Source organism: Pseudochaenichthys georgianus, chromosome 6 (assembly GCF_902827115.2).
Source record: "Pseudochaenichthys georgianus chromosome 6, fPseGeo1.2, whole genome shotgun sequence".
In the NCBI taxonomy this organism is placed as follows: domain Eukaryota; kingdom Metazoa; phylum Chordata; class Actinopteri; order Perciformes; family Channichthyidae; genus Pseudochaenichthys; species Pseudochaenichthys georgianus.
In genome coordinates this window covers 28,908,699-29,052,877 of record NC_047508.1, presented here as the reverse complement: position 1 = coordinate 29,052,877, position 144,179 = coordinate 28,908,699, and the positions used below count along the sequence as shown (strand labels likewise).

Genomic DNA, 144,179 nt, shown 5'->3' with positions numbered 1-144,179 from the left:
TAATTAAAATATATTTATTTAACAGTAAAAGCTGTAGAAAGAGCCATTTCCAGGGTAAGTGTGCTAATGTTTCACAGGGAAGCACATTCCATTTTATTATATTATAAACCATCGTATATTCATTTATGTAATTATTTTCCATTTTTAAATATGGAAATGTAGGATATTTAATCCGACCTGTGCAACACTTTGTTGCTTTTTTTATGTGCACCCGTGCATGCGTTAAAGGATTTTATTTGTAAAAGCATACAGGCCTGGGACTGTGCCTTTGTTTGTTTACACACAGCCTCTCTGACCATATGAGGCTGCCTCTCACTGACATGCAGTAGATGACAGGGCCGGTCTGATGGGGATGGTCATTTCCAGGTAGATCTGGGCATACCGTGAGGGATGGGTTCTGTGTGCCTGTCACAAGATATTACCAGACACCACATACTGCTGCACACACCACAAGCCCATGAAGATGATCACATTCGATACACAGATGACATTCCTTCCCTGCTGTGACAACACAGGCTCATTTTTCTGCGCTGACGTTACTGTGTGGGTGTTATTCAAGTCAAATCTATCATTTTAATGGGGAAGTAGTCAGACCTGAGGATTATTTGAGGGATAAATATATCATCGTCTCTTCGTTCGGTATCGACCGAATGCCATTGTGCTCTGACTAACTCTTTCAAGGCGGATGCCTTGAGATACAGTATAACATACAGACAGTATGTTATGGGCCCTGTACCATAATACATCAAGTGAACAAGTGTAGGACCCTTTGCATAGGCTCTGATAACAGGCTCTTTAACAAAACCGCAGAGGGATAATGAACAGGGTAATTACGTTATCCTTAGTGAGTACAAAGAAACAATAAACCCATCAATTAAAAATCCTCAGGACTGCTCTTGTTTAGCGCAATGAGTCCAACAAAGTGAATTGTCCACCATGATTTTAGCTTTTTGTAAATGTCTATAGCACAGTAGATCTGATGATACTCCAATTTGCTAGTGCACAGGGGCACAATGGAGTATTCCAGCATATTGCTTATACCATGGCCTCGGAAAGCACCACTAATTGCATCTGGGATTTGGTTATCCAATCCCACAGTGCATTGCAGCCGGGCGAGGAGCAGGGGGGTGAATTAGGGGCTGGCAGGGTGAAGCTTCTGCTTGCTGAAGCCTTGACAGTGCTTTGTACTGAATGATTGTTCTCCAGACAGCTGACGGAGGTAGCGGCACACGCAGAGTTGTTTGAAAGCCCAAAAGGATATGCGGCTGCATCATCAAAGTCCAGCAAGTCTTCCATGTGTCAGGGAGAGATTAAACTCTTCCAGAGAGGGCAACGCCTCTGATCACTCTATTCAATCGATGGGATTTGAATAAAGGAATAAAAGATCAGGCATTGTGTATCTGGGTGCTGTGCAACCGCTGGATAGGATTAAGGCATGTTGGAGTTGTAACAGTGACACACGCCATCAATCACAAGTTCCCTACACCAGTTAGCTAAAGTTGATATTAGCCCTAAATAGGACACATCTGTTTGTTGCTGCACACTCTCTGACTTTAATTAATTCTCAAGTCATTTTATTTTTAGGCATGGGTTTTATTTGTTGCTGCTCCGGTACATGTGCACAAAAATGTAAATTGCATCCTTCCTTTGCTCACAGTGAGAGGCTCACATATGCTGTGCTACACTGCAAATTAAGCACACACACCAGTTCACATGCACAGCAGAGCACACACGCGCACACAAACACAAACAATATGAAAGTCACTGTGCAAACAAACTTCGGTCTGGTGGTCGGCTTCGGCCTCATTTTCCTGGCTGAGTTCTCTATCATCGCCGTGCGTCTCTTCCACAGGCTGTGTCAGATAATAGCTTATTTTCTCCACTTTTCAACAGAGAATGAGTCTATTCCCAGGAAACTGAGTTCAAGGGCAGGTCTGTGTAACCCAGAGAGACAGACTCTTGCCAAGACCTTGGTTTCAGATCCTTGGAAATGGCCTAGCACGTTTTATGCTTGATTTGGACTTGTACGCTACACTGACCAGGAGCCCCAACTCTCCCACATCAGGCTGAGGTGTGTTGATCCAGTCCAGGTACTTGGACTGTCCTTGCCATCTCAACCTTTAAGGCGAACCTACCACTAATTGTTCTGACTGTCATCCTCTTGCATCAGAAAAAGTAGTAGTTTCTCGAGTTGCTGTGTGAAATACGAAATCAACTTGCTCTGGCTTGCGCTGTTTCTTTCCCACTATTGTCTCTCTTATATCTATCCTCTCCTCTTTTCACCCATGATGTCACACAGTAGGACATAATTACCAGAATCCTTTGCCTGGCTATGCTTTCCTATTATTAGCCGAGCGTTTAAGCCCTCTCCCTGGTCAGATGGTCAATGCTTGAGGGCAATATGTCACACTACATGGGCACAAAAGGTAGCCAAACAATGCCTATTGAGGACCAGGTGCCGTTGCAGTAATATCATTTGGCTACCATTCATTATTGTGGTGCACAGTGCTTGTTGATACAGTACATTAATTGCTAGTGGTTTCAAGCAACCATCTTAATTAATGCACCCATGAACAAGGTGTGTGCACTCAACTGTCCACAGAAGCCATTATGACTGTTCTCTGGATTAGCTTGTTGGCATCCTTGAATGACTCGTATAAAGACACAATGACAGAGAAGAGAATATACTGTATGACTGCATCCCACATAAAAGAACATGCAGTACCATCGTTGTAGCATCATTATGGCTCTTCGTCATTATGCTGCATGAGAGAAATGGCCTTTTTTACAAAGATATTCTTGGCCAGCCTCTTTAATGATGTTTTGGAGCTTTGTGTTCACTGAGAAGAATGAATTTGATTGGTCTCTTTTTCATTTTTAAATAGGTCCCCTTTTTTCAACATAATTATGATCAAAATGTTGTGCACTTTATGGAGCAACCATGGTACAAATATTTAGAGGGTCATTTTGATAAATTTTTGCCCCCTATTTGAAATTTGGAGGCATTCCGCATTTGTGAAACCCTTTATTGTTTTTATGTGGCAAATACTTTGAATTTAGATTAGATTTAGATTTGATTATTTCTGACACTGGCTTCTACAATTGTTGTTATCCAATTTAAAGTGGACCTATCATGCTAAATTTGAATAATATATTGTAGGGCCATACCTATATAAAAGATGTCTGCGAAGTTTTTTTTTCAAAATACCAAACAGATCATGCATTTTAGCCATGCCTCATTTCGCTCTATTTGCTCTTTTTTAGCCCTGTTTTCGCAAGGGCTGAATCTGTGAGAAGTCTTCTTCGCTGCTTTTGTGGAAGACTACAGCGCCACCTACAGGCCTGGCATATGTACTACAGCGTCTCCAGCGCTTTCGAATGGCAATGGCAATGGCAATGGCAATGGCCGTGGCTGTCTCCTCCTGATAGGTGGAGAGTTGCCCATATTGGCGGAGCTCCTCGTTCCTGACGTCAGAGAATTTTCAAATCTGTATCAGTCTGTATCAGATCCGTCGCAGCCCCGTTTTTAGACATTTAGGTATGGAGGAAAAGAGAGAGGGTTGTGTATTCTGACACTTGGTGAGTTCCCTGACACACCGGGGACACATATTCATGTATAAAAGACGTACAAAAGTGCATTTTGCATGATAGGTCCACTTTAAATGAGAATCCATTGATACTACAGAAACATGGAAAATGTGTAATGGTTTATTGCAACGAATCATTTTATTGTGTTGATAGTTCTTTTGATTTTTGGTTGATCATAAAACACAAAAACACCAAACAGAAAAACAGAAGTTCAAACCTAATTGTGTATGCTTGTTCTTTTTTTACTCTTAAACACTATTAACCAGCTCAAATGTGTCGTGTGTCATTATTTGGTTGATCTTCATATCAATTAATCTGCATACTGTAGCTTTTCAGCACAAATATATATTCTTGCAAATACAGGTGATTAAAGAATATATGCTTGAAACAAAAATTGCTAAATATTACCTACTATACAAAAAATAAAAATATATTAAAAACATAACCTATAGCTGGCAGCCATTAGTATTAGGGATTTTCGAGAAACTGTTGTTTGTTTAGTGATTGTTTGGTGGTGACTCTTATCCTAACCCTCCACAGGCATGAGGTGGAGGTGAAGGTGGGATGGAGGGGCCTCTCTTGGTGTGGGTCAGGCCTCCTGCAGCAGCAGCTTGCATCATGGGTAAGAGCAGCAGACCCCGGTCTCTTTACTTACAGCCCGCTGGAGCAGGAGGTCGACACACACCTGAACCCTCCCCAGCACACGTGGGCCGCGGGGCCCGACAACACACAGGACAGGCGACCTGCTTTGACCTATCCTCTGCTCCGGGCCCCTGGGACCCCCGACAATAAGCTCAGGGACCACTCAGACCTCTAGCAGACTCTGCCCCCTCAGCACCTCAGCCGGAGAGCGCTGCACTTTTTGAAAAACACACACCCACTCTGTACACATAAACAAAGAGGCACACTCAAACATTATACAGGCATCACATACTGCCTCATGCAAACACAATCTGTCACACACAGCAGTATATGCATCTCTCCCTCTGTCCCTCTCTCTGTCTCTCTCTGTCCCCTCTGTCTGCTTCATGTGGAGCCAGGTGGCAGCTCAGCATTAAACTGGTGAATATCTCCATCTTGTGGACAATGTGTGCTCCATGATCAGAGATGTTGAGGGGCGAATGTTCATTGTCTGTTTGAGTACCGGTCAGACGGGTTAAAGCACTGATTTCTTATTCTGATACTGTTACCTCATTATATAGGCTAACCGGTGTATCACAGCATCTAAACAACAAGTATCTTCTTGAAATTAGCATATGAGCCAATTGTCTCTGTTGTAAACAAGGTATGTTCATGTGTGAAATAATTTGTCCACATCCACAGCCTTCCAGGGTCAAAGAGGCGGCAGGGTGACTTTATCTTGAATGTCACTTTGTTTTTGGTTGGTTAGACAGTACCCTCTCTTGGATTGGCTTCTCGGATGAAGGCACAGGTGAGGCCCACAGAGGAGCAGCCCCCTCTCTCCACAGCATTTCCTCTGCTAAAACAGCCCTACATTTTAATATGCAACATCTGTGCCGGGAGAGCCTTCCAAAATGGCTGCTCCTTGGAGGATGACGGTAGAGTCTGCTCAAACTTGGGGTTGGGGCATTTGGTACTGCAAGGTTCTGCACAGATGTTAGCATTCACAATGTCACTCTGTCCTTTGCTTCAGTACCCAGGGAGGTCTATTTTAAGGGAGGATGGTGTGTTTTCTTCCTCAGCTTCCTGAGATCACTTTATCTGTAACTGTCATTGTAAGAATTCTACAAAGACTTGTTCAATTGAACTGGGACTGCTGTCGCTGATCAGTAAGGTATGAAGGAGCTTTCTGCCTGTTAATTTATCATTCAGTCTGCTCCTTCTATGTGGTACAGTGCTACAAAGATAGACTTGTTTCGAATAAGTCGCAGACCACTACAGAGTTACAGTACAGCAAAAGACTCTTTGTGACAGCAATCACATTAAAAGCCTTCAAATAGATACAGATATCAGTAAAGGATGCCAGACAAAGACACTGTTGTTTCCCTGGTCCTTTCGGTTGCTTTCGTTGGGAACATTATCTCAGTAGCACAGAGCCGTGTTTTTGCTGCGGTGCTTTCACAAAGAATTGAGAATATTTTCTGAACAGAGATGCCATGACCTAAAGGCTGCTTGTCAGTCGGATTATTCAACTGATTCTCAAACAAGACTCTAGACAAGGCTGCAAAGAATCAGGGAGCGAAAGACGGGACCAAAAAGGAGGAAAGGCAAAAGCAAGGAGAGGGACATGTAGGGAGCCTAATGCATCGCTTACACAAAGAAGATGTTCATATTTAATGCTCATCATTAAGGCAGGGTTTGAGCATGGAAGACGCTTCTGCTATTTTCCCACACCCCTTGAGCCAAGTCCTTGTGACAGCCCTCCACTGCATCCCGGCAAATTATCCGCATGAGCTGCGGCGAACAAAAACAGCCCAGTGCGGGGGAAGTGAGGCCCAGCCTCAGCTCCACTCCTGTGATGGGGAGACACGTCACTTTGCATCAGCTCCAGCCCTCCAAACCACATCATCGGCAAGTGAGGAGAACAAGACCGCTCCATGGGGAGAGGACAGTTGAAGGGAACAAGGCAGATAAGAATAAAGGAGATAAGAAGTAGGAATACTGGAGAGAAGAGAGTGTGTTGATGCTTTAGGAGACATGGTGGTGTTCCCTAGTCAATGCTAATCTGTGGAAGTGAAACATTATCTAGTAGAGCCATGATGATTTCTGTAAAATGTTTTGGTGAAATGATATAACATAGCCTTGGGCTTTAAACTGCATGACAAATAAATCATTTAGATTTTCTGAGTGAATACTGTATTCCCCTGAGTATTCCTATTACTCGAGGTGTGAAAAATGATAATTAGACACAACAACAAGTACTCGCAGTACATCAAACGCTCGTAAAAAAATAAAAATAAAAATTGTAAATTTAAGATCGTAATACAAATAGCAATATGAATCCTAATTCATTTGAGCCACTAACTTGTGAAAGGCAGGATGTGCCATGCTAGTTTCAGCCAGTGGTTGGTGCTAAGCAGTGCAGTGTTAAACAGAGTCAGGGCACTCTGCTGGACATTAACAAACTTGCAGGCTGTGTATTGGACTAACTGGTAGAAGACACTGTTGGGTTATTATTGCTAACTTCATCTTGAATGTTAAACAAAGTACAGTTTCCTATGTCCTCTTTCTCAAGGATATATCTCAACGGCCAAGGAGACTTGAGAAAAATTGAGTTACACTAAAATAAACCTGTCTTCCAAGATGCATGTGCTACAAGCCTAAATTGGCCTATATAAAGGCATAACCATAGACAGCCTTTGAATAATATTGACTTGCAAACTATGCTGAGGTCAAGGACAGGAAGCAAGACCACGATAGTTGGCACAAGAGTGATGGAAAGTAAACCAGATACATTCAGGGCTGGTGCAAAGTAAAAAGTCAAGTATGCTATTTTTAAAAATAATGAATGATTGGGTTTCTTGCTTGAAGTAAATAGGCTTACAGGAAAAACTAAAAACCCGAATAATGAATATGTGGTTGTATTCTCTAATAAAATGCAATCAACATTGCAATGCCTACTTCCCATTTAAGAGTTAATTAAATTTCATTTGTACATTGAAGTATTTTTGACTGTACATTCCGCACCATTAATCTATTATTTTTATTGTGTGGTGCTGCTATTTTTGCAAGCTCTAATGATCACAAGAATTACGCGCTTTAGAAGAGGATACAAATATTACAGCGAGCTGCAAACCTTAGTATGGTACCAACAGAGGAATCTGCTATTTCATCTGGTTGTCATTTGGGATACTACATTTGATTTAGTATCTTTAATAATGTAAGAATTAAGACATTTAATAATATTAGACTTGGTATTGACACAGGAAACCAGCAAGTCAAACAACCAGTAAATCAAGTGAATATTTCAAATCAAGATTGAAATAAAAAAATAATATGACAAGATTACTGTAACACCCTTATGCAGTAATTTATGAAAAGCATTCCATTTTCTACACACCAATTTTCTCATAAACAGCAGTTCAAAAAACATGTTTACTGTCCAGTAATCCCTTTGTTTTGTATTGCTTGAAAGCCTAATGACACTCCAGCACTGGTCGAGCATTTATTGAACACACAGAGAGAGTATGTGCAGGCTGTCTGTCTGAATCATTGCTCTCTTGCTGCAAACCGCTCTGTACAGCCGAGCACACTATCCATATTCATGTGATTTTTGCCAGAAGGCATTGGTGCCTACTAAAAATAGCATGGTGAGAGAAAGGGTCTCACATTGTGTATCCCAACATGCATGAACCAAGTCCCTGTGATTGGGTGTAAACAAGTGTGTCTTTGCCGAGACCATCCCTCACGAGGTTGAGTAAACATTTGTAAATAATTGCTGTGGGCCAGAAAAAAATAGATATTATAGGTGGGTGCATAGTGTAAATCAAGAGAGCCATGTATTGCTCAATGTTCTCTTTATTTCTTTGCACACCTAAGTAAAGACATCTCTAGTCTGGGTATTTGTGAAAGGGATGCTGATGCATGACCATAACCATCTGCGTGTGAGTGTACGTGTTTGTGCCCTATGTGTGAGTCCAAGATTGGATATCCTAGGGTCGGTTGCATGTAGATATAGCAGGTCTATCTGGAGGTAACATTTGTCAAATTCAAGCCTTTTCAAATATGTTTGGTGGGCAGTTACAGTACATTAAATATCTCATCACATGACCCTTTTGTACTTTAGTATCCCATAGCCACATTGGTTTTAGTTCAGACTGATATGGGGTTGTATCACCAGCAGATGGCGGCACATGTCTAGCTGTTGAGGTGCAAACTAACTGCTAACAACATCACACTGGTTTACAAAGTGGATACAACAAATTAGAAACTTTCCATTGCTTAAAAATCTACATTAGAAAGATCCACAGGCCATTTGCTCTACTACTATGTTCTCACATTAAATTGCAAATAGTAAGTAAACCAGAACGTCTGAAATGTCTTATTCAAAAAATAAAATCACACTATCTCTCTTTCAGTCGGTGGAGAAATAACGTCTTATCAGCGAACATGATATTCTTTTAACTTTGTTCTTAATCAATCAAATGTACTCAAACATAGTGTGAAGGAAACATTCTGAGCCAAATTGATGGTAATTTGCTATTCCTAGCTAAATACTTTACATACGGATTTTCCTGGTGTAAAAGGAAGTGTGTTTAATTGTATGCAGGCATGTACTAATGTGGCAAAGTTGCAGGTAATTTCCTTTTTGTAGAAATAATAGGTGCCTGAGGCTATACTCTGACTTCTCTAAAACCGGACATGGAAACTATGACACATGTGAAGCTGGGAAATGAGGATGTGGCTGTGTGGGTGTGTATAAGCTAAAAAAGAACCAATCAGAGGAGCGGATATATTCAGTTTTTGACTCTTTCAAATAAAGTACCGTATTCACTTACCGTACAGGACACCAATGTGGTTAAATTAACATCATCACACAAGGCCAGCTGCAGGAGGTTTAAACATGCTGGCCCTTAATAGGAGAACAAATCAATTAAAATATATTGACTGAGGACATAGTTATTTTTAAATGAATCTAACTGTTTGAAAAACTCCTTTTGTCTCTGCGAAATGTAGACTATCACAAGTAAACCTTTCACCACACCTTGAAGCGCAGGCAGGCACAGTAGAGACAAAGTTCTGCATGTGTATAACACACAGGCACAGATACACACACACCCTCTCTCTGAACTGTAGCACTGACATGTGTACCAACACATGCAGCCTCACATGCTGAGAAACATGTGCCCTGCTGAGATCTGAGCTGTGTGGCCTTTGAAACACTCGCTCTCAACTCGCTGCATGAGGCAAAGGATACCCAGCTGTGGAAAACATGCAGTATTGTAGCTCTCGGAGACAAACTGGGCAATAATTCACCAATTAAGGTTTTAAAGAGAGGTAAAGTGGTTACTCACTAAACTTCAAGCAGATTAGAAAGACCGCATGGCTAATCAAAACACTTTTCTCCATTGTAGATTGTGGCCAGAACAGCAAATGAAGCGAATAATTACACATCACAGATACTGTGGAGTGCGAGGCTATAGTTTGGAGGCTCAATCAGATGTCTTTCGATTTACTGCACTTTAACTGTCAAATCAACCGTGCCAAATACTGGATATGAATACATGAAATAACAAAGAGGAGCACCAAGATACCATCGATAAGAAAGTCAGTTATTGAGCACAATAAAAAAAAAAACGAATATAAAGGTTACAGTCAGCTGTCAGTCAGCCAACCTATGCCGTCAACTGACGTGGATTGTTTCTAATTAAGGGAACAGCAATAGGATCTGACCTCATCACTTCCTCTTTGCATACACCAGGGTCAGAACAACAGACACATCAAATACAGAGATGACGACAGCTGCCATTATAGACTCTACTATGTGTGCACCATGAGGAGGATAACAAACACCTTCTATGAATATACTAGACAAAAGAAGCCATATAGCAAGTCCCCACCAATACAGTGACTCCAATAAACTGAAATAAATCAAAACCAGTATCCGCCTATAGTGCAGTAGCAGTCTAAGACATATGAAGTAGTGCTTACAAAATGAATTGATTTATTTTTATGGTTGAATTGTTGATCATTTGTTCATTGATTGATTCTAAGTGATAAAATCAGAGAGAAGAAAATGGGTACCACTTTACAATAAGACTACCCTTATAAAGGATTCATAAAGGGTTTATAATTAGGTTATGAATTAGTTTGTAAACACTTTATTAACCATTAAGAACCATTTATAAACCAGTTCTAACATCGTTTTCATACATCAACACAGGCTCACTATTTGGCAAGATGACTAAGCCTTATATTGGCTACTTAGCGAGAATCAACTCAGTGAACAACAGATACCAAGGATGCTGGCTGATGAAGAAGACAAGTAAGCTAAGTAGCCAATATAAGGCTTAGCAGTACAGATAAATGTGGGCTCACTATTTGGCAAGTAACCGGTCAAAGTTGCCCTGTTTATCTCATGTCTCATAAAAGCTTATTAATGATTTATAAAGTGTTCACAACCTAATTAATAAATGAATTACAAACTATTCGTAAAGTGGTACTAGAAAATGTTTACATTGTGCTGGTGATATCATCTTAATTGTGAGAATGTGCTGTTTTGCTGAGTGTTATATCACTGTAGGCCGACTTTAGGCTATAGCCTATTGAATGTATTGTGTATTTTAACTTTTAGTCCTAAAAAACAAGCAATAATAAGATAAGACTTTATTTATCCCGAAGGAAATTGTTGTGCCAGAGTAACAAAATACAATAAACACAATAAACACAGCAGCAAAACTGTACACTAAAAGTGCAGCAAAAAGAGCAATTAAACATTTACAGACAACATAAAACATAGATGGTCACACAATCAATGCAATTATTAGCAGTATTTAGTAGTTAGTAGTGCAAAAAATAAAACGTAGCAGTTACGTAATTGCACGTTATCAAGCATTACTATGGAAGCCCATTTCCGCCACTTGAAAAAAATAAAATCCCCATGAAAAGTAATAATTATGAGATAAAAAAGTCGAAATAATGAGATAAAAAGTCATAATTATGAGATAAGAAAGTCGAAATTATGAGATAAAAAGTCATAATTATGAGATAAGAAGTGCGCATGCGCTGCAGTGGCGCTGTCTTTAAAGGTCCCTTCATCACCTTGCTGCTCTCCACCATGCAAACGGCATCTAGTCCTAAATAAGGTAACTATTACAGGTGACTTTTGTAAATGTTAGATGTTACATATAGCCTATATTGCAGCTAAACTACAACAATGCAGTTTATAGCTTTGACATTACCTGTTATGAATATAATATATATATAATATATATGCCTATAGTTGTGTGGTAACGTTCACGGGTTAGAGTTAGAGCAACTCACAGCAGCAGTATGCCTACACTATTGTCATTAGTGGCGTGAACGTTACCACAAAACTATAGGCATATATATTATAGTTCATAACAGGTAATGTCAAAGCTATGAACTGCATTGTTGTAGTTCATAGCTGCATAGGCTATATGTAACATCTAACATTTACAAAAGTCACCTGTAATAGTTACCTTATTTAGGACTAGATGCCGTTTGCATGGTGGAGAGCAGCAAGGTGATGAAGGGACCTTTAAAGACAGCGCCACTGCAGCGCATGCGCACTTCTTATCTCATAATTATGACTTTTTATCTCATTATTTCGACTTTCTTATCTCATTATTATGACTTTCTATCTCATTATTTCGACTTTCTTATCTCATAATTATGACTTTTTATCTCATTATTATGACTTTTTATCTCATTATTTCGACTTTCTTATCTCATAATTATGACTTTTTATCTCATTATTTCGACTTTTTTATCTCATAATTATGACTTTTTATCTCATTATTATGACTTTTTATCTCATTATTTCGACTTTCTTATCTCATAATTATGACTTTTTATCTCATTATTTCGACTTTTTTATCTCATTATTATGACTTTTTATCTCATTATTTCGACTTTTTTATCTCATAATTATGACTTTTCATGGGGATTTAATTTTTTTCAAGTGGCGGAAATGGGCTTCCATAATATATAGCTTATATAGTTCAATATAGCAGCGAGTGTATGGTAATTATATTGATATGTATATTGCAAATAATAGCTTAAGATAGGAATTGTTATGGACATTTCCACATGTTCTGAAATGTCTAAATGATTAGAGTGAACAGCAAAGTGACCTAAAAATCTTAAGTTTTGTACTTACAAAATATATCATTCATTGCACTACAAATGTAATGAATTATATAAACTCACAATTCCCATTAAGTCAATATTACAGAATAAATTAAAGAGGCTGAGTGCAAGACAACAATGATTCTACAGTTAGGATGCATCGATTCCACAATGTAAGCAGAATGCTACTAGGCAGCAACACATTTGCAGAAAAGCCAGTACAAATACAGAAACACCTTCAAGAACAACAATCTAAAACCGTCAAAGAGGATTATTTTGTACTGCTTTTTAACTCAACATTTAAGCATCATAAATCATGAACCAAACACTGATCACAGGAAAACCAAAATTGACAACAAGCCAATGTTTCACACGAGTCGACACAATGAAGACAGCAGCTTTAGCATAATGGGCGGTTAGCAACAACAATCATAGGAAACACCAGAACAACACAGCACAAAATAAATTCAAGTTAACACGTAACTGCTCAACCTACCTTGTTCAAATGACGCAATGTTATCCAGCAGAAGAGTCTTTGGGAAGAGTCGTCATGGTCCAAAAAGGCAAGTTACTTCTCCTTGGTCTTGAAATGAGTATTATAGGGTGAAGTTACACCTGATGCATCAAAAATATTCCTCCATTGCTTCATGTTGTGTTAAGTTATTGACAGGGAAGCTTGGTAGTGATATGATACAACTTGTGACATCACTGTAGAGCCTGCATTAAAGCTAGGCCGCAGCAAGCAAAGCAAATTAGAGCGCAAGGATCCAAAGATTGAACCGGGTGCCATTCTGCAAAGGGTGCGTTTGATTAATGATGCAGCGACTGGACTATTTCGTGTGTAGTACACATTTAAACATAACTGTTTCTTGGTGTTTTTTCTTAACCCAGCTCAAATAGCCATGATTACAATTGAATTGCCATCGTTAAAAAAACAAGGAAAACACGTAATAAAGATAATAAATGTGCAGTTTCGAGTTACTGTGTTTCTTTTGTTTTTAAAGAACATGATATGCAATTCTCCCTGTATGCATGGCTGTAACCTATCACTAATATTATTTTAGGCTGCCCACTATTTAAACTTTGCAAAACACATGGATCATAAAAAGGGCCTTGTTTATTAGACAAACTGGTAGTGTGTTATCCCAGACTTAGCTCACAGAAATATAGGGGATTTCTCCGTTTTGAAAGTGCTTTATGATCCAAGATCATTTTTGATAGAGTAGTTCTACGAAATGAAAACATTTACTCCATGCATATTCTTTACACAGTATTACACTATCACCTGTGTGAAAGAGACCTGAGATAATGTAATATTTAAAGAACATGTTAAAGCCTTTTCAGTATGGTTAATAACACTAAGTAGCACTGCACTATTTCGCATCGAAACATTTGTAACTACAACACTATTTTTTCATAATACACCATGGAGGATTCAACGTGTCATAATTTTATTAGACCCTTGGGGCACGACATAATTCTGACACATATGACAAGAATACATATCTAAAGATACCTAATTGAAACAGAACTTGGATTGTGGTGAACATCTTCACCCACAAGCACTCATCTGTCATTTTCATAACCAGCCCCAAGACACCTCCAACTGTGTAGTTTTAGCATCAACAACTGAAGCAACACCTTACAACAGTTAAGACATTCATTAAGGCAGTATCGGTGTTTAAAAAGCAGCCAATTCTTCCTTCATCAGATTGATTGCAGTTTATTCTCTGACATCAGCTGCCATGAAAAATGAGGCTTATGCTAACTTGAAAGTGCAGTTTTGGGGCTTCAACCATGAATGTTTCAGCCGTCTTACACATGACAAACTCTTTCCTCAGTGCCAAGGGTTGTGAAACATTTGTTCAAAATGACACTGCAATTTACCCTGGTCTGTATCAGTTGGTTGCCCAGTAAACCAAAATGGCAAACAAACACCCATCACCAGCTTCCATGTTTACCCTCAGTTAAATAACGTGACTGGAGGCTGTGGACCACTTGTTATCTCTTGTTCCTGATGCTGTGTTATATTTACAGCCCTTTTATGAATCATATGACGATACAGTATCCCAATGTACCGTGATGGGCATTGATTTTTCCTAGTCAGTGTCCTTTTACATTACACTGAAGATATAAACATATCACAAAGCCTATCATGCTGGTTATGCATGTTTTCCCCCCTTTCCATTACTAAAGTTCACCAAAATATTATTAAATCACCATACGAGTGACGGAGGTACGGGTTGAGTCATAATGTTGGTGAAAATTGAGCTAAAAATAAACCTTATTGCAATTCAAACTGATGAATGAGGAAGAGGGCTTTCATTTATATGGAGTATTTTTAAAGCACGACAGAGCATTGAAATCATAATTAAGCTTTAATGGATCTTTTGGTACTTCAACATGCGAGCAGAGGAGTCTGTGTTTCATCTAAATGAGACTTCTAACCGTCTTGCTGGTTCATTATAATACAAATGGCAATTCATTGAATTAGGTATTTGTGGAACTACGTGACATTGGATTTCTCCCCTAAAATAGATGATTAAGTTGAGAAATGATATAGGATGAGATCATAAATCGAATAAACAATTTGCTCTAGAGTCTACACAACTTTTAGAAAATCTCAAAGTCAAGGACAAACAAAGTCAAGGGAATGGGGACTGTGAGGCCCCTCTGTGGTCTGTACAGTATGTTAGTTCTGTAAGTGGATCATAGTAAGTAGGACAGTTAAAATGACACAGACAGACCCAGATGTGTCTCATCGCTTCTTCCTCTCAGAGAAACTGATCAAGCACCAGACTGTGGGTGGACTGGGCAGAAAAAACACACTAGCTAATGACCATAATCATACCATGCAAATAGATTTGAACTAATGGGAGATTTCATCAATTTGAAATGATCTCCCACCATTTAAAAGAAAAAATACGCTTTAAACGGTTTTCAGTCCTGACACTGATTGTTTGGATTTTGATAAATACTTTTGTACATGTATCAAATGATTTACTTCTTTTTAAATGTGTTCTAGACCAGTGGTTCTCAACTGGTCAGGCCTCGGGACCCACTTTTTCCTTTGTCAATAAATCGCGACCCGGAATGTTGAACCACTCAAATCTATGCTTTTCAGCATACAATATTAATTAAAGTGAAGTACATTGCATATCTCCCTTCACAGAACTAAAGTATGCTTTAAAAAAAGGTTTAATGAGATGATGGAACCAAAGCTGAACTGTACATAAAAAGGCACATATGCTGAAAACCCAACCCCAGAAGGGGGGTCTGGGGGGATTCTCCCCCAGGAGATTTTTTGAAATACTAACATAAACTACACATTCTGGTACACTCTGAGAAGAAAATAAATAAATCTATTACTACCCGGCATATTCATAATATTGTATGCCATTGTTTGTTTTTCACTTTGTTCTGACAGCTGAACTTGCTGCTCCACACAGAGAGAAGAGTAAAGAGGAGATAGTGAATTACTTTAAATTGTGGGTAGGGTAGATAGCCCCCATTGTTCTGTGACCTGTCAATCATCAAACCGGGGGTCATATTTCATTATGTGTTCATTTTTATCTGAAGTTGTCGTACAACTTCCATGGGTACAACTGTTGTCTCCGTGGGGACTTCCGGCAACAATCTTGATTCTGATTGGCCAGAAGACTCTAAAAAAATGTTCTCATTCATAACACTCCGTTCGATGTCTCACTATGGGATGCGCCTCAACGCGTATGCAAACAGAAGCATCAATCTCATTACGCCAATCCTGATTGGCTGGTAATCTTGACGTCTACGTCAGGGAATCCACCCACCCTTTAAGTAGCTTGCGCTACGTCGCAGCGTCATTCAAACACCTCTTCTCGCTTCAGAACACATCTCGAATATCAGTAGCCGGGCTAGCTTAACGGTCCACAGACTGAACCCAAGCTAACATTCGGTCGACGGGCGCTTGTCGGTTACTTTTTTGCTTTGCAGAAGAATTGAACAAATATTAACACACCAGTTGTAATCTGCCACGCCGTTTTTTCTTTCGAAATAACGGTAAGGTTTGATTTTTTTCTTCAAAAAGTAACATACCTGTTGCTAGTCTATCCCTCCGCACCGACACCACGGCGAGCGGGGACGGACTCTTCTCTCCCTCACACCAGAGGAGACGGAGATAAGAAAGATGTTAACACACCAGTTAATATTTTTTTAAAGAAAAATCTACCCCGTCGTTTTTTCCTTTCGGAATAACGATAAGGTTGGATTTTTTTCGGTAACATACCTGTTTCTAGCTTGTCCCTCCGCGCCGACACCCCGGCAAATGAGGATGGACCCTTCTCTCCCTCACACCAGAGGAGCCAGAGGCTCGGCTCTGCGGCTGCGGGTTTAGGATCTCGGGCACAGACTCACACCAGGTCTGCTCGTCCTGCCTTGGGCTGGAACACGCCCAGGAAGCTATCGATACCCCCGGTTCGTTGATTTGCCGGCCGGCAATCGGGACATGGTGGCGACCGCTGCGGAGATTGAGCCCTGCGCTGTGTCAGGCTGGGGCTCAACAACGGCGGTAGCCGCGGAATCGGAGCCTCGCGCCGTGTCAGGCTGGGGCACGGTGGCGGCAAGAGCCGCGAGAGCGGAGCCCCGCGCTCTGTCAAGCTGGGGCTTCCAACTGGACCTCACCGTGGTTCCACCCACGGAGGATGTCCTACAACTGGATTATATAGAGGAGGATGAAGAGGATGCCTCTGAGCTCCTCTTATCCGACTCGGATGAGCACGAAGATGACATCTTCATTTCATCTGCCCAGGCTGCCAAGCCGGAGGCGATGTCCGCTCCCCTGTGCGAAAGCACACCAGTTTAACCCTGCCTCAGGATGGACTTGCAGACCGTGTGCCAACGCGCTACGTCCAGGCTGGACATCCCCTGGCCTGAAGTGGCCAAGGAGACCTCCAGATCTCGCTATGAGGGGAAGAACTGGCCCCAAGCAGCGAGGATGAGGAAGCAGCTTCTCCCAGTCTTTCCAGAGATGCTGGACGAGGTGTCGGTCTCATGGAGAGACCGCCCTTTCAGCAATAAGGCCCCAATCCATGGTTCCTCCTCTTTGGACTGTGTCGACATGGAGAAGCTCGGCCTGCTCCGCATGCCACCCATGGAACCGCTGGTGGCAGCCCACCTCCAACCGCGGCTGGCTTCGGCACCGAGCAGGAACCCCACGGCAAAGGCAGACCGCTTCCAGTCAGCAATGACCGAACGAGCCTATAAAGCCGCAGCTTTGTCCGCCAGGGCGCTCAACGTCTCCTCGCTGCTGACCGCCTACCAGGCGGAGCTCTGCGAAGACATGACGAGCAAACCTGAGCCTGCCGTGTGGGACGAAATCGCAGCGATCACGGATATTTGCCTCCATGTGCAGCGCTGTGCAGTCCAAGCCACGGGCAAAGCACTGGGGATAATGGTGGTACAGGAGAGAGCCAGGTGGCTTACCCTGGCAAACCTTCCAGACCGGGAAAAAGAGGACGTCTTGGACATGCCTAATGTTCCCGAGCGCATATTTGGCTCCGCTCTAGCTTCGAAGAAGACACAAGGCGAGGACGAGCTGGCCAAGAAAGTCTCCGGTTCCGGCAGCAGCCGCTCAGGCACAGCCGGCCCAGACTTTCAGCCACCAGACGAGGAAGAAGAAGAGGGCGGCCTGACAGTTTTCTCTCCTCTCCTCGATAAAGGAGCTGGAAGTTCCCTGTTCTCCAGCTCCAGAACACGTTCCAGTGTTAGATGCTCATGTGTTTCCGGGGTGCAACCATGCCCCCATCGTCCCGCCGCCTCGAGTGATGTCAGAACGTCATCCTCAAGTTCGCGCCATGAGGGAAATGGACTTAACATCAACGACAGCAAGCTCCGCTGCTCGTTTAAGTCACACAAACACATGTCATCACTATTGTCTTTTAATAAATCATTTTCCACTGTCGTTTCCAGGCTTAAAGCCAAGGGCGCAGTCAATAAAAATGAACAGTAAACAGTCTGACGTCTACCCCCCTTCTAAGAGTGGCTGCTACCTCTCTCAGAAGGCGGACGATGGACGGGGCTGTGAAGGCATCACTGCCACGCACATCCGCAGTGTCGACCGGGTTGTCAACCTGGGGTACCACAGTGTTCAGACACTAGAGGGCCCCATAACACAACAAATAAAGACACAGAGGGCAGACGGCAGAGATGTGACATCTCCACTCGCTTTGAGAAGCGAAAAGTGGAGGATGCTCACAGATTCTGCTTGGGTTTTCAAGACAATAACACAGGGTTAGAGACTCCAATTCGCTGTCACCCCCCCTCACTTTTCGGGCATTCTGCATTCGCAAGCCCGGGGATAGTCGGCCCATATTCTAGAGCAAGACAAGCTACTAGAGAAGAAGGCTATATCTATAATACCCTCCGAACAGAGTCAGAGCGGCTTTTATTCCAAGTATTTCCTCGTTCCCAAACGGGGAGGGAACGGGATTCGGCCTATACTAGATTTGAGGGCTCTGAACAATATCTCAAAAGATACAAATTCAGAATGCTCACTCACGGAGCGTCCACACTACAGCTTCAAAAATAGCTTGGAGCTGGGCGTGTCTGGAGTTTGGGGATTTTATTCAAGCAACACGACCAACAACCAATCACATGAATCTCCCGCCCCCGACATACAAATGATATTTGCAGATTTTATGCGAGCAATATATATATAAACTCCCGAAACAGGCGAAAACCTACCAGTTTCCCCCACTGTCTCTGCCACCTCCCTCCATGCCTGGTTCCTCCGGTTTGTATCCCGGTAGGTGAAGAGGGTCTGGTCATACAAAACCGGGTGATTCGCTACGGCGATAGTTAGTTTCTCCTCCGACTTTTTTTGAAATATAGAAATGAACGGCGGGATATCTCTCCCAGCTTGGACGCGGTTTGATTGGCTACGGCTTCAGCTGTCAGATTTTGGGAAACGGGCTTGGTTTGGCTGGCGCTGGCTACTCCGGCGTCTCCGGCGTCTCTGTCGCCGGAGACGCCTGAGACGGACCGCTCTGCTACCCACAATTCAGTTCGGCGAAAAAGCGCGGCTACGTGACGTCACCCCATTGAAAGTGAATGGGCAGATTGGAGCTTTCGACGCTGTCGACGCTGTAGTGTAGACGGGCCGTCACACATATCTGTTGCGTCTCGTGCGCCAAAACGATTGGTTCACATCAGTCGACCTGAAAGACGCGTATTTCCACATCCCAGTATATTATCCACACAGGAAATATCTGAGGTTCGCCTTTCAGGGTTTCTGTTACGAGTACAGAGTACTTCCCTTCGGTCTGTCTCTCAGGCCCCCCCTCCCAGGGCAACACCACAATGTAGTAGACCGGTTTTCCAAGTCGGCTCACTTCGTTGCTCTTCCAAAACTCCCGTCAGCCCTGGAGACCTCCCAACTCCTCACAGAACATGTTTTCCGGTTACATGGTATCCCTTCCGACATTGTCTCAGACCGCGGTCCCCAGTTCACCTCTCGAGTTTGGAAGGAGTTTTGTCAATCCCTGGGAGCCTCAGTCAGCCTGACTTCTGGATATCACCCCCAATCAAACGGCCAAACAGAAGGAACAAATCAGGACCTGGAGTCAGCTCTCCGCTGCATCACCGACCGAAACCCCTCTACTTGGAGCTCTCATCTCTCCTGAGTTGAGTACTCCCACAACGCACTCACCTGCTCCGCTACTGGTCTCTCCCCCTTTGAGGCTTCATTAGGGTACCAGCCGCCCCTGTTCCCCGAAGAGGAGCGAGACTTAGCAGTTCCCTCAGTCCAGCAGCATGTGCGTCGCTGTCAGAAGATCTGGAGAGATACACGATCTGCCCTTCTCCAGACTTCTGCACGGAACCAGCGATCAGCCAACCGTCACAGAAAGGCAGCTCCTCCATACGTCACAGGCCAGTCAGTCTGGTTGTCCTCCCGCAACATTCCTCTCATCTCTGAGTCCAAGAAGCTTTCCCCACGCTTCATTGGTCCTTTTCCCATCCTAAGGATCATTAACCCTTCCGCAGTCCGGTTGAAGCTTCCTAGAGCTCTGAGAATTCACCCCACTTTCCACGCGTCTCAGATTAAGCCGGTTCACACCAGTGAATTGAGCCCTCCGGCCTTACCCCCTCCTCCCGCCCGTATTATCGACAATCACCCTGCTTATACGGTGCACCGTCTTTTGGACGTCAGACGTCGGGGCAGGGGTTTCCAGTATCTGGTGGACTGGGAGGGTTATGGCCTCGAGGAGCGATGCTGGGTTCCTCGTTCCCGTGTCCTGGACCCAATCATGGTGAGGGCCTTTCACAGGGCTCATCCAAACAAGCCTGGTGGTCGCCAGATGGCTCCCATTGAGGGGGGGGTACTGTGAGGAATTGCGGTATCTCCTTCTCCTTTTTTCTGTTTGTTTGTCTATCTGTTTGTCTGTCTTCCTGGCTGGGCGTGGTTGACCTACTTTCCGTTTTCCGCCAACTCACCTCCGCTCCTGTTTCTCATCATCACTGATTACCACCACTCACCTGCTGCTGCTTAAAACTCCGGTTCGATCATCAGACTTCGCCAGTTCTTCGTATACTCACAGTGGTAAACTCCAGTTCCGGCTGACTAGATTTTCTAGTCCTTTTGTATACTCTTCCTGTTGGATTCATATGCTAATCCTGTTCTGTTTTTTGCCTGTTCCAGAAACTCCAGATTTCATTCCGTCCTGCCTGCCACGTCCAGTCCAACCTCCGTCTCAGCCCTGCTCCACGTTCTCCCCACTCTGTTCAGAGTTTGCTTTGTCCCCTGCCTGGGTTTTTGTTGACTTATTAAATCCAGTCTTTTTGACACTTCACCTAAGTCTCCGTCCCAGTGTTCTTGCATAGCGGGTTCAAGTTTTTGTGTCTCTTTACGAGGAGCTTAACACAACTGTAGACCTCTGTCGCCTGTCAGCGCAACTTACATGATGCCGTTTAAAAAAATTAAGGGCAGTGCCGGCCGTCAGCAAACCGAGCCGGCCGTTCTGTGATTCTCCAGAACACACAGATGGCCAGTCCGCCCCTACCCTGGCTGTATTCCACCGGGTCCCCGCGGCGCAGACGGACCCGGTGGAATACAGGGTCTACCGCGTTTAGGAACCGCTAAGCAGAACTGAAATTGTGTATTTTGTATGGGTACCCGGTACCCGGCATTTTCTTATCGGTTCTCATCTGGAACCGATTTTCGGTTCCCAACCCTACTCAAAACGGGTGGGTCACGACCCACCAGTTGAGAACCACTGCTTTAGATGTCATACACATGATGTTGTTAAGTTGAAATATTCTGATGTTGATATTGATATTGACATTGATATTGACATTGATAGAAAAAGAAAGGAACTTCTATTGTAAGTTGGTAAAGAAAGGGGTAGAGCTTTTTGATATATTTTTTCCTTCAATAGTCGAGCATACTGTATAGGCCCATCATATTGACTGGAGACAAGAAAGATAAATCCTTTCAAAAGCCATATGTAAGTGAAATCCTCTTTTACAATATTGAACAGCATTAATCAAATTACCTGATTAAAAGAGGTTAAAATGTTCCATGATATCAGCAGTGATGCTGAGTGATTGTTGTTTCAGCGTCATGATACCAGTGTTTATGGCCCCACTCTTCAAATTGGTAACACCTCCTTCAATGTTCATCCAGCACCAGGTTAGTCATGAGTAAGCTTTACACTTTATTTTAGATGCGTCATTAGGCTGTGTGAGGACACAACACGTACAGTATGAAACTAGACCCTACTGACCCACACACACATACACACACTGCCGATGCCTGGTGGTGCTCCAATCTCAGTGGGACTGCAGTATTTATTTTTATTTATCCATCTATTATTTTTATTTCAAAAGGATAAAGTTAAGTTCAAGTTTAGGTTGTGGCCGAGACACATGAGCTACTTTATGGTTTCATTAATAGAATGACTTGACTCAATATATTCCACATTATTTCCAGTGTGACAGTGACCATTCTGCCTCTGTCTAGTTAGTGACAATGTCTTTTCAAAAATAGCCAAATTCAACCTGATGGAATCACCTTACATCTTGTTATCTGTATAGACATTTCCCAGTATATGATAAGGTCGAGAACACCTCATGTTGTACTGTATCTGCACGTAGCGGACTCATCACTTAGCCTGTGCACCTGTCCTGTGTGACAGCACCCACTCAATCACCTCAGGCTCTGCATGGAGCCGAGTCCAAGCGTGACCGGTTCAGTACACAACAACCACACATACTGTAGGCAGGACTTCCTCACATCTGATCACACTTGTATAAACATAACCAAGGCATTTAAACTTGCTCAACCCTGCTCTCATACGTACAGTAGGTGCTGAGACTCCATATGAAGCTGGTGTGTTGCTTCAGGCAATCACTCACAAGCAGGGCTGTTTAATTGTTAGTTATCTTGACAGTACATCAGTAAAAAGGGGAGGCTAATAATAACTCATCATGTGGCATGTGCAACACAGCAGTTGTGTGTGTTCATTTCTCAGTTGCCCCCAGTGATGAGTCTGATCACCCTTGTGAACATGCTGTTCGGATGGTTAAATGCATTTGGACAATCAGGACAGGGCTTGCACAATGTTGTCTGCATAGCCATTAAACAGTTAGGCAAACAGTCTGCCAGGACACAGATCATGTGACGGGGGGTGGACTCAGGAAAAGCTGGATTCATTTAATTAAGAGCTAACTTTTGTCCATCTTAACAAAAGTGAGCAAAATAAATCTAAAGTTGATTAAATAAACAACATATAATGTGAAATAATGACTAAAGTTTCTTTGATAATTATCTTCAAAGATAACATAGCAAAGAGAAGTATATTTAAACTAAAAAAATAAAACTAACTGCATGATTAGGTAGGCCTACTGTGCACCGAAAGATGACACTGTCTTCCTGTCTGTGTTTTTTTTACCTCTTGTGATAGCACCTCTACTCCCATGGCAACCAGGCTCAGCTCCAGGGGAAACCATGGAGATCCGTCCTTTCATGTGTGAGATGCTTTTATTTCGACACATAAGTTGATAGACGCTGTCCCTGTCTGTTTGATTCAGATGCATCTCAGCTTCAGTCGTGCTGCTGCTTGCATCCAAAGCCAGCTGTCAATGGATCCTTCCTGTGCATCTGAAATGAAGCGGGGGAAAAAGTCTGGATTTTGTGTTCTAAATATTCCAGGCTGCCTTCAGAAAAGTATTCAAATACATATAATTAAAGTACACTGTCTAAAGGCTGTTTTCGCTGGACATTTGATTGATTGCAATGGGAGTTGGATACCAAATTACAAAAGAGGTCCACTAGCATTGTCCCTATTTCTAAAGCAGCTGTTACCCTGAGAACATAAGTAGGTGGGGTACCCACTGGTGACAACATTGGTCAAACAAGTTTACAGTGACATTTGACGTTGTCTGCTGTGTGTTTTGGCACAATACAAGCACCTGGTAAAACAGAAAATGTGATAAGGAAACTGGTTTGAACAGACTGATTTATACTGGGTAAAAGATATGGTAGGGGAAGGGAAACGTTTGCTTTTCCAAGTAAAAAAAACAACATTCGGTCTCCAATCCAAAAAACATTGAATAGCTTTTGCAGCAGTTATAAAGCTGAATGGTAGCAGGACATTCACAAATATGACTGTATATTTAAGTATATTAGTGTAAGTATACCTGATGTTTTCTAAGTGTAGTTGTTGTCTATTCCAGCTCATTACTTTAAAATTGTAAATGTGCATTAGCTGGGCAAAGGCATCTTGATGAATGAAGGTAACCAGGCAACTGTTTTCAGACACTTGAGATTAAGCCAGTGCACTTCCCCTGTTGCGCCTTTGCATTCATGATGCACAGCTCTTAGGGAGACAGATGTTTCCTACAGATAATATGAAATCACTTCTAGTAATCAGAGGTAAGTACCAAAAACACTGCAAATTATGGACACACACCCACAATCTTGTATTCCCATTACTCAATCTTACATAGTCTTTTATGTTCAAATGGCAAATATAAACATTTATTTGAAAAATATTACAGCGCATTTTAAACAAACATACAATATACTGTACTCATAGGTATGTGTATGTTATATTTCAAACTGTTAGATATGGAAAGAAAGGTTTATTTTTTAATCATGTATCATCATCATGTATCATCATAAGAAGGTGAAATGGTTAAAGAAAACGGGATACATTATTTGGACTTACATATGTTTTTCAGGAAGTAGCTTTTTTCAAGGGGTAATATCAATTGCTTACAAGCCGTTATTTGATGCTTTTGTTCAGGAGCAATTCATAGACTTTTGTATGAGCGGCACCAGCTTGGATCAAGGCCCTAATGCTGCTGTAACAAATGTGCTATATAAAACCAACGCTTCCGCTCCTTTGAATATAGATAGATCAGTGGAAATCCCTCTGAATCCTATCAGTGGTTGACCAGCACGGGGAATCACGGGTAATTCTCATTTATTACAGGGTATTTCACAGCTGAGTCAACACTCAATCCAAAAGTGCCTAACAGTATCAGCCTCTTCACAGGATCTGGAAATGCATCCTTTTAGGAGAGGTATTGTTGAAAAATGTAGGTTGTCTGTGTTTCTTTGTTAGAAATAAGATGCTCCTATGTATTATAATGACACAAAAGCCTGCGTGTTAGGCCTGGTATTTTAGAAACACAAAACCCTCATTTCCATCAAAACAATTGAGAAGGAAATGGAAGGTTTGTGTGGATACGCTGAATCTGTAGTTCCAACTGAAAGTGGATCATGTGCTGTATTTGTCCAAAGGCTTTTTCTCAGTCGCACAATCCAGACTGGAAAATCTTGTAAAATATTTGCATTATAAAGCATACTTCATTACAGACATTGGACTTTAAAGCTAATCTCCCAGCAGGTAATTCTTTGGTGAAAAAAAAGCTAATGATATGTATCTCCTCACATTACTGTATGTTGTTTTGACATCTGTATAACCAGCAGTTGTCAGTCCCCTATCATTGCTTTTTCTAAGCCCTGAGAAACCTATTCATCTTTAACTAGGAGCTACAGTATTGGCAGCCGGAGCTTTTAAGCCTGATCTTTATTTCTGAAAGCAGCAGGATATATGCGCCTGCAGTCTACATTAAGAGCTCCTGCTCTGTTCAGTTGAGTAAACATGTATGTATTGCATGAAAATGTGCAGCTTTTTGTCTTCAGCATGAATTTAATTTAATTTACTTTGTTCTGTAGTTGTCTGAAAAAGACCTGTCTTTATACACAGCCGTTTTATTTTATTATTCCTTTTAGCAGCCTACATTCATTTGTAACTATGATATTTTCATTTGGAGCTGACCGTAGTAAATTCATTTTGTTTCATAACAATAGTAAAAGTGTCCAAAACATAGCCTTGCCTTGAATGCGTCATATGATACAAAAAAAACACATGCATTCTACGTCTCGAGTATGGGTTGTTCATGAACATATTCCGTATTATGTATTCATACTGGGTGAAAAACAGATCTTCTTCTGAACACTGTTTACAATTATGCATACTCGACGGTGAAAATTCCCCTCTCAGGTTTCTGGTTTGTAGTGATATTTTAATCATTGGAAAGGTCAGGAAGAAAACAACAGGCTTATGGGACAAATATGAGACTGCAGTTGTCTCCGGCCAGCTCATGCTGCAGCAACATTAACAAACCAAAAGCCTGTATATCATTATATTTACATCCTTGTGTTTGTTTATCAGCAAATCCTAAGTGGGGATTCACTTTGGTGGTGCATTTCTTTATTCATGCTTATCCTAGCATTGAATCATAAAAACACATACTGTATGGAGAAAATTAAGTTATTGTTTCTGCAGTGATACAATTTATGGTTTACAATTTTTTTATAAATGTATTAAAGACAAACAATGTCATAGTTTTCCATAATTTAATAATATATAAAATCTTGTTTTACAATACGAAATAGAAAATAAATAATTCAAAACATAAATAAACAGTAAAGGAAGTACTTATTTATGATGTCACAATGCTAGAAAGAGGCAAATCACAGTTGCCAAGGAGATAGTCTCTTTTCAGGGTGGACATTTTGTTCACCACTTTAAAGCGAAGGGACCGCTGACTGATGTCTTCCTCTGAGATACTATCAAAGAAGAAATCCTCATTGAAGATTGGATTACGGCTCTTTCTGATGACTGTGCTGCGCTGCTTCTGGACTTTTCCGGGCACCAGAGAGAGGCTGACGCTGCAGTTGATAATCTTGGGGTCTACAGAGAGTGGATAGAGCCCCTCAGCACTGATCAGTCGAACCCGTAGTCTTTGGTTATCTGGGCAGTACTCTGCTGAGAGTCTCAGGCTGCCATCTCTCCCTATGGGTGCCATTCTTTCCTTCATTACCCTCTCTTTGTGCAGAGTCATGTCCATAGGGAAGATGTTGGGTGGCGCCAGGCTGTAGCTGCTCGGCAGGCCTTCAGCTAACGCATCTGATGCCCTCCTCATGACATTGGGGCTATTGTCTGTGGAGCTGCCTTCATCTGTGGACAGGGAATTGTTCCTGGACACCATTGCCTTCCTCATGTTCCTTGACAACAGCAGATCATGGCTCAGTGCTTTGAAGAGGGAAGACTTGGCAGGGCATCGGGTCAGCAGTGGTGAGCTGTAGGGAGAGGATTCAGTGGAGGAAGTTGTATCGCTGTCCAGAGCAGCCTGCCAGTTCAGAGAGTATCCTCTCGGGGAAAGCCTGGAAGTCAGGGAGTTGAGGCTGAATGAAGAATGAGAGGAGGAGGGCGAAGTTGAGGGGGAGAGTTTGGAGCACAAGCTGGACCGACTTCGGGGCAGCAGCAGGGGAGAGGAGCAAGGATCAGAGTGGAAGAGTGACTCCTTCCTCCTGGTGTGGGGGCTCTCCAGTAGGGTGCAGAAGCCATAGCAGGTCTGAGCTCTGGCCATGTGTGGAAGAGACAAGGCAGCCTGGCTCTGGGGGTCTGCATTGGTGGTCTCCTCATCACTGCAGCCTTCATAGGGGCTCTCATCCACACTCTCCACCTGGATGATGTGCGGGTTCATGAGCTCATAACTTGTCACCTCTATTTCAGGGCTAGCCCTCTCACATGGAGACGCCTTGGTGACTCGAGCAGGTCGGCTGTGCTCCGTATTTTTCATCTCCTGGAGGGAGGGGATGGTTGGGGGGATGCAGAACTCTGGGATGTTGTCTGGGGTGATGACGTAAGGACACAGGTGAATTATTTTGGGTTTGTCGCCTTTTTCTCGAAACATTATGTCACCAATTTTAAAGCTTAGTTCTGCTGATGGGAGAGGCAGGTTAGATCTCTCCACTGACACACGGATCTTATCCACCAACCACATGGGTCCTCTGGTAGCAAGTAGGAAACTCTGTAAAATCAAAAATATATCATTTTAAATTGTGGTATTATGTTCGGAAATGTAACACTCAAAGTGAGATCATATCTACAACCATGAACTTTTCCGAAAGCTTTCGTTACCTTTTATATTCTGAAGATATAAATAATCCACAAGGCTGTCCCACACAGGATGGACGGATAGCTCCTGCTTAAATCTCAGCCTGTTGTGAGAAATCCCAGAGGCTCTCTTGACAGCAGATGGAGCTTCTCTCTTGGCAGGATCGGCACATCTGTGGCTGTTTGAGAGACAAACACAGTTTAAATGAAGCAGGAAACCAGTGGATGTAACACACGCCCCCCCCTCCCAAACACAGGATTGCACAGGATCCTCCCTCTCTCGTTGTCCACCGGTTCCCATGGAAATATCCAAACTACAACAAAGTGCATTGCCCCTGTAACCACTGCTCTGTGTCGTGAGATAAGCTTTTACTTCTAGGTGAACAGCTGTTTTAAAGCAAATGGCAGACTTTTGATAAGATGGGGTGTATGAGTTTGTTCTGTGATCACAAACAAGGTTATCTGATAAGATACAAATTCAAAACATTTTAAGAACGTTTGAAGTTCCATTACCAAAAATGAAAGTGATAAAACAGGCCTGGCTTTAGAGCAACAGCTCAATCCGGCCTCTTTATAGCTTTCTACTGAAGCCCTTGTGTTATACAAATACATGTAACAGGTGTTATTGGCTTGGTATGAGTATAATATACCAATTCCATTTCTTCATTGAGGCCCTATACAGTATATCACTAATTTATTAATGTAATAATTGATTAAAGAAATATTAAGATGTTTAACACATACATCATTGCATCATAATTTCGCTTGGAAAATTCCAGATATATTTTTGCATCACTAAATTCACATGTCCCAGTTGCACATTGCAACATTGCACCCTTAGGTCTTCAACCTTCATGAAACATTGTCATATCAGTGCTACCCTCTTGTGGTGGCACATAAGCTATAGGATGAATGATTACCAAAATGCAGGACAGAAAACTGTAATTGTGGTGGATCTGCACTTTAGCTATAGTTAGTAGTTACTGTATTTAATCTGAAAAAATACATTAAACTTTTTTTTGACACAGACCTACACAGTACAACTGCAACAAGCGTCAGTTGTGCTGGTTTTGGTCTGTTTTCAATAAGATGCTAACGCAACAAGGACAGTCCCTTTACTATTGTCCTTTGGCTTATCTCCGCTCTCTTGGGATTCTAGAGGAAAAGGAGGGATCGTGTCAAAAGATTCCACTCTGCCTTGGCCAAGGTTCAAGTGGAGTAACTTGTTTACAATGCGTTACCAGGCAGGCACTCAAAGACAGAATGATGTCAGTGTTAACAATATACCAGGAAAGTCCTAATTGGAGGAGCTTCTAAGAATTGTTTTTTTGAAAACGTTCCAGACTCATCATCAATTGAGGCTTGCGTCTTAAAAATCTTGTGCCTCTTACACCAAGGTTAAAATAATGAATTTGAGTTCAATCATAATGTCCATACACAAATATTAACTATTTTAATGAAAATGTAATCTAAGACTAAAATTGATCACACACAGCTCCATAGACATACAGATGTACTGTGGGTCTTTGTGTGAGTCAACTTTTTGTTGGTGAATACAGTTTTACGCTTTTCAATATAACATGTCTAGTAATAAGCAGGAGGAAAGGTTTGAAGAAATAGTGTACTGTATAATACTGCATTTTACTAGTTTTCTTGACAACCACTGGTTTATTTTCCAAGCGTCTGAGCCTATGCTTGTATGGAGGCTTGAACATCGCCATTAGATGGCAGTATCTGCTCAGATTAAAAAACAACAGCTCAGAGATGATACACTGAGAGAAAGATGTTAGTGTGATTGAATACTCTCTAATTATTACAGAGATGTAAATCCAGCCAAAAACTCATCAAATGAAATAGAATACAATGTTTATGAAGTCATGATGCAATGTGCAAAATAAAACACCTTAAAATTCATTATTTCAAATATCTTAATAGGATAGGACTACATGTGTCCCCCCCCCCCCCCCCCCCCCCCCTCATGGCATAAAAAAAAAGACAGATCTCAGTCTTTTACATCTTTCGTGCGTTAATATTCAATCGCGTTTCTCGGGTTCATTTTATCTCGCACGATTGCTCATCTGTATCTCTGAGCCTAGCGTTGAGCCTTTAAACCTATCTTCATCTGGCTAGGTCTATGATTATCACAAACCAGTGGTGTCTGTGACGTTGCTTCCTTTTTACGGCGCATAGATATGCGGTCGTTTCTCTTTTTTCCCCATCTCTCTCCACTGATAAAACGAGGAGGGGCTTGATGCTGTGGAGGAGGCAGGCAGGCTGAGCTGACCCGCTTGCGGTGTGTGTGTGTATCGTTTAGCCTACATCCAAGCCAGGTCGCATGCATTAACGAGTGACAGACATCAGGTAGGATTTCAGATTATTTTCTTTTTTTACCCCCTGTGTGTTTTCAAACCCTGGCGCTGTTGTTCAAGGTGCTGTTCCTCCCAAACGGGCTCACTACAGGGAGGACCGCTCGATGTTGGCTCAGCAGAAGCGCTAGAAACATCTCATATTCATAGCCTGCAGACGACCTTTTCACATGATAATGGGATGTGTGTCACTTCTCCGTGTCCTTGCTTTTATTTTGATTTAACACCAGTCGATCTACTTCATCCGGTGCGTTATTACGAGCTTGTCAAATCTATTTCTTCGCCGAATGTTTGACTGACTGCTTTTGACATTGACAGATAAGAGGTAATATGATGAATATTGAATTGGCTACTTGTTTGGCGTTGTTGCTGCATGTTAAATATCTAGGCTTGCCGAAAATCGGAATGGGCAACTAATGCTGCCCAGCTCCAGCATCCTTGCTGCTCTGCAAAGAAATGTGTACAGTAACTTGGACTTGACCTGAATGTTATCTGGATCGGCTTAACATCAAAGCTGTGTGGGACTGTCGTAGCATGGAGGGATGTAACCAATGATGATTTACAGTAGGCTGACAGAATCGTGGGCAGAGTAGGCAGGGGATACTCTATAATGGTCTGTTTGGTCAAGTTTGTTGAGCTTGCCAGCCCACTAATCCTTCGGCCCAGTGATAGAAATCTGCATTTTTTTGGATCTCTGTAAGAGAATTCATTTTTTATCTCCCGGCACCTGCATGCTTGCTGAGGTCGGAGTGAATGCTCACCTGGCTCTACTTTCTCCATGACACCTGCAGGGGGGATGTGCATCCCCTGAAGGACATGACTCCCTACTGTAGGCCGCCCTGCTGCCTCATACAGATGTGTGTGCGCTGTCAAATGTTACTGCGTGATTGTGAAATACAGGGGCCATGCAGTACACCCCTACATATTTCCATGGTTGGTTTTACAGTTTGTGGAACACATGTATGAGACCTGGGCTAAATTGATATGCCAAACCACATTAGCAACACGTCAGCCTCTTTCGACATTCTCATTTACAAGAAAAGCTTTTGGCTGCTATCACAAACTGTTGAAAAAAATCACCCCACCCCTCTACAGTATTAGCAGCTGAGCTTTCTCTATGAGAGGCATCTTCGACATTAAGGGTCAATCCAAGGATACTCATGGCGTGAGGGGGTTTCAAACAAAGATTGAAGAGTGACATGAGTGATTTAACTAGAAGAGTTGAGCTGTATCAGCAGGCAGCTGTGATTCTGGATAGCTTTATACAGTAAGGCACCATATAGAGACCTGAGGCTTGATTCCAAGTGGGAGTAGCCGTACTAAAAATGGAATCCCTGGTGGTGCTGTAAGGCACAGTTAGTGTAAGATAAAAGCATCCGACAACCACATTATAGGGAAAGGTAAGGGCTCCGCAGCATGCAGCATTGTTGCATGTTGCTTAATTGGTCTTTCTAATTCCCACATAGCATCTGTGTTTGTGTTTGTAATCAATTACATGCTAGGGCCGCTTTCTGGTTTTACATGTTCTGAATAGTAAACAATCAGCATAAAGTGTCTCAAAACCAACGGTTCGGTTTACAGTTGATGGTGTCAAGCATTACCGTTTTAGCTTTTTTCTGCTTCAAAGTGTGCTTCATGTGTGATGGTAAAATTATCTCAGCTTTTAATTAATAGCATTACCAAAGCCATGGAATGTTTCTGTTATCAGATATATGGATACTTAACCTTAATAATGCTTACATTCAGTGATATATGTCTGTAGTGCCATTTATAAATGTGACAAGGATGATGTAAACAAAATTGGGATTTTTTATTTCTTTAATTGTGTAAAGTATCTTAATAAGAAGTGTTCAAAAGCTGATTGGTAAAATGTGCCAATAGAAAATAATCTCCAGATTACACAGTGCTGGAAAGGCTTTATGAAGCCTAAGTACCTTTCCCCTATAATGGCATTGAGCTGTATTGTCTGTAGGATTAATGTTTAGACTAGCCATAACATATTTGCTCCTTTCTTGATATTTTGTAATCAGATACCTAATTTTGCAGGTACACTAAAGCAACATCTCAATAGAGGTACACTGCACCTGTTGGTTCACCGTACAGTAAGAGCATTCGGCTTGCCAATGAGTCCAGAAGCGTAGACCTTCCCAATCTGAGCATCTACAATGAGCACTGCACACTTTCCTACAGCACAGTACACAGATATAATTAGATCACAACACCACCAATGTCACAAGCTCACATGAAGCATGCATCTGCCAGCGGCAGCAGATAAAAGCCTAGTGTTCCACCAAACACAACACTGGATACTATTCACAAGACCCAAGGTTATAAAAGCAATGTTTGTGAGCTTGTGCCAAAATAAATCATAACAATATTAAACTTATAACATAATAAAGAGCCCAAACTCGTAAGTAATGTGAACATTCTACATTTCCTCCTGCCTAATCTTTTGAAGTATTAGATAGCGGTAATTAAAACCAAGCACTATTTAAACGGTGCCTTTTTCCCACTCATTGCCAGCTATTGAAGAGGCCATTACCACAGTGATTCCGTATTATGGGAAGCTATTAAGGCTATCTCTGCTACAACAACTCTAGTCCACTCTTTCAACTCTGCGCCTAATTTACTGTGAATCACAGGTCACAAACATGGCCTTTAAATGCACCGCGTGCTCCCGTAAAGTGCATTTAGTCAGTGTTCTTTGAAATTGTGCAACCCGGGGAGAAGCATACAATCGTTGAACTGTTCCATAAATAACTGTAACAAGGTTCATGTATTTCCAAGTAAGTATTTTGATCCACAACGTGTTGAGAACAAGCACAATAGTTAAAGACAAAGGCTCAACTGTATTTGCTGTTCATTAGAAAGTGATTTTCCTCTCAGCTGTTTCAGTTGCTCCGTCATCAAGAATATATTCCTGGTCGGAATTCCCCAGGAAATGTTCTTCTGGGGGTGGGAAGTAAGGGTTTTGAGAGTCATTGGAGAGAAAGATTGTTGAACCATATTTAATGCATGAATGTGTTGGAGGTGGAAACTCAAACACACCCCATGCTGGCGCTGTGACCCAGCCTTTGTGTTTCTTCTTTACCAGTGAAATAGATCTCTCTTGTGTATTTCCTCGCTGCTGTCTCTCTGTGATCGCAGCCTCTTTAGGGCCTGGCTCGTTTCCAGATATGTTTCTATAGAAAAAGAGGTGGATGTATGAGCTGGCAGCCATCCTTACTCCTCCACCACATCAATCTGAATTCATAATTTCCGGTATTTTTTTCCCTAACAGATGACTGAGGCAGGCAGTCAATATGTGAGAGCTATAATGCAGATGGGAAATGTTTTCACTAGCAAACAGTTCCCAATGTGCTTTCAGATTTAAAGTCAGGTTGATCTCACATTAGTTTAAATTGGGGACACACATGATTTCTAATTGTTGGCCAATCTATCGATGCGCATCAGTATAACCACATCCACAGGTCAATCTATTGTTGGTCCAGTAATGTGCAGCAGTTTAATATAACTATTTTTAACTTCAAATTTGGTGATTATATCTACAATTATATGATTTTACTTTAATCGAGAAAGAATGCAGTTAATTGTTGTTTCCTCTTTCTTTTTTTGATCAGATCAGCAGACCATGTTCACAGGACATGACATCATTTATTATAATTGATGTAGAAAGACCAATATTAGGTGACGTGGTAATGTATTGAATTGAATGGTGAATAGTGGTGTCTGAAACAGCACTTACCAAAGTATTTACCTAATCAATCAATCAATCAATCAATCAATCAATCAATCAATCAATCAATCAATCAATCAATCAATCAATGTTTATTTATATAGGCCAATATCACAAATGTTACATTTGTCTCAGTGGTCTTCACAGTTTGTACAGAATAACAGTATGACAATACGACACCCTCTGTCCTTAGACCCTCACATCGTACAAGGAAAAACTTCCAGAGAGAAACCTCAGGGAGAGCAACAGAGGAGGGATCCCTCTCCCAGGACGGATAGACGTGCAATAGATGCCGTGTGTAAATTGAAAAGATAATACATTTGCAACATAGGTAGTCCAAATGTTTGGAAGTGCATGTGTGTATAATAGGAAGATGAATCCACGAGGATATCCATCCAGGACCTATGATCCAGGACCACAGCCACGACTCAAGATCCAGGGCTCGCGATGCAGGACACAGGACCGCAGGATCATCCATGACTCCGGATCCCGGCGTAGAGAGACACCAAGAGAAAGAAATGTGGGGAAGCTGGGTTAATCGGAACATGAGAGTACACAGGTATAGACAGAGAGAAGGAAGAAGTAAGATGTGGTCTGATCCGACGCGGCTGTAGTGATGCGTAAGCGGACTCAAGAAGTAGGTCCGTCGAAGCCGGTGTGGTCAGGTGTGCTTTGGGTCAGAGGCAGTGGCACAGCCGTTGGCACTTCTCATCAACAAGTCAAATTAGCTGCCAGTTTAAAGTAGCAGATGACAGGTCTGACCTCCCCATCATGCACTCAGTATAGCCCCACGACTGGTTTAGTGGCATAAAAGAAAAGAGGTGTGATCTGAAGGTTCTCTTAGCACCAGCGGTCAGCTTAAGTAAATATCTGCCTACTTACGGTTGCCTGGCTGCTGATACATTGGAGTACATTTAGGTTTTTCAACTTTGGCAAATCTATCTCATACTTTCACCAAATCTCTTTTGTGTGTTTTGAGGTCGGGCTATTCTGTTGAATTATAATTGAGCATTGAGCAAGTAATCTGACAAAAGCTTCAGTAGTTAGGCTGACATTTTAAATAACTCACCCTTGTGCAAATTGCATAAATAACCCTAAATAGCATTCAGTTGTACTCTTGGTAATTGTGTAATTCACACTTAATTCTGTTATGGCTCTGTTTTGGTGTTACAGAGTAACACAGGAATGATTGGGAACATGACCCACTCTGCCTGAGGCAAACTGATTATCAGTGCTAAAGCTCATGTGATACCTGTGCTAAAGATCATGTGATACCTGTGCTAAAGATCATGTGATACACAGCCTCCTCTGAAAAGGGTAGAGTGGCTGACATGTTTCTCTGTATAGCAAGTTTGAGGGAATACAATGAGATTCCATTGTCATTGCCTTGCATTTAAGTATAAAAGGAGTAGATGTACTCTATTGTGTTGAAGTCAATAATTGTCCTCCTGTTCTTACAGTACAAAATGGCAGGTTGGGTTTTAATGGACACAGAATCCATAGAGCACAGTTCACCACCTTGTAGTCTTTGTTCAGTTATAATGGCTGCTTTTGTCGACTTGCTGTAACCAGCCAAGCGTCTTGTAAGGGCTGCTCAGAGCATCTAACTGTCTCTTTGTTGAGAGATTTGAAGGTACATGCCAGTTTTTTTTCGTGCATTCACAGTTTCTTTTGGCTCTGAAGAAATGTTAATCACGAATCTAAAGAATATCTGCTGAGATTCTGTTTTTATGTGTTCTCTGATTTTGGTAGTGTTTGTTGTAGCCAGTACCAGGAAGGAATCACATTAGAGGTTTACTTTCAGAGGCTGTGATGGTTTTCCCCCATTTATCAGCATGCTGGTAGTGTTTTTTTCTGGCAGGGGGTCTCCTAGGACCGCCACAGGAGCTAGAGGTCGATGACAGTGGGGCAGAGATCCAATTTATTGAGACACTTGCCATCGATCGACATCAATGATACATCACAGCCAAATACAGCAGAGTTCAGACAATAATCATTTGATGAGGAAGTGAGTTTTAACACCGATGACACAATACTTTCAATTATTAATAAAGATCATAGAGCAGATTGAAGTGATCCCAGTTTGTAATTTGCACACAATAGGAAATCTCCAAAGCTTGAGAGGCTTACACCATGTTTGGACAGAGAAAAGCTAGCTGCGTTCGGTCAGAGGTGAAATTAAAACAAAACAGATGGATAAAGTAAACACAGAGATATTGCTGGCGAATGGCATGGTACATCTTGTTTTAAAGAGAATTGACGAGGCAGCAGCTTCACATCAAGGTTAATTGAGGACCGTCGGGTCCTCTGTGTTCACAGCAGCTGTCAGGCTGTTTTTGTGACTGCCTGAGGGGAAAGACTCTGAAGAGCACCACTGAAATTACTGCTATCCTCTGCTCTGATCCTCTGCAGGCTGCAAGGGCCGCTGACCGAGCAAGAAATCCCCCCCTCCACACTGTATTTTATCCATCCTCTCTCTCTCTCTCTCTCTCTCTCTCTCTCTCTCTCTCTCTCTCTCTCTCTCTCTCTCTCTCTCTCTCTCTCTCTCTCTCTCTCTCTCTCTCTCTGCTCAGGGTGATGTAGTGTCAGCACCTTGAGTCTCAAAGAAGAACTGTGGACTGCCCTGACACACTCTTGTTGAAATGATTTCACATTGCCAGGCGGAAGTGCATTTAGCAGCTGGATGCTGGACTGTAGTGTAAGTGATGGTGTTACTTTAGCCTGTATGTTCAGCTCATCAGCAGTGCAGTGACCTTGTGGTAGGGCAGAGGGACTCTCTGGTTACCATCACGGCCCGTCCACACAGCGGCGTGCGTTGACGCTTGGAGGTGGGCGTATCTGAAGCTTGGGGATTTTTTGCGAGCAACGCGACCAACAACCAATCACATGAATCTCCCAACCCCAACATACAAAGCAATAGCAATGTTAAAACGAAGTAAACTGGATATAAAATCCCCAAACAGGCGAAAACCTACCAGTTTCACCCACTGTCTCTGCCACCTGCCTCCATGCCTCGCTCCTCCGGTTTGTATCCCGGTAGATGAACAGAGACTGATCATACAGCACCGGGTGATTCACTACCGCTATAATGAATTTTAACTCAATTTTTTGGAATATGAGGTAATGACCTGCGTCTCTCCCAGCATACACGCGGTTTGATTGGCTAGCGCTTGTACTGGCATATTTGCATTCAAAGTGAATGGGCAGAAGCGTTGGAAGCTTCAACGCACGGCGCTGTGTGGACGGGCCGTCAGTGGAAGGCAATAGCTAGGATTACATTCGTTGTTCCGTTTTTGGTGATAGAATGATAGTGTTCTCATGTGACCATGCGATGATTGGTATTATCTACTCTAGCATTTCTAAGTTGTTTCTAACACGTTGAAATCAGGATTATTTTATAATTTAATGTACTTATTTTATTGATGCTGCTGCGGCTCTAGATAGCATTTATCATATGAAAACGCTGGCCTCTTTTGAAACAGAAAAAAGGGGTTTCTAAAAGAAAAATGAAAATGAGCACGAGTGTGAAAAGATTTAAGGCTTTAAGGCTGCAGCTTTACTAAAATGCACATGCAACACGTTAAAAGGTGTGCATAGCTATACAGTAGCTCATCGGTACAGCATTCAACATCTGTTAATTAAAAGAAAGAATGTGTTGACTCAACCTTAGTTGTTCTGCTGATCCTCTGGGTCAAGTGCAGCACAAATTCTAAATGGTCGCTTTGGGAATAGGGTCACCTGGCCTGATGGCACAAAATCATTAGCAAAGGAGGAAATTGTAATTCAAGTCAGGCTTTCATTATACAAAATCTTGATTCATACAGTAACCTTGTTTATCGGTGCGTTGTTGTTCTTAGAGCTGAACGAGAGCTGAATATAAATGTTGACTTTCCTCAAAACATGTATTGTCTGGGAAACCAGAAATGATGAGCTCACTTGAGTTTGTGTTCAATTTCCTGTAGCTGTGTCAGCAGCACTGAAGTGAGGGAGATATCAACATCCTCCTAAAACAGATTCTAATATAAATCCTCGACTCTCAGCATGTCCTTTTAACATGTCGTTATATCCATACCATATCTGTTGTACGTGTAGTACGCAAACAAGTGCTTTTTATTTTCCCTTCCCTTCAGGTTTTCTCTTTTACTCCTTCGCCGTGGCTTTTCTGTTGTGCCACTGATTAAACCTGCTTGTGAACATGTGCATTACAATAATACAGGTATTCAAAAGGATACTCATGTTATTTATAGAAGCATTGCTTCATTTTATCCGCAGCTCTGAATCATGTTGTCAAAGTCAGTGAGCCATCAAAGCAAGTGGTCATTGTTCCGATGATGCACTGCCTTTTCCATACAGCACAACATGAATGGAGAGGGTTTATGTAAGATAAGACATCTTGAAAATGCTCTAAATAGGGCAACCATTATATGACTACTCTATGCATGTGCTTGCATGTTTTCACGGATACTCCCTAGCACTCAAGCTGTAAAAGTTGCTGGACTTGGACTGCTTATAACTATTAGCAGTCTTCATTGGATAAAACAGTGGCTACTTAAACTAAATAAGGGGCTTAGTAGCTTTGATTTGAGGCCCCTAAAGTACTTGGTTGTACAGACAGTCAACAGTTTGGCAGCAAACAAGAACAGCCCTATGTGCTACTTAAAGTATATAGTTGATGTTAATAAGGAATATTTTGTACCTATTGGAAAACTGATATGTTATGCGTTCTACTCTACAAGATGAATGGGAAATGTGAACTTATACAAGCACAAGTTACAATTTGCACCAAGTATAATGTAGGCTCTCAAGACACCTTGAATCTCTTTTTCAAATTGGATCGCTTTCTAAAGGTAAGATGTTAAACATTTTCATCAGCTAAAGTGCTGCTGGCATCTCTGTATTTTTTCAACATCCCCATGAAATGCTTAAGCTTTGTCTTCTCTATTAATGCAGTTGGCATAGGTAAAGTCGTTGCTGTTTAAATTGCTATTAGATCTACATAACTGAGGACACTGCAGTCACATAATCCCTCATTTCATGGTATTTGACTTGCAGGCCAAGCACACATGGATCCTTCTTTGCAAACACAAACTTGTGTCATCATCTGTTCATTTATGTTGCAAAATGAGAAATATATCCAAGCATGACAAATGTTTAATACTGTGTGTGCAATAGTAATATAGTAATTCTGCAACACTGCAACTAAAACTATTAGTAGCTAATAAAAAGGAGCTTGTCTAAGCAATTGCTTCCTCAGAGTTGTCATTAAGCCTCTTGTACAATAAGCAGTGTTCCTTTCATCAAGAAAACATCAAAACATTTTCCCCTGATGGATATGAAAACATTTCTACGGAATCATCCAGTGTGCAAATATTACTAAAACAATCTGTATTCAAGAACATGGCACAGCTTTAGCACTACATTTGAAAGATATAAGATTAGAGAAGGGTTAAAGGGGAGACATGTATTTATTTTTGCGCGAATAGTGATGCTGTGTATAAGTTTAAAATGATATGGTGTTAAATTCTTGCCACCCTTACCATCTGTTGAGTCCGCGATATGGCAGCTGTTAGTTTCTCTCTCTGGTGGGTCTTCAGTTTCGTCAGACATGAGATTGACGGACCTGCAGCCAATAGAGGATAGCTGCTCACCCGCAGTGGATATGCTACCCCTGCGAGGCTATACCCACGAGATGACACCCTCTCACCCCAGTCTGGCTGGGATGGAGTCATATATCATAGCCAGATGTGTGTGCCAGCCTGAGGTCAAGGGTCATCCCAGTGCTAATGATCACGGCTCTCTTTGAAAACGCATGAAGTGGCTGATGTTCATCTTGCTGCCTCTGGTAATTCTTAATTTCCTCTAATTTGTTGCTGATGTGTCTCATTCATTATCCATGCGCTCCGCCCTTTTCATAATCCAAAATCAAATGTAATGTAGTTCTGCCACACTATTGATGCGGTTATTTAATGACTGTCACTGTATTTGGCATATATTTGTGAGGAGCTCATACTGGGAAACATGCACTATCTTTACAGTTTGATTTCATTTCTGTGTGCCTGGGAAAAGCCTGTCATAAATTACAGGAATCTCATAGAGTGAGGCACTGTGAAGCTTTTTAAATTCCCCACTGGGAGGTGGGACAAAGAGACAGCGGATCAGGCTGTGCTCTGAAAGGGCGATCTGTATGCAACTTCAGTCGGAGACAGCATCCTCGACACATGGCAAAAGCTCAGAGGCATTGCTAAGAATGTGGCTGGCTTGTCATATAAGGCGGCTCACTCTGCACTCTGTTAGCTGGAAGCCCTGCTCATTCAGCCACACTTTGGCTTTGGGTGGATAAGGATTGCTCAGGAGGAACTCCTTGGTGTCTGTAGTGCATTGATTCCCAGGTTTATTTATTCCAAGCAGTATTTTAGTGAGTGAGCCTTCCTTTAATTCAAATCAACAGCAGTAAGGATGGGATGCCAATATCTTCTGTGCATGCATAGACCAGGCCTGCATGTCTCACTGAGAGGGATCCGTCTGCCTCCCTTTGGTGCAGAACTGTGGGACTAATTGAATTACACAACCCCCTCCTCAGCTTCTCAGTCCCATGGGAGTGCACGACTAATCATTTGGAATCTCTGTTTTTCAGAAATGGGGAATGGGGCAGTATATCAATGGTTCTCCTATGAGCAACCAACTGTATAGCCATTTATTTTTCCATAACATCTCCATAGCTACCCTAGGATTAGATGTCGTCACTCCAGAAGACTCAAAGCCTTTTGACCTCTGAAGGTCATGGTCCCGCCAGCTGGTGCCCAGATGTATCTCACTAAGCTACACTGCTCTTCTCAGTGAAAGGAGAGTTCAATTAAGTAAGTTGTCTGATGACCTTTCCTCATACCACAATATTTAAATGTGGTTACATTTATGTCATTCCACACATGTACTGCTCTTGATTATGTTGGTGCAGTTTGCCAAAATAATTGTGTTTGTAATTTTGAGAGTGTGTATAGATTGTATTTTACATTTTGAACTACCATACTATTCTTTATACTTACACCTTATATATATATATATATACATATATATTCCTGTAATATATATATATATATATACATATACTTATATATATATATATATATATATATATATTAGGGATGTCAAACGATTACAATTTTTAATCAGATTAATCACAGTTTAAAAATTAATTAATCATTATTAATCACCATTCGAACTATGTCTAAAATATGCCATTTCTTTATGTATGTTGTTGTGGGAATGTAAAGATAAATGAAAGAAGGCGGATATATCCATTCATTTATGTTTATTATAAAAAAATTATATGTGTGTGAAAATGAAAGACAGCCCACACACCTATCAATCATCAAACAGTGGGGTCTTAATTCATTACGTGTTGATTTCTATCAACGGGGTAGTACTTCAGGAAAGTAGACAGGGGGGGGGGGGCTAGTGGAGTACTTCGACCACAGAGTGTGAACGTTGTGATCAGCTGTTTTAGCGCAGTTCTCCAGTGAAGGGGGGAGTCTCCCTCCGCAGCCGGTTGGCGTAGTTTTGGCACAATTCCGTTGTACAGACCGACGTTAACAACAGCCCTGTCTGTGCACACGGAGACCGACTCTGTCGTCCGGTGATCTAACCGCCTTCTGGAAAAGCTTCACAAGTACGTCGGTACGCAAATGCGCTTTGTGACACAAGTGACGGTACGCATTTCAGATTACGCACATAACCTGCGTACCAGTTATGTGCACCCCTGTACTACAGCAAAAGTATTCCTGCAGCAACACCACGCCGTTATCTTGATTCTGATTGGCCAGAAGACATTATCAAAGATGTTCTATTGAGAAGACGATCACTACGTGACAAAAGTTTTCAAAACAGACACTCTGGACACCTTTAAAAAACACCTCAAACACCATCTGTTCACTCAGGCCTTCGGCCTCAACTAAATTATAGTCACTTATTTCCTGCTATTGCTCTGTATGTCTATTATTACCTTTTGTTTTGTTACTTCTCACTGTAAAGCGTCCTTGGGTTTCGTGAAAGGCGCTATATAAATTTAAATTATTATTATTATTAAAACCGTTTCTGGTCTTCGGTATTTCCAGACAAGTGGCTACTGAAATCAATCTTACTAACTGCTGTCTGTGCAATTCTCGGCACGAGTTCGCGGACTTTATTTGGGGCTAAGCCATTTCTTGGTATGTGTGTTGCCTACCCCAGCCATACCCTGGCGCTGCCACTGGTGGGATGTATGGGGCGGGCCATTCTGCACATAAGTTAAATGCGTTAAATATTTTAACGCAATTAATTCCAAAAATGTATTACCGCCGTTAACGCGATAATGCGATTTGACAGCATTAATATATATACTTATATACTTATATATACACTATATACTTACACTATAACTGAAATATTGTTGGCAAGCAATTAGTGTAAATGACCTTTCCCTGCCCTACGGTGTGAAATAGTGTGCATTCAAGGCCAAGTGTAAAATGTCAACTGCCAGAAATCATAAGCTCACAGTTTAATGTATGTACAGTAAAGCCCTGTTTATTGTTACCAACATCCACAGTGTCATTTAGGGTCATTCATATTAAACAGATTCTGGTGTTAAAGGGGACCTATCATGCAAAATGCACTTTTTTATGTCTTTTACACATAAATATGTGTCCCCGGTGTGTCGGGGAACTCACGCAGCGTCAGAAAATAAAACCCTTTCTCTTTTTCTCCGTACCCAAATCTTTTAAAAACCGGGGTACAACAAGCGGATACAGATTTGCTGCCTATTATTACGTCCAAAACACAGCAGGCATTGTTTCTGATAGCAACTTTCTGTGGGTCCACCATCCGAAATTATCGGTCTGTGTTTACATTAGCAACCCTCGCTAACACTCAGAGCTAACCTGTACTGGAGAGAACTTTAAATAGCAGGAAATAAAAAAAGGAACTCACCTTGTGATAAACCCGCAAGAGAAAAAGCATTTGAGCTCCATACTGTTTCAGAAATAATCCTTGATATGGTTTAGAACAGGATGGCGTTTTATCACAGCAGAATGTAACTTTATCTCTGGTAGAATTCTGATCAGGCATTAGCTCCGCCTCCTCTTTTTGTTTTTTTCAAGCTAAGGACCCAAAATCCACGTTTCTCTAACAGGGCTGGAATAGAGGGATATGAGGGATGTCTAAAATGCATGATCTGTTTGTATTTTGAGCAAAACACATCATCGTCATGTTTTTATATTTTTTTATATATCTGAGACCCATAATATATGCCTTAAAATAGCATGATAGGTGCACTTTAAGAGAGAATTAATAATATGAGCAGTGTAAATAAAACACTGAAATAGATTATTTTTTTCACGTTTGTTTCGTTATTATCGCTTGAGCGGTCAAACTTCACCTGACTTTTCTGTATACAGTTAATTGATGTTCTAAATGCTTCACTTTTAGTCATGATATGTATATAAGGAAAATCAGTTAAGCTTAGAAAATCGTCCTTTCAACATGACTGTGGCAATAAAAATCTGCAACAACAAGCAAAGTATTCTGTACCTTAAAGTGTTCCTCTTTGCCCTCTGTCAAAAACTCTCAAAGCTGTGGTGAAATGTAGGACATTGGGTGTCCCTACCATCTGTCATTATGGATCCCTGTGACTGTCTTTCATTGTAGCCCTCTCATCATTAATCAGATTTACTGCTACATCTGTAGGGCCCATGCTAATGAAGTAACACCCAGTGCAGAGACACAGCATTGATTTAATTTCCTGCCTCTCTGGCTGCTCCCCGGGCAGCTCGATGGAGATTACATGGCGATGTCATATAAAAGGAGAGATTAAAGAATCTGTATCCAACTAGAGTGTCACAGTTGTGTGCTCAGCGTCACAATTAGATGCAGAAATGTAAGAGACGGCAGCAGAGATGGGGCTCATACCGTGGGCTTCGTCTCTTTCCTACAGATCTTTGGAGCGAAACCTTTCTGTCTTGTTAGCCCATGCCGGATGTGGAGGTTGGCAGGTTTTTTCCTCTCCCACACATCTCCTCCAATGAATCGGGTGATGCTACTCCCTGTCAGACATCTGCGGAGAGGCTACAATGAAATGGATGGGTTGTCCAGTTATTACAGGACAGAGGAGGGCACCATTTGTTGGCTGCCTGCATGCTTGCCTGCCTTCTAATATGCTTCCCCAGTGCCTGCAGTCTGTCTGCCAGTCTTTCTTATTGGTGGTAGAATGATAAAACAAGCTTGACTGAATGTTATAGTATTGTAACAATGTATTTATATTCTTAGTTCGTAAAATAAAATAATGTTGTGAGTAGTTGCATGAAAGCTTAAATATCTTCATGTTTAATGCATTGTTTTATACCTTTCTTTGGTGAGTTATTACAAGCATAAACTGACATTTTCAGTATGGCTGTTGTCTCCATTTTCTTTGAGAGAAGAGAACGGCACTAGCCTAATTACTGCATGCAATAGATCCAAAAGACAGTGCACTTTACGCACTTCCCCCAACTAAAATACAAGGAATAGCCTTGTTGCACTTAGTAATTCGGACAGATCATTACAGGTCAAATATGAAATGTTTTTCCATGTTCCAGCCCTGTGGCCCGCTGTTCCTCCTTTTTGTTCTTACCTTTGCTGAGCACATTCTCTGCCCCTTCACTGAACATAAAAGTGTGTACAAAATATTTTGGACAAAAGAGCCAATTAAATCCATGCCTACGGCCTGGAGCCTAGTTCTTTCTATGAAATTGTTAACTCTATTGTTGCCCAAGGAATTAAAATGTAGATACTTGAAAAGATAGTTTGTTGATGCCCAGATGTTCTTCAGAATAGATCAAAAGACAACTCTTTGTTGGGCTTTTTAATGAGGGCATTAACTGCTAGTATGTATAGGAGAACCTGATATTCAACTCAGGTTTACAATCACCTCTTTGATGTCCGGGTGTCATGGCTTGGCTCTCAGCCACAACAAACGCGCGAACAGAAAACGAGGGCGTGAATAGAAAAAGAGTTTATTCACTGCTGCTGAAGGACACAATCAGGCGAAACAAACGACGAAACAAGAGGTCAGCTGGTCGTGGCTGCTCTTTGCGTTGCGTTCTCCTGCCAGAGAGAGAGAGAGAGAGAGCGAGATTCCCGGTCCCGGTCCCGGTCCTTTATCCGGCTAACTCCAGCCGCCAGGTGTCCTCAATCCCAGCTGATAGACCAAAGGGAAAACCTTAAAGGAACATACACACACCAGAGATAACAAGGCAGGGGTCGTTATACCCCCCCCTTAAAGTCGGTGTCCCCAGGACCACCGGCACACCAACTCTGACAAAACAAAAAACACCAGTAATGAACAACACAAATACAAGACATACGGCACCCCACTTCCAACAAAACCAACAATTGCCACATACAACCCTCACACTGCCAACCGCTCCTCCCACACCCAGCCACATCTTTAGCAACACAGGTATTGAGATGTCGTTTTCTTCAATTTTGCATTTGATGTCCTGATACTTAATTTAAAATCCAAATCCCCACACTCTCTGTGATAGATGTTTGCCATATTCTGATCCGTGCTGTCACTATACTCACCAATTAAAGATAAATGGCCAAAAGCTAAAAGGCGGTGGATTTAGCAACATGTAGTTCATGTAATTCTCCATGTCCACTTGTTGCTGATGGTTGTGGTAGAGGAGCTGTAGATGTTGCACTAACATCTGTAGCATGGTCAGTAGCAGTAACAGTAGCTACTGACCATGCTACAGATGTTAGTGCAACATCGACAGCTCCTCTACCACAACCATCAGCAACAAGTGGACATGGAGAATTACATGAACTACATGTTGCTAAATCCACCGCGGGGCATAAACAGAAGGGCAACCATGGCAACCATGCTCTGGGGTCTTCTTCGCTGCTTTTGGTGTATTTTGTGGCGGAAGTTACTACGCCACTAACAGGCCCGGCATATGTACTACAGCGTTTCCAGTGGTCTCGTGTGAACGGACACGTTAAATGAGCCGAATGCGTGTGAACGGAAGACTTTTTTGAAAACGAATTTGGTGCGTAAACGCAAACGTTCCCGTGTAAATGTGGTCTTAATGTATTCATTTTTAATAGGCTGTTAGTGTAGGTGTTGTGTTTAGTGTAGATAATGAAATGTTGTTATCGAGACTCGAAAAGCAGAAATAATAAGAATTCAAGTTATGGGCTGGCTGAGTGCCCCCACTTAACTAATTACAAGTCAAATCAAATAAAAATAAAATCAAGTTTTATTTATATACTGTAGCACATTTATAAACGATGTTTGGTCGAGCCAAAGTGCTATACATATAATAAAAATAGCCTACAGTAGAGACACTTTACAGCTAAAACAACAGCACAGATTGTTCAGAATATCAGTATGAGAAAAACGACACCCTCTGTCCTTAGACCCTCACATCGTACAAGGAAAAACTTCCAGAGAAAACCCACAGTTTAAGGGGAAAAAATGGGAGAAACCTCAGGGAGAGCAACAGAGGAGGGATCCCTCTCCCAGGACGGACAGACGTGCAATAGATGCCGTGTGTAAATCGAAGAGATAATACATTTTACAGCATATAGACCGAATGTTAGGAAATGCATGTGTCTGTAATAATAAGATGAATCCACGAGGATGTCAGCTACAATCCTGAGGAAGTCTGTGTCAGCATCGGTCAGCATTAATGAGTTTGTGCTATGGTGGCGGAATTCATTTAGGCAATTAGTAAGTCTCAGAAAGCACGACACTCAACGGCAAATTGCTGAGCTACAGAGTTGCTGGGTCACTCATCACTGACAGCAATCAGCAATACGCTGCCCCCAGAAAGACCTCTGGTGAACAGACTGTGACAATCTGCCGCACGACGATGTTAAATTTACCATTATGCTGAGGCCCCGTGTTGTCATGCTGTATAAAATGATACCATGCAGGGTAAAGTGTTGCCGCGTGTGTTGTGAGAACATCTGTTCAGCTGAGTGCGCAATTAACTTGCCATAACTAGAAATCAGGAGCAGATGATGAGAATATTCTATGAGACTTTTCAACATCAGAGTCACTTTGGTTATCTGAAGTATTTGAACCTTTGAACCAGCTGTTCAAAACATAAAGAAGTTTAATATGTGAGATGCTTTCTTTGAGAAAATGTATATGTTTGGAAATTGCTTCAGTTAGTTTTAAGTGATATTGTCCAAAATATGTTACTACAGCCTTTGACTGTGAGGCTTTACTTAGGACATGGGAGCTTTGAGCTTACTTCTAATGTCAACATGTTAACCATGTTCACATGCCAATGTTTAGCAGGTATAATGTTGTTTTTCACTATCTTAGTTTAGCTTGTTAGCATGCTGACATTTGCTAATCAGCACTAGACACAGAGTGCATCTAAGACTGAAGGGAATGCTTTTAGTTGTGCAGTTATTGGACAAACTAAAATGTGAACCCGATGAGATTCCTAGATAAAAGGTCAGGGCATCACCAAAGATATTAGAATTCATCAACTGGTGACAATAAACGTCCCTAAAAGTTGTATTATGCTTCTAATTACTGTAGACATATTTCACCAAAATGATGGAGCGACAGACCTACCGTACAACCCGTCCCCAAAGACTGGAATATAGTCTTTCACTTCAGCCTTTGTATTGTGTTTTATAATAAAGAGCCTGGCAGTCAAATTAGATTGGTTGTCAGACAGAACTGTTAAGATGTTTCTCCTATATTTCCATTCCAGAGAAAGCTAACTGGCATGTACAGGACAAGATAAGGCTTTAAGTATTGTTGCGAAGCTGCACGGTTTTACAAATGAGTTTTCCAGTGGATAGGACATAAAGGCAGCTGAGATAAGCATGACAATGTGACAGCTAGATGTTTGGTTTGCTGCTTTTAAAGTAAGATATGTCGCCAACAGAGAGGAAAATAACTAAATAAATACTGATCTTTGAATTGTATTAATTATACATGCATGTATGATATTTAAGGGAACATTGATATAAATGTATTCTTATTCAATTGGTAATTTGACTGCAAATAGGCAAGTATTTGTTCTTTATTTCTCACTGTGTTGGAAATGTCAGAGGAAGAGATTATTTGTGAGTCTGCACCGTGCACCAGGGATCCTTTTCATCCCCTCAGGATATGTTTCCAATCACTGAGTGGACTTCAGGTGAACCATCACAAAGAAATAGTGATGTGCTTGAGTTTCGCTAACCTCGAGACACATTGCCACATACTGTCTCGGGGCTCAATGTTGTGTTACAGTTTATAAATGAGACACACCAACACAAACTCTAATGGATAGTCTGTTTGTGCCACTATGGGAAATCTTGTTTTCCTTTTAGAGGATGATGGAGAATGAACCTGCAGAGCTGTGAGATAGTGAGTGAAGTGATGCAAGGGACACAGCTTTTTTTCAAATAGAAGTCAGTGAGTAACACTGATGAGGGATTTTTAGATTCTTTTTTTCAAATAGAAGTCAGTGAGTAACAAAAAATGATCCTTTGCTTGTTAGTATCAATCAAACCTCATCTTTATCTGACAGCCCCGTCAGCTAGTACCATGTAGTCCACACCTAGACTGTCAGAATTCTTGCAGTAACATTTATTTTTTATCAGCGCTTTAAAAATGTATTTCCTTCAAGGACAGGGTTATTTTCACAGTTTCTGTCCATTTATAATAGTGTTGAATTTGCCCTGTACTTCAACTGCTCTGTCTGTGACAGCCAGGCCAACAGACTTAATTACACTGTGATTGCAGGGAGGAAAATAACTGCTCTTGTAAATTATATTTTGCTCACGAACACCACTAAATGCCTTGCCAAGGTTCCCAGAGGGTTGTTGATGCTGTTTATTAGTTGATCTTGTAAACAATTTGAGTCAATGAGTTGTAGGGTTACTTAATACTTATTGTCATAAATCTCAGCACCTTGTGAGTAAGAACATTATGAATTGATGTATAAATACAGAGCTTGTAGATGACCTCCCACACTGCTGTTTAATCTACTCTCACTTACTTGTTAAATTGATATGCACAGTAATTCTGAAAATTAATAGTAGTGCCTTAAACTTGTCTTTGTCCTTCAGCATGTCCTTCAGTTTTTGCTGAACATTTCAATTATATTTAACACTTTTAATTCAGTTTTCAAAATACGACTGCATGATAATTAAATTGGCTACATCAATTATACAAATGTATCTTTATACTCAACATTATCCTGTAAGAATTTCACTATTAAACCTGTAAGATAAAGAAATATAACCTCTAGTTGATGGAGATGAATTTCTTAGTGTCAGTCGTTTTTCTTTATACAACTTACTTTAATAATGGAGTAATGGAGTTTTATTTCCGTGTTCCTTTTATCCTTTTGTGTGCAAATGGATAACCTTATCATGGTGTTTGGTGAGCTTGCAACAAGAGAAAATCTCAACGTTGTATTGTACACTGGTGTTTTTAGTCCACAGATGATTACCCGATGATGAGTCAATTAATCATAATTTGGAGCAGCACCTGGCAGTAAGAGGCAAATTATACAACAACAACTTGTGTGTTGGCAGAGTTAATCACATGTTACTCCAGCAAACATGCATCTATTAAATACTCTTGAACCAGCCACATATGCACGGCCTGGCAGAATGTCCATGGATGTTTTGGAAATGTATCAACCCTCGGTGTCCCACTTCACAGACAATTTGTAGAAGCGGGAGGGCAGAAAGCATATCTCATACAGATGTAGCCCTCCCGTTAGTCATCCAGTTGCAGGGAAAAGAAAAAAAAGATAATTCCGTAATTAAATACTCACACAGATAAACAAAATTCTATATATACATACACATACTATGTACCAATTTCCAGGGTGAAAATAAAAGTCCATGTTCAGATAACAAGACAGTTTCATTTATCATCCTATTGTTATGTAAACTATGATAATTAAGATAATTATGATAATAGTCATTATCATTATTATAGTATTTATAATTATTATTATCATTTTTGTTATTATCATTATCATATATCCATATAATTTTTTTTTAATCTATTTTTAAGTTAATCCAACGGCACAATGACCGGAAATGTCCTTATCATTTATTACTGCCCAGACACATACAGTAATACAGGCAGGTATATTTATTTTGTCGGGCCGCATCATTTCCTAGGTATTTGAACAACTGTTCTTCGAAGCTGTCCTGCTTCACCTTTTGACCAAATGGCAATTTCCTGGGCTCATCCATTACCCTACCAATTTCTTCAATGAGGACCTAGCTTTGAGTCAACTTTGCTTTCAGCTTCCAGTGTGAGTTCAGAGAGTGAGTGAGTGAGTGAGTGAGTGAGTGAGTGCAGTGTGTTTGTCTGCATTCACATTAGATGTTGTGCATCCAGCAGTCTCTAAGCTCATTACAGTAATCAGGTTAAAGAGAGGGGAACTGGGAGCGCTTGGCCTGTGGCATGTTTCCTCTGGACTTCCCCAGTGAGACGGAGAAGCTTTTAACACAGGCTCTTGCGGAGCTGCTGGGACCCGGCCTGCAGACGCCTGCTCCTAATGATCGGCTCCCGCTGCTTCTGTTTGTATGAAACCCACACTGGGGTAGTCAACTGCCCCCATGCTGTCATAATGACCAGCTTGTAATTGTAGAGCCCTACGGATACAGAAGTTATTCTCTAAGTTCCTGATCCATTTGTCATGGTTCAAACCAAAACATTGAGTAAATAGTCAATCCTGCCATCTGCAAATTACATTGACTTTGGGAGAGATCTTTTTTCGCTTATGTTGCTTTGCGTTTTGTAGCAAAGACATATTTTGCTGAGTCACAAAGTTGCAATTCAGCAGTAATAATAGTTTTAGCATGACCTTCCTGTTTGTGCCCTTTTTTCTGTGTTTATTTTTGCATTTCCAATGATGGATTTCCACTGAAATTACGGAGTGAGTTCAGCAAAAGGGATCCAGACATATGATCGTAGTGAGTGTGTATATCCATTGTAGAAACCTCAGTGACCATCCTAAGAACCGCTAATGAAAGTCAGAGCCATTGGTTTCTGTTGCAAACGGCACTGAGTCGAAAAGTCCCCATTTTTTCCTCCCGAGCTGACAGAAGCCACCCGACATGGGAATTGCCCAAAACCAGGGTTGCTATGGTAACCAGTAGATGTGGAGCATGAAATAGTGAGCCTGTGAGTCCTTAACTAATTGTGGCAGCATCCCTTACACGCTGCACTCAGTATCGTGTGGCTCCTCCAGCTGCAGGATGTGTCCAGAGGTGCAGCCAGTGTTTCCGCCAGGGGGGCGCCTTGCCGTCATTAGACGCCCTTATTCAGCTTGGAACGCCCTGAACTCCCCCCCCCCCCCTCGCTCTTGGGGTGGACGCCCTCTCAGCCCTGGTCTGGTGGAAGAGCGCAGGAAGAATTTAAAGTAGTCAGTGTGTTTCTCTTTAGTTCACCCTGTTGCACAATATGCTAAGGACATCCATGCTGAGTGTGGGTGGGTGGGTTAGTTGACCAGATGTTTGTGATGCAGATTTAAGCCAGAGATGTTTGTTCCTAGTAATCAGGAACACTTGGACGTAGTTTAGGGGTGGAAAGGGGGATGTTTTTGTGTCCCTGTTTAAACCATATTTATCTCTCTTGGTGCTGTATTATATGTTTCACTTGTCCTAAACAGATCCCAGGGGCTGAAAGGAGCTGAATACAAGAGCTGTTTTCTTTCTTTCTTAAAACGATATTTCTGTGATTGTAATACATTCTGGTAATATTTCATGCATTTTTCTGACAATACTCTGACATCAGGAATACAACTTTAGGTGAATAGTTATACTATACATTTTTTCAATGTTTGGAAATGTAAGTTTAACAGACTTGTACACCTTAAATATGCTCCCATTGCAAAAAAGTGGGATTTATTTATATTTCAAGCATTACATCAAGTGTTTGCCGTTATTTTATTATTTGAAAATCAAATAACTTGCTCTTTCTTAAATTGATACACCTATATTGATAGTCAAGCACAAATGTGAAATGCACTAGTTTTATATGGCACTTCTCCCCACTGGCTGATTGTTTTAGTAGAAGAGAAAAATCTTGTTAAAAATAAGTAAGTCTTTGAAACATTCTTTGAGAAAAAAGATTTCCAATTTGTTCACCGGCCTCCACAGCCACAGCCTTCGCTTGAAGAACTTTTTGAAGTGTACAATATTTGTCTGAGGAAAAGTTGTTGTATACACCTTCTCCAGCCAATTCAAACATTTTACTCTCCAGTACATTTAGTCTTTGCGGAGAGAAAAACAAAGCTGCAAGGAGTCGCACAATGATACTGGAATGTACTCCCAAGCTAACTGAGTAATGGGCTTTTCCGTTTGCTTTTGCCTTACAGTTTGCTTTTAACTATATTGTTTGCTGTAGATGTTGAGCGATCATTCCTCATTTCGGGAGGGGACATACTTTAGGAGGCTGTTTTGTTAATTATGTGAAGGGTAAAGGTTCTCGTTTAAGTGCCTTTTCTTTTCATTCTGTCTGCATGTCTATGTAAACATACGTCTTCTTCATTACACCGTGGGGTTCAATGCGCTGATAGACAATATCACAGACAGTGTTTCATTCTCCTGGCTCTGCACAGCAAATGTTACATTATGTTTCTCTGTAGAACCTTCACAAAAGCAGTTAAACTGAAGTGACACTTTCACATGAAGGTAGTTTCATTTTTCCGACATACCCTATCAAAGTTAATCAAAGTCAACTCCCTCAATCTCTTTTTCTGCTGAACATCTCCATGTTCTGTGACAGAATAGCTAAAGGGGCCTTCTGAATGAATGTAGCATTGTACAGTCATGTTACCAGAAAAAGCAGCCTTTAACTTTAATTGTCAGAGCTCTTTCTTTGACCTTGTCTGCTTGACATTTAAAAACCTAAGTCCTGAGAACAGTGCAGAGTGTACCCTGCATCCAGATGACCCGGGTGCAGTTGCAGCTGCGGACCTGAGGGCAAAGTGGAAGTGGCTCTGCTGCTGCTGTCCAGCCGTATATATGTCCAGGGAAAGGTGGGCACAGCAGCAGCCATGGCAACTGTGGGCAGAGTTTCTGATCTGGAAACAATGGGCCAACAACATGGCCTCTCCCTGAACCTCGTCTCATGTCGTTTCACTCACTATCAACACAGGATTTTATTGTTAAAGAGACCACTTTGATGTGGTTATACATTACCATGTTGGTTAGTCTCATGCTCCTCTAAGCTTACTCAAAGAACAATTTATAACACAAGACATTGTGCAAATTGCACCTCGTGATTAAACTGATACGTCTTCTTACTGCATGGTGTTCTTGGATAAATGGTTGGTTTGGCTTAAAGCGCTAGAACAGCGAATCTCCATCTCTGTGTGTCAGGTTTATTCTTTAACAACATGCCAGAGAATATAAAATGCTGACAGAGTCCCTCTGTGCATCACATTTTGGAGAGAAGCCAGTGTATGTTCCGTACCGCTGCTCTTGATACTGTAATCAGCATGCAAGTGGTAGTCTGCTCCTGAAGTATGAGAGAGAGCCTCAGTGATGGGGGGGGCAGCGCACACCGGAGATTGGAGTCGCCTGATTTACAGGACATGACACTTCAGACAGAAGATGCTGATTGTGGGAGTCAGAGGTGTGTTGTCTTACTCAGAGCACACTGCTGGGCAATCTGTTGGAGAATATCTAAATCAAACAAGTCGGTGTGGTTTGTATAAATGTGTTATCCACGCAAATACCCATATTCCCGTTACACACTAAACCTTCAGTTTGCTAACAAATGCTCTAGATGAAACTAGACCGAGAAATATACAGTATTGTACTAAAACATCCAAAATTGGAGAGTATATTTAACATCAAATATGCCGTATTTAATTTAAAACCTCATTCATGAACTCCAACATGATTTGTTAAACAGTTCATAAAAGATTGTGATCATTTCTCATGTTTCGTGTCAGAAGATAGTGTGTGGCAGACAGATCCCAGCGCTGCTTTTCATGGAGAGGCTGCATCAGTTTGATTTTGTGAAATGGTGCAGGAAGACAGATCGACAGTGAGATATTCAGAGCGAGGTTAGCATCTTAATTGTGACCTTATTTTAATTATACGCAATGTTTTCATAAGCCTGGTCTGCCTTGTTCTTACAAATTGTATCCTCACACTAATTACTGTCACTTCTTCTAAGTCGGTTCCTGATACTCCTTAATCTTTATGTGCCCGTCTGTCTGCATTTGATAAAATGGCATCTCAATTATGTCATACTGTATTGCTATCAGATACAGTAGTCCTATCATGTTGTGGATAGGGAGAAAAAGAAGGCTTATTATAAGTCTCCCTATTGGTTTGAGTGACATGGCTCAGAATCTAGAAGGTATTTCATTTGGTGAAATACTGTGTTGTGATTGTGTGTTTTTTAATTGTTTGTAACTGTAAAACTGTCTGAAACTGTGCTGTTACCATTCTTGGGCCAGGACTCTCTTGAAAAAGAGATTTTTAATCTCAATGAGACCTATCCTGGTTAAATAAAGGTAAAATAAATTAAAATTAAAATTTGGTATGATATTGCGATTTCCTGAAATATTTTCATTTCTGGGTAGGTTGTGTACTGTATCACCAATCAGAAATAGACATGTAGATCAAGGGTCCATTAGGATAGTGATGCCAAATTAAATAAATATATAAATAAGGAACTGATTATTCATGATTATTCATGAAATTGTTAGAATTGTCAAGAAACCAAAAAGAGGCATAATCACTTAGGAGATGGGATTATTTAAGAAAATCAAAAGCAATTCTCATCCAAATGTCCTTACACACAAAGTGTCTTCAGCTCAGTAAATACAGCAGTGTCCTCCTGTGATTGGTGTGATTCAGAAAGGTGCTGATTACACTCTGCTGATTACAAACCATTAACCATGACAGACAAACAACACCCATATCTTTAGGTACAAAAAAGCATCTGAGAGGAAAAAGAAAAAGGCTGAATAAATCATATCCAGTGACAAGTGTATAAACGCTCCATCACTCCAGAGATCCCTATGAAAGATGGTTTAAATGAAGCTGTCCTTTAGTTTGACAAATACATTGTGAAGATAAATTGTCAACTCATTCTGCTTGCAGTCCGTCACATGCCCATGCTGGTGATTCTGGTCCTTGCAACATCAGTTATGGTTCACCATCCCATAATGTTTAAATGCACTGCATGCAGCTAAAGTCACAGAATGTATGCTTTACAGTTGTTGTGAGTACTGACAGTAATTTCTCTGTGGTCGCCAACCCAAGATGCAAATTAGTTTTACTGCTGAAAAAAGTTCATGTTTTTCCACTTAAAGTTGTTACAGTTTTGCGGTTTTGCACTGCTGTGGTTCAGGTTTATGTGACAGTGTGGACGCTTATATACTTTATTTCATTTGCAAGGTGAAGTTCCTTGTTGCCTTGTACACTCGGCTTGGTAAGCGCATACTGTAGGAACTAAATATGATATATTTAATAGATTATTTAAATAAGATTACAACTCTGTTGCTATTTTGCAGTTAGGAAATTATTTTCGGGATGTAATTATGGGGAGTATGCCTACTAAATTCAAAGTATTAGAGTAGTTAAGATTAAACAAGCCGTTGTTATATGCAGTGAACAGTGTTTAATAGGCAATCCTGTGAATTGAATGGTAAAGGCAAAAAGCACCTTTTCAATATGTTATTATCATACTGGTCATAAATATAGCCATACTTCTTGCATACATATTTTAGGAAATTCACAAGGACTAATTCAATAAAATGGATTTCTGTGATCCACCCCAATGCTTAAAGAACACTCACTAAACTGTGAATATTTGTTGTGTTTTTCATGTAATTGTTTTAATACTTTTTCATTGCATCGGTTCAACTCGATGTTTTAAAAACTACAAAACATTGAACTATTGACCCTGAACATGTTTAATGTTTCATATCTCTACATCACTTTGTCTGACATAGTAATCAGTAAAACAAATGTAGGCTAGTGGACCACAGTCTCCATTCTGAAAATGCTGTTTAAGAAATGTATGGTTCAAATTGAGGCTGATAATGATAATGAAATCATCGTGGGCTGAGTCCTTTGTAGTTTTAGGCTGATCTGCATCCATCAGTGTCTGGAATTTAAAAAAAAATGTGGGTAACATCTGTCCGAGTCACAGTAACCACTCCCACTGAGAGACTGATGGGTGGAGCGCTCCTCCTCCAGTAGCTGTTGCTGTCTCCATCTGTTAGCTAGCTCATTCTTCACATCTCTAAATGAGGGATGAGTGATTGATTGTACATATTGAATAAGTGTTGCGCATTCGATACCCAGTCTTATACTTTCTCAATGTAGTGAAGGATATGTTATCTTATCTTCAAGACTTACAATTCGATGATTTATAGAATTTCTTTATTATGTGCTGTGCTGCCATGTATTCTAAGTGTAGGTATTAGTGAAGGCTATGTCTTTAACGATTAGGAAGAAACTGTAACATGTATTGCAGTGTTTCTGCTCTGGATCTGTTTGACACAGTGCTGCTGGAGAACACTCTGCTTCACAGGATATTTTTAGTGTAACAGGAGCTGCTCTCTCCCTCCCCCGCGACAAGGGCAAGATTCATAATTTCTGTCAGCATCCATACCCTCAAATTGCATTACTGCAGAGTATGCCGCCCAGGAGCAGAGCCTGCACTCCAGAGGGAGGGTCATAGCGACAAGGTTCAATTTGAAATGGAACTGAAAAATAGAAGTCAGTGTAAATGTGTGCGGCTCTAAAATTATAGTGAGGGTATGATGCCTTTTTTTATCTGGATCGACAACCACTGCTTCACTAATGCTATATTGAGTAAAATAAAACCAAACAAGCCACTTGTAATCTGACAGCTTGTTCATAGTAATCCTGGTGAACTTTAAATAGCTAGGGTCAGTTCTGCTTCATTATTTTGTCCGGTTATTACTGTGTTCTGCTCAAGCAATGATTAATTCATTTATGAGACGTATGGAGGAAGTGATAAGGATGGAAGTGAAAGCCTTTGACTTATTAATTATTTGAATTGCAGTCAGGTAGACTCCAGTTTCAATGGCGGTTCTTTGCAAGGAAATGAGCACAAGGACATCTTGATAAAGAAAATGATATATTCTCGGGCACTGTTAAATATTGTGATAACTGTATTACATGAAATACAGATTTTAAGGTTCATGCAATTCTTTCTGTTGCTTTCGCTATATAATACTGCAAAAGCAGCAGAAACATGTTTTTGTTTAATTAAAAGTCTAAGATTATATTGGTCAATCAATTTCATTATATTTTAAAGAGCAATAAGTATCAATATATGTTTGCAATCATACAAAAGGCATTGTAGTTTTTACATCTGCTATCTTAAAAAAAGGATACTCCTGCCCCTTCAATCCTTATTTTGGCAGTGAACAAATATTTGACAGTTCAGTGTACCTTAATCAAATTATCCTTATGGTATTAATGTGGTGAAGCCCAGGTTACTATTTAGATTACAGCCGTGGGCTGTTAAATACATGTATAATAATGTGCTATGAGTAAGTCAAGTATTATTTTCACAGTTATAATAAAGGTGTATTTATGGTGATTGATTAATGCATGCCTCTTGTGCATTGCTAGGGCTCTAATTCAACAAATTAAAATCATTAGGAGAAATATTAAAAAAGCCGCAGTCAATTAATCTAAACACAGTTTTAACATCCTGTGGTATTAACACACTTGACCTTGTCACATTTCTTCATGGTGGAGCTGGCCAGGAATATTGGATTTTAATACACAGAGGTTCAAAACAACAACCCTTGTTTGCTGTTACGTGACTCCCCCCTTGCCTTTGTTCCAGTAAAACGTAATAGTCTCCAGAGACATACTATGGTCTATCAGGAAACTGACCTTGCTTTCAATCAGACAGGGATAAAAGGCTGATGTGATATTGTTGTGCTCAGAGTGTCATGCAGGATGTGAAGAGGAGAGAGAAAGAGGTGTGCTGCGGAGCAGTTTAGCCATTTTGCATTTTCTCAAAGCACACATGCTCTAATCCTGCTATTCTCGACAGTCCTGACTCCTGAGAACTGCTGAGGTCGGAACTACTCTCAGCCCTCCTTTGAAGCCATTAACATACTACATGCTTAATTAAAACAATAATAAACAGTCCTCTGGGATGGAGATATGGTGTAGTAAATGCCAATTCAGTGTATTTGTGAGGTTAGTGAAGAAAGCAGCCACACTTTTTTACTGCCTCTATTCTCCCGCCTTTTCTTTTTTATTTCAGTTTTGGGATTATTTTCGACTGCATCACAGCTTGTTCAAATGTAATTGGCATCCTTCACAATAACTGTGCCTGCTTAAGTCAACATCCAACAACATTACACTAAAGTAGCTTTTGTGTAAGCAAGACAAAAGATATTTGCATCTGCATCACTTTTTCTGTTTCCTCTCACAAATGGCCTTGTTTACCAGAGAATCATTACTGTTCCTCATCTGATCTCAGTTTCAAGGGCTGACCTTGGAAATCATGTAGCCATGTGGGGGGATGGTTTGGATTTGGTGCTTCAAGAATACACAATTATATGTATTATAAATGTGTTATATTCCATTGTAATTTAAAGGGGGCACATTATGAAAAACTCACTTTTGTCAGTGCTAGGGCACATATACATATAGTTATCTAGAGTGCCTAGCAACCCTCAAACAATGAATTAAGACCACACATCAGATTTTGGTGGGCTGCCTGAGTAAAAAATAAATGGGATTCAACAAGTCTTTCAAAGGTGGTCCCCTTCCTTTGTCACATAGAGGATCATTAGAATAGACCGCCCCCATCTGAGTATCTATGAGAGTGAATACAGGTTAAAAAAAAGAGTGTTATATGAACCTTAAAGCATGTAAACATGGTCTAGTATGAACCCAAAATACAAGTATGAATTTGAAAATTGGCCTTTAACTCAAGTTGCTTTCTGTGTTTTCTCTCAATAAATAACTAGAGAACTAACTCTAACAAGTAGTTAGACTGTGTCTTCTTATATCACAAGCTTTTTCATGTGTTTCGAAAACATATCTTGCATTTCACAAAATACAAAGAATGAATTGGTTTGGACCGCCCGACTGTACTCTGTTGTAAATTGCAGTGAACAATCTTGCGCACCGTGGGTGGCACACACAATGCTGTAATTGCTATATCATATTTACGTGTTCAAACCATCTGTACACATCTCGTATGCTTCATTGTTGTAGTCACCTACAAGAAGCCCAGGCAAAACTCTTTCAGAAGAACAATTGATGTTGTCTTTTGTTGAACTCTGCATGTCCTACAGTACATCTTCATGTCCTCACTGCATGAGATACATGCGTGATTTCTCAAAAAAACCGAAGACTGAGGCACCCCAGTATGCACTGTTTGTATTGTTGGTGTCCTTGGAGGAATGTTATTCATTCTCATCCACACCCTGGTATGTTCTCAAGGGTCATTCTGCTTCAAATGTGTTCTTCTAGTGTAAGTATTTTGAAAGCTGGTCCAAGCAAACAGCTCCGGCCTGGACCAGCACTGTTCGAGTCACCTCCTAGGTTGTTGGGTGACGGGTGCAGAGATCGGGGTCTGAGCTGCTGCTGGTAATACAGTCAATCATTAGAGCTGTATCCTCTCCAGATGGCTCCTGCGCTCCCTGGTCTCTATTGAATTGTCCATGTTTAGACCCCTAGCAAGCTGCTCTTTGGCCATTTTGATGTCTTAATATTTAGAGTAGTGGCCGATAATTCAAAGCAGGACTCTTTTCTGATAAACTAGTGATTGTCAGAGTGAGATTACCTAGAAAACGTGATTAAATAGATAACACTCAACAGATATTCGTAGTTGTTTCTCTCTGCTCCTCTCGTAGACGTGGATGCAGCCATGCTTTAAATCCAAGCTAATGAGGAGCTGGCTGCTTCAGACTGTTTGCACGAGGATCGTAGTGAAAAATGTGCTCTCTCACTACTGTAAGCTCAGGGATTATCATTATCCTCATGGGTTTCATCATGTGGTTTCTGCAGTGCTTACTCTCTGAAGTGACTGATGCTACTCACAACAGATACTAAAGTGACTGTTGCTTCAGTATTAGACAGACAGTAATCTTCAGCAAATACCCGTCGACAGAGGCAACATTGGCTTTTTTATGTTATGGATATCTGAAAAATTAAAATCCATCAAAACTTTACAAAATGTAAGAAAAAATGTATTTGCACAATCTATATTTTCGGTGTGTGGGTGTTATCTGTGAGTCTACATTGTGAGTGCTCAGATTACCACGGGGTCTGTCATGTTGTCAGTCTGGGGACTGAAGCTTCCTGTCTAGAAGAAAATATGTGTAGAAAAGCCGGATGACAGAAACTCGGTGGGGCTTCTCTGCCAGCCTGTAGACAGGAGAACTCATGCGGCGCCATTACCCTTTCTTCCTTGTGTTGTCTTTCCTACTTTGTATGAAGAAAAACTCAGAGAGGGAGAGGGGCTATTGGAGAGGAACCCATAGCCATGAGAGAGCCACAGTCACAGGTGGTCTCTTTCACAACTCCATCATTATAGAAGGTTTAGAGCTTCTCTGCTTTGGCTCATGAGGGGCCTGTGGACGCCTGAGCACCACAACTGTTTCCAAGTGGAGCCGAGTTCTGAATCATGTCATTATGAAGATTTTATACAATTCCAAAAACACAAAAATGATCTTGGTGTCCAAGTAGAATTTGGAATACAGTCAACTAAAATAATCAATTGAATGATTAGTTTAATAATCTGCAATTATGTTCATAAATGATTAAGTGTATGTATTTTTAAAGCAAAATTATAAAAAGAAAGGATTTGTCTCAAAAATGTATATTTCAGTCTTTTATGATATTCCTAAAATTCAATATAAACGTATCGTGTTTTGGACCACAGAGAAACCGGTTATTTGAAAATGCCAACTGGATTTTATTTAAATTTGATGGGAATATTTTCTTTTCACCATGTTCTCATGTTTTATGGACAAAACAATCAATAAATAAATGGATAACATAGTGAACATGGTACACTTGATAAAGAAAAAGCCTGATAGTAGCTACTTGTATGCTGATATACTTACCTCTCCAGAGGCCTACATATTTTTCTTCACACAAATGAAAAACTAGATCTTAGGTCTATAATGTGATTAAGAATGAGGCTGTGAGAGCCTTTCAAGTATAGATGACCTTATTTATAATTGTCATCCCTTCCCCTGCTAAAGCCAAGGTCAAGGAAGAGGAGAAACACTCTGCAGTATCAGTCTCTTTCCTTTTTTTGCGCATATGAGTCTCAGAATAACCAAATTGACTCGCCCTAATTGCAGTATGTGACAAAACACCCACTGATTTGTCTCACAGTGCATCTGCTTCTGGGGGGAAATGCGAGCCAGGAGAAGAGCGAATAATGATGCGGTGGTGGAAAGACATTTTCTGTGTTTTGACTCGGCTCCTGTTATTGCTGACGATTAGAGAGATTTGCTCTCATTTCCTTTTTTCTGCTGAAAGGTTATGTCGCTTTCGGATAATTCTACACACACAGCAATCATGCAGAAGCTCTCCGTGCACTTAACCATTTAGTGTCCGTAGCACAGCAGAATGAGGAGCTGCTGAGGCAGGTGTACAGCTTATCACACTTTTAATTTAACAGCTACAAATGTCTCCAAGGAGATCATTGTGACGGTTTGTTTTGTTCTTTCTGGTGTTGCACTTGCCATCTGAGACTTTGTCTTCACACTTTCCTGCAGGACTTTCTTAGAGAACATTTTAATTATGGTGTGTTAATAACACACGGCGTCTCTTTTGGATTTTAACCAGCAGTATGACTTTACACACTCCACCTTTACTTCTGTGTTTTCCAGGTGTGTGGGTCGGTGAGGCCATTATACTACCTTCCAAGATGATGGCTTTGTCACTAAAGATCTGTGTGCGCCAGTGCAATGTGGTGAAGACGATGCAGTTTGAGCCCTCCACGCCTGTGTATGACGCCTGCAGGATCATCAGAGAGAGAGTCCCCGAGGCGCAGTCAGGACAAGGTTGGTGGATGACTTAGGAAATATAATTTGCATAAACTAAATCTATAGGCATTTACATTTTCATGCTGAGTTTCACTTTGTGTTTCAGCGTCAGATTATGGCCTCTTCCTGTCTGACGAAGATCCCCGGAAAGGAATCTGGCTCGAGTCTGGAAGATCCCTGGATTACTACATGCTGCGAAACGGAGTAAGATTAAGTCATATAGTTTGGGGAGGAGAACCTTCAGTTTCAATTATCATCTCTTAATGTGATTTACATTTTCTCTTCGGGCACCTGAGATATTCATGCTTCCCTGCTTTCTGGGAGCGACTGGTGTTTACTGCAGAGTATGATCACAGGGGTTGTGGATGTCATTTTGCTTCCTCTTCTATTCTCTCAGGATGTTTTGGAGTATAAGAAGAAACAAAGGCCGCAAAAGATCAAAATGCTTGACGGCGCAGTTAAAACCATCATGGTGGACGACTCAAAAACTGTGGGGGAGCTGCTTGTCACCATATGCAGCAGAATAGGTAAGTGGTACTCTCCAAGTACTGCTAATAAGAATCTTGTTCAGCCATCGTCCAAGGCTTGAATTATTCATCCTCTATTTTATTTTTAGTCTAGGTCATGCCACTTGACTTCATATTGTCTTATTAGATACTATTGAATTCATATTTAAGCAGCAGCATTTGTTCAGTACCTTAGAGCATTCATGTATGCTTGATAAATTCCTAATCACGTTTTGTTCAGAGCGCAATGAGCATGATTCATCACGCTTAAAAAAGCATGTTTCTATTTAACTGAAGTGTTCTTCCTAAGGCAAAGGACCGTGCCATACTTGCCTGTCACAGAGGTGTTCCCTAAGCTGTATATTTCAATTATAATGGCCTGCCATCAAGCTCAATTGGGTGAGGAGGAGAGGGATGTGTGCGTGGCAGATAGCTTTATTGGAAAATGTTTGTTTAGAGTTGGTCTTTCTGCTTGGCTTCTTCTCCTCCCCGGCTTCCATTTTAGTTTGCTGGCTCTGTACCAGCTTCCCTTCACTTCTGTTTCAAAGCAGAGAGCAATAGATAAAAATAAGAGTGCAAGAGAATTGCAGAGGCGCTTTCTCTATCACAGCTCTGCTTATCGTGCCGGTTTAAGGCATCTCCTCCTCTGAGAATCCCCTGGCAAACTTTCACTCCTTTCAGGAATCACCAACTATGAGGAGTACTCCCTCATTCAAGAGGTGACGGAGGAAAAGAAGGAAGATGGAATAGGGACACTGAAGAAAGACCGAACGCTGCAGCAACGAGATGAGAGGAAGATGGAAAAGCTCAAAGCCAAACTTCACACAGATGATGACTGTGAGTGTGAACTCTGGGAAAAAAGCCTCCGGAAGTATCGCTGATATCATGATGACTTTTGCACCAGTTTCTTATGTTCGCATTCATAAATCTGACTCCTTCATCTGGACAAGTGCTTTATTACTTAAGTTTAATTTATTGTGCGGACATATCAAATGTAATTGAATTACATCTGTTATCTCTTGCCAAGAGGACACCAATTATAGTCTGAAACATAGGAATATATAAATCACACTTTGATTTTGTCTGGAAACAAGCATTTCACTGTAAAAAAGACGCTGGGCAAAATGTTCACTTGACTGTGATTCATTTGTTTGATTCTCTGTCCAAGCTGATCAGTCATGTGTTTGAGATTCATTTCACCATCAGTATCGTCTTCTAGTAACATATTTAAGTGGATGTCTATTTATTTCAGCGTGTGTGTTAACAGAGTGTGTGTATTGATTGTTCAGTGAACTGGCTGGACCACAGCAGGACGTTCAGAGAGCAGGGGGTGGAGGAGAGTGAGACTCTGCTGCTCAGGCGCAAGTTCTTCTATTCAGACCAGAATGTGGACTCCAGGGACCCTGTGCAGCTGAACCTGCTCTATGTTCAGGTAAACAATCACACATACCTTCATGCTGGTGTATCAAAAAATGGACGTTTAAGAGGATGACCTACTGCTCGCCCATATTTCTGCTGTTCAGCAAAACCTGTAAAATTACCATAGGAATTACACTGCCATTTTTTGGGGGGGTGTTGCTGTTTTTTTCCAAAGTCTTTCAGAAGTCACTGCACAGTGTAATTAGGCTCAATAACTATGTTGTAGGAACAATCTGTGGATTTGCCACACAAGCAACATTTTTCACATTACTGATGCTTGATTGATCCATTTTATATAACATTTATACTCTAGCCCCTCTCTCCTTCATACATACATGTAGTTGTCAGCGCTGTTTCTATTGCCTTTTGATGAGCTAAAACCTTAAGAAATCCAGATGATTAACTGTTGCCGGAGTGTATTTGCAACACCATTTTCTTTTTTCTCTGTGTCTTGGTAAGATTAGCTCTCTTTATACATGATTGAATGAATGCACTACTTAATGGGATGGCTTTGGTTTTTGCTTTTGGTTTACAACTTTCAGAAATATAGCTCTGGTTTTGGAAAGTAACTACTAAACTATAGGTTACTTACGTAACCCCCGTACTTAGAGTAACATGAAGTGAGATGTCTCACTATGGGATGCGCCTCATCGCGGAGCAAACAGAAGCATCTCATTACCGACACTGCGCATGCGTGTGGCGATGGTGCCCCTACGGCTCCAGCCGGCACTGCGCATGCGCGTGACAGTGGTACCTTCACAGACCCGTCAATTGTCCGCCCTTTGAGAGAGGCCGTAGCTGCTCTCAGAAGGGGAACAGTTGACGGACTGTTTATTGTTTTTATTGTTTTTTTTTTCATTTTTTCGAGCTGCGCCCTTGGCTCGAAGCCTGGATGCGTCAGCGGAAAATGTTTTATGACAGAAAAATCAATAAGTGTGTGACATGTGTTTATGCAGACTTGAGGATGGAGTTGAGGCATCTCTCGAGGTGGCGGGAACACATTTAGAGCTGGGGAACCGTAGACTTCCAGCTCTGTCACAGAGGGGAGAAGGAGGGGCTGTCGCGCCGCTCGCTTCTTCTTCCTCGACTGCTGGCCGAAATTCTGGGTTGGCTGCGCCTGGGCTGCAGCCGGAACCGGAGATTTTCTAGGCCAGCTCGCCCTCGTCCCCTGCCTGTTCGGGGCAGCTTGGACGAAGGGCTGCCGCTGTGAAGGCAGCGGCTGGGCCCTTCGAGGGAGGCAGAGGTGGAGGGCCTCGTCCTCCTTCTTTTTCGACTTGCATCTCCTCTGCATGGATGCAAGAGCGGAGCCGAAAATCCCCTCGGGAACGATGGGCATGTCAAGCACATCCTCCTTTTCCCGGTCTGGGAGGTTGGTGAGGTTGAGCCATCTAGCTCTTTCCTGCACCACCATGATCCCCATTGTTTTGCCCGTGGCCTGGACGGCGCAGCGTTGGACACGGAGACAAATGTCTGTGACCGCGGCCAACTCGTCCAGAACGGCCGGTCCAGGATTACTCGACATATCCTCACAAAGCTTCGCTTGGTATGCGGTTAGCAGTGAGGAAACGTTCAGAGCCCTGGCGGACAACGCTGCGGCTCTGTAGGACCGTTCAGTCATGGTCGACTGGAAACGGTCCACCTTCGCTGGCAGCGTGGGGTTCCTGCTTGGTGACGGGCCCATCCTCGGTAGGAGGTGGGCTGCCACCAGCAGTTCCATCGGCGGTATGCGGAGCAGGCCGAGCCTCTATATACCGTCGCAGTCTAGGGAGGAGGCACCCTGGATTGGGGCCTTGTTGCTAAAGGGTCGGTCCCTCCACGAGACCCACACCTCATCCAACATCTCCGGGAAGACCGGGAGGAATTGTCTCCTTGTCCTCGTTGCTTGGGGTGAATGTTTCCCCTCGTAACGGGACCTGGCGGTCTCCTTGGCCATTTCGGGCCACGGGATGTCTAGCCTGGACGCAGCGCGCTGACACGCGGCCTGCAGGTCCATGCTCAGACAGGGCGAAGCTGGTGTGCTATCGCCCGGGAGAGCAGCCATCGCTCCCGGCTTTGCCGTTTGAGCCGATGACATGAAGATATCTTGTTATTGCTCATCCGAATCAGACAGGAGGGACTCAGAGGTGTCTTCTTCGTCCCCCATGTAGTCTAATTCCAGGACATCCTCCGCGGGCGAGACCATGGTGAGGTCTCGCCGGGAGCTCCCGCCTGGTGAGGCGTGGGGCTCTGTTCCCGCGTCTCTTGCCGCCACCGGGTCCCGGCCTGACACAGCGTGGGATCCCGGTTCCGCAGCTGCCGCTGTTAGTGAGCCCCAGACCGACACAGTGAGGGGCTCAGTCTCTGCGGCGGACGCCCCCGTGTCTTGATTGCCAAACGGCGAATCAGTGGACATGAGGGAGTCCTGTTCCAACAAGCTAGCTTGGTGTGCTAGCCGTCGGTGGAGGCTCTTTCGGGTGAAACGGGCACAATGCCCGCACGAGCCGGGGTTGTCGATAGCCTCCCGGGCGTGTTCCAGCCCGAGGCAGGACGAGCAGACCTGGTGTGAGTCTGTGCCTGCTATCTTCAACCCGCAGCCGCATGACCGAGCCTCCGAGTCCCTGACTCCTCTGGTGTGAGGGGGAGAGGCGTCCATCTGTTCGCCTCGTGGCGTGGAGAGGACCCGCTCGTAACAGGTACGTCGTTGAGAGAAAAGTGTTACCAACCCGTCCTTAATCCGGAGAAAAAGGGACGGTGTGGGTCCTTTGTTCTCAAAGAATATTGACTGGTGTGTCAATATACTTCTAATCCTTTTCTCCTCCGTGAGAGAGAAAAAGAAAAGCGTCCTTGCTACCGTGGTGACGGTAGTAAGGGGAAGCTAGCTAGCAACAGGTGTGTTGCTAGCTTGAAAAAATCAGACCTACCTTACTTTCCGGGGAAGAGAAGGGCGAGGTCGATTTCAATACTAACTGGCATTAGTATTACCGTCTTAGTAGCCGGCGAGCGAAATGGTTATATTTGGGTTCAGTCTGTGGACTGTTAAGCTTGTCCGGCTACTATAGAGATGTGCTCTGAAGCGAGAAGAGGTGTTTGAATGACGCATGCGTCGTGGCGCAAGCTACTTATAGGGGGTGATTCCCTGACGTTGACGTCAAGATCACCAGCCAATCAGGATTGGCGTAATGAGATTGATGCTTCTGTTTGCTCCGCGATGAGGCGCATCCCATAGTGAAACATCGAACGGAGTGTTATGAATGAGAACTGTCCAGTTTCTTAAAATCAGTGATCCACAGTGTAACTTCAAAGGCTCTCTGGGACAATGAGTTTGCAAGTCTGTACTGACTGACAAACAAGTGATTTCAGTGGGTTGAAGAGGTTTTATCTAAAATAATATAATAGTTGTTCCTGGGGTTCAGTAGTTTTCAGAGGCAGTGAGTCACGTACTGTTGTTTGCAGATTTGTGCAGCATGTCTGGTCCCAGAGATATAGTTTGGATTTTTGGAGTTACATCTAGCTGTGGCAGTGTGTTTTTATTGAAATAGTTTATTTTTCTATCTGTGAGTATGTGTGTTGGTTCTACAAGTTAAACCGAGGCAGCCCCGCTGGCACCGGGGGGTTCCCTGAGGGGTTTAGCTGAGTTCATACCACACAAGTCAGGGTTGACTCACTGCGCACATCATTACATGCACATTAACCCCTCCTGGAAACAGCATGGTGTGGAGTACCCAAAAACACACACATGCAGATATTGGATAGAGGGAGAGTATGGGAGGGATACTCACAGAAATGGATGCAACATATGAGTTTAAATAAATACACTAACGATAAGATTCTACCCCTCACACACAACATCTCTGCAAAAGCAGCACTTACCATCTATAGTATAGATTATACTAGATGTATACCGTGTCTGAAATGTGTCGTAGCTTTTCAAAGGCGCTCTCTTCATCCCTTAAATCCCTGCTGTGTTTCTGAACATGTTCATAAAAGGCATCTAACCACCAACCCTCCCTGCCTGCTCCCGCTGCTCTTCTCCATTCAATCTGTCTGTTCCTGTTGTTGCCTCTATTTTTTTTACCATCCGTTTCCTTCCCTTAAGGTTTCGCCTGTCTCCACTCCCTTTCCATCTCCTACACATTCTGACATAATCGCCCACATCCCCACCCTGTTACCCTGGCACACATTACAGTGTAGTTCATATCATCCTCTCAATAATTTCCTTTGACAATAACAACCCGCCCCTTTCCCCACGCCTCCTCATTGTCTCTCTTTTGTATTCACCCATCTATCTTTCCCTCGTTTTCTTTCTATGACACACTCAGATTGTTACACAGGCAGATCGCTGAGACTCTTCACATGGCAGTGGGTTTCATTTGTCTCTATGTTAAAAAGGCCAAAGGGAGCCAGAAGGGTTCTCTTCCACTCTTGTGTTGTTAGATAGCTTTTTACCCAATCCATTTTCCTCTTTAACGTCCTTCATCATTCATAATTCCTGTTATTCTCACAAACTCTGCCGGATTGAGTAATTTAATTCAGATGGCGCAGATGATGACATTATTGCTGGCATGTCTTTGACAGAGCATCCCTGCAAATCAGCGATGTCAAATGTTTATTAATGGTTTGAGGCTTCCATGATTTCAAACCCTCCTACACACACACACACACACACACACACACACACACACACACACACACACACACACACACACACACACACACACACACACACACATATACGCATAATAGAAGCTCTGCCAGTAACAGACTAATCTCCTTTACTACTCGGCCACTCCCTTTCTGTCATGTATTTGTGCTAAGACTGGGATAAACCTCGAGCAATAGCATCACCATGTGTGTCCTGCTCTTTTGCTTTAACTTTTGCTGATTTTTGTTGATTCCGAAAGTGCACTATTGTACCATGAGACTACATTTACCAGAGCAGGGACAGAGGAAGAATATGCTGTCAGAAAATTAAATATCTAGCTGCTTCCAACCATTTCATCATGTTTGTTTTCCATCAACAGTTCTGTTGTGACAGTTTGTGATAGCATTTTAAGCATTAAGCATTTTAAACCTTATGACAAATGTTTGCTTTAATGGAAAATAAAAGGACATTTCGAAATGAAATAAGCATCAAAGGTTGGATTTGAACTAAGGCCAGTTCCGGTACAGTGCTGTAGCTTACTGAGCCATCAGGATGCCCCAAAATCATCTTATCATTCAGTATTTGTCTCAGAGTAAATCTGTGTTATCTAGGTCATGGAGCTGTTCAATATTCCTTCACTCTTTGATTTATTGGTAACCGCCCTGATCAAACACAGTGTGCATTTACTCGCTGCAGTGTATCCCTATGTCAGCATTTATTTTTAAGGCTGCATTATACTGTGCACTCTGCTGGTCAGTGGACTGGTTGACCTCAGTGTTGAAGCCTCAGGCTGTATGTGTCACAGCTTCTGATGTCTAGTAGTGCTTCACTTCCACTCAGGCAGCTCTATTAAAATGTCCTAAAACCAGTGCTTGTATCAATTGCCTTATCCGCTCTGTGGAAATTGAAGGTATATCCTCACTGTCTTGTCTGTTAACAATCATGGTAGAATACTCTAATCAGTCCTTTGATCAAATACAGACATGTACAGTATCTGTTTGCTTAATTAATGTGAAAGAAACAAGCAAATTATTCGATTTTGTGTTTATACTAAACTTTATAACGGTTTGATCAGTTGCTTGGGGAGCCTGTTAGGTCAGCGGCCGACAATATTTCTTGAATGAGTAAGTCTATATTTCCAAATTAGTCAAGCACACACTGAACTCAAGCATAGAGCATAAAAACACAACATTCATATCTTGAACCCTAGAGAACACACATATGTATAGTAAAGGCCAACTGTCAATAAACACCACCACAGATATGTCAATTCAATTGGATGTATTTAACCTGATTATTTTGTCATATCACTCTGCTGACAGCCCTACCAACACAAACACAGGACCCCCTTGAAGGTTTTATTTTGCCTTTTAAATAATGTGTTATAAATCGTCAATTCCTTAACAAAAACAAGATATGACATTTATCTGAACTATTGATAACTGGTCATTTTCATAATTCTCAACAGACTAGTATCGAGGTTGCTGATAATCTGTTCCTCATTTTTGGAACAACTGACACAATCATTTATGAGAAACCCACTTTGCTTTCTGACCTGGCCACTGTTGCATTTACCACTCTGCTGGATATTGGCTCCCTCATTACATCCCCAGTAATGGAAAATGAGAGCAACAACCGATAAAATGTTTCCCTTCCATTACCGGTGTCAAACTTTCACTTTCATTTTAGGGCGTAGATTATTATATGTATTGTTTGTTTTTATGGCAAAGTGGAACTGGAGAAACCTGGATAAAGAGTTTACATCAGTATCCTAGTTTCTGTCAGTGCTCCAGCTAACACATAAGAATTTCTTGAAACCAGGAATTGTGTGACTCTATTTCCGAAACCATATTTACATATTTAAATGCATGACCAGGATACTGCAAAAATACAATGTTCTGCTGGTCTACATGTTACATGCTGTGAGATAATCAATGTCTCTAATTAAGTGAGCAAACCCAAACATAGGTTCTTAAAACCTAAATTATTCTCGCTAAATAATAGGGGCCCTTTTTAGCAATCCTCACCCACCAAGCAATACTTTCGTTAAAATTAAAATTGGTCTTCTAATACACCCCATCTTTCACAGCATGTCTCAATAATACTGCCTATTTTCAACAACATAATTACTCTGTAGCTACAGTATGTTAGTTTGACAATAAAGAACCTTGAACCCTAGTGAAGAGTGTGTGTACCACAATGAATGACATGTGAGGGGGCTAATTTTAGAGTATCTTCTCATGTTCAGTAAGAGCTTATACACTCCACTGTGAATTGCGCTTGGGAAAGGACTTGATTGTGAGCGAGGAGATTGTTGTCCTCATTACAGCAGTAAGCTTCTGCTGCTTAGTCTTTCATTGATGTAATGGGACGTAAGAATAAGTCAAGTCCACGCTATGCACTGATATGCTAATGCTTAAAAGCACTGATGGAGCCTTTCTCACCGGCAGCGAGGCCTCTCAGTTTTTGGAGCCATTAATTTTGCAGAAGTGAACTAGAAAGAGGGAGTGAGAAAAGACAGAGTGGAAGAGAGAGAGAGCGGTAGAGCTGACTGCCCCCTGGAGAAAACAACACACACTGACAGCATTTTGAAAGATGTCAACAAAGGCTTCTCCCTTTCCGTCTACCTTATCCGTGAAGATAATGTAGACAGCCTGGCTGAGAAACAATGAAACATAATTGTTGTCACAACAGCAAACAGGCACATGCTTTCTTTTATTTGGCTCGGTGGAAAGAAAATACATCCAGTCATTAGATTTCCCTACAAAATATTGAGGGCCATTCTGTAATGCAGATGGGATATTGTGAAAGACTGATGCATTCCTGTAATGTGTTTTCCTTTTTAATAACACGCAATGGGCTGCGATGACAGATTGTTGTAGCTGGTACATTTAAAAGCCAGCAGATTGGCTTGTATTGTCACAAACAAATCGTTATCTAGCTCCCCTGCGTGGATGAATCTCAGTGATGATGTCCCTGCTCTAGAAATACACTTAGTCATTCACTTAGAAGACATCCTCTCTGAAGCCACAGTGCATTCAAAGCACACAACGAAGTGCTCATTACGGAGCTCTGAAGGGTGAATTTGGGATAATGCTCATGTCTTTGTAGTTCTATCCTTTTCCTGGATGTGTGTGTTCTGCCTCTCACTTTCTCACCTCCCCCCTCCCGCTCTCTTTATGTCTCCTTCAGGCTAGGGATGATATATTGAATGGATCCCAACCCGTCTCCTTTGATAAAGCCTGTGAGTTTGCAGGCATTCAGGCTCAGATCCAGTTTGGACCCCACGTGGAGCACAAACACAAGCCCGGATTTCTGGAGTAAGTTTTGAATTCTCGAAAATATGTCTTGACTCCAACATTCATAATAAGGCTTTACAGCGTGCTGAACTTTGACATGTTCACATCACAGCTGTGCATAGACAGTGGTTATCTCCTGCTTCACTACAGGCTGTTGCTTCAGGGATTTCCTCTAGTGGAAAGCTCAGGGGTGATGTCAGCTGTTACAACTGTTTTCTGATATGTAGGCAGTAGGGCAAGAATGACCTCATAGTAGAGGTATGTTAACAGAAAAGAAAGGCCTGTACTGTAGCTCAAAAGAGTAACCATGTAAAAATGTATCTCCGTAGCCTGAAGGAGTTCCTACCTAAAGAGTACATCAAGCAGAGAGGGTCCGAGAAGAAAATATTCCAGGTATGTACATTACAAAAAGTGCTTAAAACTGTTTGCCGCCCCCTTTGAATAATAGTAATTGGTTTTCTGTTGAGGCATACATTGAAAAAATCCCAAGCTAGAAGACAATGTGACAGAAAACATGACATATGTAACACTCAGTCAATCAATGATGTGGAGGTGTAACTTCTTCTATTTGTCCAGGAACACAATACCTGTGGAGAGATGACAGAGATTGAGGCTAAAGTGAAGTATGTGAAGCTCGCCAGGTCTCTGATGACATACGGAGTGTCCTTTTTCCTGGTGAAGGTAAGAACTAAAACCATTACACTTTACACCACTAAAGAGGGGAAATGAATGACTCACATTTACCAAAAAATACCATTAAAGGATTAATACAACATGCATTTTATTCTCCTATTCTCATTACAATTGTATATGCTATGCTAACAAGTTAATTTCATGACATTTTAAAATGCTGCAACATTGCCAAAAATAAATAAGATAAATAAAGGGACAGAATCAGTCAAACCTATTTGTAATAGAAAACAAATGATAATGATGTACTGTTCAAATTCCTGGTTCAACTTTTAGATAAAAAATTGATAGATAAACTCTTGGCCTGTTTAGAAGTGTGGTAATCTGGCCCACTTGCCTCTTTGTCCAGCAAAGTGCCATATTTGGCACATATCTCAGTATTAACTAATAGTAAAATATTATCATAAGTGATACAAATGAAGGCCAAAGGTGTGAAAATGAAACCAACTAGTAATTATTAAGCAATATCAGTTACATCAGGTTAGAGAAAACATGCACATGGCGCTTCTGTGCTAATGAGTCGCAGCTGTGATTAGAGTGCTGTTCTCATGTACACTGTGCTGTGAAACAGTTATTGAAGCCTGTTGAAAACACCACAATTCCCATTATCACAACACATCAGAAGCTCGGTGTGGAGGCTTGTGCGTTCAGCAGCACACTCAGTGCTTTAATTACTTGTGACAATACAAATTCTGTTCTGGTTTGGCGGACACACAAGTGGAATTGGAGTGCAGCATGTAAATGGGATGAGGTCGCACCAGTTGGTACTCTAAGAGCTCTCAGACAGCAGCCCATTTGGTTAGGAACTTGCCGGAGAGGGGAAAAAGAGGAAGTGTACAGTTGTCTGATGGGGTCCTAATGGATGATAAATGGAATGTTTGGCCCTGGAGTTAAAGCAGGCTGCAGAGTTCAGAGTATGTTTGTGCGTGTATGGAAGAGTGTGTGTGCATCAACATGTACCAGCGCTGTCTGTGTTCAATGAGGAGATGTAGTGATGGAGATTTCAAGACTCTGCTAAATAATTCACTCCAGCTGCACTCTGCTCTCGATGCTAGCAGAAAGCACAGACCTGGCTTTGAGGAGGCACATCTGAGAGTTTATTGTTACCTTCCTTTTCTCATCTGTCAATCTTTAATCACTGCAGGTTCTAGCTGGGCTAGCCTTATATTGCTGTTCACTTCATACAAGGGAAGTAAATAAGCCTGTAGTGTGTGTGTGTGTGTGTGTGTGTGTGTGTGTGTGTGTGTGTGTGTGTGTGTGTGTGTGTGTGTGTGTGTGTGTGTGTGTGTGTGTGTGTGTGTGTGTGTGTGTGTGTGTGTGTGTGTGTGTGTGTGTGTGTGTGTGTGTGTGTGTGTGTGTGTGTGTGTGTGTGTGTGTGTGTGTGTGTGTGTGTGTGTGTGTGTGTGTGTGTGTGTGTGTACAATACAAAGCTTAATCTCCTATTGTGAATTCTGTCCCGAGCAGATTTTCAGCAACAATAATCAAGGTCAAACCATTTAAAATAATATAATTCCTCAGCTAGCCACTTAAGATTAGAAAATCAAACGTCCTGCTCTTATACAGTTTTGATTATTGTAAAACAATAGAAGTTTTTAATAGACCATTGTATCAATATATCATGAACAGTGGGATAATGTTATCTGTCCTTGTGTTTAAGAGCCCTGAACCTGGAAGCTGATCTACTTATCGGCCTTTGTGCGCTAAAAAAGTAATGATATACAATAGCTGTGAGAATGCATGTATTTTTAACTCACCATCTCTACAAACCTCTAATTTCTGTGTCGTCCTCAGAACCCCTGGAGGGGTTCCAAGTGTGGGTTGTGTCTCTAAAGCGAGCTGTAATAGATTTTCAGTGGGCAGAGAGAGAGGACACAGAGCTGTTGGAAGCACCATGCTGGTGTGCTGACAGTGACTAAACCCTGTGGAGACCCTACTCAATAAAGCAGCCGTTAAACAAGGCCGTACTCTCCTGGGTCATTCCACAGCTGCCCTCCTCCTCCATTCGGAGCCTTAAGCCATGAACGCAGCATGTGTAATACAGCAGCAACCAGCAGCAACTGTTTTACATCCGCGCCTTGAATGAATCATCTGTGTAGGTGTTGTAAATGTTGTCTGATATTTTTCTCTATCTGACAGGAAAAGATGAAGGGTAAAAATAAGCTTGTCCCGCGGCTGCTGGGGATAACCAAAGAGTCAGTGATGCGAGTGGATGAGAAGACGAAGGATATGGTGCAGGATTGGCCTCTGACAACGGTCAAGAGATGGGCTGCCTCCCCCAAAAGCTTCACGCTGGTACGGTGTGACTCTCTACATCAAGTCTTCTAAATTAGTCAGAGTATTCACTTCTAATGCGCATATTCAAATTCTGTCCACATTGTTAATTACATGGCTCTGCATCACATTAACTATTCCCTCAGTTTTCATTTCCCAATACACCAGCCTCCTCAAAATTGTTGAAACCTCATACTCCAATATTGAACATTTCCAGCATGCAGAATTTAAAGTGGACCAATCATGCAAAATGCACTTTTGTACGTCTATTATACATGAATATGTGTCCCCGGTGTGTCAGGGAACTCACCAAGTAAAATCAGAAAACACAACCCTCTCTCTTTTCCTCCATACCCAAATCTCTAAAAACGGGGCTGCAACAGATCTGATACAGACTGATCCAGATTTGAAAATGTGTCAGTAACGAGCAGCTCGGCCTATATGGGCAACTCTCCACCTATCAGGAGGAGACAGCCACGGCCATTGCCATTCGAAAGCGCTGGAGACGCTGTAGTACATATGCCAGGCCTGTAGGTGGCGCTGTAGTCTGCCACAAAAGCAGCGAAGAAGACTTCTCACAGATTCAGCCCTTGCAAAAACAGGGCTAAAAAAGAGCAAATAGAGCGAAATGAGGCATGGCTAAAATGCATGATCTGTTTGGTATTTTGAAAAAAAAACTTCGCAGACAGAATATATTATTCAAATATAGCATGATAGGTCCACTTTAACAATAGATGCCCTGGAAAGAATGTGCAGAAATTAAAGGAGCACTGCATTTAAAGGTGAATAGATTATGCAAAATAAAAATATATATACTCTTAGCCAACATTTATTTTACCTAATAATATTCACCCTTGCATTTCAGTAGAAGGCTTTGAAGTGAGCAGTCTTGAAATTCACTCAATTTAATCTTAAATCAGCTCTTTAGAGAGATGAGATGGGCCCTAGATGCTTATTAGTTATTAAAAATGTTTTTGCGATGCCAGATATATGTTAGAATACTGTCCTGAATCTTTGCTGTTCTCAACCAATACCACAGGATTTCGGAGAGTACCAGGAGAGTTACTACTCTGTGCAGACTACAGAGGGAGAGCAGATATCCCAACTTATTGCTGGATACATTGACATCATTCTTAAAAAGGCAAGTAACTAGAAATTGAATGTAGAAAACGTACACTACATATACTTCTCTATACATTCAGCCATCTTTGTTAACTGTGATGTCTGTTTTTCTGCTTTCTACAGAAACAAAGTAAGGATCGTTTTGGCATAGAGGGCGATGAGGAAGCAACCATGCTGGAGGAATCAGTGTCCCCTAAGAAGTGCGTAGTGCTTATATTATACTGTAACAAAATATTGACCATTCAGATTCAGCAAACACATTCTTGGTATTCTTCCTTAATCGAAACCTCACTGTTTAATTATGCATGTAATTAAATTGCCGGCAGCCCAGCAAACTAACCCCAAGAGGGATACTGTTAGAATTAAATACAAAAACAGCACTTTGAATTTCAAAAAAACATTAACACTGTTCCGATAATCCAGAATACAATTTTCTAAATTACTCCCTTGCATTATTTTAGTTTGTTCTAACCAAAACACAAACCCTGCCTCAGGGCGAGGACACACAATTATCATCTAATTACACAATAGAAAGCTGCATCACTCAGATGTTAAGATATCATGCAGGTTGAGATATCACCTCATTGAAAGATGTTTTATTCAATAATATTCATCTCCCAGTTGCATGTCGTCTCTGCTGATTTCTCCCATGAAGCTTAGTAACTGATGAAGATGAAGGTACTGCTGATGGATCAGGGCTCTATCACACAGAGCTTGGAAATGTGTTGTCGTTGAAAATCCACACGGCTCTTAGTGAAACCACTATCTGGCAGAATGGGGCATCATATTCCTGCTGCTTATGGGCCAATTGACTCATCTTGTGGTTCTCAGCACAAATACATAATTGCTGCCTCTCAAAACAAGCCATAATTAACCAATGGAGTCAGTAGCATCTGTTGAGCTGGGCAGCAAAACAGATTCTTTTTTTTCTTGTACCATATTTTTTATGACAATGCCTACTCACTGTGAGAACAGTTGTTAGTGTAATAATTGTTTTAATTATAATATTGTAATTTCCATGATTCAAATTAGTAATGGTTGCGCTGTCATATGGGACTACTATCTGCATACAAAGATGCACTCACTAGTAAAACAAAGGAATACAGTCAACACTAGAACACCTTGACACCTACTGTATATTGAATGTGTTTAATTATGAAGATCAACATGCATGCACCTATCTCTTTTTTTCTATATCAGGTCCACGATTTTGCAGCAGCAGTTTAATCGGGTGGGTCGTGTGGAGCATGGCTCAATAGCACTTCCAGGTATAATTAGGTCTGGGTCTATTGGCGGCCCTGACACCTTCAACATGGGAACCATGCCCTCTGCCCAGCAGCAAATCACCACAGGACAGATGCACAGAGGACACATGCCCCCGCTGGTGAGTGAGAGCACTTACACCTTCATGCAAACATGGTGTCCGAGATAAATGTCATAGTTCCTCTTTATCACCAGATTTGGAAATGAAATGGTAGCACCCAAACCTTTGATTCCGATCTGTGTCATTTGAAAAATGCGTGTAAACAAAAAAAATGGAATAAGAAAATTATGCAACAATGCTCAATCGAGAACGTTTTATATTATAATAACAGCATACTGTGTCAAGGTACATTATGAAACATCATGCAAATATTATTGCTGTCAACAATGAAGCACAATGAACAATACAAAGAGGCTGTGAGAGAGAAATACAAGGACATTTTCTTATATTCACACTAAACGCCCATCTGTCTCTGTTTATAGACATGAGATTGAAAGACACAATACATATTATGTTTTTAAATTGCTTTTCTCATGTTCATGCTCTGTCTCTATTGTTTGTTGTTGTCAGAGTCTGGCCCAACAGGCCCTGATGGGGACCATAAACAGCAGTATGCAGGCTGTGCAGCAGGCTCAGACTGACCTGGGATATGTAGATAATCTGCCTCCACTGGGCCATGACTTAGTAAGTCTTCTCACTTATTAGGAAATATTTTAGAATAGCATGGATAGACGCACTATTAGTCCACATCATTTACGGCAATTCCTTGAGTTTCAATATTCTGACACTCATGAATGTTTGCTTTCTGATATTGTAGCCTCTGGTTTAGCAAAGACAGATTGGATAGAATTAAGCATTTCCATCACATTAAAGTCCATCATATTTCTCAAATATAATTATAACACAGAACTGGCTGTAAATACAGAGTCTGTATTTAATGCTTGAGTGTTTCCAAAGCTGTAGGTGTTGTGCAGCACTAGTCCTTTAATCCTGTACGAGAAAGCTTATGTGAACTGAATATCACCCACTGTGATGAAAGCCAATCGCTCTGCTTTTCCTCCTCCACCAAAAGGCGTCCAGGGTTTGGGTTCAGAACAAAGTGGATGAATCCAAACATGAAATCCACTCTCAGGTTGATGCCATCACCGCTGGAACAGCATCTGTGGTCAATCTCACAGCAGGTGAGTGCCCAGGAGAATATTAAACAGCTTCAGCATTCATATATCTCTACACCAGAATGGTGGCTTATGAAGTCTGCACTGGGCAAAGGAAATAGCTTTTTTATTGAAATATTGTCTTATTTTTACATTACTGCAACCCCACGGTGTGAATCAATAAAACGGATTTTGAGTTAAGCCCCCACTGATGATGAGCTTTTAAACAAAAGTGGTTTTCGATTATTTTCTCCTAATAGAAATGTCTACTGATAAATAAATGTGGAACTTTGTATCCTTAAGCTCATCTAACTTGTAATGTCTCTCTCTCTGCTCCTCTTGTTGCTTGGCACAATGCCTGTCAAGTTCCTGCTGGCTTTTTTGTGGGTTTTAATCTGACCTCACCATCTGTTTGGCTGCACTGGTTCCCTGCACTAGCTAATACAACGTTTGTCTTCTTCATGGCCACTTACTTCATCAACATGGATCTCAAATAGGCTCTGATTATGACATTGACACTGTGTGTCTTTTACAGGTGAGCCCACAGAAACCGACTACACAGCAGTGGGCTGCGCCATCTCCACCATCTCGTCCAACCTCACTGAAATGTCCAAGGGTGTCAAGCTGCTTGCGGCATTAATGGATGATGAGGTGGGCAGTGGACATAAGCTCATGGGCGCTGCTAGGATGCTGGCAGGAGCTGTGTCAGATCTGCTCAGATCTGTTGAGCCTGCAGCAGCTGAGGTGAGACGCCCACTGATTATTGTACTAACTTGGACTCCATCCTCCATTGAAATCATAGTAGCCTCAAACAGTGTTTGACTGCATGTTGATTGTTTATCAGGGTCCCAGTGAAGATGAAGGTATTCTGGGATGATTTTTGATCCAGAAGTCTGTTTCAGATAAATCATGTAGGCCTGTGTGAGGACAGGCCAGGCTGAAGGAATAAGTGTGATGATGTCATTCTCCCACAGCCCAGACAGACAGTGCTGACTGCAGCAGGAAGCATCGGACAGGCCAGCGGAGACCTGCTCCGTCACATGGGGGAGGGCGAGACCGACGAGAAGTTCCAGGTTGGACACCACCCACTCACTGTTCCTATGACACTGCCGGCCAAACAGGAAAACACAAAGTCTCAGGCCCCCTTTAAAAATGTCAATACATACTGAAGTTATCACCTCAGACTCTACTATTAGACTTTCACGTTATGTGGATTTTATAACAAAGAAGGAACATTTTTGGTACAACATTAAACTGTAGTGTCTTAAACAGCCATTTTAAGTTATCTGTGGCCCTAAATATCTACCTCATTCATGATTTTATATTGAAATATATTTACCTGTCAAATACACATATTTTAGTTCCCAGATATCTTCTCATAGCCTCAACAACACATGGATACATAATGCTACACAATATTATTTTCTCCCCCTACAACTCATAAACACTCTCTGCCTCTGGCTTATTATTATGTTATTGTCGCACCCCATTTAATTTTTGTATGCATTTGATATCCAGTATTCACACTCACACAAATTGAGCTAAAACATTCACTCTCCTCGTCCCTTTTCTCACATGTGCACAGCTGTGTAGTGTTTTAGTGAATGACATTGATTAATATGTTGCAGGACACGCTGATGAATCTGGCCAAAGCAGTGGCCAATGCAGCTGCTATGTTGGTCCTGAAGGCCAAGAACGTGGCCCAGGTGGCCGAGGACACCATGTTGCAGAACCGGGTGATCGCAGCTGCCACTCAGTGTGCCCTGTCCACCTCACAGCTGGTCGCCTGCACCAAGGTACTGATTTAAAATGGATCCTCTCAGTAGCCAAGTAGGTAAAGGACATACCAACATGCAGGAGATCATCCAAAAGGATATATGACCCTAACCATTGCAGCTTTTTACTAAAGTGTCCTATGGGGATGTGCAACATTAACCTAAAAAAATTTCTTTGTGTCATATCTTGAAAATATTGTGACTTTTTTAAATCAGAAGCTTTTAAATCACAATTATAAGTTATTATACTTGGTTGTATAAAACAAGAATTACCGCGATATAATCTTTCAAATGTGATACAACTTTTCTGATTCTCTGCTGATGACTGTGTGTGTTGCAGGTGGTGAGCCCAACAATAAGCTCCCCAGTGTGCCAGGAGCAGCTTGTGGAGGCCGGAAAGCTGGTGGACCGCTCAGTGGAGATTTGCGTGAAGGCGTGCCGTTCAGCCAGCGACGACGGCGAGCTGCTGAAGCAGGTCGGAGCCGCGGCCGGCGTGGTGAGCCAGGCCCTCAGCGACCTGCTGCAACACGTCCGCCACTACGCCACTTGCGGAGAGCCCATCGGACGCTACGACCAGGCCACAGACACCATCATGAACGTCACAGAAAACATTTTCACTTCTATGGGTGACGCTGGTGAGGACAAAAATAAGTACTAGAGAACGTTGTGGGTGTCAGGAATTAGTAATGCTTTCAATTGAAGTTGTTTAGTGTCTCTCAAGTTTCTGTTTACCCACAACAAGGACTGAACAGTAAAAACTAATCAGGTGATATTTAACAACTGCTTTCATTTTACCTGTTCATATTTGTTTTGACTAGATATGAGGGCCTCAAATTGTTGTCTGTATTTTTGTTCATGTTAAGAGATCTAAAAGATCTTGTGTAAACATTGTCAAAGCTCAGGCTATTTGTTATGGTTCAGGCGATGAGGCTGAAGAATTTCCAAACCCTGACAATTCTCAAGGGGTTGCCAAACATGTCATCCAAAACCACTACAGAGCTCTCAATCTGGTCTCAATCAGTATCAGGCCGGCTTTGAAACCTAAAAGGAAACATATGAATGGCCCATTTTTGGAAGGATAAACCTTTTACCTTCTATAAATCTAAATATAAAGAGAGGGAAAAAATGAAAATATGTTGCAGTAGATTCAGTGATTATACTCCATTCTACTGATAGTGTATTAGTTGATTCTCAAGGCCATTAGATGTAGGTTGTAAAGCACCTTGATGTCTTTCACAGACTCCTCTGAGTTATTTCCAGCTTGAGGTGGGTGTTTGGGAAACATGTTTTATTCAAGTCACGAGATGAGTCAAAAATAGACATTTCCATGGGTTACTTTATCCCTACAGTCTCAACTCATTATCCAGAAAATAAAATAAATAGACAAAAACAACTCTGAAACTTAAACTTTCAAAAAGATGTGGCTGTCTTAATTGATACAAATATACGACAATGTGCACAACAAACAGTGCTCGTTGTACAGATGTACAGAGACTCCAAATCAGATTTCCCGCACAAACCTATTTTCAGCTGTAATATCGGTTTGCGTGGGGCATCTGCCTTTATGTGCTTACTTACTGTCTGTATGTGTGAACAGGTGAGATGGTGCGCCAGGCCAGGGTGTTAGCCCAGGCCACCTCTGACCTGGTCAATGCTATGAGATCTGACGCAGAGGCAGAAGTAGATGTCGACAACTCCAAGAAACTGCTGGCTGCAGCGAAACTGCTGGCCGATGCCACAGCTCGGATGGTGGAGGCAGCTAAGGTAAGAGCATAAGATGTTCAATCTCACAATGTCATGTAACAAATATGATTTTTTTATTTGCTCAAGCATTGAATTAGTATTATTACGTATAAATACCTCAATTAAATACCCTTATCTTATTTGTTTCTGAGAATATGACATTACTTTAGTAATCAAGCACTTTATTCCAAATGAATACAACAGACTTGGATCATTTAACACCATTAGTCAGTTTGATCCACAGCTGGTAATTCTGTGAATATGATATGGTCTTCTTACATTTCTAACGTCAAACTGAATGAGTGCAAGATCAGCTGAACTTAATGTTATGGAATACACATTTTGGTATTACTGTATGCACTAACTAACAGTATCATTTCAATATAAATAAAGGGTACAGCATTTTAATAATCTGTTGGCACTGTCGAGCAGGACACTATCAACTTAAAATACCCAGGCAACTGAAACGCTGCCTATACGGCACATTAGATGTGTCTGATCTGTGACACATTAATCACCACATCACTGTCATGATCAAAGGGGAAGTGGGAATCTAGCACTGACTGTTTCCTTGGAAACTGCCAGCAAGGAGACAGGACTAAATCCAGTATTTGCATCTATTGCACAACGAGTGTAACCACAGTTGTTAAACTTTCGTGGCTAAAGTCTGAATAGCTATTGTTATATACTGTATCTGTGTGTCACCGACATGTGTGTTTGTGTGTGTTTATGTGCTCTCAGGGGGCGGCTGCTTACCCAGAGAATGAGGATCAGCAGCAGAGGCTTAGAGAAGCAGCGGAGGGGCTCCGCGTAGCCACCAATGCTGCAGCTCAGAACGCGATAAAGAAGAAACTGGTCAATAGGCTGGAGGTGAGAAACTGGAGTCAACATGTTCTCATCTTTGTGTTGTTTGACCTTGAAAACACAACACTCCTCCTTGTTTCTCCCTTTCCCACATTTTTGGAAACCCTTTTAGAATAACGTGGTTGTTGAATAACAAAGCAAAAGGAAACAAATGCCCGAAGGAGAATAATAAAATGCCTCAGCCGTCATTTGTAGAAATATGGCCCATTTAGTTTATGGGTCTGTGTTAATTCTCTTTTTACCTGTGAGCTATAAATCCCATTAGTTGTGTGAATAAGCCATCTGAGTATAAAGATCTGCGTTTAGCCCTTGGTATCAGTTCAGCCCAATGACTACCCCCTCTTAGCTCCAGAGCGCACAATGTTCAATTTCCTAGGCACATAAAGTATGCATCACCTAGAGCTGGGATCAGCCCGCTATCAGTCCGCCTCCTTTCCTCAGATGGTCACAATGATGGTGTTTACGGTGGCCTCCATGAAGGAAATGAATGAGCCGTTTAAGATCAAAGTGTTATGAATCTGCAGGTGTGCTTGTAGCAATTATCACTGTCACCCCTTGAAACCCAATGAATCTTACTTGTGTTATCCTGACACACTGTCATGCATCTGTTGTGCATATGTGCATGCTTTAACTGAAAAGTAAATAAAATACAGAGAGCCTGCAGAAACATAGGTAGAAATGTCCACTCGCATTCTCAGTGTTTACTCCTCTGTCAGTATAATGATATCATGTATCCTGGCTCTCTTTCATCCTCCTCGCCTCCTCGCCTCCTCATCCACTCAACAAGCAATGTCTTCCCCCTCTGTTTTCAATCTTGTCATCACTTCAAAGCTAGTCTTGTGTCTATGCATTAATGTGAGCTTTGTGTTATTTATTTTTGTATGCTGTGCGTTGGTTTTGGAAACATACCACGAGGAAATTAATGCGGTTCATCCTATGAAATAAAGATTTAGCAATGCAATCACACCTATTTCTCTCTTTATACAAAATGGTGGTTTGTGACCCTTTTGATAAGAACAACACTGACGGAGTACAGAACATGACAGCCTAATAACACATAAGACAGAGCAATAGGGACTCTCAGGTTCCACTCTCTTACTTTACTCTTTGATTTCCATGTGTATCTTTTTAACAGATAGCTGCTAAGCAGGCAGCGGCCGCAGCTACTCAGACTATCGCAGCTGCCCAAAATGCTGCTGCTTCCAACAAAAACACAGCCTCACACCAACAGCTAGTGCACAGCTGCAAGGTATGATCATGTTCACGTTATACTGATGTATTAAAAAAGTTAACTTTGAAAAAACAACCGTATAGTGGATTTTTCTTCTGGCTGCACTCTTTTGTATGTAATCGTGATGTTGCGGATGTGAAGAATGTATTGTTGGTGTGTTTCATTGCAGGCAGTAGCAGATAACATTCCCCAGTTGGTGCAGGGAATGAGGAGCAGCCAGTCGCAGCCCGAGGAGCTCGGTGCCCAGCTCACCCTCATCATGGCCAGCCAGAGCTTCTTACAGGTGACACCCTTCCCCAGGAACTATCAAACCCTCTGTCATCAGATACACACACATAAACTGCTCATGTAGTGCTTATGAATGTGTTGTTGTTCTTTTCTGTCACCATTGCTCAGCCTGGGAGTAAAATGGTGACGTCTGCAAAGTCAGCAGTTCCCACAGTGGCCAACCAGGCTGCTGCTATGCAACTTGGGCAGTGTGCCAAAAACTTGGCTACCTGCCTGGCCGAGCTCAGGACGGCCACCCTGAAGGTATCTATATACTGTCAGAGATACTGTAGCAGGAGTCTTCTCACTGATGCAGGAAATGTGTTGCCATCTCTTGTCCGTTGTAGAGCTTTACAACTCATTTAAAGATAGCCGGCACAGCATATACAGTAGGCTGTTATCCTGTCTGCACTGCTTAACAGACATGTAAGTCAAATGTATATGTGTGGGGTTTTTTAAGGCCCATGAAGCCTGTGGTCCACTGGAGATCGATTCAGCCCTCAAAACTGTACAGACACTGAAGAGCGAGCTTCAAGATGCAAAGATGTCCGTCATCGACAGCCAACTCAAACCTCTTCCTGGGGAGTCGGTCAGTACAACATCTGCTGGGAAGTTCTGTTGAAACATTATACTGTAGATATCCAACTGTAAGCATACTAACATGATTAGATCACAACTATGAATAACATGGTTTATATGCGTGTTCTGTTGCTCAAACAGCTGGAGAAGTGTGCTCAGGATTTGGGAAGTACATCTAAGGCTGTGGGCTCCTCCATGGCCCAGCTGCTAACATGTGCTGCACAGGGCAATGAACATTACACAGGTAAGGGAAAGGAGACTTTTAAGTAACCACTAAGCTAAATCATGTACCTTTGTCTTGAGTAGTTACATTGAAAGAATGGAAATGAGACATCCTGATATATTTTGTTTATTTTTTCGTTTTCTAAACTGTGACGAGTGGGAGTGAAAGGATAAAGCAGGCATACAAACATTATGAATCATTTATTTGTGCCATCATTATTTCTATAAACTGAACCCTTTGAATCCAGCATGGCTTGGCTGATTTGCCGTCGATCTGGCCCAATTGTGGGTCTCACGGGACAAGAGATGAAGACAGATAGAGAAAAGCATTTCTAACAATGACTGCTCCCAGGCAGCACTTCATGCTGCGGCCCACAGGGCTGCTCGCTACTCATTAATCTTATTTTCACTAGATTTAACATTCCATCAGCAAATGGCTCCACTTGGCTGGTTAATGCGATTTGATGCAATTTGCTGCTTTTTCTTCTCGGCTCTGTGTATAATAAGTTAAGGGCACCTCCCATGTGGAGCCATATTTATTATATTAGCTCATTTAAACAATGAGAGCATTTCAGTAACACAGCTTGTTCTCAGTGTGGTACAGCTAGCCCCTGCCAGCTGATTTGCGCAATGAAATTACAATTATAGTAAAGACAGCAGATACACATACCTCTCAGTTGCTAATGCTTAAACAGGACTGTAAAACTAATGGGAATTCGATTAATGTTTAGTAAAGTGTCAGTTTAGTCTGCTTATCTCTGTCCCTGTGATTGATAATATTCATTATAATTCCATAATGTGTTTTGCAGGTGTAGCTGCTAGAGAAACAGCTCAGGCTTTGAGGACGTTGGCTCAGGCAGCCAGAGGTGTAGCAGCCAGCACCAAAGAGCCTCAGGCTGCTGCTGCCATGCTGGACTCTGCCCAGTGTGTCATGGAGGGCTCGGCCATGCTGATCCACGAGTCCCATCAGGCCCTGGTGCACCCGGGGGATGCTGAGAGTCAGCAGAGACTCGCACAGGTATCATAGCTCCCAGTAATGTATACCCTACAGGCAGGGAAACTTATATACCCATCATATGTTCTTCTCAGGACTCTCCCTCTCCTCTGCTGATTTATAAACATTCTTTCCATAACAATCATCCAGCTCTAAGCGTTGCTATGTTCTCTCTGCTCTGCCTCTCGCCTGTTCCTCTCTCAGGAGTGCCACAGTGAAAATGCTCAATATCCATCAGCCCTTCAGGGCATAAACATATTGTTTGGCATATATCTGTGACAGCAGCATAAATTAGTGACCAGGATTACTGTGCACCCCGGTTAGCCCAATTTGCATTGGAGATGTTTTCCCCCATATAGATGTGCTCTGGGACTTTGTGTTGTGTAGCACATTGTTAGAGTGAGTAATGGTGGTCCATTGACAGAGCATTGTGCTGTGTTTCAGGTGGCCAAAGCAGTGTCGCACTCCTTGAATAACTGCGTGAATTGCCTGCCAGGCCAGAAGGATGTCGACATGGCCCTCAGGAGCATTGGTGAAGCCAGCAAGAAGCTGCTGGTTGACATGGTGAGTCCCGTCTTTACTTGGGGATTTCTTGACATCTACTTTGTATTTACACAGCATCTGTACTGACACCATCATTATTATACAACCTGAATACTGAATACTTCTTAATGAACGGGAAGCAGACAACTCTGTCTGTAGATGCTTTTTATGATGATGATGGTGTGATTGCGACCATATATGTTCGCAGTTATTGTTTTTTTAATGTGTTCTGTAACTGTGCTACTGCCTATCTTGGCCGGAATTATCTTCAAAATAATAAAGCTTTATTTATATAGCACTTTTCATACAACACATGCAGCTCAAAGTGCTTTACAAAATGACACCTCACAAGTAAAAAATAAACAACAAGAAGTTCCCCTCAGATTATGTGTTAAGAACTTTACAGGTACATGCAGCAAAATATAACATTTTAACAGGTTAATAGGCACAAGGAGGTTAAATGTATGATAATAAAAATAATAAATAATGGTTTCTCTCTGACAGATAAGACACAAGACAACTGAATCGATGCAACAATATAATATATAAAACAAAGTGAACATATAGGTACAACAGAAATACAAATTCTGAAAATTAAAAATGAGATGCTTTATCTGAATGAGACTTTCCTGGTCTTAATAAATACAAAATATCTCAATCTTAGTTCGATTTTTGATAGTCTGTGTTTTACATTAAGCCCTAATTGGTGTGTGTCATGTCTTTGAAGCTCCCTCCCTGCAGTAAGGTGCTCCAGGAGGCCCAGAGTGACCTGAACCACACAGCCGCTGAACTCAACCACTCTGCAGGCGAGGTCGTCCACTCCTCACGGGGAACGAGCGGCCAGCTGGCTGCCGCGTCGGGAAAATTCAGCCAAGACTTTGATGAGTTCCTGGATGCTGGCGTTGAGATGGCAGGACACACCCAGGTAGGTTTCATGACCAGACAACCCCCTCCACACCACATGGAAACAGTTCAATGGTAACTCACTGTCATTCAAACCTTTGATGGATAAAGTCTTCAATGCTTAGCGAAGAAAAGCTCTGTCACTTTATTGCCGAACATATTTAAGCAATTTGTTAATAAGACCTTTTCATCTAATTCACTTTGGCACATGATGTCCCCAAGAGCAATAACGCAGTCTGATGTAATGAGATCTCATGATGTTCCTGTTCCGGTTATTTTGCTCATTAATTTGGAAAGAGCGTCTGGGATTGGAGTTGATGTAGCATAACCCCCAAGCTTTAATCAGGTTTAAAGCTGCCTGCTGAGCGAGGAAATAGGATATAGGTGTTAGGGATAAATCAAATACATTTGTACAATAGTTTATCTCTTGATAGTTATTGCAGATACAGTAAATGATCTTAATCCAACAAAAAAATCACCTGTATTTTTCTTTTTCCCTTGTCTTTGCAGAGCAAGGACGACCAGATACAAGTCATTGGTAATCTGAAAAACATCTCCATGGCGTCCAGTAAGCTGCTGCTGGCTGCCAAGTCTCTGTCTGTGGATCCAGGTGCAGCCAATGCTAAGAATCTTCTAGCTGTGGCAGCAAGGTGCGATAAGTTGAAGATAGGGCCTGATATGTATCAGATGTTCTCCTTCCCAGTACTTGTTTGTTATCGTAAGCATATTGTCAAAAATACCTGTGTCAAATTGAGAAAAATCCGATCTTTTTATTAAATGTCTTTGCTGCATCTGTATGCCACTCCCAAGCTGTGTGTGTTCGGTATTGCTAGAGGGATGTGCGTAGTAAGAAGCCAACAGCTGATTCCGCAGGGCTTTGGGCCTGGCCGACTTCGCTCTGTCTAATTAAGAAGATGGAAGCCTATGCTAGGGCCTGTCTGTGCTCAGCGAGGCTGAACACAAACTCAAGAGAATCTCTGCTCTTCTGTGCGCTGTGTTAGCCCATCGCAGTGAGGGGCCGGCGGAGCCATGCTTCAATGGGGAGCTGAAAGCATGGCTGTGTGTGCATGCGGAGGACACATGTGAGAGCTAAAAAGCCTGTGTGTGTGTCTGTGTGTTTCAGGGCAGTGACAGAGAGTATTAACCAGCTGATCACGCTCTGTACCCAGCAAGCAGCAGGACAAAGGGAGTGTGACAACGCCTTGAGGGAGTTGGAGGTAGCCGTCCTCACATACACTGTACCACACACAGACTCCTTCTCTTCAGGACTGTTTTCTGTTGCCTTTTCATGCCTGTATGGGTTTTATCGAGGAAACTAAGTGCATTTTTTTCATCCTTTTCTTTGCATCTATTTTGCATTTGATTACACCCCGAAAGCCATTACTTGTGGACGGATAATTAATTCAGAACTATAGGAAGTGCATTAGTGACTGGTTGAGCCAGAGCATTTGTGCATACTTAAGCCTACGTGCAGTTATACTCAAGTTACTGAAAATGGCATAAGGTTGCACATTTTAAAGGCTTGACTATAATGATTTATCAAGGCAGTATATTCTCATCAGTTTGATTTACATTTATAGTATTTATTTTTTCTTTGAGTTTAGTTGCTGATTAAAGTGTACTATCAAGGCAGGAGTGTTTTAGTGGTGTGTCCATTCTAGTTTTAGTTCTCATCATCTCTGTCTGTGTGTAGGCTGTCAGAGGCCTGCTAGATAATCCCAATGAGCCTGTCAACGAGCTCTCCTACTTTGACTGCATCGAGAGCGTCATGGAGAATTCAAAGGTACAGCTTTTCAAAAATAATTGTCTCATCTATATACTTCAACTGTCAGAGATAGTTTATATATTAGGCAGATGAATATGTAATTAAAATATGTTTTCTCCGTTTCCTCACCCCTCAGGTCCTAGGAGAATCAATGGCAGGTATATCACATAACTGTAAAACAGGGGATGTGATGGCCTTTGGTGAGAGCGTGTGCGTGGCGTCCAAAGCTCTGTGTGGCCTGACGGAGGCTGCAGGACAGGTGAAATCACAGCATTATAGTAACTTTAAATATTATGACTATGCTTTGGCTTTCATCTGAGCTGTTTCCTCTTCTGTACTACTCTTCCTGTTTGTTTTAATCTACTTATAATTCATCTGGTAACATTTCAATGAGGAAAAACAAATTGTTGAGCATTTTCTAAAGGTTGTTACAGCCCTCTCAACAATACATGAAAACAGATTCAAACATCTTGACAAGAAGGAATCCATTCATAAGTGGCATTTAAAGCTTAGCAGGCTATGACAGATAGCCAGGTTGCATTGGCTCCCATCCCTAAAGCTGAAAACTGCTATTCAACATTCAGTTGCCTTGTGTGGAAAAGGGCATTCTGACAGATCTTTTGTTTCCTCTGCAGAAAGCTCTCCTGTTATGCAAAATGTATACAATATAATTTAAAATGTATCTGTCCATGTACTGTAATCATGTGATCATATTTGTCAGAGAATGTGGACTGCATGTGGTGGGTGTTAGCTTGTTTTTGACAACAAATGGATCATACAAAACAAAAATACTTTCTTAATTTGAAAACTGAAACATTAATATAACTGTTTGTGTTTTCTTCCTTCTAGGCCTCTTATCTTGTAGGTGTGTCTGATCCGAATAGTCAGTCAGGGCACGAGGGGCTGGTGGATCCCATCCAGTTTGCCAAAGCCCACCAGGCCATACAGATGGCTTGTCAGAACTTAGTTGACCCAGCCAGCAGTCCCTCACAGGTAAGAAGGTTCAAACCCTGGCCAATGGGGACTGATCTTAGAGCAGTAGTGTTTTACATAAATATCTTGTGACTGATTTAATAACACTTTAAGTTTGAAACCCTTAGAATATTTTACACACCTCACTGGGATGCCTCATTTAATAAAGAATCTGCTTCCTGCTGTTTGTCTTTTCTTTGTCAGATCTTGTCTGCAGCAACAATTGTAGCCAAGCACACCTCAGCTCTCTGTAATGCCTGCCGCCTAGCTTCTTCTAAGACATCCAACCCTGTGGCTAGGCGACAGTTTGTCCAGTCAGCCAAAGAGGTGGCCAACACCACAGCCAACCTTGTCAAAACCATCAAGGTCAACTCCCCAACTGATCAAAACGTTGAGTGTAAATTTGTTACAGAATTCTTTCGTCATGTGAGAAGCTGTGATTGTGTGTATAATTCAGTGGCTTACAGAAATATGACCAAATTAGACAAATATTTATATGCAGTCGTCTTGTTTCAGGGCTCAGACGGAGATTTTTCGGAAGATAACAGAAACAGATGCCGTGTTGCTACGAACCCTCTCCTTGAGGCTGTAGAAAACCTTTCAACCTTTTCCAACAACCCTGAGTTTGCCAGCATCCCAGCGCAAATCAGCCATGAGGTATTCATCTAATTTGATCCGTGTTTGTTCAGAACCTTCTTTTTGATTCTTTCCTCAGTTCCTAGTGATTTAGCTGAATGAAAATGACTGGTTATATTTCACCAGGGACTCAGAAACATCCAATTAGCTTTCTCTTCTCACTCATCCTAGTGAAGCTACTCTTCAGAGAGATTTCGTGAATATGTTTGTCACTCCTGCTCTCAATCCCCTTCAAACACAGAAAGGTTTTTACAGCGAACATAGGGGGGAATTGGATTAAGGTCCAATGTTCCCTTTTCTTTCTATGTTTTAAAGACTCTAGAAGAAAGATGGCTTTTTATTTTTCAATCTGAGTGAAGCAGTTCTCGCACAGTCCTCTAAAAGCTTTATGGCTGTAATCTGTTGGAGGGCAGTGTTTAACTGCACTCTTTTTTCAGCACAGCTGCTCTAATCTTCAGCTTGTTAATCTAATTGTCGAGGGAAGCTTTGACTGGGATCATAAAGACTGAAGGTGTTTCTTCCTGCATCTGTGTAAAGCTGCCTTTTTAATCTCATCCCTCCCTTTGATTGGGCCTTTGATCTCTCCCAGGTAGTCAAGGAATATTAACACCTCTGTCATGAACATGTGGCTAGCTCTTTGCTGTTGAGATGCTCCCTGGGCTGTTGTTTCACCTGCACTAATCTTTTTATTTCCACAGGGCTCAGCATCTCAGGAGCCCATTGTGCGTTCAGCCCGCTCCATGCTCGATAGCTCCACTTATCTATTAGAAACAGCCCGCTCGCTGGTGCTCAACCCCAAAGATCCTCCAACATGGTCCATACTGGCTGGCCACTCCAGAACAGTCTCTGACTCCATCAAAAGTCTGATCACCTCCATCAGGTTGGTATTATTCCTATCTCCTGCCACATCAGTCTCTGAAGGATTGTCTTTAATCGAAGTTTGTGTTGGTTACCCACAGAAAAATATGATGCTGAAGCCAGAGGGCTTACTCTGCTCAAATAAGCAATAAATGGTCACATTAGTTCATACCTGCTGAGATGGGCTGCCTCGTAATAGATTATTTAAAGCTACTGTATTGAGCATTGGAGATATTCCAGTGGATCTGCAACACATTTAGTCAAAGGTACTTACCCACCTAGATCTATCTAGTCATCATCCCCCAAACCAAGGCATATGCTATACTCACAGATAGATACGGTCCACAATAGACTGCATTTGGTTATCACATGTTTGAACGTGTGCTTAAAAGTGAGCTCATGGTGATGGGGAGACCCCTGGCCATTAAATCCTTTAAAACCCACTCTGCAGGTACAACAAACAAGATATTGGCACTTTTAGTTTTATCTTTGGACAGAGACAGGTTAGCTGTTCTCATTCATAACACTCCGTTCGATGTCTCACTATGGGATGCGCCTCATCGCGGAGCAAACAGAAGCATCAATCTCATTACGCCAATCCTGATTGGCTGGTGATCTTGACGTCAACGTCAGGGAATCACCCCCTATAAGTAGCTTGCGCCACGACGCATGCGTCATTCAAACACCTCTTCTCGCTTCAGAGCACATCTCTACAGTAGCCGGACAAGCTTAACTGTCCACAGACTGAACCCAAATCCAAAACATTTCGGTCGACGGGCGCTCGCCGGCTACTCCTTCTGCTTCGCAAGAAGACGGTAATACTAACGCCAGTTAGTATTAAAATCGACCTCGCCGTTTCTTTCCCCGGAAAGTAAGGTAAGGTTTTGATTTTTCTCAAGCTAGCTACGCACCTGTTGCTAGCTAGATTCCCCTTACTACCGTCACCACGGTAGCGAGGACGCTTTTCTTTTTCTCTCTCACGGAGGAGAAAAGGATTAGAAGTATATTGACACACCAGTCAATATTCTTTGAGAACAAAGGACCCACACCGTCCCTTTTTCTCCGGATTAAGGACGGGTTGGTAACACTTTTCTCTCAACGACGTACCTGTTACGAGCGGGTCCTCTCCACGCCACGAGGCGAACAAGATGGACGCCTCTCCCCCTCACACCAGAGGAGTCAGGGACTCGGAGGCTCGGTCATGCGGCAGCGGGTTGAAGATAGCAGGCACAGACTCACACCAGGTCTGCTCGTCCTGTCTCGGGCTGGAACACGCCCGGGAGGCTATCGACAACCCCGGCTCGTGCGGGCATTGTGCCCGTTTCACCCGAAGGAGCCTCCACCGACGGCTAGCACACCAAGCTAGCTTGTTGGAACAGGACTCCCTCATGTCCACTGATTCGCGTGTGGCAATCAAGACACGGGGGCATCCGCCACAGAGACTGAGCCCCTCACTGTGTCGGTCTGGGGCTCACTAACAGCGGCAGCTGCGGAACCGGGATCCCACGCCGTGTCAGGCCGGGACCCGGTGGCGGCAAGAGACGCGGGAACGGAGCCCCACGCCTCACCAGGCGGGAGCTCCCGCCGAGTCCTCACCATGGTCTCGCCCGCAGAGGATGTCCTGGAATTAAACTACATGGAGGACGAAGAGGACACCTCTGAGTCCCTCCTGTCTGATTCGGATGAGCAAGAAGAAGATATCTTCATGTCATCGGCTCAAACGGCAAAGCCGGGAGCGATGGCTGCTCTCCCGGGCGATAGCACACCAGCTTCGCCCTGTCTGAGCATGGACCTGCAGGCCGCGTGTCAGCGCTCTGCGTCCAGGCTAGACATCCCATGGCCCGAAATGGCCAAGGAGACCGCCAGGTCCGGTTACGAGGGGAAACATTCTCCCCAAGCAACGAGGACAAGGAGGCAACTCCTCCCGGTCTTCCCGGAGATGTTGGATGAGGTGTCGGTCTCGTGGAGGGACCGACCCTTTAGCAACAAGGCCCCAATCCGCAGCGTTGTCCGTCAGGGCTCTGAACGTTTCCTCACTGCTAACCGCATACCAAGCGGAGCTCTGTGAGGATATGTCGAGTAATCCTGGACCGGCCGTTCTGGACGAGTTGGCCGCGGTCACAGACATTTGTCTCCGTGTCCAACGCTGCGCCGTCCAGGCCACGGGCAAAACAATGGGGATCATGGTGGTGCAGGAAAGAGCTAGATGGCTCAACCTCACCGACATGCCCATCGTGCCCGAGGGAATTTTCGGCTCCGCTCTTGCCTCCATGCAGAGGAGATGCGAGTCGAAAAAGTCCAAGCTGCCCCGAACCCTGCTCGGTTCAAAATACCGAAAACGCAGAGGTCGCAGTCCGCCCTGAGTCCCCAGCCCAGGCAGGGGACGAGGACGAGCTGGCCTAGAAAATCTCCGGTTCCGGCTGCAGCCCAGGCTCAGCCAACCCAGAATTTCGGCCAGCAGTCGAGGAAGAAGAAGCGAGCGGCGTGACAGCCCCCCCTTCTCCCCTCTGTGAGAGAGCTGGAAGTCTACGGTTCCCCAGCTCTAAATGTGTCACCATCCTCAAGTCCGCATAAACACATGTCACACACTTATTGATTTTTCTGTCATAAAACATTTTCCGCTGACGCATCCAGGCTTCGAGACAAGGGCGCAGCTCGAAAAAATGAAAAGAAAAACAATAAAAACAATAAACAGTCCGTCAACTGTTCCCCTTCTGAGAGCAGCTACGGCCTCTCTCAAAGGGCGGACAATTGACGGGTCTGTGAAGGCACCACCGTCACGCGCATGCGCAGTGCCGGCTGAGGCTGTGAAGGCACCACCGTCACGCGCATGCGCAGTGCCGGCTGGGGTCGTGAAGGCACCACCGTCACGTGCATGCGCAGTGCCGGCTGGGGTCGTGAAGGCACCACCGTCACGCGCATGCGCAGTGCCGGCTGGGGTTGTGAAGGCATTGTCGAAATGGGGCACCACAGTGCTCAGACACTGGAGGGGCCCATAACACAATAAATAGAGACTCAGAGGGGAAGAGACGTGACATCTCAGCTAGCTCTAAGGAGCATACAGCGGGAGATGCTCACGACATCTGCTTGGGTTTCTCAAGACAGTTACATGGAGCTACAGACTCCAAGTCACCGTCACCCCCCCTCGCTTCTCGGGCTATCTGTATTCACAAGCCCGGGGAGAGTCAACCCAAAGGAGGGTTTTATCTATAATGCCCGCCGAGCAGAGTCAGATTACGCAGACAAATGTCCTCGTAAAGCACCTGCTCAACATGGGTCTCATAATAAAACTAAACCCCGCGCGCAACGGCGTGCGGAGAGTATTGATTATTATGAAATGCGTAGTGGCACTACGCCACTGGCCGCACCCAAGTTTTCTAGTACGGGGCGCGCCTACGGGTGCTGTCCTTTCACGGAAGGTGGTCACCACGGACGCATGTCTGACAGGCTGATAGGGTATTTACGAAGGTCGCCCGGTGAGGGGTCTCTGGAGCAGAGACCTCCAGCGGGCGCACGTAATTCACCCGGAGCTTTTAGAGGTGTTCCCCACCCTAAAACGCTTTCTGTCTTCTCTCAGAGGACACCATGTCCTCGTGAGGACAGACAACACGACCACAGTATCGTGTATGAACCGCCAAGGGAGGTTGCGTTGTCTCCAGTCACACACACTGGCACACAAACTGATCCCTTGGAACGGCAGACGTCTCCTCTCTCTGAGAGCGACGCATGTACCAGGAGTGATGTACCTCGGGTCAGAACTACTGTCCAGAGGTGCACCACTCTATGCAGACTGAACTCTACATCCAAGGATCGTGAGTCCGCTGTGGGTGCGTTACGGCAGAGCCGCGTTAAATCTGTTCGCATAAAGAGAAAATGCTCAATGACAGCTGTTCTCTTTAATGCACGATTTAAACGCACCGTTAGGCGTGGATGCACTCGTACACGATTGACCTCCGGGTCTTCTGTACGCGTTCCCACCCCTGGCTCTGATACCCCCAACTCTGGCCAGAGTGAAGGAGCAACGCCACAAACTTATCCTGATGGCTCCGCCCTAGCCCGCAAGGTACGGGCTGGCGGAGATATATCAGCTGTTGTGCGGGCAGCCATGGCAGCCCCCACTACGCAGGGACAGATTGTCTCAGGCGGAGAGGGCGATCCTTCACCCACGCCCAGAGCGTGGGGCACTATGGGCCTGACCCGTGAGTGGTACAATCTGAATACAGTGGGACTACCTCAGAAGGTGATAAACACTATTCAGAGTACGAGAGCTTCCTCCACCAGGTCTCTTTACGACTGTACTGTCATACTGTGAGTTTTAAATGGGCTCAGAATGACCCCATTTGAACCCCTGGAAGGAGCTGACATGAAACATCTGTCACTCAAGACAGTGCTGTTACTGGCCCTGGCATCCGCCAAGCGGGTCAGTGATATTCATGCGCTGTCTGTACATCCCTCATGCACTCAGTTCGCCCCAGGGCAAACGAGAGTGTTGTTGAAGCCCAACCCTGCCTTTACACCAAAGGTGGTTGGTTCGTGTACCCCGATTGACATTGAGGCATTTACTCCGCCGCTGGTTTCCTCCGAGGAACAGCAGCAGGATCTGTTGTGTCCAGTCCGTGCTTTACGCACATATATAGACAGATCAAAGGAGCTTCGTCTTAATGACCAACTCTTTGTGTCCTGGGCTAACCCTCACAAGGGCAAGCCTGTTACTAAGCAACAGCTCTCCCACTGGATTGGGGAGGCAATTGCTTTGGCCTATACGAGTCAGAGTTTGCAAGCACCTTCGGGTCTGCGGGCTCACTCGACTCGGGGCCTGGCTACATCCTGGGCTTTGTTCAAGGGTGTTTCCATCCAAGACATCTGTGCAGCGGCGAGGTCCTTTTGTCCGCTTTTACAGGCTAGACGTCTCCGCTCCAAGCGTGGCCCGAGCAGTGCTGGGCACCTTGTTGAGTCGGGACTCTACCTGTTAAGTTCTGGTTGGTTGGTTGGTGATTTTTCGAGATAAGCTCGTCTGGCAATACGGGAGCTACAATTTCCCATAGTGAGACATCGAACGGACTGTTATGAATGAGAATTATAGGTTACCTACGTAACCCCAGCCCTCAGAGTAACATGAAGTAAGTGAAGCGAGAAGAGGTGCTTATTTTGAATGACGCATGCGTTGTAGCGCAAGCTACTTATAGGGGGTGATTCCCTGACGTTGACGTCAAGATCACCAGCCAATCAAGATTGGCGTAATGAGATTGATGCTTCTGTTTGCTCCGCGATGAGGCACATCCCATAGTGAGACATCTCACTTCATGTTACTCTGAGGTCTGGGGTTACGTAAGTAACCTATAGTTTCCAGGCCAGCTGCTGTAGCTCCATATAAAACATACAGATGTAAAAATGGTGTACATTTTCTCATCCAACCCAGTCAGAAAAGTGGGAAGAAAATATTTCCCGTATTGTCAAACTATTACATTTAAATGTATTTAAGTGTCTATTTGAGATGAATTGGGGATGTTTATACCTCTTAGTCTTTTCAATATTCAAACTGTTTAAATGTATTGTATATGTATTGCACAACAATGTAAAACACTATTAACACATGTATTTCTTAACATTTCTGATAACAGGGACAAGGCACCGGGCCAGAGGGAGTGTGATTACTCCATTGATAACATCAATAAGTGTATCCGGGACATTGAGCACGCTTCCCTAGCTTCAGTTGGGCAGACTTTACCCTGCAGAGATGATATCTCCATGGAAGTGAGTTCAAGTACCTCATCAGCTCCTTCTTGTCCGAGAGAAAGAGCTGAATGGGATCTGTAGTCTTTCTGTTGTGACTTAGACCGTAATTCTCTGCTGTTGTAACTCAACAGGCCCTCCAGGATCAGCTGACATCCTCTGTGCAGGAGATTGGGCATCTGATTGATCCCGTCTCCACAACGGCTCGAGGGGAAGCTGCCCAACTAGGACACAAGGTGCTGGTCTGACCATATATCCCTTTATCCCCTCTGGATTTAAAAAGAAAAACCCATTCCCTCTGTCTTCTGTCTTGTGATGAAACCTTTCCTCCTCTCTAATACTTCTTCTCCCAGGTGTCCCAGCTCGCCCGTTACTTTGATCCTCTCATAGTGGCAGCGGTGGGCCTGGCCTCTAAACTGCACGACCACCAGCAGCAGATGACCATCTTAGACCAGACCAAGACCCTCTCAGAGTCTGCCCTGCAGATGCTCTACGCTGCCAAGGAAGGAGGGGGAAACCCAAAGGTGCTAAGCCGCTCATACAGTATAGACACAGACTGTTTAACCTATCATTACCTCTATTACAAGGATCACCTGTGATATCAAGCAACATTTCCTGTTCTTTCAAGGGTTTAATTATTTTTGATAAAGGGGATCATGAAGAACTTACATCTGCCTAATTTTCGGAAATTCTCTATACCGTTTTCTTTTAGTCTTTTTGCTCGTTTCAAACTCAGAACAAATCAGCAGGAGCTCTTGCTAGGTTTTAGGATTCCCTATTCTTTTTGAATTGATTGTAGTGATTGTTTTTAAATCCCCTGTTTATTACACAACGTAATCCTTGTGATAAACTGTTTGTCTAACCTTGCCTACATTATTCAGTGTAAGTGAGAACTGTAGGGAAGTTGTGCTCTCTGGGATAGTGCTACATGTCATATTTGTTATGTTCAATAAGTCTCATATTATGTTCACTGGAGATAAATCAAAAATAAATAACAATGTTTCTTTTGTTTCATTTTGAGTTTTAATATTTCAAAAATAGTACAAGTCCTTACAGCAGCAAGAATCCAGCCTGGTAAAGTGTCCTTCAGAGTGACACTGCGTACTCACCAGCTGTAGGGACATGCTGATGAATTTCATTCTGGTTAGACCTTGGCACAGAAACGTTAATCTGCTGGCTGTGTCCCCAGGCGTCCCACACCCACGATGCCATCTCTGAAGCATCCCAGCTGATGAAGGAGGCGGTGGACGACATCATGGTTACTTTGAATGAGGCGGCCAGTGAAGGAGGCATGGTCGGGGGCATGGTGGAGGCCATCGCTGAGTCCATGGGCAGGGTGAGTAAGGGTGTGTTTGTGTGTGTTTTGTTAAAGAATGCATCAGTGTGTTACCAGTCTGCTCAGGTGGTTTTAAATGGATTTCAGGTTGACACTTATTCCCAACCTTAAGGCAAAAGGAGCTTTGCCTGTAAGAGAAAAAATCCACAGTGAGTGTGCAGCGACCGTTTCCTTGTTGTGGGTTTAAAACGTGTCATCCACTAGACTAATGAGAGTCATTAGTCTAGTCGGATGACAAGTTATCATTCATAACACTCCGTTCGATGTCTCACTATGGGATGCGCCTCAACGCGTATGCAAACAGAAGCATCAATCTCATTACGCCAATCCTGATTGGCTGGTGATCTTGACGTCTACGTCAGGGAATCCACCCACCCTTTAAGTAGCTTGCGCTACGTCGCAGCGTCATTCAAACACCTCTTCTCGCTTCAGAGCACATCTCGAATATCAGTAGCCGGGCTAGCTTAACGGTCCACAGACTGAACCCAAGCTAACATTCGGTCGACGGGCGCTTGCCGGTTACTTTTTTGCTTTGCAGAAGAATTGAACAAATATTAACACACCAGTTAATATTGTAATCTGCCCCGCCGTTTTTTCTTTCGGAATAACGGTAAGGTTTGATTTTTTCTTCAAACAGTAACATACCTGTTGCTAGTTTATCCCTCCGCGCCGACACCACGGAAAGCGAGGACGGACTCTTCTCTCCCTCACACCAGAGGAGACGGAGATAAGGAAGATATTAACACACCAGTTAATATATTTTTTTGGGGGGAAAATCTACCTCCTCGTTTTTTCCTTTCGGAATAACGATAAGGTTGGATTTCTTTTCTCGGTAACATACCTGTTACTAGCTTGTCCCTCCGCGCCGACACCCCGGCAAACGAGGATGGACCCTTCTCTCCCTCACACCAGAGGAGTCGGAGGCTCGGCTCGGAGGCTGCGGGTTTAGGATCTCGAGCACGGACTCACACCAGGTCTGCTCGTCCTGCCTTGGGCTGGAACACGCCCAGGAAGCTATCGATACCCCCGGTTCGTGCAGGCATTGTGCCCGCTTCACCATCAAGAGCCTCCGCCGACGGCTAGCGCGCCAAGCTAGCCTGTCGGGACAGGACCCCTTCATGTCCGTTGATTCGCCGGCCGGCAATCGGGACATGGTGGCAACCGCCACAGAGATTGAACCCTGCGCTGTGTCAAGCTGGGGCTCAACAACGGCGGTAGCCGCGGAATCGGAGCCCCGCGCCGTGTCAGGCTGGGGCCCGGTGGCGGCAAGAGCCGCGAGAGCGGAGCCCCGCGCTGTGTCAAGCTGGGGCTCCCAGCTGGACTTCACCGTGGTTCCACCCGCGGAGGATGTCCTAGAGCTGGATTATATGGAGGAGGATGAAGAGGATGCCTCTGAGTTCCTCTTATCCGACTCGGATGAGCACGAAGATGACATCTTCGTTTCATCTGCCCAGGCTGCCAAGCCGGAGGCGATGTCCGCTCCCCCGGGCGAAAGCACACCAGCTTCGCCCTGCCTCAGTATGGACTTGCAGGCCGTGTGCCAACGCGCTGCGTCCAGGCTGGACATCCCCTGGCCTGAAGTGGCCAAGGAGACCTCCAGATCTCGCTATGAGGGGAAGAACTTGCCCCAAGCAGCGAGGATGAGGAAGCAGCTTCTCCCAGTCTTTCCAGAGATGCTGGACGAGGTGTCGGTCTCGTGGAGAGACCGCCCTTTCAGCAACAAGGCCCCAATCCAGGGTGCCTCCTCTTTGGACTTTGACGGCATGGAGAAGCTCGGCCTGCTCCGCATGCCGCCCATGGAACCGCTGGTGGCAGCCCACCTCCAACCGCGGCTGGCTTCGGCACCAAGCAGGAACCCCACGCTACCGGCAAAGGCAGACCGCTTCCAGTCAGCAATGACCGAACGAGCCTATAAAGCCGCAGCTTTGTCCGCCAGGGCGCTCAACATCTCCTCGCTGCTGACCGCCTACCAGGCGGAGCTCTGCGAGGACATGACGGTCAAACCTGAGCCTGCTGTGTGGGACGAAATCGCAGCGATCACGGACATTTGTCTCCGTGTGCAGCGCTGTGCAGTCCAAGCCACGGGCAAAGCACTGGGGATAATGGTGGTACAGGAGAGAGCCAGGTGGCTTACCCTGACGAACCTTCCAGACCGGAAAAAGAGGACGTCTTGGATATGCCTATTGTTCCCGAGGGCATATTTGGCTCCGCTCTAGCTTCGATGCAGCAGCGGTGTGAGTCCAAAAAGAAGGAGGATGAGGCTCTCCAGCTTTGTCTTCCCCAAAGGATCCAGCCGCCGCCTTCAACGGCTGCCTCATGTCCTGCCCGTTTCAAGATCCCGAAACAGCAGAGGCCACGGCCCGCCCTGGGTCTCCAGCCCAGACACGAGGCGAGGACAGGCTGGCCAAGAAAGTCTCCGGTTCCGGCAGCAGCCGCTCAGGCACAGCTGGCCCAGACTTTCAGCCACCAGACGAAGAAGAAGAAGAAGAAGAGGGCGGCCTGACAGCTTCCTCTCCTCTCCTCGATAAAGGAGCTGGAAGTTCCTTGTTCTCCAGCTCCAGAACACGTTTCAGTGTTAGATGCTCATGTGTTTCCGGGGTGCAACCATGCCCCCATCTTCCCGCCGCCTCGAGTGATGTCAGAACGTCATCCTCAAGTTCGCGCCATGAGGGAAATGGACTTAACATCAACGACAGCAAGCTCCGCTGCTCGTTTAAGTCACACAAACACATGTCATCAATATTGTCTTTTAATAAATAATTTTCCACTGTCGTTTCCAGGCTTAAAGCCAAGGGCGCAGTCAATACAAATTAAAAGAAAGACAATAAAAACAATAAACAGTCTGACGTCTACCCCCCTTCTAATAGTGGCTGCTACCTCTCTCAGAAGGCGGACGATGGACGGGGCTGTGAAGGCATCACCGCCACGGGCATGCGCAGTGTCGACCGGGGTTGTCAACCTGGGGTACCACAGTGTTCAGACACTAGATGGCCCCATAACACAACAAATAAAGACACAGAGGGCAGACGACAGAGATGTGACATCTCCACTCGCTTTGAGAAGCGAAAGGTGGAGGATGCTCACAGATTCTGCTTGGGTTTTCAAGACAATAACACAAGGTTACAGACTCCAATTCGCTGTCACCCCCCTCACTTTTCGGGCATTCTGCATTCGCAAGCCCGGGGAGAGTCGGCCCATATTCTCACGAGGACATCATGTCCTCGTGAGGACAGACAACACGACCACAATATCGTATATAAACCGCCAAGGGGGTTTGCGTTCTCTCCAGTTACACATGCTGGCACGCAAACTGATCTTATGGAGCTGCGGACGTCTCCTCTCTCTGAGAGCGACGCACGTACCAGGAGTGATGAACCTCGGGGCGGATCTGCTGTCCAGAGGTGCACCACTATATGCAGACTGGACTCTACATCCAATAATTGTGAGTCAGCTGTGGGTGTGTTAAGGCCGGGCCGCGGTGGATCTGTTCGCATCAAAAGAAAACGCTCAATGTCAGCTGTTCTTTTCAATGCGCGATTTAAACGCACCGTTAGGCGTGGACGCGCTCTTGCACGCTTGGCCTCCGGTCCTTCTGTACGCGTTCCCACCCCTGGCTCTGATACCCCCAACTCTGGCCAGAGTGAGAGAACAACGCCACACTGATCCTAATAGCTCCACACTGGCCTGCAATGTACTGGCTGGCGGAGATATATCAGCTGCTGTGAGGGCAGCCGTGGCAGCTCCCGCTACGCAGGGACATATTGTCTCAGGCGGGGGGGACGATTTTTCACCCACACCCAGAGCGCTTGGCACTATGGGACTGGCCCGTGAGTGGTATAACCTGAATACAGTGGGACTCCCTCAGAAGGTGATAAACACTATTCAGAGTGCGAGAGCTTCCTCCACCAGGTCTCTCTATGACTGTAAGTGGAGGGTGTTTGAGGAGTGGTGCCTTAAAAAGGGACACATCTCTTTTCAATGTCCTGTGTGGCTGATGATTCATTTCTACAGGACCTGATCGATAAACACAGAGCTTTCTCTAGGATCAAAGTGTACCTGGCTGCTATTGCTGCATGCCATGTGGGCTTTGAGGGAAAGACGGCTAGCCATGGTCTGCCGTTTTATGAAAGGGGCTCGCAGGCTCCTCCCTGTTTCCAGGTCACTGGTGCCCTTATGGGACTTGGCAGTGGTTTTAGATGGGCTCACTCGACCTCCATTTGAACCCCTGGAAGAAGCTGACATGAAACACCTGTCACTGAAGACAGTGCTGTTACTGGCTCTGGCATCTGCCAAGCGAGTCAGTGACATTCATGCACTCTCTGTACATCCTCCATGCACTCAGTTCGCCCCGGGGCAAACAAGAGTGTTGCTGAAGCCCAACCCTGCCTTTATACCTAAGGTGGTTGGTTCATGTACCCCCATTAACATTGAGGCATTTCCTCCGCCACTGTGTTCCTCTGAGGAACAGCGGCCGAATTTGCTGTGCCCAGTCCGTGCTTTACGCACCTATATGGACAGGTCAAAAGAGTTTCGATGCAATGACCAACTCTTTGTATCCTGGGCTAACCCTCATAAGGGCAAGCCCGTTACCAGGCAACAGCTCTCTCACTGGATTGTGGAAGCGATTGCTCTGGCTTATACGAGTCAGGGTTTGCACGCACCAACGGGCCTGCATGCTCATTCTACTCGTGGACTGTCTCCATCCTGGGCTTTGTTCAAGGGTGTTTCCATCCAAGACATTTGTGCAGCAGCGAGCTGGTCCTCACCGCTCACTTTTGTCCGCTTTTACAGGCTAGATGTCTCTGCTCCAAGTGTGGCCCGCGCAGTGCTGGGCCCCGTGTTGAGACAGGGTTCTACCTGTTAAGTTCTGGTTGTTTTGGTGATTTTCGAGATAAGCATGTCTAGCAATACGGGAGTTTCAATATCCCATAGTGAGACATCGAACGGAGTGTTATGAATGAGAACTATAGGTGACTTACGTAACCCCAGCCCTCAGAGTAACATGAAGTGAGATGTCTCACCAGATGGCCCTTCTTGCTAAGGCGAAGCGAGAAGAGGTGCTTATTTTGAATGACGCTGCGACGTAGCGCAAGCTACTTAAAGGGTGGGTGGATTCCCTGACGTAGACGTCAAGATCACCAGCCAATCAGGATTGGCGTAATGAGATTGATGCTTCTGTTTGCATACGCGTTGAGGCGCATCCCATAGTGAGACATCTCACTTCATGTTACTCTGAGCCCTGGGGTTACGTAAGTAACCTATAGTTTTAAACCCACAGCCCACTGGTGATGTTAGCTGTCACTCGTCCTGCTGGGGGACATGTCACTGTGTAGTCATCACAGTTAATAATTGGTGATGATCTGCTCATCCTCTTGGCAAAGATCCTTGTGTTTTTAATTTAATTTTACCCTCAGCTTAAACGCAGAAGAGCAACAGTCATTAAAACCCAATGAGAATTTATAAAGTGGCCCCATTTTCCAATAATTTATACATACATTTTTTAATTTTTCCTCAATTATGGCTTTTTTATATATAGCTTTCACAGCTGGAGACGATTTTTCTGATTTAAAAAAAATTATTTCAGCAACATCCAACTTGATGAGTAATAACTTCGGGGAAAATGACAACACAAGCTGCATTGGAAACAATTGCATCCTTCACTTGATTGCGCGCTGACACAACTGTTAAAAACCAAAAGATCCTCAGATTTGAACATCATAATAATAATAATAATCAATAAAGCATGACATTTAGGAACAAAGTTTAAAGCAGAATCTGTAACTAAGCTATTAGACCAGGCGTTAAGGAAATGGTGGAATAGTTATTAACCATTAATGGAATAAGCAAATAAAACCTCAAAACCTTTATTTAGTATGCTTTATATTAAAAGTGATACCAAACGATAACAAAAATCTCACATAAAGTAAATTGTAGAAAACACTGAGGATAGCTTTGCACCATGTCCTCTGGAGAGATGATAACTAAAAGGTTCATCTTCCCAGCTGGATGAAGGAACACCCCCCGAGCCTGAGGGTTCGTTTGTGGACTACCAGACCACCATGGTGAAGTACTCCAAGGCCATCGCTATCACTGCGCAGGAAATGGTGAGTGCACTAAGATATTAACGCCTGACTCTATGTGTTTTCCATTACATTTCCAATCTGCCATGACAATATTTGTCAGTAGGGCTGGAGAAACATCAATCTGCCTCTGCTGATGATGTATGTTCTCTCTGTCGCCAGATGACCAAGTCAATAACCTGCCCTGAAGAGCTCGGTGGCCTTGCCTCTCAGGTGACAGTGGACTACGGACAGCTCGCACACCAAGGACGCCTCGCTGCAGCCACCGCAGAGCCCAACGAGGTGAGAAGCCACGCTCTCTGTCCTATGGAGCATATGGGGAAAAATAAAATGATGATATCAAAGATTTACCATATCCGCAGTATATCTCTCTTGCAATTGTGCCCCTGAAACGTCAGACTGAAATATCGACTAAGGGCTGTATTTTACACCAGAAACGCTTTGGGATGTATTCACTCACTCAGTGATAAGAGCAGATGTGAGCTGTGACGCCCCTTCCTCGAGGCTGCTCCCGACTGTGTGAGATCAAACAGAAATAAACCCCTCCAGCGTCCAGACAGACTTTTCTTAAAGCTTCTCTGTGTAGTCCAGAGGACAACAATGTGTGGACACATTGCACTAATAAGCGCAAAGCTCTTATCAATATATTGTACATAACAGGCTGCTAGAAACCCTGCTTGTGCCTCTAAGTACAAGTCTAAAAGCCTATAGTGATGCTCATAATGAAGTACCACCCACCCGTGAATCTCAGTCTGTAAATTAAAGGTGTAGGGCTACCATTCCCTCTGTGAGGGTGCTTCAATTCATTTTCCTCCAACTGCTGGATAAGAGACATGCCAGTTAAAGACATGAGTGCAATTGTTTCATACAGTGACACAAATTAGAAGATGGATGCGGCGTAAGTCGATGACTGGTTCTGCTTTCAGATTGGGTTCCAGATAAAGACACGAGTGCAAGAGCTGGGCCACGGCTGTATCTACATGGTGCAGAAGGCTGGAGCCCTACAGCTCAGCCCCACGGACAGCTTCTCCAAGAGGGAGCTCATCGAGTGTGCCCGCGCCGTCACCGAGAAGGTAAGCCAGGGAGACTGGAACTGGTACAACATCTTTAACTGTATTTTATGCATCTGTACTTATTTAAATAAAGTGATTAAGATCATTTAATTTTGTGTAGCTGCAAGAAGTTGCTGCAGTTCCGGCGTAAATAACTATTTACTATACTGTTACAGGTATGCTTTGTATTATGACTATTATTCATTATTATTAAAGGTCTCCTATCATGCAAAATTTGTATGTCTTTTATCCATAAATATGTGTCCCCGGGATGTAAGGGAACTCACAAAGTGTCCGAAAACAGGAGCTGATCCAGATTTGCATCCGATATGACGTAATATCTGAAATGTGGGCTGGCTTTACGCCCACGGCCCTATCAGATACGTCGCTATCAGAAACAATGCACAAAGTGTTTTGGAAGTAATATGGTCTTTGTTTCCATTAGCAAGCACCGCTAACACTCAGAGCTAACGCTGTACTGGAGAGAGTATGTCTAAAAAAAGCAGGAAATAAAAAGGTACTCACCTTGTGGTAAAAAGAGAAAAAGCCTTTGAGCGCCATACTGTTTCAGAAATAATCCTTGATGTGGTTTTGAACATAATATGTTGTTTAATCACGGCAGCATTTAGCTGAGTAATTGGGTAGAATTCTCCTGCATGAGCAGGCATTAGCTCCCCACTACTTTTTTTTGTTTAAAGCTACGGACCCAGAATCAGCACTTCTCTAACAGGGCTGAAATAGTGGGTAGAATGGGTGATCTGTTTGGTATTTTGAGCAAAAAACGTCATATACTGTACATGTTTTTTATATATCTGAGACCTATAATATATGCCTATAAATATTAAGATAGGAGAACTTTAAAGTGTAGCTTTAGCCCAATATTGCTCTAGTATAGAGTCAGAGGACTATATTGTATGTTATTCTAGGTGGGAATAACTTAAATTATTTTGTACCATGCAGGTCATGTGAGCCTGCTCTCCTGATCAGCCCCTCACTGTGCTGTTAATGATCATACTAATGTCCCCCTGCTGCGACCCGGCTGCAGCTAGCCGTGCTGCTCTCACAATTTCTCTCCGCTCTGAGGCAATGAATTGATTAAGGGCTGATACCAAATGTGGTCCTACGTTTGCTGATACGTGAAGCGTACGTTTGAAATGCACCTCTAAGAGCTCTCCATTTGTTTAAGAGGGACAGGCGGACAGCAGTCTTCAAGGGAGATGTGTGATTTGCAGACTCAGGCTCATTGACTTAATGTGATTGAGCAGCAGACTCTAATTTGATGCATGTTTAACCCGGCTCCCTCTTCTTACTCCCAGCATCCTCCTTTAATCCAGCTCGACCATATCTTTCACTCTAAATATTTACAACCTCACTCCCCTGATTTATAAGGGCTCTGCCAACAGCCCAGAGAGTAGAAAAGCTGCTTGTTAATCATAACAAAAATATGCAGAGCACACCGAAACTAGGGTTATTCTTAGGTGCTTTTTACACCTCTGAAAACAGCGTGTTTGAAGGACTCTCTGCATATCTAATGCTCTGCTTCACATGTTCCAGGTGTCCTTGGTACTGTCAGCTCTGCAGGCAGGGAACAAAGGCACCCAGGCCTGCATCACAGCAGCCTGCGCTGTTTCTGGCATCATCGCTGACCTAGACACCACCATCATGTTCGCCTCAGCTGGAACACTGAGCCCTGAGAATGAAGAGTCTTTTGCTGACCACAGGTGCAACGACCTTGACCAACACACAATGTTAAACGAAAGTCTCTAAAAATAGAAAAAGTTGATGAGGTTGAAAAGGAAATGTTAACGTGTTCTGAGAAAAGGGGTAATATAAAATGTTATACTAAGATTTCAGTTGTTAAGTATTTACATTGTAACCTCAGAGCTCCATTTTCCTTTTGATGACTCACTGAGCAGAAATGCAGTTTGTCAATAAAGCCCAATATCCGGATGCTCTTTACGTAATGAATGAACATTTAAAAATAAAAATGTTGAACACACTTTCTTTTACAAAAACAACAGCTTCCTGGCGTGTTGCCGGTACTTGAGTGTGACTGTGCAGCAGATTGTGACACAATGTGTCCCTCAGGGAGAGCATCTTGAAGACAGCCAAGGCGCTGGTGGAGGACACCAAGCTGCTGGTGGCTGGAGCCGCGTCCAGCCAGGAGAAACTGGCCCAGGCGGCCCAGTCCTCTGCCAAGACCATCACCCAGCTCACTGAGGTGGTCAAACTGGGAGCCACCAGCATGGGCTCTGAGGACCCAGAGACACAGGTGAGGAACAAATAAAACATTATTGTTATTTTCTAACAAAAATCACTTGTTTGGCCGTCATTGAGACTATTCATGGTGACACAAGCTATGCCTTTTGTTTTTGGAAACACTGGAACAAATGTCTGTAGGTGTTGGATTCATTGTGTTCATTGTAAATATGGTCCTGAAATTAAGTTACATTTGATACAATAATTACTTTGGTGACAATTTCTATGACACCTGATACATACTTTAATATCTTCACTTCATTATCTATAGTTCAGCTTTTATCCACAAAAGTGTATCTTTCAGTAACTTTATGAGAGAATTAAGCCTTGTATAATAAGCACTGTATAATCATAGTTATAAAAACTAATATATTATTCATAATGCTTTTAACAATCATTTTATAATTATTAAGACAGTGTTACTTAAATGTTATCCTAATACTTTCATAATCGCCGGTCACCAGGATTTTCTTATTGCATTATAGTCATGGGCATCCTAGGAAGTTTGACCATTACTTTTACACTAAGCTAAACAGTGCTTTCTATTGTAACACATTATCACTATACTGTTATATTGTATTATTCATTTAGAATGCATTTAATTTATCTGTCTCCACACCCAGCATTAGATTCATTTGTAATTGCAGTTTCATGTGATACCCATTGTGTCTCCTCCGTGTGTATGCCTGTATCTCTGCCCTTCACCACTGTAAGTCTGAAGTATCATGGCGAGGTGGCAGTGATGAGGGCAGCGGTGTTAAATCCTCTCCCCTGGGTCCTACTGATAAACCTGTACCCTCTCCATTATTGATTCCCGCTCTATCTCCTCAGGTGGTTCTGATAAACGCGGTGCGAGATGTGGCCAAGGCCCTGGCCGAACTCATCAGTGCCACCAAGTGTGCCGCGGGCAAGCCAGCTGACGACCCGTCCATGTATCAGCTGAAGAGCGCTGCCAAGGTAAAGGAATAATCTGCTTTAACAAATGACTGTCATATCTGGTTTAGCTGTGTATTGATTTCAGCAATGTCTCCATTTTAATATTCAGCGTATGCCTCCTCACTGAGAGGATACTGCATACACTGTAGATATGTGATATAGAAATGCTCTCTTTTTGTATTACTGATTTGTTTATTTTGATGTATCTGGTAGCACAAAGTACGGCTTTTTCAAAAGAACTATATGACAGTCCTTGAAGGTTTGCAAGACATTCCATGTCTCTGTCTTATCTGCATGTAGCACTGGACCCATCACTATAAATCTACATTGTTTTCATGCATCTGTGTGCGTGAGATAGAAAGTGAGTTTGCTTTATTGAAAAGGAACTGTAAACACAAGAGTCCATATATTGTGTCTGTAGAGACGCTAGTCCTTTATGAATCAGCTTGACTGTCAAAACCTGATCCAAGTGATGCTTCAAGGATAGTCAGCCCAACCATTTTGTTTGTCATGTCGAGTCAGTATTATTTACATAGCTAAAAAACAAAGACTTCTTTCTCAGAGTGTTTTACAATCTGGTCAAGACATGTTATATTATTATACCCCACATAAATACCTTAAAGGTTAAACAAAACTAGATAAAAGGAACACATGGGAACGATTTCTCCTTAAGAAAAATATGTGATTAGTAGTGATAGAAATAGCAGCAGTTGAATAAAGAAAAAGCAACAATTTAAGTTAAGAAGTGCTAGTAGTTAAATTAAGAAATACACAAATTGTAATATAAGATAATATAAAGCTTATGGACAGATACACAGTATGTGTAATGTTTGTTTTAAGGACACTGAAGAGAAGAAAAGATGTTTAGCAACTATAGGTGCTGCAAGATAATCTGGACTATACATTCATTAGAAAGTAGAGAGTGGTCATTTGACTCTCAATCATCATGACTACAGTCACAGCTGCCAACTGCTGTAGAGGAGAGCAGACATTTTGCACACGACCAGCTGCGGCCACTTGAATAGAGAAACAGATATCAAAGTGTCTAACCAGTGACAGCGCCTCACATACGTCTGCACCAAAGATATGCTAGTGTTCTGCAAACTTCCTCAAGTTATGTATTTATTGTTCTCACAACTATCATCCCAACACAGCATGTAACTCCAACTGTTGCATGGGGTTTCTGGTGTTTTCTCATCTAAATGGAAAAAGGGCCACCCATGGACCTGGCTATGTTGACAGATTGTTTCTGTTCCTCCAACATATGGTGACCTCCAAATGGGACCCTCTTAAACTCCTGCAGATCATGTTGCTCAAATTCCTAACCTAATAATGTACACTCTGCTGAATGCTGCACTGACAGGCCAGAATGTGTCACCATGAATACAATTTCCGTTATTTTTTCCATTGTAGTCACCATTGAATCATCTGAATTACAAGAAGTAAATCCTCCTCCTTTTAATTTGTAAATACAGACCTCAGGCCTCTGTTTCTTCAGCAGCTGTTGTCTTTAATTTTCATCAGAAAAGCACCTTCAACGCATGTAACCATTATTCACTGTAATGAAATCAGTGAAGGGAAAAAAACAATCTTGTAATGTGACGTTTTACAGCTGAGGATAAAGAGCTCCGCCTCCTGGTCTGATGATGAGCCTCCTCATGTCTCCCTTTCTTTGACAGGTGATGGTGACCAACGTGACGTCTCTTTTAAAAACGGTGAAGGCAGTGGAGGATGAGGCGACTCGCGGGACGAGGGCACTGGAGGCCACCATTGAGTGCATCAAACAGGAGCTGACAGTAAGAGCCTCTCACAGGCCCAACCTCTTCTTTATATGCAACTGATGAGACACGGGCTCTTTGCAAAGCTGGCTCAAAGAGGGTCAGAGATATCTGTGTCTTTTATTCAGAACGCAACAGGGGAGCTTTTTGTTACTTTTCCTTTATTATCTGTCCAGCGCCGTTCCTCTCAGCCCCTGCAGGTTTTACAGCTCTTATCAGGGTCTGGCTAGCAGGCCAGACCCATTGTTTTTTGTAATTTAGTGCTAATCCTTATCGGAGGATACCCAGCCTGAGAGGAGGCTAAACTCCAGCCTAATTCAACACAGTCTACCTAAGTACTAATGACACATTTCCCTATTTATGCATCCAATCTGCCTCTCTGATTTCCTACTTTATAATAATGTGCTCACGTAGAATTTTCCCATCTATATTAATATATCTGAGCTCCTGTCATGCCTTTATCCAACTACCTGTGTCCTCCGGGTCTTCATCATGCCAGGTGTTCCAGTCCAAGGACATCCCAGAGAAGTCCACCACACCTGAGGAGTTTATCCGCATGACAAAGGGCATCACCATAGCAACGGCCAAGGCAGTGGCTGCAGGCAACTCGGCTCAGCAGGAGGACGTGATCGCCACGGCCAACCTGAGCCGCAAAGCCATCTCCGATATGCTGTCTACCTGCAAGGTGCTAATCCCCCCCACCTGGCCAGAGCAGGCACTGGGCTGCCAGCAAACACGTGAACCCAGAGAGGACGTTAGAGTTTATGGCTGCTCTCGCTGGCAGTGAGTCACTTTCCAACATGTTGCAGCAGAGCAGCATTTAGGATGTCCTTCAGTGACAGTAGAGCACTTACAGAGAAACACAGAAGCACTATGGCATTGAAGGATCAATATATAACAAACAAATTAGTCAAGAGTATTTAGTTTTTTAATAGCTGTTATGATTGGCACTAGATTAGGTGCATATTCCACACCTTAATAAGCACATATTTTCATATCAGTGTGCCTTTTTTTATTCTATAAACAACATTGTTTCTCCCCCTTCCAGCAAGCGGCTTGCCACCCAGAAGTGGGCGAGGACTTGAGGATCAAGGCCCTCCAGTACGGCTCTGAGTGCACATCCGGATACATCAACCTTCTGGAGCAAGTCCTACAGGTGAGAATGAGACGTGTGTGTGTGTGTGTGTGTGTGTGTGTGTGTGTGTGTGTGTGTGTGTGTGTGTGTGTGTGTGTGTGTGTGTGTGTGTGTGTGTGTGTGTGTGTGTGTGTGTGTGTGTGTGTGTGTGTGTGTGTGTGTGTGTGTGTGTGTGTGTGTGTGTGTGTGTGTGTGTGTGTGTGTGTGTGTGTGTGTGTGTGTGTGTGTGTGTGTGTGTGTGTGTGTGTTGATATCTAGTATTACCCAGTGAGGTTTCACAGGTGTTATCTGCAGGATTCAATTATATGATGCTTGAGAAAGGTTGTATGGGTTTCGTCAGCATTTTTTTGCTTTTTCTTTTACAAATTCCACAAAAAAACAACAATGTATCTGATGCCTTCTGGGCCATAGAACTCACATTATTGTTTAAATAAAACAAACACAAAGCGCTGTACATGAGCCATACTGCACTGTGTAATTTGTTATTCACTATGAAGAACTTGTAGTTCATTTTGAATCAAACCTGCAAATCAATCCTGGTGATGTAAATACCCACACAAATGCACTCAATTGTTTGAATAATGTTTACTTAAAATCACACTGCCCAGCTGTTCAAAAAGATGGATATTGAGTGTCACCGTCAGGGAAAGAAAGTCTTACCCACTGTTATTTGGTCTTTTCTTGAGGCTTGTTGTCAACTCCATTGGCTCCCCGTTAAATACTGCATAGAGTGTTGCTCCTCACCTTCAAGGCCCTTCACACTCTTGCACCTCCATATCTCTCTGAACTCCTTCACACCTACACTCCCTCTCGTGCCCTCCGATCCTCCTCTGCCTTCCAACTCACTGTACCTTCTGCCCGCCGGACCACCATGGGGTCAAGAGCCTTCAGCCACTCTGCCCCCCGTCTCTGGAACTCTCTCCCACAAGACATCCGCAATATGGACTCACTCTCAACCTTCAAATCCAGCCTGAAAACACACCTTTTTAAACTGGCATATTCAATATCTTAATAATTTTTCTAAACTTGTATTCTAAGTCTTGTATTACTGTGTGATCTTCTTTGTTGCTTGTTTTTAATTATGCTCCAATCAAGGTGTCCTTGATATCAAAACAATAGTTGGGACGGGTGGCGCAGTGGTCTGTGCATCTGATCATCAGATCAAGGGGGAGTCCTGGGGAACTCCAGTTCGAAACCTGCTCCTGCCGCCACTGCGTCAGGCCGTTGTGTCCTTGAGCAAGTCACTTCACCCGGATTTGCTCTTGTGGGTATTGTCCACAGTACATGACAATATCAATGTGTACTTGTAAAAGCGCCTCGATGACTTCGAGGCGTGAAGATGGACGGTGTGGCGCAGTGCGCTGTGCAATGATCATCAGATCAAGGGGTGAAACCCGCCGCTGCTGCGTCTGTAAAGCCGTTGTGTCCTTGGGCAAGACACTTCACCTGAACTTGCTCCTGTGGGTATTGTCCACAGTGACCATTGCATGTATAAATAAATATGTGTAATGTGTAAAGCGCTTTGAGCACTGGAAAAGTGCTATAATAAATGTAAGGAAGTATTATTATTATTAATAGTATAATGCCACCATTATGCTCAAAGTATGGTCTCATGAACAATTGCCAGCCATTAACAAATGAACTGAACACATTATTTCCACATCACACATCGGTCCATAGCAACATTCATTACAGAAATACGCCTACAGAAGATCTGATTAATCGTTGAAGAACATTGTGACATTAATCTAAATATCAATCAGTAACACTTGTTTTCATTCCTTAGTTCACTTCATAATATAATAACACTCCCCATATTTTTATTTTAAGACAAATGTATTGCCATGTAACAGTTTCTAATGTAAGTGTTAAGTAACTTTCTTAATTATCTCACTTCAATAATTAGTAAATACTGTAGTACATCAAGTTGACTCTGGCAGAGCATTAGCTTCTTAAAGTACCTTGTGATATAGTTAGTGATTTATCATAAAGAGTGTGCTGTTGCTTCATTGCCAATAATAAGGGTTGCTAAAAATATATTTTAATAACATTTCTGGAAAAATAACAAAACGGATGTACTTGTTTTTCCCAGCTATCACCGGCAGTCATTTCAATGTTAGAAATAGAGTATATATAACAATACATGTACGCATCCCTCTCATATGTTCAGGTGCTGCACAAGCCCATACCAGAGCAGAAACAGCAGCTAGCCTTACACTCGAAGCATGTTGCAGCGAGTGTGACAGAGCTCGTCCACACAGCTGAGGCCATGAAAGGTGAGGCCACACATTCTGTCACACACTCTTACACAATGCACACTAACAAAAGTTAGGCTTAACAACCCTTATTTGAAGCGAGAGGATTTCGATTAGAGGCCTATTCAATTTGATAAAATGAAAACATGACAGGATTGTGGCGATGTTAGAGATTAGTCAAAGGAGTCCTAAACCTCTTGTGCATGAATGATATTATAGTATTATTGAGCAAAGCCAGCAAACCTGTCTGTGTCAATAATAAAGATAGGTCACTTCACAATATTGAAATCGCAGCATAGAGAGATTGCTTTGAAAATTGCTCCAAATGAAGCTGTGTAGGATGGTTATTACACCGAGTGTTTCCTATGGAAGCTGCACTGCTGCATCTGACAGGAGTAATAGATTGTGTTTGGATGAGAATTAGATTTCAGCGTATAGCCCGGGACCCAGCGGGGCTATCCACTTCACCTCTCTAATGTCCCATGTGCTCTCTCCCTCTCTCTCCCTTGCTGCCTCAGATGGAGGTAAGTGGGATATGGTGTGTTTTCTTCATCCAGATCACCTTTCATACACTCAGAAGGGGGTAGCAGAGTAGACGGCCTGGGGGGTAGGGGTGCAGAACAGATTTCCCCAGAGCTCAACGTAATCTGTGAAAACATCGTTCCATCTGCCTTACCAAGCTGTTCCCAAACAGCTCCGCTTTATGGGCATTTAAAAACCTATAAAAAGACAATGATCCATCAAATGTGAATTTCTTTTAACTTTTAGTTTACCTTATTTGATTTTTAGCCATTACTGTCATTCTGCAAACAATTGTGTGCAATACTCATGAGCTTTGCTGCAGTTGAAGTAGGTGGAGATTGAGCATCTCTGTGAGGCCTGGATTGTGTGGATGAGTTATTATTGGGGAATAGTTTTGTTCCATAAAAAGTGTTGGTGTTGATTCTGTGAGCCTGTTCCAAAAAGAAAAAGCATGTGATGAACAAGGTCTGGGTATGTGTCGACCCCTTTCAGGCTCAGAGTATGTGGACCCCCAGGACCCCACTGTCATCGCTGAGACTGAGCTCCTTGGAGCAGCAGCGTCCATTGAAGCTGCAGCCAAGAAACTAGAGCAGCTGAAACCAAGAGCCAAGCCTAAGGTATAAGTGCCCCTCTCCACCCTTCCCACCCACACAAACCCACACACAGGTTTTTGCCATTAACCAGCAGAGGAAGATGTGGGCCGAAGGTAGGAAAAGGTGACTCTGACTTTGAAGTGGAGTCATGTTTTTCAGTGACTGAGCTGCTATCTCGATGTCATTAGCGGAGAAAAAGCCTTTCTTCTTCACACATCCCATGTTGACTCAGACAGCTGGTCCAGTGAGCTAACGTATGATGCTTGGAAAACATTCTTCAAAGGCACTTTTGGACATTATTTTGAGTTGTGTTGCCAGGAGACGCAATTACACTGCTGGGTCTTCAAGCTTATTTTGGAAAGAGTTCAAATGTGTGATGAATTGTTGTGACCCTTTCTGGAAGATAGGGTCTCTGTCTTATTGAACCCATTTCCTTTGTTTTATTGCAGTGTTCCTCATATCTGAACTAAAATGAGGGAGGCTTTTTCAGCCTTTTCTCATCTCCCCACCCCCCATGCTGCACTTTTGGCTAAATAACTTTAGAGCATGATGAATAGAGACAATAAGGAAAAAATGCGAGGTGGTTGTGATAGTGCTTTTGGAAAATGAAATGACATTTAGAATGTGTTTGTGTTCTACTGCATGATTGTGTTGTTTGTTTATCTGTCTCTGGAGACTGGATAGTTGGATCCTTCTGTGCCTGTAGTGATTTCCCCCTTTTCTATACCTCTTCCTGTACACAGACTATATTTAGGTTACCCCACTTTAAATAAAGCCCATATAATGCTGTGTCTCAGACTATAATTCCACAGACACAGACGGCATCGATAAGGACCTTTGTGTTTATGAAAGGGGATTAGTGAGTGAAAGGCTTTGCCCCCTTTTTGGATGTCAGTGTCTCCCTCTAGTGGACTAAAAGTATACAAGCTTTATCAAAAAACATTTAAATGAGGAATACCACTTAATTTTACTTTCATTATACGTTGATGCTAGAACAGTTACATTTGTATTTAGGAACATGCATTCCTATTATCTATAAACTATTTTAAATAATTGTGCTTCCATAATCTGTTTTCAAACACTGTGCACATACCCGACTCCATTGAAAGAAAAACACAGAACACCAGAGTTGCTGGTCTGCCGCTGACTTGATCCATTAATTTGTCAGAACTAACCAAATAAACTAAACAAATTAAATAAACTCATTATGGATAAGAACCCAATACAACCCTAATTTAAACAATCCAGGTTTTACCTTTAAACCAACCCTTGTCTGTAAAACAGTTAATCACGTTGTTGTTGGTCTGCTTGTAATCTTCTTCCTCCTCCTCTTCACTCCCTCTCCTGTCTGCTCCTTCATCCCTCCCCACCCTACATGGGGGGAGGGCTCTTGTTCTCCCAGCATGCTCACTCGCCCTGCCTCCCCCTCCCTCTCTGAGCCGTTGTAGACCTGGAAGCCTTCTCTGCAGGGCTCTGTCTGATATGTTTGATATATTAGGTTGTTATTCAGTCCAACTATATATCAAACATATTCCTACAGTGTCCCGCCCTGTCTCCAGCCACGTGTGCCTTATGTGTTTATGGAGGTCAATCACATGCTGCTGACTGCTGAGGCAAACATTTGTCTCTGAACTGATGCACTGTGATTTTTTTAAATGGTGTTTAGATCAGGTTTGGGAAATAGGAAGGCATGCTGGATGGTGTTTTTTGTAGAAGATAGAGTTAAACAGTTATGCTCAAGGAAATAGCTGCCATTGTGGAAACTGAGGTCATGCACTCATTACTTTAAAGTGTTAGGAAACTGGAAAAGTGTTACATACTACAAGAAAATAAATATCTGGTGGATATTCCATGTACTACTTTTTATATTCTCCGTATACAAATTATACTTATTTAAAAATAATTGAAAATGAATACATATTCCCCCGCAATAACTGTATTCCTAACACAGTGTATGGCTTATAAAAAGCATTTAGTTAATGCCTGTAAATAAAAAATAATTATAATAATGTAAATATCTTTTTTTCATGATCAGAATATTTATAAGATACTGGTTATGGCCCATGTTGACTTGGTGACACACTGATTTTATTTATTTACTGCAGGATAATTGTCTAAATTATTGTGTTTTACTTTCAGCAGGCGGATGAAACGCTGGACTTTGAGGAACAGATCTTAGAAGCAGCAAAGTCCATCGCAGCAGCGACTAGCGCTCTTGTTAAATCTGCATCGGCAGCTCAAAGAGAACTGGTGGCACAAGGAAAGGTCAGTCAACATGCCTACTCAGACACTCAGCTCAGATGTGAAGAATATATAATAATATAAAACAACATGTCATTTATGTTCTTTATCCAATATCAAACTCAGGTTGGATCCATTCTTGCCAATGCAGTGGATGACGGCCAGTGGTCACAGGGTCTCATATCCGCTGTAAGTTGCCTTGTACACATTAACAAATGTCGGTAATAACTTTATAATTTTACCAAGATAAAAGGTCACCTATTATGCAAAATCCACTTGTTCCTGTCTTTTATACATAAACGTGTGTCCTGTCCTGATACATTTATATAAAAAGCTGTCTGAAAATGAGCTGATCAGATTTTGGCCACTTTATGATGTCATAAGGATGTTTTGGCTTGTGTAACCATTAGCCAATCACCAACCAAGGTAACCCCCCCAACCTTACCACCTGAATCTCCTCCTAGAGCACCATTGTGTTCTTTTTAACCAAATATCTCTCAGAGGGGCGTGGGGAGGGGCTCCTTATTTTCATCTAAGTAACAGACAGAGAATCAGCACTTTTGAAACAGAGGGGATTATAGCATGCTACAATGCACGATCTGTTTGATATTTCCAGGCCAAACACTTAAGAGACATGTTTTGTATATGTCTGAGACCTATAATAAAGTAATGAAAAACAGTATAATAAATTAAATGTAAACCCAACCAAAGAGCATGTGTGAATGTGTTGCTCGCTGTAGGCTCGTATGGTAGCCGCAGCCACCAGCAACCTGTGTGAGGCCGCTAACGCCTCGGTTCAGGGCCACGCCAGCGAGGAGAAGCTCATCTGCTCCGCCAAGCAGGTCGCCGCCTCCACGGCTCAGCTGCTGGTGGCCTGCAAGGTGAAGGCCAACCAGGACTCTGAGGCCATGAGGAGGCTACAGGTAACGCTGAAACACAGTCTTAATTTGTCCATGGTAATTGTTTGCATATGGATTGTGTGAATGGCATTCTAACTTTGAGATGATCTGTTTGAAGGCTGCTGGCAACGCAGTGAAGCGAGCTTCAGACAATCTGGTGAAGGCGGCTCAGAAAGTAGCTTTTGACAAGACTGAAGATAACAGTGTGGTGGTAAAGACCAAATTCGTCGGAGGCATAGCTCAGGTGAGACACAACCCTGAAAAATGTGCGTGTGAAATCATTCCCATTCTGCGGTTTGCCCTTTTCACTGCGTGTTTGCACCTCTCACTGACGTGCCAAAATGCCACAGTCGTTTCTCTGAGCTTGTGATGAGCTGCTGCAGATAAACAGCCCGTCAGCTTCATTTCAAAGCTGTTTACCAGGTTTACCAGAGACCCACAGCTGCAAAACATCACATCCTTTGAAGACTACTAGCTTTCTTTTCATCTTTGCAAAAATGTGAAAGTAATTGAAAAGTGAGTGTCTCTTAAAACACCAGGGTGCCACAGGAAGCTTTACTTATCATCTTGATTGATTATGTTCTGTTTCACTCATTGGGGCACACCAGCTGGGCATCATATTGATGTCTGATGACTGTCTCACTGTGGGGAGCATTGGACCATGTTGTCTCTTAATAGATTCCGATTGACCATTTATTATAATTTTTAGATGGCCAAAATGATAACACAAATATTCATTATTTTCATAGCTGTATACCCTGATGTTTACAATCCAGACTACTATTAATTTGATCAAAACAGTTATCTAATGAATTACCCTTTAGGCATAAATAAAAACAACATAAAAACAACTGCTAAACCAACAATATAATACATACAGTCCAAAGTGTTTGTGTTTAATGCTTCTCTAATCATGCATCACAACCAATCGTCTTCACTCATGTAAACGAATAGACTTTAAAGTGAATGTTTGTTCATTTATCTCTAATGAGCGTGCAGTTAAAAGGCTGTACAGTGTGAGCTGAGCGCTGTGCAGCTTTTACTCTTCAATACGAAGCTATCCACATGAATGGGATTATGATGAGTGGAAGGAACATTCTCCTGTCAGCTGTTCCCGCTCTCCTCAGATCATTGCGGCTCAGGAGGAGATGCTGAGGAAGGAGCGAGAGCTGGAGGAGGCCCGGAAGAAGCTGGCTCAGATCCGACAGCAGCAGTACAAGTTCCTGCCCAGCGAGCTGAGGGAGGATGAGGGCTGATTGGCAGAGGCGGTGAGCGCCGCACTGATGACACCCTCCTGTCATGGGGAGACGATGCCGATGTACGATTGGCTGCTTTGCTCTCATATAACCGAGAAATATACAGCACTTGAAACAGGCCTGTTTGGTGAGAAAAACAAGTGCCTGTGCTCTGTAGTGTTTTTTTGTGTGTGTGTGTGTGTGTGTGTGTGTGTGTGTGTGTGTGTGTGTGTGTGTGTGTGTGTGTGTGTGTGTGTGTGTGTGTGTGTGTGTGTGTGTGTGTGTGTGTGTGTGTGTGTGTGTGTGTGTGTGTGTGTGTGTGTGTGTGTGTGTGTGTGTGTGTGTGTGCGCGTGTGTGCATTGTGTATGTGTATGTGCGTGTGTGACGTGTGTATGTATTAGTCAGTGAACAGCATTGGCATTCAGAGTTCAATTAAAGAGAAGGTTGTTACAGTTGCCACTATAAGCAAGTGGAGAGTATGATGAAGTTGTATGATAAACGTATCATTGCTTTGTGAGTGTTGCTGCATCATGAGCATTAACGACTGTTACAATCATACATCGAAGATGTAACCAATGCAGAAATTCTCTATAATCACTGAATGTTATGTACTTGTTGAAGGTTTTGAGCAAATAGAAATGAAATTCTCTGCAACTGGTAGAAGAAACCTAAGGGTCCATAGTTTGTATTCTAAATGTAAAAACCTTGAGGGGTTCACAGAAAGGCAGGAGGGGGATGCCTCAGTTCACCACTGGCTTGCATGCAGCATAATGTCTATACATATCAATGAAGCTACTAACCAATAGAGTAGTATGGAGCGGAAAGGCACTTGTGTTTTACTAATAAAAATGTGAATATGCGGTTTGCTGTTAAAGTAGCAAATCTTTAGAAAGAAAGGATTTGAGGGGTTCTCATGGATTAAATAAGAAAAATACAGACAACTGGCCAACACTAGCTACTATATAAAGATATTTATTCTTGGCAGATTTTTTCTTAAAGAGCAGACAAGAGAATCTGGAATATATGTGACCTAATATGACATGCTTATGTAAATCATGTCACTTAGTTCATCTTCCCTAACATACACAGAGCTGTGTAAGGAATATATGTTTACATTGTCCATCATATTTTTTCTCTCTTGTCTCCATGTTTTGATTCCTCTTCTATTAACACAGGCCAGATTTAGTTTGTGTACCCACTGTACTATACACACACTCACACAGATAGTATTCTCCCCAGTCACTGCCCTGTCATTGTAAAGGCATTTTCACTATAGACTGACTGTCTACAGCAATACATTACACTGAATATCCTGGCGAGATAGTAATGAGAGTCTGCGCTGTTATTGGTTGTAAGATTGGTTATGTGCAATGATATTTGGCATTGGGCTCTTGAATGAAACGAGCATACGTTATGCACTGAAGTTGCTCATAAACATACGCACTGAAGATGACAATTTAAAGCTTCCATTATATTAAATGTAGGACATTCTCCTTGCAAAGTAGAAGGAAATGGCTTCAAGCGCTGAAAGAGGAAAGTCATTCAATGCTTTTTTTTCTTAGTATATTAATGTATAATATATTGGACATTTTAAGCAGTTTATCTCCTCAGTCCATAATAGTGTCTGGACTGCATTGTGTACTAGTGCCTTACTTAGAGTCTGCGCTGCGAGCAGCTGAAGATCAGGCTGAGTGGGAGCCTGAGCCTTGTCCTCTCTGGATCAGAACAATATGCCAGTCTAATCCCCATCGGGGTCTTAAGAAACTACCACCTAGTCCTTTGCCATACAATACAATGCCTTGGCTGGTGGCCTACTTGCCTACAACATTACAATGCTGATATAAAAGGGCATCTGTGGATACATTAGGATTTAGAGATCATGTTGGAAGACTAACACTAGACTGCATTCCATGAGCATGTGGCAATTTGTGTTTGAAGTCGAGAAATTGTTGAAATCATATGCCAAGTTCCTCTCAAATGTTGGACTTAATAACGTCCTTGTTTCATTGTCTAACCACTATTAAAGATTATGTTTTTATCAGTAAATGTAAGAGTTACCCTGAAATATATTGTCTTACTGATTTGTCCGAGTATTAACGGAAATAGAAAAAAAGTTACTAGCTCTGTAATGAATAGGTGTTGTGCTTTCTTTAACAGACTGCATTAGTTTCATGTTTTGATGCTGTATGTATAATATTTATCTGGTCACAAAAGTATTTTTTGTATTCACGAAAAAAATAAAGAGTTTGAAACAACCAGTACCGTCAATACTATTTTGTCCTTTTTCACATCATCCTATGTATTTGACAGAGATGTCTACTAGGAAATAAAGTCACCCTGCATTCTTTCCAGCAGATGTCAGTATTATCCTTCACAGTTCGGTCAGTGGATGTTTGGAGAAATACAGTATGTTCTAGTGGAAGGATTGGCAAAGTTAGCCAGACCAAATATGGACATAGTGGATGTGCTTTTTTTCTCCCGGTTCACAGACCAGACCCTCAAGTATGCAGTGATTCCCATGTAGATGTTTTGGTCGAGAATGAGAGTTCACATTCATTTTGCACTCTGGGTTTCACAGTTACACCTCTAAAACTCGCTGTTTAGAGGTAACCTGATGATGACATCTTGTTAGTCTGCTTTTGGTGACTTGAACTTAAGCCTGGTTTTATCCTCAGTTAATACAAAACATATTTAACTCTGAACTCTGTCAGCAGCATATGAGGGCAGAGTGTGTAAAAGTGTGGTTGTAGGTGGCCAGCACAATACACTGATTCGTCTTAATGAACACCATATTTGGCTGTTTTAGTGTTTTGGTCTCGTGCAAGGCCAGGACACACAGTGGAGAGGGGAAACTGAAGCCATGTGTTTAACTGGGAGTGCTCTTTACTACTCACCCTCTCTGCCTCCCTTCAGTCGTTAGGACCAGAAGGATGTTTGTCTGGTTAGCTTTGGCATTTATGTACGGTAGAGCTATCAAAACCTGAGATGAATGAATTAAACAGAGATGTGGGCTGGTGAAGTTCATCCTCGTTTTGTCATGGCTTCATACTGATCTGTTAAATCAATAATCAATTCCTGAACAATAGTTTAAATTAAAACAATTTTTTCATGCACTCAAACATTTTCTTATTGGTTGCCAATAGAATCAGAAGATTCAGAAACAGGTTTATTACCAGGTAGGTTTACACGTACGAGGAATTTGACTTGGTGTCGTGGTGCATAAAAACAAGAATTAAAAACACAGGTAGAGAACTAGAAAAATGTAAAAAATAATTAGAAATATATAGTCAAATATAACAGTATTTACATTGCAATGGAATGGACTTCCTGTCTCGTTATTTTCCTGCACATGGAGGAAAACACATTGTGGGTTACTCTGTGTTACTCTGTATTATAGTGTATGTCATCAGCCTTGTCAACCCCACAGACTTGGCAGGTCTATTGTTATAAAGGTATGTGATGTGGATCATGTTTCAACCCTCGAGAGCTTTGGCAAGATTACGACTTTGGCAGAGATGCCAGAAATGTTGAGGTCAATTACAGGAAAATTGCTCGGAATCATGCACCAGACATCTTGAATTTTAGTTTGAACTAATGTGCAGGCATTACAATGACAGCTTAATATGATTTGGTCAACGAAGCACTGGAACTTGGTAATTTGTGTTTTAAGTATTATGACATACAGGAATGTTTATCCTCAGCAGTGTCATCCCTGGCATCCAACTGTAAATGCTTTATATGTGTTGTGCTGCTTTGTTACTGATCCCCGCAGCCTGGCAGGCTTTTAGTTTCTGGCTCGGGTTCTCAAGAATGAAGCCTGTGTTAACCTGTGGCTAAACCTAATGACACCGGGTCAACTCTCAACTTTCATCGTTTCAGCACTAATCTGTGGGATGTTAAATAACCCATGGCAGAGCAACAACAAAAGCATTTGGCTGGTATTGTTTTTTTAAATCCATATGATTACAGAACATTTATATTTTCCAGTGTGAATTACAGGCAACTTACTGTAGGCTCAGATGTGATACTGAGCAGAAATAGAGTGTGTTAAGAACAGCCTTAGTGAAATAGAGAGTTGTCACACTGAGAAGATACAGTTTGTAGCTAGTTAAGCTAGGAATGCTTCAGTATTTGTAAGTGTTTTTAATTTGTCTTTTAGGATATTACTTCAAAAACGATATAATTTATTAAATTAACCATGATTTAAGAATGATTTGTTTTTGAATTATTACCTGGTTTCAAGGGCATTGTGTTTTTTACAGTGTAGAAAGAGGAAAGCAGCCTCTGCCCAAAGCCATTTTTCTTCACTTAAGAAAACGACGAAAGAGGAAGTGAGGTTTGGAAAAAATGCACATCGGGAAAGGCTTTGGGTTTTGGGCTGGGCCATTTGTCCAAAGCGAGCTACTGAAACTTTCATTTTTTACTCACTACATCTTAATCTGATTGTGACTTTCTTTCTCACTGCTTTGCCTGATCTAAACCAGTTCTAGCTGTACACCCTGGGTAATTTGAGGGATATTCCAGTCCTTTTTGGGCTGCTTTCCAAGTATGCCTGCTATTCAGGATTCTTATGAACATTTACAGAAGTAAAGGATAGGGGATAGCAGTGTTTAAGCAGCAATGCAAATCCAAGATATTTACAGTTTGAACATGCTGAGGAAACAGTGGAAACCAGCAATGTTCATGGGCTGAATGCCTGTATTTATGTCATTTCACAAAGTCCAAACCAAACGCTATGGCAGTGAAAAAGAAGATAGCACGTAACAAATGTTTAAAACAAATTAAGACATATGCTTTTTTGACTGAACCAGCTAGTGTCTTCATATTTATCAAAGATTCCTTCAACAAGTCTCTAAGGCAACTCATTTCTGAATAATTAGCCTGTTTAAAATGCAAATGAAGTGTATGGACTTTGTTTAAAGAAACTTTTACTTTGGTGGCATTTTAATTATGTAAAAAGTCAGGGGGGGGAACTGTGCAATATAGAAGCAACTTACCAAAAGTAATTGTGTTTAAAGGCCTCCTTGTTTACTCATACCACCCCTGTTGTGAAGAGCAGGGCTTCCTAACATAAACCTGGGAGACAGCAGCTGATAGATGTAAGAGAGCCTTTTGCCCAGGTCTGGAACACATGACTATTTTAGGTCATCTTCAGAGCTCTCCTCACATGTTGGCTCCATAACTTCTAGCCACTGTACAGTATTTGACTTAATGGGAAAAGTAAACAGAGTCTGTGTGACTTCATAACCCAGAACATGGCAATTGTCAATGTGCATTCACAGAGTTAAGACCCAAGAAGCTAGTGTTATATATTGCCCTTAGTTGTGGGTTTAAATAAAGTCATGCTTTTTATGTAATATCACACAACAATTGAATCACAGACTCTTGCTGCTCTGCCAAATATTAAATAAGTAATATTTTCAAATGTCAGGGGGTATCCAACATGCAGGCCTTTATGTAACACTACTGCACACATAATTAACCCATTTCAGTGAGAACAATTAGGATAAGGGCCACATGAAAAACGTATTTTAGTTCTGAGTCAGAATTTTGGAAAAAATAGCTTTTTGACTTGTGTCCCTAATCCCCTTTTAGATAGCAGGTGGGTGGTGCAGCAACCTGAGGTATGTGAGTTAGTTGCAGTCAGATTCAGACTGCCATGCTCTGCTGAGTGACAGTACTCGCTGTTTCTCTCTCCCATGACGGCACAGCAGCTCCTTCAGCCTTCATGTAAGAAGGCAGTATTTCTCAGTCAGCAATGACAGCAGGGCTATATTGGGCCTCAGCTGAGACTCAGATCCTGGGTGCTAATTTTGGACGACTCCACAAGTAACATTAAACATTCACTCCTCCATTCCAAGTGAAGTTTTTCCGGAGATTCACAGAGATTTTTCTCAGAACCTGTGTCCTGAACAGCGTTTAAACTGAGCTGTGGGACAGGGGAACCGTCGGCCTCCGAGCGAGCTGCCGACTGGAGCAGATCTGCAGTGCCTCCTGGGATTTAAGCTGTCTAGAGTGAAATGTAACACTAGTCCCTTCCAAACCCTCAGTCTTAATAAGGAAACTTTGCTCGACACCCGTTAGATGACAGGCCACATTTCTGCAGAGAAAGAAGTCCTTGGCTACTTTTCTTCTCTCGATTCTGCGGCCTCCCCGCCCTTTTATAAAGCTGAACAAACAGTCACTCCACTCACTGCTCAGCAGATTTTTCTCAGAACTTCTCACAATTTCTTAAAGGGTGGTGTGGGGAGAGCCAAGATGATTAATCAGTGTGACTTTATCCATATTATTGTGTCTTACATGGACAGTTAGCCTGTCTGCCCTTTTCTGCTGTATTTTCTCAGTGGTGGAAAGTTACTATGAAAATCTACTTAAGTACTGTACTTAGTAACAATTTGAGGTACTTGTGCTTTACACGAGTTTTTCAATATTATACAACGTTAATATTCACATTCTTCATATACATTTGAGAGCAGTAGTGATTTTTCAGATTCATATTTTACATTTAAAACAAATGGTACACTTATCAATGCATTGGTAAACTTTAGCTTTCAAGTTTCTACAAAAGAGCGGTGTCTATTCAGGGTCCTTGGTCACATTTCTCACAGTTTCACCAATGAGTGATCTTCCCCTCTAAACTTTTCAGATGGTTTTATTTAGATTGGATAAGACCTCAAAAACGTTGTTGTTTTCTTTAGCTTTTTATGTATTGATTTAATTAACTTAATTAAATTAATTAATATCTCTGTCATTTATCGTCTGACCTTTAAGGAGTGGCTCAACTCCCAGGCTGTAAACCACCATACTTAAATAAACTAGCTCAACCAGCTATAACTGATTCTGAGCACCCATGACATAATTAAATCTGTTTTAATATAAAAGTTACAGTAGCTATTCAGACTTTTACTTTCGATTCTTTAAGTACGTACTGTAATGCTGATAATACTTCACTACTTTTACTATGGGGGTATTAATGCAATGTCGTTTTTATGGTAACATGTTGGCATGTTTTTTTAACTGAAGAATCTGAATACATCTTCCTGAGAGAGATGGGTTCTTTGGGCAGACTAGGAGCATAATTACCCTCTCCTCGTACTGTATAATATTATCTCTGACATCCAAGCCCCCCGGGTAGGAACTAACCCAACCACACCAGATGGATGTCTATTTATTCTCATATCCCTGCTCTCAGAGAGTTGTTTAATGACTGACTTTGCAGGAGTACAGTATCTAGCTCCCTTGCTGTGTGGTGAGCCTGAGCCTGACTGAAAAACAGTCACAGCCTCTGATCAAGCGTGGGGCTGCAGGCAGGCTCTGCTGTAAGAATGCAGGTGCCGCAGAGCTGTGGGTTCCTGTGGCATTCCTCAGCGTAGGGAGACCACTGCGACCCAGTCTTAGTGAACGTAGCCCGCAAGCGTTCAAACAGCCTCTCCAACCCCACTGGAATGTCTCATCACCATAGACTCTCACACACGCTCCACATTAAGGCTCTCCTTCAGCCAAGCTATGGTCATTCTGCGGTTTGGAGTTCATACTTGTAAACTTGAGAGAGCCTTCACTTTCTCTTTCAGATTTGGAAAACTGGACTTTTGGTAACCCAAAATGGAAATTCTTTTTGATGATGATGATTCTCTCTCATTGAGGGCTTTCAACTATTGTGTTGTTAAGAAAGATAGTTCTGGTAAAGTTTGTTGTCACAGAAATGCTGAAAATTGCTACCATAGAAGTCCAGCATCCTCCTCCTCTGCCATTGTTTCATTTCGTTGTGCCTGGGCTCGGACAGGCAGGACTGTAACAGGGAGAACAGTGGCTGAGCTCGAAGTGCATACCAAGAAGTTTTATAGCCCTGTGGAATGGAAAGAAATATCGAGTGCGTCTTTGGACCTCACAAAAAGCCCCCGCAACGTAGCCCTCTCCTCTGTCTCCTCTACCTCGCTTACACCACAGAGCCCATATATGGACACATATATGAAAGACTCTCCCTCTGTGCGCAAACACGGAAACTTCTAGCCCTGTGTCATGAGGGGCAAAGATTGAAGGCAAATATTTGTACGAGGGCCATCAACAAGATGCTGGGCTGCTGTTGACTGAGATACAAAAGAGAAAGCAACATTTGTGTTTGCTGTAAGAGGATATTAACAAGCACAAAGCAATGGACTCAAAAGATCTTTAACAGCCTCTGACCCTGAAGAAAACATGTTTGAGGACACAGCTCTGTGGATGCTGTGGAAGGAGTCTCTTATCTGGAAGAGGGAGAAGCTCAAGCTGCCTGTAAACAATCATTATCCCATTTCCCTCTTGCCCTTTACTGTGTACAAATAAACACTACGGATGTGCAAAAAGTGTTGTTTTCTCAAATTGAAGGCAGATTTGTATTGCAGAATGCCAGACAGATTGACTTTTCCGTTCCAGTTCTGTTCATGCTATGACATGTCTGGTTTTTCGGAGTATTTAATTTAACTCAAGAGTTCTAGCGTGGCATCCCACATTAGTCTGAAATGAATCGTGAGAGTTCCCCCCGAATGCTTTCTCTCCTCCCCTCTTGCAGTGCGACTGAGCATCAGATATGGCGGACATTCTTCTTCTCTGTGAGTCCCCATCGTAAGAGGGGGAACACAAACAAATAGTCTGGGAGGAGCCTTGCTGAGGCCACACATATTCATCCATTATGACTTCTACCCACATTGGTGTCTGCAATGCTGGAAGCCTGTTGGTATTTTACATCATATTTGTTTCCCTCGATAAGTATTTGCAAACGTTGTCCAATGCATCTATGGAAGAAATCATTTGGATTCTCTAAGGAACAATATAATACTTAACAGTGTGTTCTCTATTCCTGGCATGTAGGAGTGTTATTACATCTCTTCAAAGTCTGAGTGATGACACATCCTTTCATTTTCATGAGCTAGTTATACTGTAACAAAAATCTTGGCACAAGAAGAATGTGACACATCTTCAATGGAGCACCTGTAGCTGAAATAGTTGCCCTTCATACCACAGGAATTTGACTCTAATCTTGGTATATTCTCCCCACATTCATTTAGCACCTTCAAGCACGCTTTTATATTGTTAGTGTCTTTCTGTGCTCCTTTGTGTAAAAAAATGTGAATTGCAAACTGCTTATACTGCACTCAGAGGTTCTGTTAACTTAACTATTTTCAATGGAAATACAACTGACTGAATTACACGTTTGATTTACACCCTTAATGGCAGATTAACCACCATGTAGAGCTAGTCACAGCCTTATTACAACTATTCATCAAGTAGAACCCACTGGAAGTCTCTGTGCTTTGGTTGGGGTAAGATGTTCACCTGTGCTCCTTTAAATACCAGTTTGAGTCTTACGACTACCAGTATATGTCAGAGGAACCTTACTGTGATAAACCCAGCAGCAGTAGGCCATGGACTGGGCTTGGGTTACAGCTTGGGTTACAGCACCCCCTCTCTCCCGTTTTGCTATGCTAAATAATTATGCCCGTGCATGGAGCTATCTAATCCCAGGGGTACCGTCTGCAAGAAGAAGGAGTTCTCTCTATATATATCTGGACGATGTCTGCAGAAATCTTCCGATGGTATTTAACAAGGAGCCTGCCAGCACTGCTTCTCCGAGTTAAACTGGTGGCTCAACATCGAGGGACACCTTCCCTCAATATATTCCATTTCTGTTATGTTTAAGTTGTTCTGTTTAAGTTGCAATTATCTAAAAATAACCACACATTATGTCAGAAATATATACCGTCCACCCAATGACATCATTTTGGTAAAAAGCAAGTATAAGATTTGTTTTCCTTGCAAAATCTGCTACTTTTGCTCCAGAAAAGAATTGTGACTGAGCCTTAACAGACAACATACTTTCTATAATGCATTAACAAGTTAGCCATGAGAGAACCTTAAATGTCTCTCCCGAGGGTCCTCTTATACAAACATGGTTTCAGGCACAACAGCCAAGCTCCTCCCTGAGCAGTGACAGAGGAGAACCGGACATACCACATACATAGTGGGTTGTCAGTGTTAGTCGAACAGATTAGCTACTAATGTATCATGGTATTATATTAAAGCTTTTGAGAAGCTGTTGTGTCACATACATTGGCAGGAGGACAGACTGCACTACCGCCTTAGGACCACAAAGGGACAGAGTTTAAACACTGAGAGTCGAGGGTCTCTTAAGTCTCAGAATCCCATTCCCTGAATATCCATGTGAAATCTGGTTATTTGACACCTTAACACCCCTTTTTTTACCCCCTTTTTTGCCCCCTTAAGATCTATACTTACTCATTTTTTCACTAGTATATATTTAATTTTTTTACAACCTTGTTTATAATCATGGGTGCCATACAAAATCTCATATACAGTAGCAGGAAAATAAAGATATTGATAGCATGTTTGAATATAACATTTGCTCATTACTGCACCTGTTTCACTCAGCTGTCGCCTCATGTATACAACTAAAACAGTTATATATAGGAATACACATCATTTCTATGCAGAAAATAGGAAATGTGTCTGTAAAAGTCAAGACATATACTGTCTGATGTTCCTCTGAGGATTCATATTGAGAAGAATCTTAGCATTTACTTTTTACATTTACATTTATTTGCTCATGTAATCACTGTTTTCAACACAAACAGAGACTTCTGAAGATAATAGGACCTAAATAAAAGCATTTATTTGTTTACAGTTCACGTTTTTTCATGGAAGTAAGTTCCCTATTATTACATTATTATTATTAAGGGCTCTGGTGGAAAGCTTTAAAAAACGTACATGTTAAAAAACGTTGTAGTTTTAATTACTGGTGCAGTCAAAAGAAAAATGATGCCTTTAATTTTCCAATGTAACGCAGTATGCAGTAGTTTTTCAATACGACAGGGCAGAAGTGAGTGATTTGTGACTGCTTTCATCAAAGCAAGCGTATTGGGCCCTGGGCTATTTTTACTGTGCCAGTATGTTAAAGGAAACATTATAATGGAGCTTATTTTCATTCCCAGAATGCCACAGCAAATCCATTGTTCCCTCTCAGACCTCCCCTGAGTTCATTAAGTGAAAAGGCTGTGTAATTAAGATCAAATTGCAAATCAAGATTAAAAATAGCGCCTTACAACACAGCTAGTGAGAACATTTTGAAGAAATACATTAGGAAGATATTCAATATGATAATAGCGTAAACAAAACGATATGTCTAAGACAACATATTTTAAAGAGAGTAAGAGAAGACTAAGAAAAAAGCAGAAATGGGCTTGATCTGTGACCAGACTTTTAACTATACAAATACCAACCTGTAAGAACATGGACTGGCCCGCTTTCTATTCCTGAGCCTGTCATTGAAAGAAAAGGCTGATGCCAGGACAATGTCTTAAATTATAGGAAAATGATAAATAAATATAAACCCTTTTACAAGACGCTTTTCTCCCATAGGCGACAACAAAGTTACCACACTTCCTGATATTAGTCATATTTTATTGTTAAAGTCTGGCAGTTATATAGCAATTAAAATATGTAAAAATTACCAAAGCCTGAGCAAGACAAGTATATTTCAGGGGACATATCTTATAGCACTGGACCTGGGACTTTTGGCACAGAGTCAGAGATCCATATTACTGACGAAGGCAGGTGCATGTAAGAGAAGGCGATCCTAAAAATATCCTTGAGGCTCCTTGTGAAGACCAGAAGAAACTTGGTCTGTCCTCAGTCACAGCAGTTGTGCGTCTAAGCGTTTCACTAGCCTGGTGTATTTATATATTGTTTTTATTGGATAAAAACTCACTTTTACATGATACGTTATCAGAATAAAGAAATGTACAAAATACAAAGACATTTATAAACGTTCTGATTTAAAGCCTCTACTAAATGTATTGCATATAAAGAGAAATTGTCTTCCTTGGTACTTTAGAACGCAATTAACAGCACTCAAATGCCAAGTCAATTAGTGGTTGAGTTGCTGTAATTGAGGTATGCCCATAAACCCATCTCGCCTGCTGGAGCTGGACGCTGTGCTGTCTCACTCAAGGGCACATCAACAGATTACAGGGAGGGATATCCGTTACATTATCAGGTAAACACTTCCCTGTCTTGAGCCCCCCAGACTGTGAACAATGCCATGGGCTCCCTGGGCTTAATGAAAGCATCTCGTCTCAAACAGCACGCTTGCCTTGAGCTACTAAAACCTATCCCAGAGGAACACATACCCACCTAACAAGCCAAGCACTCACACACAGACACCAGTGGCTGCAAGATGAAAAAAGCCTGTTATGGCAGCTGTCTGTGGTCCCACTCCCAGACTGTGACAGGACAAAATAAGACACAAATTAACAGGAGAATACTGTTGTAATAAAACCAGGAAAGATAATTTACATAAAAAGTAAACATGTCCCAGATTTCAATAATACTGTAAGTTAAACCAATTAAAACGAGTCTCAATAAAGAGATATGTATTGCTCTTAAATGTGTTGCCCCAGTGGTAAAACACATTGTATACAAGTGTAATGCAGATCAACATGCTCATCCAATGAGCCTCATCTGCATCTCTCCAAGGATTTAATGGCTTCTGTGGCATTACCATTAAGAAGCCTTTCAGTGTGAGCTGCCTGCTTGTCCATCACACCCCATATAAAGGCGTATCAAAAGTCAAATGTTTGGGAGCAACGAATCGCTGAGCGGAGCCTTCAAAAACGCCCGGGCACCCACACACGCCCACACCAAAAAAGTAGTGGATGTCCAAAAGAATCCAGTCACCCCTCCCTTTCCCATACATATTTGACAGGGCACATTCAGGCATAGCCTGTACTCCAGCTCAGTGTTCAGTTAGGCACAGACGCTCTAGCCACTCTCCCACTCTTCTTGATTTTCATTCGGATTTGTTGGTGCCGAACAGCAAAAAGCAGCCATGGATGCCATCAAGAAGAAGATGCAGATGCTCAAGCTCGACAAGGAGAATGCCTTGGACAGAGCTGAGCAGGCTGAGGGAGATAAGAAGGCGGCGGAGGACAGAAGCAAACAGGTCGGCTGATTTTTTTTTTTTTCTTATATGGAAAACTCAAAAACTCTTAGAAAAAGCAGGAATACAGCAGCGTAAAGTTACTGCCCTTTAAATGGACCGCCAACTAAATACGGATTAATTACTTTTAATGGATAATCTCAATTTAATAATAACATCTTTCTTGATTATTGTGGATTGTAACACTTAATTTTAAACTTTTTGAGGATTTAAATGGAAAGAATGTTTATAGTCGATTTTTTTTAATTAATGAGACATTTGTGTTCAAGAATTATTTGATAATGAATTGAATAATCGCTTGTTTAATTGATATTTTATTTGTATTGTATTGTGTTTTTATATGCATGTATAGTTAGAGGACGATATAAGAGAGTTGGAAAAGAAATTGCGCATTTCTGAGGACGAAAGAGATAAAGTGTTTGAGGAGTTCCAAACTGCTGAGGAAAAGCTGCTGACTGCTGAGGAAGTGGCCACCAAGGTATAAGACCCTGACGTGCATGAGCTTCCCTAACTTTTCTGCTCTCTTTCCCCTGTCCTGTCCTCTCCTGTCTGTCTGTCTGTCTGTCTGTCTGTCTGTCTGTTTGTCTCTGTGTCTCTCTGTACGCACTCCTGCGCCTGTGCGCGTTCACGCACCTCCTCGCTGATCACCTCTGAAACTATCTGCACTGAAACTCGCCTCAGCTTGAGGACGACTTGGTAGCTCTGCAGAAGAAACTGAAGGGAACTGAGGATGAGTTGGACAAGTACTCCGAGGCTCTTAAAGACGCTCAGGAAAAACTTGAGCTGGCTGAGAAGAAAGCCACAGATGTAAGTAAAAAGGAGTTCACAATGGCACCATTCCTGCACCACGCTTCTTCACACCTTCATTTCTGAGTGTGGCAAGCGACAGTTCAACACCATCGAGAAATAAAGTATCTTATCTGTGACCACTCAAACTATAACACCAATTGGACTTTTGATATAATGTCTAAATTATTGTTGAACTCTCGCTTGATATTCACTCATCACTTGAACAATCATTTACACGTCTGCCCAAAGAAAGTCAGAATGGCTGTTAAAGTTAAAAACTCATTATTTGTTTTAAATACAATTAACTAATAGGCTAAGTACTCATAACATTATGGCATAACATTTATTGTATAATCATAATTTGTATTCCGGCCAAGGTTTTCAGTCTTAAAGGTAATTACGCTGAGTAAGTGTTTTTCAGTGAAGGAGCCTGTGCGTCTCGTCTTCCTCAGAGCAGGCGCGTGGATAAATATAGCCCACTGCTTTATATGGTCAAGATCGAGCTCACATCTGTGGCTGTGCTCTTTGCTTACCACAGGGGGAAAACACTGTTTCCAATCAAATCGCCCAGGGAAGCGTACGCATTTTAAGAACACAATAACTTACCAACAGAAAACCTAAATACATAATACGTCTAAAATAGTTTCCACTTTTGGACAAATCACAGGATATTAAAGAAAATAACTTAAATGGTGACATTGTTGATGTCGTGACCTGCTTAGGAGAACATACACTTTAGATCATTGTAAACTTGTTGTTCATGTTAAACAATAGAATCGCTTGAACGACCGAGTCAGTGTGACTGCATAAGTACAAGTCAATCAAGGAATCAATCTGTTCTGTGGCATCCAGGATAACCCGTTGAAATAATCCTTTAATTGGATTCCTCCGGCGAGTGTGACTACTTTACAGTGTAGTGATTTCAGTCTGTCACACTTGGTCCTGTATTTTATTCCATATAGCTTTATATATGGAGTTGTTTTCCCCTAAATATTCCTATAGGGAGGTTTAAGTATGGCTGTAGTGCTCAAAGGAGTTTAACTACTACTTGGTTTTTTATGATCTTGTTTTTTCTCCTTTCATATTCCAGGAGTGTTTTCTGTGATATTTTTCAAAGTCTAAAACGTAGCCTGTAATTACACTATTCAGTGAAGAATAAATAAATGGCCTGTAGTGTTGCACTACCATGTGTAATGCTCACAGCTGACCCGCAGAGGGCGCTGTGGCTCTGTTCGCCTGATTATCAGTGCATTGACCGGGTGTGTTCCACTCATTAAAAATGCATTGTTACTTTACATCAATTAAGTATGACATTTTAATTTTTGAATGGGATGATGCAGCTACATTTAACTATGTAAAGCTTTCCTTAAAAATGAAGAATAGATATTTTTTTAGAACTATTTTGAAATCAGCAGTACTTCCTGGACAAATGCATTTCAGTGTGCGTCTCCAGAAAGCTCACGCACGGTGCAGCTTCACGCAGCTCAGCAGCACCATCAAGGACGTCATCTCGCTCCTTGACAATTAGCTTGTGTAGTCTGTGGTGTAGTCTCTTTTAATAAACAATGGCCGGAACTATATCGTTGGAGGCGGTGAAACGAAAGATCAAATATTTGCAAGGTCAGGCAGACAATGCTGAAGAAAAAGCCGAGAGATTACAGAAGGAGTTGCTTGTGGAGAGGAAAACCAAGGGACAAGTAAGCATATTTAAAGCGTACAGCCATATAGGAGCTGCTAATCAAACGCTAAATTACCCATCTTCCTCTCGTAGTATTTTCTTGTATTTTACGCAGTGAGATAGCGGGATTTCTGTTGATACACAGCAGTGAGTGCTGCAGCTGAGCTTTACATGGCTTGCATGCAGTGCCACCAGAGTAGATTCACTGAGGGTTGGATAGCCTGCTGCTCCGGGCTAAGCGTTTTATAATTGGTAACGTTAGGCCGCCGATGCCCAGGTCAAAGCAGCTGAACAGCAGTGGCACAGAGTGTTGCCTTTTATATGCCTTCTTACATCTCCTGTGATGCACTTTGCTGTTAACGGTCCCATTCAACCTGCTTTCCAGTGACTTCCGGTTGCATTATTCTGCAGGCACGCCAACCGCAGGTTAAACATTTGAATGAGCTATTTTCAGAAAACAGGAAGTTCAAATTGAACTGTAGATTTCAGGTACCAGTGTGCAGTGTGAGCTTGTGCTCGTTGAGGTGTCCATATAAGGACAATATGTTTACACGGCTACCAAATAGTGATTTCCCTCCGTGTTTAGGTAGCTGCGGTTATCTTGACGGTAAATACATCTATGTTCAGGGGCTTATAGTAGTCTGAAACTCTCTCTAATTTATGTTAATCAACAGTGAGGAGTTGTAAACGCAGTTAAAAGCATTGCCTCAGTATGTATAGGTTAAGAGTAACTTCCTCCTTGTTACTTCACAACCTCAGTTGCACTTTGGTCTACCAGTGCACACTTTGAACAGCAGGCGAAACAGGCAGGACAGTGCAAGTCTCTTACCTGCCAACAGCATACTTACTATTACTATTGCCTACTTCAGCATTAAGCCGAAGTAGCTACAGGTTTACTTTTTCCAAAGATGCCAGATAATCTAACCAAATGTTGCATATGTGACCGGTTAAATTAAACGTAAATGTGTCTAAGTCGGGGGAGTTTCCTCTGTATGTGCACCATGTGAGCAGTCATTGACAGTTTAATTGTCTCCCTTTTGACTTGAGCCTTGTTAATGTTCTCTCAGGGGCCTGTAATAATGAGGCAGGGTATTAAACCTTCTTTCAGCTTGGGATCATTATGCAAAGCCAATGAGGAGCAAAGGTGAGACTCCTGGGACGGCTTTTCTCCCAACAGGTGTCATACAGAAACACTTTCAAACAACTCAACAACCCCTACCCTTTTAGAAAAAAACTCAAATTCACCACCTGCTGTTATTCTTTAGGCAGCGTGTACGTGTGCACTGATTTCCAGGTTCTTTGTTAAAGAGTGCGTCTTTCAAGAGTTCTCCTTACATGCTCTTCTTCTTCCCCTAGGCTGAGGCAGATGTCGCTTCACTTAACAGACGTATCCAGCTGGTGGAGGAAGAGTTGGATCGTGCTCAGGAGCGTCTGGCTACTGCCCTGACCAAGCTGGAGGAGGCTGAGAAGGCTGCTGATGAGAGCGAGAGGTGGGTCCTTATGACCAGCGTAGACTCAGTCCTCTGATCTCTGCTGTTTCTCTATGTTGTGCAGAGAAAGGGGGATGTTTCCATCCCTTTGTTTGGGGTACAAGCAGAGCCTCTGTGCTGCAGAGCTAGATGTTAACTGTGTAAGATAATGCAGTCATTTCCCAACATCCCAAAAACAAGATATGTTCCCCCTTTTTCATGTCAGAAAACAATAAGCCATTCGCCTTAGAATGTTATGTTAAAGCTTTACCTACCAGCTTTACTGAGCACCAGACATGCGTCTCCTCAGGGAGACTGTAGGCTATCAGGTTTCCTCTCCTGACTCCTAACATGCCTTGACTGTTCTCTCCCACAGAGGCATGAAGGTCATTGAGAACAGGGCCATGAAGGACGAGGAGAAGATGGAGCTGCAGGAGATCCAGCTCAAGGAGGCCAAGCACATCGCTGAGGAGGCTGACCGCAAATATGAGGAGGCAAGTTTTCTGCCACTGTTGGCCACCTAAGACCTCTGCAACATCAAAACACACTGATGCTCATTTAGTGCAATCATTGTTTCTATTACAGTTATTTAAACTTTCCAAGATATGAGTTAAATAATATCTTAATCCCTAAATTCTATTTCACTTTTTATTATTAGATTAGGAAGCGTTTTTACCCAATTATGAAAACATTGTTTAAGTTTCAATCCAAAATCACCAATCCTATGGTTCCTGCACACTTTGTTTTATTTTAGCATTAATAGGCTAAATACACTTTGTAATAAATTGTCCATAGCAGACTAAAATGTAGTTGTAAGCACACATAAGAATATATTAATGTAATTGTCAACAACTATGACTCCTGTGGGCGCCCATATTTAGAGGCTGGTGTATATCTGATAATGAATGAAAACATGATTTAACAAACTGTTAATCATTAATAGAATGTAACTTAGTACTTTTACCTAAGTACTGTACCTGTAACACATTTAAGGTACTTTACTTGATTATATTCATTTTTAGGTTACTTAATATTTCTACATCAATACATACATATGCAATTTAGAGCGGAAACAAGTCATTGATTATGAGATTAGTTAATACTTGAAATGGGAGTATTTCTTACAGAACTGTAGTAGTATTGCAACTTGAGGGTCCTCAAGTAGTTGTAATAATATAAAATGCATCTTAATAGAAGGGGTTATAATTGTTGACAATTACCCTACATAAATACAACCTAAAATGCTGTTCTATCAGGTACATTTAAAGTAAAGTGTTGGCATGTTTAGTTCTTGTCTGTTAGAGAGGTATACTTTCACTTGGAAGAAAAACCCCGTGACCCATCCCAGTTGTGTCCCAGTCATCGAATGTTGGTTGAGTTGTAACACTTTGTGTGCTGCACCTAAAGGTTGCCCGTAAGCTGGTCATCATTGAGGGAGACCTGGAACGTACAGAGGAGCGCGCTGAGCTGAATGAGAGGTAAGACGTTTCACCTTTTCACACTTAATCTGCACTTACACTCGCTCGTGCACTGGCATTTCCACAATGTAAGCTTTAAGCTCTAATACACACAGTATCAGACGTGTATCCAGTTGAACTTTGTGTCCTGTGTTCTCACTGTGTTTGCTGATTATTTGCATGCTCTCCATGGTTTGAATGGTTTTGGCTTGCACACGTACGCCACGCCCACTAACAGACGGGCTCGGACAGCGGATGATGAGCTAGGGGTTATGGAACAAAGCATGAAATCGCTAAACTCCTCAGTCACTAAGGTACTACAAACAAAAACTAACCCTACACTAATGTCTCTGATGAGTGGCTTCCCACTTCCAGCCACTGCCGACTGAACTCCTGCTTTGCTTGCTGTGCTTCTTCTTTTCTTTCTTTTATGCTCTTTTGCTTTGGGAATATAAGAACATTTCAAACCTATAACATGGCAGAGTCTGCAAGAATAACATTTAATAGAAGCATGATGTTTAGATACACCATTAACCAAATTATTGATTCCAATGTAACCCACTAATCTTCGAGTAAATACAACACTCATTGTTATTCTGATATGCCTGCTGTGTTAAGGCACCCTAAGGTACTTGGGTATCCCTCCTAGTTGAATCCCTGTAGTTCTTATGTATCTTGTTTCCTCTCCCCCTCTTTCTTTCTTTCTTTCTCCCACCTGTTTTGTGTCCACCTCTGGTTTTGTCCACCCTTACTTCCCTCCTTCTCCTCCAACCCCCCTCTCTTCTCCTTCGCAACTTTATCCCCTCATCGTAAAACAACAGCAAATGCTCTGAGCTTGAGGAAGAGTTGAAAACTGTGACCAACAACCTGAAGTCACTGGAGGCCCAGGCTGAGAAGGTGAGTGCGAGCGTCTGGCCGAGTGCATGCTGTCAAACCCCTGAGCAGAAGATCCTGGGGAGCAGAAAGCATTCAATTCAGTTTTATATCATAATCCATATCTGTTAGAATGTATTAAATGTGTCTGAATGCACTTAGACATTCAGAGTTTGACTCCTATCATTGTTTTTGGCCCACAGTACTCACAGAAAGAGGACAAATACGAGGAGGAGATCAAGGTCCTCACCGACAAACTCAAGGAGGTAAAGTTTCACAAGACCTTATCTGGGAGTCCAGGGTAATGTGTGCAGGTCACATGTGCTCTATCACACTTGGAGTGTTGGACTCACTCATAAATCGTTCTCTGTCCCACAGGCTGAGACTCGTGCTGAGTTCGCTGAGAGATCAGTAGCCAAGCTTGAGAAGACCATTGATGACTTGGAAGGTATGATTTTTCCGCCCCTCCCCCGAAAATGGGACTCTGGTTGTTTTGAAACAGTTATTGTTTCAGTGGTGGTATTTTGGCTGACAAAGGCTAAGTGCTTGTTTAAACAAATCTATAAAAGGCCCACGTTATGCTTTGTCTTTCACTCTATTTCTGCTTCCCTCTTAATGCCATCAGGGCTCTTTTTAAGACGGCATCATACTTTTGTTGTTCTGACTCTTATCCTTTTGTCTAGTAGTGTAGGTGTAGGGTATTTGTTTATTAGTTTCAAGGTAGGGAAATTGGCTTTGATGTTTATCTGAGATCAGGCCGAAATGTTAACTCATAGCGAGGCCTGAAGGCAGAGAGTGAAATATATGGTCCATTTATTCATGGAAATCCTTTCCCATACTTTTGTTGCATTTCCATTCTATCATTTTTCTGGTGTAACTTTGTTTTCCTCTTCCCCTGTTTTCTGTTTTTTTCCCCTGTCACCTCTTCCTCTCTCTCTCTTGTCAATTTTCTGGATGCTTCACCCTTCACCTCCTTGCCATACGCTCCTTCACCTTTGCCCCTTCCCTTCACCCCTGGCCCACCAATAGATGAGTTGTATGCCCAGAAACTGAAGTACAAGGCCATCAGCGAGGAGCTGGACCACGCCCTCAACGACATGACTTCCATGTAATTTTCAACTTGCTGTGCCTGTTTGTGTTTGCTTTCTTTCCCTGCACCCGTCTTCCCTGTACAACAGCTATCTTGCCTTTTATCTTCTCCCTCACATTTTCTTTTACTAAAAACAATGGGTACATTTACCCATTGGATCCGTTTCTACACTTTAAATGGTGATGAAGCTATGGTTTATATAGTCTTAATGCTTATTGTCTTAAAACAGACATTGTGCTATCCCGTGTCTGTGATTGAATTCAGATTGAAATCCTTTGAATTCACTCAAAGTGGTTCCCCCCTCACACTTCTTTAGTAGTGTGGTTGTGATGATACTGTATGCCCTTGGTGTCAGTATCTTTGGTGTGTGAAGATGCTGTAAACTGGACTGAAGGAATGTAATGCATTATTGTTTTGGTCAGTCTATGCATTTTTTAGTTCTATAAACATTTGGTGACAACACAAGCAATGCATGCAAGTTGCCTATTGAAATGTTTTCCTCTGTCTTACGAAAACATTTCAATGACTCTGATTCTAACTCCTGAGTGCTTCCTGTTTCCTCTTCTGCTAACATGGTCTACTTCTGTCCAGAAGAAAGGCCTCCTGTGTGTTTGTGAGATCTTTGAGTGTCACTGTTTAGCATCACTGTGGTTGAGCCCCCAGTCTTGCTAAATGAGATATATTTGGGAGATGGACAAAGCCCCCCACTCCTTGTGCTTTTGCAGAAAGGTTTCGATGTAATCAGAGGAAGGAGTTGGTCTGACCTCTAGATTGTGTATGTCAGTGTGTGCTGCCTCACAATGTATTGCCATTGTGAATTTGTAGTGTAGTGCCATGACTACACATATTGTAGTGTGCATCTCAGAGTCCCGTAGCTCCCTCTCCAGCCCCCTGGTTCACTGTTCCTTTTCTCTTCCCAAACAGATAAATGTTTTACACCTCATCAAAGACGCCTCCTGCCGGCTGAGTGGCATCTGTCTGCTCTTTCCAGCCATCTCTCTATCCCCCATCCCTTTCTGTCTTTGCTTTCCTTTCTTCCTCATGTTTTCATCCTCATGTCAAAGTTTATTGCATCCCATCACTTGTACAGAATCCTAGAATCTTTCTGCATTGTGTAAAAAAATAAACATCCTTCCTTCTATGTAAGCTGTTTCTCTTTACTCTGTCCTCTTTTTTTTCTTTTTCATTTATTTATTTTCAAGTGGTCCTAATAAAACCAGGAAGTCTTGATTTTAAGTTTATGTTTTTCATTCTCTTTCTGTATCTCAGCACACCATTTGTTGGGCTTTCCCATGCTTTTCTTAATTCTTGCTCTTTTTATTTTCTTCAAACATTGTTCTGTGGACCTGAGATAAAAGGAATATCACAGTGGTGCCATGAGCACAGAAAGCTAGAACTAAAGGTACTTGAGCAAAAGCTGAGCCAAGTTGTCTTCTCTCTTAGTATTACAGTCTGATGCATGCAAGTTCTTCCACATTAAGCGCTGTGACACAAGGAGCTGACTGGAAAGTGTTGGGAATTGTAGGGAATTGTTATTATTATTATTGGATTATCAGGGAGATTGTATTGAAGTAGAGGAAAGGGATAACAGTAGTGGACAGAACTGTATGTTAGATGTGTTGAGCCTCAACTTGTTGCCGGAAATTGGATTGAATGAAAATGCTATCAGTGATCATGAGACATTGGTTTTGTATGAAACGCGGTATCCTGTCATATATTTAAATAAATATACAACAACACATATTGAGTCTTTTTATTAAAGTCCTTCCAATTTCTTCAGGAACAAAACAAAGCAGAAGTGAGCAATGATTTGGTGTTGTCTGTTTGGAGACGTTATAATATAAATGCTACTGCAGAATAGTTAAGCCACATCCTTTGACTCACTTGTGAGGGAATGTTGTGACCAAATTGGCTAACGAAGATAAGTATTTATAATTTGTTGTTCCTTTAGTATACCATCTACTTTGAACAAAACATTTTAAGATGCCATTTAAACCTTTCACCTTTCTGGGTTAAATCTGCTCATCCTCTGTTTTCACTCTTCACACTCTCCCACCTTGCTTTACCTTCTGCAGAGGGGAACAAAGGGTGGATTGCCAACCCCCCACAAAAACAAGGGCATACAAACACTTTGATTCAGTAATTCAAAGGCTATTCAGAGACTGCCAATGTGTTTATAAAGATTTACAAAAGTATCTGGTGATCTGTTCTAGAGAAGATAGGTGTCAACAGGCATTTTCTCTTTCCCTCTTCTCCTCTGATTTACTGTCCTCTCTCTGTTTTTCAACTTGCTTTCTGACTGCAAAGATCGCCTCCACCAGAATCTTCAGAAAAACCGTCTGCTCACTAATGAACTATGTGTGGCCTTAAATGAGGACTAAATTGTGTGAATGTTTTGTGTTTAACGTGTGTTTGACAATCTGATCCAAAGCAAGATCCAAAGCTCTTCCGTTTGCACTGTTCAAGCACAATGCCTGCACTGCTTGAAGTCTGTGTTACTGTTCGTCATAATGTGTTTTTAAATTAAATGATAATCAGGGATTAACTCAAATATATAATGCTGTAGGCTAGTATTATAATATTACACAATAACCATATTTTATGGATTGTTGTTGTGCGTATGTTTATTAATAAGATCGTTGTAACCTGTTTGCATGGTGGCTTGCACCTCATAGTATGAGCTTGTTTACTCCGTGTTTCCTGTCTGCGACTTGTTGGTTTTAATCATTATTTTTAACCCAAGTGTTGCAGCCAGCTTGATTATTAATTTAAACTGACTCACTTTTACCTGTTGTGTGAGATTAAAACTTCTTCATTTTAATGTTCTAACAGAGAAACTGTCACAAGCTAAAGAAGAGAACCTCGGTATGCACCAGATGCTGGACCAGACTCTAATGGAACTGAATAATTTGTGAAAGCACAGTCTGACCCCAAAAGCACTGTGGTTTTGGCTTTTTGTACTTGCACCTTGCTTCGCCATAAACCCCTCTTCTCATACCTTGGCCATGGTGGAGATGAAACAGCCAGATGCTTTTCCTATTGCACCGTCCTGCCTTCAGCGGAACTCGACCAACAAGCGAAGCTCAGGGGAAGTAAAGCTTAACCATTCCCTTTGATGAAGCCTAAACTGAGAAACAAGATTGTTTTCACAAGCAACACGTTTTTAATCTTGTAATGGTGTCCGCCTTTTGCGAACCTTGAGATAGTTCTTTTTTTGACAAGTGGTGAAATGAAATGTGCAACATTGTTTTTAACATCTGCATTGAAGCTGATCTGGTACATTCCATTCCACCTTGATTATGCACATACTAAAGGACAAAGTGGAGAGATTTTGCACTTGGTTAAACCTCAACATTATGCACATTTTGAATTCTGTAAGACAAATTAGGTTTAAAAGATGTATGCTTTCCTATAAGAAGCTTTTATCACTAGTGTAAGTATACACTGACTACACCTGTCAGCTTGTATACTGGTGCTATCGTATTGTTTAGCAGTGACGGAAAAAGCTAATGCATTACATTCCTATTCTTTAAACCATAGTTCAACATTTTTTCATCTTGTCTCCAAAGTTGTGCATTTTATTAGTGTAGATGTCTCAAGTGTTTATCATATCTGAAATGTACAAATTATAAAAATTAATAAAAGCACGTTCTGAAAGTTTTCTAACTTTGTTTGTGATGCATACATAGTGTTGTTGTCAATCATAGTGATGACCTAAATTGAAGGCCTTTATACATTTTTGGGGTGATTGAATAAAACCTGATCCATGCAGAGGAAAAGGCAATGTATTCAGGCAACTTCATCTTCCCCCAAAGAGGTGTCGAATGCGTTAAATGTTCTGAACAAATGGAGATCTGTTCATTTTGCAGCCTGATTGCATTACGCCTGGCTTCCTTTTTGCCTGGCCTTTCAGTTTGAGTTCCAGCTGGAGGAAAACATGGTCATGTGTCTCCTTGGTTCACTGGAGCTCACTAAGCATCACTGGGCAATATCACTTCAGTTTAAGAAAAACCAAACCATGTACAGTAACAATGTTGAAAATAACTGCCTTTGGTTGAGTAAAAATAGTAAAATCATAGGGGGTTTTGTATTAAGCCTTCTGTTTCAAATAAAGTGAAACATTTTTATATTAAATTTGAG

The 144,179-nt window shown here is 42.4% G+C and overlaps 3 protein-coding genes across 14 annotated transcripts; 2 read left to right on the top strand and 1 right to left on the bottom strand.

The window, feature by feature from the left end:
- Positions 1–26,349: 26,349 nt before the first annotated feature.
- c2cd4a (C2 calcium dependent domain containing 4A) lies at positions 26,350–27,719 on the bottom strand. Its single transcript, XM_034085714.2, has one exon. The coding sequence runs from the start codon at positions 27,694–27,696 to the stop codon at positions 26,350–26,352; it is 1,347 nt and encodes a 448-aa protein (XP_033941605.2). The 5' UTR covers positions 27,697–27,719.
- A 2,342-nt stretch (positions 27,720–30,061) lies between these two features.
- tln2b (talin 2b) lies at positions 30,062–121,960 on the top strand. 5 transcript variants are annotated; one of them, XM_034085356.2, is made up of 57 exons: positions 30,062–30,170; positions 61,784–61,957; positions 62,046–62,143; positions 62,337–62,466; positions 63,127–63,282; positions 63,735–63,877; positions 71,678–71,805; positions 72,114–72,177; positions 72,361–72,465; positions 74,611–74,766; positions 75,785–75,886; positions 75,991–76,067; positions 77,068–77,251; positions 77,702–77,815; positions 78,204–78,312; positions 78,821–79,029; positions 79,260–79,358; positions 79,914–80,081; positions 80,401–80,695; positions 81,658–81,824; positions 82,545–82,673; positions 83,803–83,916; positions 84,068–84,181; positions 84,295–84,429; positions 84,626–84,754; positions 84,886–84,988; positions 85,776–85,984; positions 86,405–86,524; positions 87,231–87,428; positions 87,917–88,056; positions 88,530–88,623; positions 89,100–89,189; positions 89,308–89,430; positions 90,021–90,164; positions 90,348–90,509; positions 90,660–90,800; positions 91,478–91,659; positions 97,259–97,391; positions 97,505–97,606; positions 97,724–97,894; positions 98,560–98,706; positions 104,709–104,810; positions 104,949–105,068; positions 105,713–105,859; positions 107,393–107,559; positions 107,927–108,110; positions 108,929–109,054; positions 110,713–110,829; positions 111,311–111,496; positions 111,860–111,967; positions 114,117–114,222; positions 115,216–115,340; positions 117,456–117,581; positions 117,684–117,746; positions 118,298–118,480; positions 118,575–118,700; positions 119,584–121,960. In XM_034085356.2, the coding sequence occupies exons 2-57, from the start codon at positions 61,822–61,824 to the stop codon at positions 119,710–119,712; spliced, it is 7,635 nt and encodes a 2,544-aa protein (XP_033941247.1). In that variant the 5' UTR covers positions 30,062–30,170; positions 61,784–61,821; the 3' UTR covers positions 119,713–121,960. The 5 variants fall into 5 exon arrangements, with proteins under 5 accessions (XP_033941247.1, XP_071059614.1, XP_071059611.1 ...); XM_071203513.1 differs by having other exon boundaries at positions 90,348–90,533; positions 117,459–117,581; XM_071203510.1 differs by having other exon boundaries at positions 90,348–90,533.
- A 10,494-nt stretch (positions 121,961–132,454) lies between these two features.
- On the top strand, positions 132,455–143,700 carry tpm1 (tropomyosin 1 (alpha)). 8 transcript variants are annotated; one of them, XM_034085971.2, is made up of 10 exons: positions 132,456–132,686; positions 133,036–133,161; positions 133,365–133,490; positions 136,507–136,640; positions 136,996–137,113; positions 138,027–138,097; positions 138,898–138,973; positions 139,153–139,215; positions 139,328–139,397; positions 142,872–143,700. In XM_034085971.2, the coding sequence occupies exons 1-10, from the start codon at positions 132,573–132,575 to the stop codon at positions 142,952–142,954; spliced, it is 981 nt and encodes a 326-aa protein (XP_033941862.1). In that variant the 5' UTR covers positions 132,456–132,572; the 3' UTR covers positions 142,955–143,700. The 8 variants fall into 8 exon arrangements, with proteins under 8 accessions (XP_033941859.1, XP_033941862.1, XP_033941857.1 ...); XM_034085966.2 differs by lacking the exons at positions 133,365–133,490; positions 142,872–143,700 and adding exons at positions 139,979–140,057; positions 140,964–141,180 and having other exon boundaries at positions 132,457–132,686; XM_071203509.1 differs by lacking the exon at positions 142,872–143,700 and adding an exon at positions 139,979–140,061 and having other exon boundaries at positions 132,457–132,686.
- Positions 143,701–144,179: the final 479 nt, after the last annotated feature.

Bases quoted from the DNA above. Each gene is read 5' to 3' on its own strand.
- c2cd4a (XM_034085714.2), bottom strand. From the start codon at position 27,696: ATGTGGTTGGTGGATAAGATCCGTGTGTCAGTGGAGAGATCTAACCTG.
- tln2b (XM_071203510.1), top strand. From the start codon at position 61,822: ATGATGGCTTTGTCACTAAAGATCTGTGTGCGCCAGTGCAATGTGGTG. The intron at 81,825-82,544 runs GTAAGAGCATAA...ATGTGCTCTCAG, and splicing joins GGATGGTGGAGGCAGCTAAG to GGGGCGGCTGCTTACCCAGA. The intron at 110,830-111,310 runs GTAAGAGCCTCT...TCATCATGCCAG, and splicing joins GCATCAAACAGGAGCTGACA to GTGTTCCAGTCCAAGGACAT.
- tpm1 (XM_034085971.2), top strand. From the start codon at position 132,573: ATGGATGCCATCAAGAAGAAGATGCAGATGCTCAAGCTCGACAAGGAG. The intron at 138,974-139,152 runs GTGAGTGCGAGC...TTTGGCCCACAG, and splicing joins TGGAGGCCCAGGCTGAGAAG to TACTCACAGAAAGAGGACAA. The intron at 139,216-139,327 runs GTAAAGTTTCAC...TCTGTCCCACAG, and splicing joins TCACCGACAAACTCAAGGAG to GCTGAGACTCGTGCTGAGTT.